Genomic DNA, 144179 nt, shown 5'->3' with positions numbered 1-144179 from the left:
GTTTGAATATCCTATCTAGATGCAAGAAATTTTAAAAGAGGATTTTTCAACTGAAGGTGACATAACTAGGCTTATGTGGAGCGGCAGGCTTTTTTTCATTCGAGAAACTCGGATTTTTTCCTCCTGATAAAGATAAACCAGCCGGAGAACACATATTTGACAGATATAGAAAACTATGCACATAGAATTTACTGATTTTAGAATGAAAAATGCGTATCCAGTGAGAAATGGATCCCGGAAAGCGATCCACTGTACGATATCTTTTAGGCTTCGCAATTGCAGACATTTTTGAAGTTGGTAGCCCAGAAAAGATCTGAATTAAAATATTTTTGGTGAACCTTTAGCCACGATACTATTTCGACGCGTGTGATTCTGGATGTGGACTTAATTAGTGCTTCTCATCCTACACTTCTCACCATTCTTATCGTTTTCTGTTTCTTGACATTTCAGCAGCGATATCATATTAAATGTTATTTAGTTTTGTACGTCATGAACTTGCTGTACTAGTCTTTGACTTCGGTTTCAACTCAAGAGAAACAGCTAATAATTTGTGCAGTTATAATAAAACAATATTATTTGGATTGCAATCTTCCTTTAATCATATAAAGAAATGATTATTTAACACCGGCCCTTCTAAAGTCAGAGAGGTGATCATTTGTTCCACTGAGCCGCCTAATTTGCTTTTTGTTTCTCACGTAATGTGACAACAACCCATCATGTAACTCCACTAAGAAGATTTACAGCGCTACCTATTAATAAATACCTGCCATATTTTTTAATGTTCTCAATCAAATCCATGATTAATGTTATCTCTGATCAGGCTTATCAACATTTAACCCGATGTTAACGGATAATATGGGGGGGGGGGGGTCCCATGCCCATGGCCTAGTAAAACTGGGTATTCACGGGCAAGTAGGCTTTAAAAATGTCCGAATTACCACGAATTAGAAAGAAGAAAAAAAGACCTATTAAGCGTGAACAAAGGCCTAAGTACAACCTTTCCGTTCAAGGCTTGCCATCTAATCATTTAACTACTGGTCTACAAGAGGAATGAATCCGTTTGCGGTTGTTCAACAATGAGACACAAATACCCGGATTCAACTTCAGTCGATAGCGCAGAGAATTAGCACCCCCTCAATTTACAATTGAAGGGAGTGCTAATCGACCTTGTGAGGAGGTGGTATTTTTAAATTAAACTCTGAAACTTGAATTAGTACTCCAGCAAAACAGACAAACCAGCCTGAGAACTCTTGCAGTTAGCACACGCAATGCCTCCAGACTTTATTTCCATCAAAGCAAACTAGTCAGTAAAATGGACATATTCTCCGACAAATTTATCTGTTTTTTATTGGAGAAAACACTGATATTCTGGGACGGGGTTTGAGAATCTGTCACTGTCATCCCCCTATACGAGATAATTCTCTTTTAGCCCTTCGTAAAGATTCTTCGCTTCCTAACCAGATTGGAACTCAAATCGTTCCAACCAAATTCTACATAGATGTAGTGGAAAAGATTCCCTTATCCGTCGCTTTTGTATTTGATACTTTTTTGTACTTTCATTATGCTTTATCTGTAAGCTTTTTAAAAAAATCATGATCAAGAAATGGTAAAGATTTACCTAACTGCATGGTTCGAATCGCTCTTTTCGTCGATCTATGGTGTTTGATAAGCTTACGTTATTTCCTAAAATAATGAAATAATGCTGGGTTAAGCTTACGTTATATTTTCTTGGCCTGAATGTTTGCACTATCTAGATTAGTGATTAACCGTGAAATACAAGCGCATGAATAATAGAAACGTAGAAATCGCAGGAATAATAGGACAATCAGCTATTAAAATGAATTCTTTCCAGTAGATCTTCAACAGAAAGAGTCATTTGAAGCATCCAGACAATGTTGTTTTTATACTTTTTTTTCTAATGAATTTTAGTATGTTAGTATCATACCAAATTTCATGGACCATTCAATTTCATACTAAATTAGTCATCGACAAGTCGTTTGATGGCATTTGAAGGCAGAAATAATCTACAGAAAAAAAAAAAAATTTTTTTTTTAATTTGCAAATAAGGACTTAAAGAGAATTGAGGATAAAAAAAAAAACAAGATGAAAAAAATATATGACTGATTCTAAAAATCTTATATATCGAATATCTTATGAAATAAAACACCGAATGTGTTTCAAATATTACAAATTTCTTAAGCAGTCATCATTATGTAGCCTTATCGTAATGCTTCTACGGTAAACCACAAAAGACTTATAAGTTCGATTCTAGTCGTTGAACTAAAGGAACTGCATTCTAGAACCTTTTTTTTTAAAGCAAATTCTCGAAATAATCGACCTTTTTTCATACTTTTTTTCCCCTCCCTAAAACTCGGTTTTTAATCCAATCGATCATAGAATTCACTCTACTTCACACAATAATGCCATTTAGGGTTAGGAACACACCACGAAAGTTGTCCGGTATAATCTTACTCGCCGTAAAGTCAACAAAACAACAGCTACGAATTCATTTACCGGTAATAAAAATGAAAACAGGATGCTTACCGATTTCCAAAAGTAAAGCCTAAAAGAGTTCCATGTAATCCTTTTGTGAAAGAAAAATTAAACGATTTATTATTCATGACCGAAAATATTAAAATTCTGCATTCCACTAGATAAATATTTAATTTATAAATCTGCCCTTGGCATTATATTTTGCGAATTGCCTCTTTAACTACGAATAACTTATATCTCTAATAACTGCGAGTTATGTTCAACCATTTCGTGTTCAGTGAGGCGAGCCTGCGATAGCTTCTTACGGAGAAGGTTTCGGAAGATGTTAAATGACTTCCTTGAATACAATGTTAAATGAAGTGAATCTTTTGGAACATTCTAAGAAACCAATCTATCCTTGTTATCCCTAAAACACGTTGAATGGAAGCGCTGTGACTGCAACGATAGAATGTTGAAATTGATGTTGGATAATGGATCTGTCTGAATTCAACAGGATTCAAGGATACTAATGCGCATAGTCTTCCCCAAACTATTTGAAGATGGAATAGGTTATTTCTTCCGATTGATAGAGAAGAAGAAAAAGAAAAATCAAAGACTGATAAAGACACATTTGATCTACTAACACATCCCTTCAGAACGTATTCTGATAAATTGTCTCAGTCAGTAATGGTGACGCCCTTTGATAGGAAAGACCTGGGTTCGAAACCTGCTTTCAGTCTTATACGGTGGTCTGGTTCATCCTGTGGATAACTCCGATTTCCTCTCACAAAGTCGGCCATAAGAATACACACACACACAATTAACGGATAGACTGCATTGACCTCATAGCCTTAGCTGCTTCCGCTATAACTACAAATCCATCTCTGATAAATTTCTATTTATTTTATTAACATTTTTCCAATGCACGCTCTGAGTAATCACCCTCATCGTAATTCTTGTCCACTTTTCCAAAACAGCCTTCGCATGTTCAGACGACATGGGAGAATCATTAGTGACTTCTAGATCTCAACCATTCCACCAGATGAACTAACTTCGAATAACCTAACTCTAGTTGTTAATATAACATATTCCAGATGTGCTGTTTATTTTACTTTATTAAAAAAAAAAAAAACGAGCAACACGTAACTGATATCTCATTAGGCGATATCTCAAGCCAGGGACAGCTTTAATGACCAATTTAGTCTCTTTGAATGTAATATTTCCTAATAAAAATAAAAAAGAAAAACGAAAGTCACTAACTAGTTCTGTCACCAATTAAGCCAGATGCGTGACAAATCGAACTACGTTTATCAAACAAACAAAACTGGTTTTCTATTTTTGCATCTAAATTGCAATTAACTGACTTAATTACGATTAGAAGCCCTTCGTGATGAAGCTACCGAACGATGATAGAATTCCGTCGGCAGTTGACTGAGATTCACTCGGCAGGTTCTTATTAAAGCTACCGGTTGAATTTTGCATGTTAAATCAAACATCATCCACCGTAACCTATTTCACTAAACTTTTATGACTTTCTAAGACAAATCAGTTTTATGATGTGTTTAGGGGAATGTGGAAGACACACCAAAGGGGTTGAAGTGGGGGAGGGGGGGAAGGGGAAAGTTTCCGAACGTAAAACTTCTCTCGCTGTTTACAGAGTTTGTGCAAAAGCGATGATTTGACGTCCTCTTTTGCCGCTGTAATGACGAGTTGTTAAATTCGCTACTTCCTTGAGATACGAAAAGAAGATATAAACTTTATTAGCGTGAGCAGAAGACGTCATCTTAAATTATGATAAAGCGCGGAGCCACCTAACCAGGTATTAAAAATGTTCGGTCATACTCTGAAATCAGCTGGTGATCATCAAAGTTTCGCTGATAAGCTTTTATGTGTAAAGATACAATTTCCTTCATCAGCTGCAAGTGGGAAAAGTCGAGGAATTCCCCCCTTTAATAGGATAGAGAGAAAGTTAGAAAGTTAAATAAACTCATTTAAGTGACTCGCTACTCGTCCTACTATGCGAAGTGCATTAGCAGTACACTAAAGGGCCGTTGAGATCTTCAAAAGAGAGGAATGGGAATCACCCATAGAGATAAATAAAAGCAGGAAAACTCCAACCGGGATCTCATCAAAGAGTATGCAGTAGTCAAATGATAGAGTTTCGGCTTCTCAAATTTTTTTTATGATTCGTCTTTGCTGCCACCTGGTGGCGAAAATAGTTTTTTCTTGTTTTACGTAAAATATTAGTTCCGTAGGTAGGGTTTGAGGGGGGGGGTATTAAACAATAAATGACTTTTTCTTTGTGTTACGGAATCCAATTTTAAATCTGTATTAAAGTTCATCACTTGTGCATTGTATTTCGTATAACCTTACATCTTCTATCAAGTGTTATACTAACTGATCAAGAAATTCTATTAAAATAGATGACTGTACCGATCCTGTGAGGATAAGAAACATCTCCTGACATAATGTAGAGGGTTGAGTCTCCACGGAGTGTGACAGGCTACAATCGCGAGAAGGAGGGGATAAACAAATCGATTTTAAGTATGGGAATGGCTTTAGAAGTATTGAGAGGGAGTGGCTAACATGATAGAGGAAGTTCAATAGGGGCTTGGATACAGGGAAAATGGCATTGGTGAAAACGCAGCTGAAGAAAATTCATAATATCAGTGCTTAAAAAGACTCGAATTCTGGCTGCAGAACACGTTTCCATTGAGTTGGTGTTGACAAGTTGTTAATTAATCTGATGTAAAATGCAAAGTGTTTATAATGAACAGTGTAAATACGCCTATCTAAGTATACAGTTGGCCTTGATAGAAAGGAATATGTGCCGTATCCTATTTTATCATAGTTTGGGTGTATTGACCTTGCACATTCTCCTCCCACATTACATGGTTTAATTTCTATACACGATGTAAATGCTGATAACATCCCCGAAATACACAAGCATTCGTCACGAACGTAAATATTATCTTAAATCAGCCGGATATGAAATTGCAATATGTGTAGGTGGCAGCACTGAGTTTATTTTCACGTATCATGCAAGGTCAGCAGTGAAACTTGGTTTTGAAATTCAAGGGATTTTCAATGGCTTCTGTTATCATAGATTTCGCTGATATTATTACAATTGTCTGCCCACATTTGGTGTTGTTACAGCTATGACCTGAGGTGTTTGCTACCTAAAAATTTCTAACTACGGGGTCTATGATAATTATGGTTTAATCATTAGATCCAAAAGCAGTTTCTACGTAAGACCCCAGTTTTTTATTTTATTATTATTTTTTTTAAATTTCGATAATTGTCTCATTTTCTGCCCTAGTGATTCCAATTGGAATCACTAACTGCCTTGGCTTTCGTAGCCCATATGACGTGGCGAATGATTCCATTTGGTATCGTACGTCGTAGTTCCATTTCTTTAATATAATAACAAATATGTATTATATGTATAAATCTTACCAATATCGGTTTTTATGACTTAGTAGAATAATATGCATATATTGGATTATAGGGTATAAGCTCAGAAGTTGAATATTTGCTACCAGAATATAATGATTCCATATGGAATCAGTCGGTCAGAATTACTATCCTGAAATGTATTTTTTATCAAAATACTTGATACTCTTGCTTTTTTAGACCTAAAGACAAAATAAATAGAATAGAAAGAAAAAATTTTTCCATTTGGAAAAAAAAATTCAGGTCAGAAAGGAATTCAGATTAATTTCATTAGTATTCAAATATATTCATTATGAATATATAATGAATATATTTTTTCCAATAATATTATTTATATATACTTTTTATATCTAAATAAAAAAATGGTGTTTTAATAAATTATAAATTTTCTACGAATTTTTTAAATATTAAAAATTTTTTAATATAAGTTTCGTATAATTTGTAAAAATATATTATTTTTTTATTTTTACTTTTAATAAATAAGTAAAATAAGTAAAATAAACTTAGAACAAAAGTAAAAATATGTATACATGTCACCAAGGTTTTCACAGTTTAAATAACCAGTCGAAAGCAATTTAAAATTCTGAATGTTTTTTTCGGGGTATCCACACCCCTTAATATGGCGGCAGTTGGAAAAAAAATGAATAAGTTATTTACGTGAAGGAGGCTGAGAGATAATTCATTTGTTTGTTCCGCTTATCGACAGAATACTATTGACAATCGATAGTGTAATTGCCTTTGTTTCATAAATGAGGGTTTCTCAGAGCAGGGCGATGCTTGTTAATGTACCCTTTACTAATGAGTCGTTTAGCCTAATAACATACATCTGCGTATACTTAAATGACTATACAGTCATGTGAGAAAATACAAAAATAACACCGATCTCAATATCTAATTATAGGTTCGGTAGTGACTGTTTCTCTTATAGCATTTTCGAAGCCATTATTACTAAAACTACGCAGTTCTACAACAATATAAAGAATGGCATAAGTTTGTTTCACACAGCCAAGTAACATCGCATCTGTTACGTTTAAAATTTATTCTTTTCGTAGTGAGCGAACACGAAAATTACTTGGCATGGAACTTTCATTCCTGGTAGGCTGCTTAATCTTCTTGCGTGGATTTTTGGCTACAGTCGAGATATGATCTGTGTATAGGCTGCTCGTGACTCATCATGATAACGCACATATAAAGATACACTATCTGTTGGTTCCTGAGAGTCAATTTTCTTCTTTTAAATCAAAATGCTAGTTGACGAAATAGGCATTTTGAGTTATAATTCAGTACTTTGTTCTGTAATGTCCAAACGCAAAGATCAACTGTGGGAGAAAATATGATAGTACATTAAAGGGGATAAAAGAAACTGGGCCCGTGTTAGAAAGAAAAGATTTGATCAGGGCGAGAGAATTCCAGACAGAAATTCCTCCTGGGTTTTCCCTTTCAGTCGTTTCCGACCGTAGGTGACTTGGTCGGTATTGCCCACAAAGCATTCCTGGTGAGATTTTTACAGGGTAGTTCACCATTGCTTTCCCCCAAATCCCCCTCAGTTTTATCCTGGCTCAGGATCGGTATATGGGGACGAATTCGTGACTGTAATCCATGTGTGTTCACGGGGACGGTTTGTCTGTTTCGGGGGACGAAAAACCCGAGTTTCCGGATGAAGAAAATACGAGAGCGGCTAACTCACCTTTCGTCGAAAGAGACCAGATAAAGGTTCCTCACGTCACTGACGAGAATCGAACTCAGGTCTTTCCGACCAAAGGGCGTCGTCTATATGACTGAGCTACGGAGGCTACAGAAAGACTCGCGTGCATTCAGTTTTTTTGTCTCACACCCACGAAAGGTTGGGGGCGATGAAATTCATCTTCCATCTAAAGATAATCGCAAACATCCATGCTCAAGGTGGGATTCTAACCCGCAGCCTGTTGGATGGAGAGAGGGGATACGTTAACCAGTCGGCCAAACAATAATTATTATTATTTCTGTTACAAGAAGTTATAAGTGTTATAAAGAAGGGAAAATAAAAATGTAAATAATTTCCTTTATGAGATAAATAAGTTATGATAAATGCGTTGTATCTGAAATATCTGATAGTATTCGCATTTAATTCCTTCGCACTTGCAACCTAGCATCTACTGTATTTGAAATCTTATATTCATGCTACGGCATATTACTGAAATTGGAAACACAAATCTCTCTCTCTCTCTCTCTCTCTCTTTCTGTCTATTTATTATATATCCGTTTGTTGCGGTCCCTGTCATGACCGTTTTTATTCATTCGGTATATTTCACGAAACTTCGCATGATATACAGATGGCTGTGGATCGGGATGGTACGTGAATTATGGAGTTTTACAGAGCGTGTGACAGAGATGCGTCCGGCAGGCTTGACCCGTCTGCGAAATGACGGCCCAGATGTTAACTCCCAACCTGACAATCACCTCGCTTCAGCGGTTCCATGACAGGCGGTAGCAAGTGTCGAGTGACTTATGACAGTGTTTGCATACTAAGTACTGGGATGAGAGCGGGGCGGTAGGTCCGCCGAGCGAGGTGACGAACGTCGGATGGACCGGCGCCACGTGAGGTCTCTGTCTGACGACGATTTTCGGCAATAAACGGGACGTTACACACAAGCGCATATTGAGGCAGAGGTTAAGGGGCGCTGACAGAGCGCTGAAAAATATCCCCCTACTGACGATTGGGCCACCTGTTTCGAGATGTCGTAATGGTTGTAAGGGACTTTCGCAGAGGGCTGTTATCGTATTGTCATCTCTTGGAGTGTCGAGAGTCTGGTCGAGGGGGTCTGGACAACACAAACGCACTTTATATTCGGGGCGTTTTATTATGGGAATATAATTTCGCAACACTGCACTAGCCTTTCATACCCTTTTATGTGTGTCTCATAGCTTCCACTTTTAGTATTACTCCTCAACCCTTCACCAACTCTTTTATTCCTCTTCCCATATATATTGGCAAAAGGGATATTTGTTCAAACGTGCGGATATCTAAACGTGTAGCCTATTATATTTCAATGCCCTTGGACTAGTGTTTGGTAGATAACTGTCGGTTTTGATACAATCAACCTTACTTAACTGTATTTTGTGTAGATCTACGTGAAGTGTCTTCCCTCTTCACACATTCCACATTGTCCTAATAGAAATAGCCTCACATTAAATACTTTTAGTATCAATAATAGTTGCATGATTTAAATCTTTAAGTAGAAGTGTTTGCTAAAGATGTCATCCCCACTGGCATTCAATTGGCCCGCCATCAAAAATTTACATCTTTAATATTTCACTGAGAATACTCTGTTGTTGGTTTCGACAGGAGTCACAAATAAGGAAAAGAGATCTAGATTAAAAACCGTCTACGACGAGACCCAATTCAGCATTTCTTATTCGGTGAATTACAGATGAAATAACAACAAGGAATCTATTTGGCCACTGTAATCATTTTCTTTCCAAAGGGAATTCCATCTTCATGAAATAAAACCATTTTAGACTGAATGTATTTTTCTGTGAAACAATCATATTGGCAAAACAAAACCTTTTTTTTTTTTTTTTGGAAAAAACTGAACTCATGTATAGGAAAGCAGTTAATAGTTCAAAACTAAACTATTAACTGCGTGTGATTTTATGGCTGGGCTGTCTGTTTTACAGGATGGAAAATCCCGAGTTCTGATGCAACGCATTATGAGATCAACTAACTCAACTTTAGTCGAAAAGCCCTTTTAAAGATTCTTCGTTTTCTAAATGGAATTCGAACCTAGGTCCTTCCATCCCAACAAAGATTCCGCATTTCTTGGGACCAAGGACTAAGTTAGTCGGGCTTAAACGATGACATCGGCGTATTTTGTTCCAAATACTCCGATTTTTCTTTCGGGAAAATGGTAATTTAGCAAATCAAAATGTGTGTGACCCTAGTGACAGAATGAAGAATTCTTTTTAGGGCTGATTGCTGCATGCACACATAAAACGTAGACAAGAAGTCGAACATTCTTCAGTTAATAAAACAAATAAAATTATGTTTCGTCACCTTTAGAATTATCTCTTCCTCTGCATAGCGTGCTAATCTCTCTCTCTCTATCCCTCTCTCTCTCTCTCTCTCTCTCTCTCTCTCAATTCTTAATCCACCGTTGAATGAAGGTCTTTCCAAGATTACTCCAAACTCTCTGTCTATGGCTCTCCTTTCCCATGTCACTCCTGCCTCCAAATCTGATGATATCATCTATCCACGGTGATTTAGGTCGGCATCCTGGTTGCCATTCGGATGTTTCGCTCTTTCTATGATGTCAAAGACTTTGGTTCGATTTCTTATCCACATATTTCTTTTGTGATCCAGTCTTGTGATACCAAGCATACTTCTTTCCATACTAAATTGTGTTCTTCTTAATTTTTTTTTAAAATTTCCTTTGCATTTAGTATCCATGTTTCACAGCCATATGTCAATATAAGAAGAATACACTGGTTAAAAACTTTTCTCTTCAGGCATAATGATAGTTGGCTTTTGAATATTGAATGTAATTTTCCAAATGCTTTCCATCCAAGCATCGTGCGTCTTTTATTTACATCCATGATATTTCGTTCTATTGATATCCTTTACCTCAGTATCTGTAAAAATCCACTTATTCAATTTCATCATTACTGATTTTTATTATTTCTGGTTGGACATAACTATTGAACATAACTTGGGTCTTCTTTCTGTTTATCTTTAGGCCAGCTATTTTGCTAGCAATTTGGAGTTCATGGATACGCGTCTGTAATTCATGTGCAGCTGAAGTAAAGATAATGGAAGATTATTATTATTATTATTATTATTATTATTATTATTATTATTATTATTAAGAAAGACCTCCTGGGAGTCTGGAACTCATCTAAGGAGGCCACATATTAAACACACCAGCTATCATACTTCTTCTTGAATTCATTCACACTGCTTGCACTCACAACATCCAATGACAGTCCATTCCAACCACGCACCACTCTCTGAGAGAAAAATCCAGCATTCACCCCCTTCTTAATGGCATTCATTCTCAGCTTCCAAGGATGTCCTCTCGTCCTTTCCCCACTCTCCATAAATTGAAAAATTTCATCATCCGAAATCCTGTATGAACCTTTCAGAAGTTTGTAAGTTTCAATCATATCACCCCTCTTTCTGCTATTTGCTAGTTTTTGCAGTCTACAAATTCTCAATCTATCTTCATAATCAGTATTCCACAATCCTGATATCATTTTTAACACTCTCCTTTGCACTCTCTCCACTATATCAGAATCACAAAGTATACCAGGAGACCAGACCTGCGCACAATAGTCTAAGTGAGGTCTTATCAAAGCCTTGTAAAGAGGCAAAATAGCATCCTTATCTTTACATGTGAACCTTCGTTTAAGCATTGCAATTATCTTTTAAGTTGTATTTGCAATCTTTGCTACATGACCCCTGAACTTCAACTTCCTATCTACTAACACTCCAAGATCTCTAGCCTCATCAGTTTCTTCTAGCATAATCCCACCAATATAATACGATGTTGGATATCTAATCAGGCCAAAGCGAACGACTTTACATTTACTGACATTGAACTGACACTCATTTTCCCATGCCCACAATTCCAACCTGTTCAGATCATCCTGCAAGTACTGCATCAGTAGCATTCCTGATTATCCTATCTATCTTTGAATCATCAGCAAATAGTTGTATGTCGCCTATCAAATCCTTCCCAGTGTCATTAATGTAAAGGTTAAATAACAATGGAACGTGGTGTACCACAAGGATCTGTCCTTGTGGTACGTCACTGGTTGCCTTAAATCTTGCAGATTCACAACTCCTATGTATCACTTTTTTTATATCTGTCAGCCAGCCATCCTTTTATCTAAGCTAATATTTTATAATTCAACCGCATATTCTCCAATTTATGCAACAGTCTTCTATGCTTTATTCTGTCAAAAGCCTTATCAAAATCCAGAGTATCATGGTGCATCCATTTCCCCTTGTCTAGTTCAATGGTAACATTGTTATAGAATATGAGCAAGTTGCTAAAACATGACCTTCCTTAATAAACCCATGCTGTTAGTTGCAAAGTAGAAATTTTCTGCCAACCTATTTCTGAATGTGAACCCTAACCAGCTTTTCCAAAATCACCACCACCACTCCACAGATACTAATAAGTTGATAGATGGAGCCGTTATTCTCTGCACCACCCTTGTACAATAGGATTACCATGCATTCTTCCCTTTCCTGCGGAATCTTCCCTGTTCCGAGACTCAAATTATATTGTCTTGTTAAAGGAATAGCCAGTTCAGCTGAACACTCTTTTAGCACACGTGATGATATTCCATCGGTTCCGATTGCTGAATTATTATTCAGTTTGTGCAACAGCTCTAATACTTCCTCTTTATACAATTGAGTTTCTTCATTTAGTGAAGAGATAGCAGTGAACTCACGTACGCCAGGTTGATAACTTTTTAGCAAAATGGACACTCAGGAGTTGGACAACCTCTTCTTCCTCTGTCACCCTCACACCATCTGCATTCAGTGGAGTTATTCTTTCATATTCATCCGTTCTTTTACTTGCAGCATAACGATAGAATTCTTTGGGGTTGTTTTAGCTTGCAAAGTCAGTTTCCTTTCAAACTCGGTGCTCATTTTCCGTCCAACAGCTATGACTCTTCTAGACTGCTGCTTATAACTATCATCATCATCATCATCCTAATGAACACGATGTTGCTTACACATCATCCTTTTCTTACAAATCTCTTGCCTGATAAGATTACACATAGATTTGACTCCTACCCTATTTATTCTTCCAACTCTCGGGACACAACACTATGTTCAAAATACATATATAAAGAGAGAGAGAGAGAGAGAGAGAGAGAGAGAGAGAGAGAGAGAGAGAGAGAGAGAGTTCTTTAATGAAAGACACACATAAGACGTTTTTCGTTCAATGTTTCATTGATCTTCAAACTTTTTTCCCCTTACTAAATTCTATTAGCATTTATTTATGGTAGCTTTACCTTTCCCTGATTTCAAATTCTTTCGACAGCCATTAATTTTTCCTTACAAAGTTTGTGGAACTGAAATTAGCGTTTCTGGTTATAATATATGGCAAACATGGCATTAAGACGATGACATCCTTTTAAAACCATCCAAATTATTTCTTCATGCTATATTTTTTGTATAATTTTACACTAGATTCAAAACAGAATTAGCAAATGAGCAATGACTTACGATAATCCTAATTTATTTCTATTTTCACGTTTTTTGAAAAGAGCTCATTTGAATTAAGTGAGCCTATTTTGAATATTAGGAAAATAGTGCTAACTTCATTTCATTATTGACTGATTTGTGTTTAGAAAAATTTGGTGTACTTGAATCAAAATGGATTCAGTGCTATATTCGACGCATGGCGAAAGATATGATCCTATCCAAAAGAGAACTCCAAATACGACAATGGATTTTTAAAGGCTTAATTGGCTATTGTGTTGAATGATTGTATTTGGATTAGAACTCAGGGTAAAATTCGTACTAAAAAACTAACATCAAAAAATAATTTGATGGTTGACTAATTTTTTTTATTAATATCACACAGAGTAATAGATTACTATCAGTGATGATAACTGTGTATCATTATCTGACACAACCATTATCAAATTCATTACTTGATAACTGATATCTGCTTGTGCGTGTAGGTAGCGACAATGATCAAAAAGAAAAGAATTTCTGAAGTCAAATAAACCAACAGATAGCCGAATGAGTTGGCATTTAATCCCAACTGATCAAACACGCACAAAAAAAAAAAAAAAAAAAAAAAAACGCAGTGTCCTCTTTGTCAGACGTCTCAAATCTCTACTGATTACTCCATCGCCATTTGGAACGTACGGGATGTTTGCCAAATCTCTTATCGAGCAGTGACTCCGTGCAGAAAATAGATGACGATTGAGATCGAGATAGAGAACCTTTTGAAGAGTGCATCGGAGACTTGCTGTATTAAGCAAAAAAAAAAAAAAAAAAAAGAGGAATATTTGGATCCTTTCTGCGCATGCTTACACACTTAGAACTATGAACGAATGTGAGATGTTTTCTTGGTTCGTTTCTGTCATACGAATGTCAATGACCACTGTATATCTATATTTATATTTATACGCATGTCTAAATATAATCTGTATATATAAATATATCATTAATGATAACGCTATAAGGGATGGTGTCAATGGAGTTCATTTATTTTTGAACAAGATAGAGATATATTTGGGAAACATTTAAAGTCGGGTAACTCGAAGTGACCGCTGTGTGATATAATGAATTGTTACCCCCGCTAGATTAGGATCATTGGGCTTTGTCATGTCATATTTCCTTCAGCCTTGTGGCCGGTGGGGTAGCGAATATGCTACCCATACTAGGGAGATGATTATGAGCAAGGTGGTTCCTCGTTGCCTTCCTTCACGGGACCAGTTTACCTGTTTTGAGGGATGAAAAACCCCAGTTACCGGCAGAAAACCCTCCACCTCCGTATGAGACCGATAAACTCATATTTAGTCGAAATAGAACCAGATAAAGGTTCCTCATGGACGGGAATCGAACCCAGATCTTTCTGACCAAAGCGCTTCGTCTATACAGACTAAGCTACGGAGGCTCCATTGTGCTATGTGTAGGTAAATAATATTTGGATCTGTTATTATGCTAAAAAAATAACAATCATAATCGTGACTGTGTTTATCTCTCTATTCTTAATGTATGTTGATTTTGGTTGACATACAAGGTGTAGCCATATGTTTAATTCTCTTTATTCGCTTATATATAGCGAGAAGAAATAATGAACAAAAAGACAAAAATGTAAAATACTTTAATGTAAATCGCTTCCCTCTGTAGATATGAAAGTGAAGATCAATGAAGATCAAAGTGAAGTGAAGATGCATTTCTGTGCTCTCAATGGGATTTAGTATTCACTTACGGCTCGTAAATCAAAAAGAGTAACGGCAGTTTATTTTTATTAAATCTAAAAAGGTTAAATCTACAAATTTTAGAATGGTATTTCAAGGTTATTCCCTTGCTTTTTCAAAACACTCATTAAATCGATCCACAAACTTCTTAAACTCTTTCCTTTCTCTCAGAAAGTTGCAGTCATTCCTGCAACCAAATATAGACAAAGAAACTTGCGACTTGTATAAATATTTTATTAATAACACAACTGGTAATATGCATTAGGGTGCGAAGGGGAACTGAAGAAAAAATTTTCTGATCATGTAATGACAAACGGATTTAAAAAGAAAGATGAGTTGCATCCCTGTCTATCACATATGAAACCATTGAACCATTTTATCTCCTTCGATGGCTAAACAATAGCTTTGTAGGGGCGTAGCATATTCGCAAAACTATTTCACTAAAAACTCCTTGAAATTATATGCCATTTATTACGCTGGCTTTAGCCAACATATGATGAAAAGACTGCCTTGATATGACATCATTTGCATTTTATACCATGTTTAATAAGTGTGTCATAAAAATATAAAAATTTTACTGTTCTTTTTAAGTCACTTTTTTTATTGCTGATCCAACTTAGTTATTTGTATAATAATGTATCTGTTGGTTTACTTGTATCTCAAATATGTTTCGCTATTTGCAAATCGTGATTATTTTGTTATAATATATACTAAAATGCAGAGGACATTTGTAAAATATATCTTTGTCGTACTCTTCTTGATAATATTTTTCCCATTATGACCACTGTTTCATTTTAATTGCTATTTTACGTTTCTATTTTTACATCATGAATGCATTTGTATCACTTTCTTTATTTTATTTTTTTATTTCTATTTTGATTTTGATTTTTAGTTTCATTTATCTTTTCAAAGCCAATACCTCCTCTCCAACCCCCCCCCCGCCTCACCCGATAATCCATCCTCTATTTAAAAGCTTTCTTAGTTCAGTCGGCCTTGGTTTGAATGAGCTCGGTTCGAATGCTAGGATACGAAAAACCATTATAAGGATTTTTTTTTTTTTCAGTTATATGTGAGTTAGCGGGGTTCATACGGCACTAGGGATTCTTTTCAAGGAAACATTTTTCAAACTGCAAACAGAACAACCCAATCAAAAGAATACATGAAATTAGCAGACAAAATACACTTACGTCACAGCCTTTATTACTTCGAACCCTAATTGCCAGCACAAAACAAAATCGTATTTCAACAGTTGTATTACAACAGATATTTCTAACATGATCCCTTTTCAAATTTTCATACAAATTTAATCATATTTGCAATTCCATAACACAGATTGTTATAGTGACTCATAATGATAAAAGGTTTGACGTAAACTTGACACCAACTTATCCTTCATGTAAATCTTATATAAACTTATCCTTAACGTTAAACACGATGTAATTGCTATTCGTTTCTAGTTCGTGACGAATAGTGAATGGAAGGGGAATGGATGGTGGATTGTTAAGTTATAAAACAGACAATATCGGCAATCTATTAGCTGTCCAGCTTACTACGATAGGCAATTTCCTATGCCATTACCACGGTTACGTCATCATTTACATTCTCTATCCCTCTGTCTCTTTCAGCAGCAGTAGCAGTTTCATCTTCGAGGGGTCTCTCCCAGTGTGCGGGACGATGTGGTGAAGAGAGGACATCGGTAAAAGGACTGCAGCCGAACAAAACGGTAGGTCAAAGTTCAAATGTGTGCATTAAATTATATTTACCGATTTTTTCGGCATTTTTTTTTATTCTCTCCTTATTTGTGTGTCACAAGAGCAGATAAAGACATCTTTAAATAATTAATTCTTAGTTTTGAATTAAAATTAAGAAGAACGTAATGGTAACATTGTGTACTCAACGAAACCTGTCATAAAGAAGTTCTTGTTCTCGTGTGACAGGCAGCATTTCTTTGTGTACTTTTATGGAGTGTGGTTCGCCCACTGAGTACTTGCCTTCTTTCTACATTACGGTAGCAGTGCCAAAAACTAGACGTACAATCAACATGCCGTGTTAGGCTCTTAAATAAGAAAATCCCTGTAAAGTATATCACTTGGAAAAGTTGTCTCGGCCACCGAGTGAATTTTTCTCGTAATCGTCTTCTGTTGATAAGTGAGTGCAGTCGTCATTAAGACTACAAAAATAACAAAAGGATACGTGGAATTGGTCAATATTGTGTGTTTTTACGAATTACTAATAGGGTATATATTGACACATCACAATAAATTCGCTGAATACTTTTCTGCTGTTTTTTGAGAATATTAAAATAATTAAATTCAATTTTGGATTTGACCATTTTTAATTAAAATTTAGAGTTTTGTGAACTTTATTCTTTATTCTATAATGATTGGCATGGGTTTTTAGGATGATCGGATTAAAGTGCCGGAGAGACTTTTTAATTCTTTTCCTACCTTATGCTATAAAAAATTAACAGCATGTTCTATCCATTTAAATTGACACTTTATTACTAAACATTTTCGGATATCTAAAGGATATCTTTGAAATGATTGTTAAAGTAAATAAGCAGTGACAGTAGGGTGATAGAAAACATTTAAGATGAATGCAAACAGGAGTGTATATCAATACCGTAAGGAAGAAAAACTACCAAAAGCCTGAAATGTGGAAAGGCAGCTGAAGTAGATGATATTCGACCAGAAATGCTTAAGTATGGAGGTATAATATAAAGGTTTTGCAACGGCTACACCGATAATTCAGAAGGCCTGTTCAGAGGGACGAATTAGAGATGACTGGAGTCGAGTTCTCTCATAGTACCCATCCATAAAAATGGGTAGGAAAAATGAATTTGAGAATTACAGAGGAATTGTTCTACTAAGTGTTTTCTAGATAAGGTTAAGGAAAAGCTAAGAAAAATTATGGAAGAGAAACTTGAAAAAAACTGGGTTTTGGCCAAATAGGAGTCGTCAGGATCATGTCGTATTTTTACTTTAAGACAAATAGTTGAGAATTTGTGGGAATATGACACGGATCTATATTTAAGTTTTATAGATCTGAAAAAGACATATTGTCTACAAGGTGCCAAGAGAAAAACTTCCAATCTATAATTGTGTGGTGTAAATGGTACATTATATCGTCTATATTTGAGTTGTATGTCAGCAGTTAGAATTGAAGCGGTAAAGAAGGTAGGTTGATATTAAATCAAGTGTAAGACAAGGACGCACATTATCTCCACTCTTATTCATCATCTATATGAATCCGATTATGAAAGAAAGTGGCATTAGGCCTGATATTAAGAACTGAAAATGTCAAATTTAGCTGTTTGTTTTATGCAGATGATGTTGTACTCCTAAACACATCTAGTGCAAGTCTTCAGGATTCTTTAACTAAATTGAATATCAAATTTGGAATGAAAATTAGCAGAAAAAAGACCAAACTATGAAAACAGGCAAGAATATAGTAAACTTCAACTGCATTCTGATAAAACCTATATAAATAAAAAACCAAAAAAATATTTTAGCTATTTAAATAGGCGCATTTTTAGTAAAGATGGCAAATTGGGTATGGAAAAAAGATACTAGGATAAACACACCTGGTATAGCAGGAGTTGAAACACAATTTTAAGTTATTGATCTGAGAGTTAGGCTGGAAATAACGCACTTGATCAAAAGATTAGAGATCACAGATATGAGGGGTTCTGAGAAAGGTCTTCAAAAAGATGTCATCAATGACAGACTCATATTAAAAATGAAGATATTAAGAAGGAATCTGGTAGCAATCAAGGATGTATGAAACAGAGCTAATCTAAGGTGGGATGATCAAATAAAACAGGAGAAAAGATTTGCTAAACAGTTCTTTGAATCTAAGGTGGCAACTCAAAGGAAGATCGAGATGTAAGTGGATTGATGCAATCAGAATTCATTGGGAAGACTGAAATATTAGATCAGATAATATTGGAGTGCTGATAGATTAATTTGGAGGGAAATTATTGATACGGAATTAGTAATAATTCCGTATCAATAATTTCGGGGAGCGGGAATATATCAAGAAATTGTTGTTGGTGAGGATAATTTATTAGTAAGGAGGATGCGATTCGAATGTGCTATTTTAAGTGAATCACTGAATGTTTTCGTTGCGCGTGTATTTCTTTCTGCTCTTTTATTTTTATTGGCTTTTCTATCTTTCTTTTACTTTTCTTCACATTCTTCTATCATTTTCCTCTCTCTCTATCATGCACTTTCCATTCGCTTTTTCCTATCTCATGTTTTCCTTCCTGCGACCCTATCTATGAATTTCTCTCTTCTTTCTATCAATTTCCTTCTCTTTTCTCTCTCTCTCTCTCTCTCTCTCTCTCTCTCTCTCCAATTCTCTTCTCCTCTTAGTAATTTTCCGAGAACTACGGGATCGGCATCAATCTTACAATTTGTCACAATGTACGCATTTTTACGTTTTGGATAGCAAATGTATAAAACGTATCATCAAGACATATAAGAATTCCTAGAGACTCTCATTTATAATCGGTAGTTTCGATAGCTCAATTCCTTACCAACATTACTGCCCATCAAGTCATGCATCAGTTCTAAGTCCAAGCACATCCATCGGTGCTCTCAAAATAATTGAAATAAGACGCTGTTGTTTCTACAAACGTCAATAATAACCAACTTAGAAACTCAACCTTAAATTCTCCATTCATTTCACGTACACGAGATTAAACCACCAAAGGACAGTCTAATTCGATCCGTTTCTTTTAAGAAAACAGAGAAGAATGTTGAAGACAAAAAAAAAAAAAAAAAAGCGTTTAGATGTTCTGGCATGAACGACTTGTGTTGGCCAAGTTAACTACTTTTCTCAAATGGCTGTGTCTGCGACGCATTATAAATAGGTGCGACCAACTCTCCCCGCAAAGTGACGTCCTTCTACAGCCCCCACTGGAATCGACTTTATATCTCTTGCAGTGTTTCGTGGAAACTATAAACTTCGGCTAACCATGACGCCTTCTCTTGTCCCCCTTGAACGAAGCAGCGAGCGAACTCTGTCTAAAAATCAGATCAGATATCAAAAGACTGAAGCCGTCAAGCTCTCTTCGTAGCATGTTATTGAACGACGCATTATGTTAACGACCTTCATTCCATTGGGGATGGGCGGGACTGGCTTCTCATGTTTTATTCAAAACTCTCCACCTACTCCCGAGCGCCTATCAACACGCCCACACGTCAAAAGGCTGGCTCGTGTCTCCAGAGCGGTTGTTTATAATGATACGTAAGATCCCTTATTGTACAATGCTATGGTTACTACCGAACACATGGCAACAATCACTCAACATAGTGACACTATATAAGTCACACTTTACTGGCGTACGTTACCGCTATACAGTGAAGCACGCCTATAGGGGCAAACATGTTCACAAATGGAGAAGGTGCAGTTAACCTTAGCCAAACTGTAGGAAGTCGTTTTCTGTTGTTGATAGTGGAAGGGAAAAAGTCGTTAAGGTGGAGTTTTATATTTTCTTTGAATCTGCAGAAGGAACATTAAAGTGTGTCATATCTATGAACTTCGGTTACATCTTGGGGGGAAATAGAATATATGTCGGAGCATTTAACAGCTGTGTGACATTTCTAAAGTTTTTCGTTAGGGTCTATATTTCTTGACACGTGCGAGGACTTGCACAGTCGGGTGAAAGTTTACAGTATAAAAAAAAGTTATCTTCTACTATCCACTTATCGCTATTTACTATAAAAGTCCAAGGAGTCCGGATGCTATCAAAATGTGTTGAAATGTGGAAAATATGCCTTAACAACTAGAAATAGCAGACGCAAATCGCTGTCGATGATAGCGAAGCAAACTCATATGACATTTATTAAACGCAAAGTGCTGGGTCGAAGTCATCCACACTTCTTACTTATCCCTCTACGTCTTATTATAGACGACTTCAAAACAAGTACCAATCTTAAATTGAAGGATATTTAATAACCACAATCCGAATTCGGGGAAATATTTTAAATAGAATTTAGAAACATCTAGCATGTGTTCGCATTGTTTCGAATCTGATGAAAGATGGTTTAGAAACGTCGAAACTTCGTTCTTTTGGATCTTTTTCGGGATGAAAAGCCCTGGTTTAAGGGGGATAGGGACTCCCTCCCACATTCGTATAAGACAGTGAGAAAACCTCTTGTGAAAATTCTTCGTGTTTTACACGGAATTCGAACCCAGATTTTTCTGACCAAAGAGTACCGTCGATAGAGGCTCATCTGCGGAGTTCCTTTGCATCCTGCTTTTAGAGGTTTGTATCCTTCTTACAGATGTTTGCGTCGGATGACAAATGTTGTTATAACCTGCTTGGAAATGTTTGCTCATAAAAGTTCTTCGTTTGCTAACAGAAAGTGCTGGTAATTTATTTTGCTGATAGACACTTCAACTCTATTCGTAGCTGCTCTTATCCTAATATGTAACTTAACGGCATCTGCGGAGTTCTATTGTGGAATGCCAACGGTGATTAACCATTGGCTTAGTATTACAGATAAGATTCCTTGGAATGAAAATACCAGGGTGGGAGGTTACAATGTCTCGCCATTCCGCGACTAACTGAGACGGGGAGGAGATATCGATGATAAACTCGGTTGATGGCTAGCGGAAAGCGGACAGGAATGCCACCACATCTCGCCGACGGTGATGCTGATAGCGTTGTTGAAGATGGTGAACTCTGTTGGTCAAAATCAGAACCAGCGGGGATGAAATAGAGCCATTCGTAGATGTGATTGTAAAGAGGATGTCTCGACTAGAGTTTTCAATGCCAGACATGAGACGTTGACAGTTTAGCCTTTTCGTAGATAAAAATAATTGACAGTAGATTTTCTTGCATCCATTTTGAGTCTGCAGAAACACTTGAGTTCATCTATTTCGAATATAATTGAAGAAATGATTCCTTCTTCAAAACGAACAAAGCACACCTGAAATATATACCTAATAGACAATTCGGATCCAGTTCATTCATGAATTATAACTCGAAAGGGGTATTAAACCAATTTATCTGACCATAAACAATCAATTTATAATCTTCTGCGATCATTATCCATCTTAAAGTTATCAATATACAGTATATCATAATTGATCCTTGAGTTTATTTTTTAATCTGATATTAAACTCTTATAGTTAGGCAATGATAATCAGATTAGTCCAGCAAATAGCACACTGTCAGTCGTTGGTAATAGGAACAGTTTCCTTGTGTAGTAGATTTCTTTTCAGCATTTTTTTTTTTTTTTTTTTTGGTATTTTACGTTTAAATGCCAAAATTTGTCTAATTTTAAACTAAAACTGAAATGGCTCGACAAATTTTAATAAAGGTCTGAAATGTTAAATTCTCATCACGATTTATTCATCAAAGTGTGTCTGTTATGTGCCCAAAAACCGAAGGAAGGACATAATGGTTAACATTTCTCTGTCCCTTTCTCTGTCGATGAGTACTCAAACGTTGTTAAGAAACGCATATAAAAGGAGACAACAAGGAAACAAAATTAAAAAACAAAGTAGTCATTATAGAAAAATAATTAATATAGACAGCATAATAAAACACAACAATAAAAGGCAAGATGGAAAAAAAGAATTCTACGAATGACAGAGAAAATGATACTGAAACACGATCTAAGAAAAGTAAACTGTAAAAATGGATAACTAAAGAAGTAAAATTGTCCAAAAACCGTTAATCGCCAATATTTCACCTTCCATAATATAAGACTAGTTCAATAATAGAAACTTTTTCAATGTTAAAAATGGAACTTTATAAGAGCAGTCATCTAAAACCCGCTTGAGATCTCAGGTAAGCATCTCATTGATTTTACAGACAGCGGATGTTTCGCAAGAAGAATTCTTTACGATGCTCAAATCAATTTTTCATCTTCTCCAGATGCGTTCAGTTGAGAAAACTGTCTTTTGGGTTCCTCTTTGAGAAACTCGAAAACACGGAGGCCCCATGAAAGAGAGAAAGAGAGAGAGAGAGTGATCAAAACTGCGTATTCGGACTGTTGACTATTTATACAGCCTAACCGTGAGACTGGTCGAGAAATATTCTATAAGAAGTTATTTCTTTTGTATTTGAAATTGTCGAAACTACTTGCCGATAACGAAAGAGGCCGATAACGAAACACTTGCCGATAACTAAACTTTGAAAGAAGATTAGCAAATAATACAAATATTCATAGTCTCAGGATAACGAAAACAAATCTGACCGGAAATCCATCTGTAGAGGTTGGGAAGTGTTGGAAATCTTCCATGTAGCATGAACTTCTTTGCTGCAGGCCACCTCATATCTTCAGTACTTGAAAATGTTTTCCTCTCAGATTTTTCCATTTCCGACACCTGAAACTGGAAAGGTGCGCGATTGGCTTATTAAACAGGATTTTTTTTTTTTTTTTTTTGTTCCAGCAAGACATTCACCGCCTAATGAAACACTGGGGGTGCATGTTGCCACATGTCCTCTTGGCTAGAAAAGATCGACCTGGGTTCCATTCAACCTATGAGAAACATCTGTAAAGGCCTTTTTCTTCTTCAAAGAAATAATAATAAGAAGAATATGATAGTTGTATATAGTTTCTGTTAATTTATATCCATCGGGTTTCTATTGAACCAACTTTATAATATTACATGTGATTAACAGTCGTGTGTAAAGGTGTCGTACGCTCCTAAAAGTGGAGTTACACGAAAGATAACTGCATTACGTTAAGGATGCAAGTGTATATGAGCAGAAAGATTATTTTCAAAAGCTATCTTCTTGTTAATAAAAACATAATTAATTTTATAATAATATATTATCGCAATTTTTACTGGAGAAGTTAATACAATAGAGTACAGTAATCATAGAACAAAACAAACGCAGACTAACGTGCATTAATACATATATGTGTATATGATTGTTGAAGTGACATTTTAAAATGTAATATTTTATAAAAAAAAAAATCTTCCTCCAGTTATAATTACAATCCTCGTATCAATTAACATGACTTGCTATCTCCTACCACACATATTCTACGCTGTCCTATCACCAACAACAATTTTGTTACTGGTTACATAAATAATTGTGATAAATTAGCGCCGTCTAGTGGTGGTCTACACAGGTAATTCGTCGACTCCAATAAACAAATAGAAGCAAGAAAGGTGAAATGCAATTTGGGATTTCTTTGTCATCTTTACAATATACGCGGCCATTTGGTTAGAGTGTTGCAAGCGGTTTTAAACTCTCCACTAGCACCACAACCAAGCTTTTCCATTCCCTACCCCCCCCCCAATGGTAATTCAGAACGGAAACGGAAGTAGGTGTTAATCTTTTACACAGAGCATCGAGATACGGAAATGATAAATGGTGCAGTACAAACGGGCGGTGGCTGCAGAAGTAAAAATAAAAGAGGAGTTGATTTCCTTTTTGGGGGAAAACTGGTCTGCTTTTTATCCAATTCATTGTTCATTAGCAGATAAGGAATCTAAATAAATAAAACTCCTAACCTCAGTCCGCATACCTGACACACACAATGAAAATAGCTGTGGGGTAACGGCGTATATTTAATGTCGGCAGCCGGAAGCGGAGTCGAGATTATAAAACTGAAAATGAAACGCCTTTTGTAGCGGACGGTCCGTCATTGGTCGCTTTTGAATTCTCTTGAAGAACAAAGAAACCTAGATACGCATGGAAAGGCGACGAGGATTGGGTGGGGTGGGGGTATACAATTATAATAAACCTATTCATTTAGGTAGAAAGTTTGTGAATAAATCAGTCCCTCGATCCTACCCCCCCCCCCATTCCCCGACAGTTTTCTTTTTTTATTCATTTCCAACATTTGGAAAAATCTAATTTTATTTCTTAATTATTTTACAATCCTGATTTATTTAGTTAATACGTGATTGCCATCTTCAAGGTGTCACCAGTTAACAGCACCTAAGATATTGCTATCTAATAAATAAACTCTGCTGTTCGTATATCAAACTCGACTATCCTGAGGGTATCTGGCGTCAATGACGGGATTTCATGGTATCACGCCAACTCTAGGTAGGCTACAGTTTCTTGCTAGCGGCATCTTTCACTCCGTGACAAATTTATAAGACATTTATAGTGTTGTCGAGGTTTAGCTGGAGTAATTACAACGTCTTAGATGAATGGTGGTGGTAATTTGTTTTGGTATACGCCAAACAGACTTCTAGACACTTTATTTATGATCACTAAAGGTGTATATGAAAGTGTGGCGTGATTAATATTTGATTAAGACTTCAACAGCTGAAAAAGAGTTGTAACAATAATGTAATTATCGGATGCATTTTAAAAGTATACGGGAGAGTCAAAAAAAAAATGTATCATCTTTCAGTTTCAAGGCGAGTTTGCGCAATGTCAGAATTGTGACGCAATACAATCTCAGCATTCAATGGTTCGATGTGGTTATCTTCTGTGTTTCCATTAGGGTATTTTTGCGATAAAGGTGTTCCGATGTTATTCTCAGAAGTTAAAATGATCCATTTGTGTCCAATTGGTTGTTCTCAATTGAAGGCAGATTTCTCCAAAGTAATCCTACTTCCTACGTGTTACTGTTTAAGCCGTTCGATTTTGATTATAGAACTGTGAGTATTGCGCTATCATCAGTCATTCTTTTCAGATATTTCAAGTGGAAGTAAGAGAGGTTCAACTAGGGTAGTCATTACTCACAGGTTTAGCAGTTGTGATCGCCAAAGAATAACCAATATCTTTTTAATGGGGCTATTTCACCTCTCTCTGCCCCTCAATTGCAACTTCAATGGAAAATTTATTGACTTTTAATGTCTGGTTGTGTTTATTGCCTTTATTGTATCTATTCTCCCCCTCACTTCCCGCCCTCCTATATGCTCTCTTTCTCGGGATACAAAAGAAAAGAATTTTAAAAAAAAAAAAAAAAAATTACCGGGATGCAGTGGAAAAGATAAACATTCGCAATCCGAGCTCATGGCAGTATTACTTCATGTTACATAAACAACTACCTTGAGAGATGAACAGAGTGAGAGAGAGCGAATGTCGTTAAAGCAAGTGGCTGGATGGGAAATTAAAAAAAAAGAAAAAAAAAAAAAAAGATGGCTCTTCATTCCTTATCTTAAAGAGCGTGTGTGTGCGTGTGTATTCAGATATACGATGATCCTTTTACGGCTAAGAAGTAACAATATGTTGCATTTATTGCATCTTTAAGCGAACAGTCATCTTTTGTATAGTACAAAATATTTTTTTTTCCCCAATGTTACGTTGACATTAACTAATCTTTCAAATAAACCTTGCTTAAGCTCTTATTAAATCTGTGAAAAGAATACAAATGTTAAGTAAAATATGAAAAGTGCATTGTATATATACTAAATTTATTTTCTCTCATACAAATAGTGCTTAATACAATGTAAAAATGTGTGTTAATTTCTTTCTTCCTGTGCGCTATTGTTAACAAAATTCACGCGACAGCTGCGTGCAATCTGCAATTATTCTGTTTGTTTATCATCTATTTATTCTTTTGTTTAAAATTCACGCAGGAGCCGCGTGAAATCTGCAATTATTCTACTTGTTTATCATCTTTATTCTTTTATTTAAAATTCATGCAGGAGCGCGTGCCACGTAAGTGAAATCTGCAATTATTCTATTTGTTTATCATCTATTTATTCTTTGTTTAAAATTCATGCAGTAGCCGCGTGCCACGTGAAATCTAACATTTGTTTTCTTTGTTTATAATCTCAACAATAGAGACAATTGAATCAACGTGAAATATTTTATATTGTTGTGCACACAACAATTGAATATTATAAGACTGAAACTAACTTTTTAGACAACTTTTCAGGTATAAAAGTGATTATCTTTTTTTATTTATCAAATAATTTATGATTTAAAAAAATTTTAAACAACACAGGTATTAATATATCATTCTCGGACGAATGAGCATATTCTTATCCCTTTAATGTCTCCTTTTAAACAATGGATATTTTCGAATATATTAGTATTGGTAACCCAAAAAGAATTAATAAAAAATGAGTAGAGTATTTTATTTTGGAAATGAGTAAAGCCGAATTCCATTCTTTATATATTCCGCAGCTTCCCTAGAGCTGTTCAGGCTACCCAATAGATGGCGCCACCGAGATGTGAACAGAATACTAACATTGTTGTCCGTCGGGATTGTTGTAGCTTTCATCACTCATTGTTGTGAGACTTTTAACTGTTAAACCTTCCATTTTGCACGCATCAGGTGGTAATACTCTGCCATTAATTAACAGTTTCACAACTTTAGTAGCAAGAAAATAAGAGACGGAGCGTTTACCCTGGAAGAAATGGTGAAGGCGTACCGACCCTCATCAAGTACGCGTCGTCATGTCGTAGTTCCGTGAGGGGTGTGAAGCTCAGGTAAAGAGCGAAAGATGGATCGGCTATCCCGTGAAATCTATCATAGGTGGGCGGGGTCGGCAGTCAGAGTTACACTGCGTTTTCTAGAAGAAGCGCCGTAGATAGTGGACATCCCTCGTACTTCGGCCTTCGTGACGACCCCTGGCGGGAACACCGAGGTTATACATACAGCTCACACCTCTCGTTCATGCACTCCAACACGTTTGCAATTAACCAGACTCACGCCTGGGGTTCGGTGGTGATTAGTGACGTGATGAATGACAGAAGGTCAGGGTTGTGTCGCCCTCTGGTGAGTAGGTTGATTTTAGCGAGCGCTGCCCATCGACCGAATCTCCTTAAACTCACAAAAGAAAAGGAGCGAAGATTGTTTTACATGTGACGAAGTATTCGCTACACTTGTTAATTCGCACACCGAACCTACGGGGAGAAATCGCCCTCCAATTGTGCTCCAGGCTGAGGGACCATATATCAAGCTAGAAAATGACTTGAGAACAAAGCTGGAGGTAGTTAGCTGAGTCAACATGCTTTCAGAAAATTTATTGCCGGCTCAAGATACTTCGTTCACTTTAATACAAATAAAAAAAAAAGAAGTTTTTTTTTTTTAAACTCTGGGGAGATGGGGGCATCTGTTTAATGGGCCTGTTTCGATAGAAGACAGCGAAGACACACGGAGGGCGTGTTTTCACACTAACTTTGGTATGGCTTTAAAAAAAAAAAAAATTCCTTAATACGGGTATCTACTCTCGTTCTCAGGCACTTTAGTAAGTAATTCAGTGTTTATTAAGTTGGATAAGTGAAGATAATTACCTCATTTAATGACTCTTACAATGTGAAATAAAAATTTATGCTTCATTTCTTGAATTGAGTACATAAATGATGTAGCGTAGCTTTTTTTTTTTTTTTACAACTGACACTGGAACATTCTATTACTTTAGATATTTTTTGGTTGATAATTTGTTCATTATAGTGTTGAACTAAACTTGCTGAATTTCATAACCTAAAAAAAATTAAAAACATCTTTTGTTCGTATGAATAAAATATTTACAGTTTAATTCAAGGAAGAGTTGCCATCAACGCCAAAAAGAGCGTAGTGGCCAATCGATGTACTATTGATTGTACATCTCGTACAATCAATAAGTTAGAATTATAGTGACATTTAAATTAGAATGGTATTTATTTCACGTACAGTACGAACAGACGATAATTACATTTTCAGAATTAAGAAAAAACTGACTGATTTGACAAACGTTAACTTTTTGTTGTTGTTTTATTTTCGAGATATATCTGTTTTTTATGCTGAAATAAAAAATATTATGGATCCATCCATACTTTATAGAAATGAACTTAAAATGTTTGAAATTTACAGAGAACTTATGAGAATAAACCGTCACCATCGGAGTTGCCTTGGTTTGCACCACTAAAAAGAAACAGACTGTACCGAGGAGCCAGTATTCGGCTTTTATTAATGTTTAAATTAAGTTTCATTTGCCTGAGATAAGTGCTAATAAAATGCGATATACGAACCCTTGGGCAGAGCTGTATCTTTCAAATAGTGCAAACCAAGGCAACTACGATCACAAAAGTTACATCCTTATATACTTTATTGTAAATATTTCTATATTTGATATAAAACATGACTGGATCTATAAAATTCTCTATTATATATTTTAGTTTTTGCCAAATAATTTTGTTTAACTTCATATTTTGTGATAATTAATTTTAACGATTTTGAGCATAATATAGCATAATTATATCTAATTGTTCCATTCAATTTGCTATATGTTGAATTTGACTTCACGTATTCACATATTATATATTATATTATATTATATATTATATTATATGTGAAGTGAATCGACCGTGAGATGCGGTGATTAATACCCTTGGAGGGTAATGGATGGCAATGCTGTAGCCAATGAAGTTCTAACTGAGGCTCGGCTATTGCTGTTACCCTCCTGCCATGATCAGAGCTTTAATAGCTCAATAACACTTTATCCCTACACTGTCCTCTACAGATAACGGGGAAGATGAAAAGCATTCTTGCTTCGCCCCTTTAAGCCAGTCCTTATAAGGAAATTTGCTATATGTTGGCTACCGAGTATTTCATATCGAATATTTCGTTACATGATTGCAGTATTTAAGGTTAACGATATCATTTTTGTCTAAAAAAAATAAAATATAAGGGAAAAAAGCATTGACTTAATAAATAACGTTTTTCAATATGTGTTAGCCTTGCCAAGAATGTTAATCTAAATCCATTAGTATGTGGCATATACATTACTTTGTTTAGCAAACCCATCATTCAATACATTTTCTTACCGGCTATTCAACATAGTTTAAAACATGAATTAATCTCGAATATAATTTTTGCAAGAAAATAATTTAATTTATTATTATTTAGCTGAACCTAATTACATAACTAGACGATTTCTATTTATTTTATCTTATCCGTTGAGCATCTCTCTCTCTCTCTTATTATATCCATTCTTTCATTTCACCTGGTTCGTAGCGCCCTCTAGAAACACTTCTACGAACAAATCATCACCTCATTCTGTTATCCTCACTGATTTTCAATTGAATTTTATGCATTGAGTTGTCGTCATTCCCGTCCTCTCCTTTCATCTCCCAGTTTCTGCAACGAAATTAACAATTAAAGAGGGCGAAAAGTTTGATTTAAAATACTTTCGTTTCTCTGTCGCACTCTCTTCAATCTCCTCTAATTGTAGGAAAAGATAGAGGCCCTCTTCCAGAAGCCTGCACTTCACACACCGCTGAATAGACGAGTTGATGCGGTTTCCATGGTAACCAATGGATTCTATAGACACGCGCAAGTACTTGACTCGCCTTTCAATACCTCCTATACGCTGATTGTGTCTACAACTGAGTGATAACAAACTTTGCCACCTTCTCTTTTATGTGCTGTGTTTAAATATATTTGTCGTAAGGAAAACAAATCATTAACACGAGATTTATTGGGATAAGAGTGGCAAATACAGAAATAAAATTAAATCAAAACGTTGTCCGATGCTTAGCGTTGGATGCCGTATGTAATTTTGGTCAACCAACGTGTCTTATTCCCCCCAGTAAAATGCGATTTCCCGCAAAAATAAATGGACGTTTAGTATAAGTGTAATTGCAGGTAGACAAGATGGCTCGCTTATGAATTTGTGATTTATTCAAACCGTAAAATTGTTGGAGTTACAATGAATAGCGCCATCTATTACAGAAATAGACCATGATTGCTAAATTTGTTCCTTAAAATCAAAAATAAATTAAGTCTCTCAAAAAATATAATCTGTTTCAATACATTTGTTTCTTTTTATGCGTATTTATAATTATTGTTACATTCCGTCTCCATACTTATGTATTTATATAATTATCCGATTTTCTATGTCTTATTTAAATCCTTAGAAATACATTTGTATTTTTTGCACAAATTATTTTAGCTTATTAAACAAAGTAACAAGAAGTTAGAAAAGGGAATATTATGATCCAATGTTCAGTTTAATCCCGTAGATAAGCAAGGTACATTTCCGATTTTCGACGATGTGAAAAGCAAATTCATGTGATGAACATCAAAACTCGAGATAGAAGAGTTAAATATATTACGTGTAAACTGAAATAAGGCTGTAAACTAAAAAAAAAAAAAAAAAAAGGAACAAACACCGAACTTCAAATACATAGAATCGACTTCGAAATTTTCTTTTTTAGTGTTCTGAAAAAAAAAATGAAAAAAAAAAAACATTGAATAATTCTGAAGAAAGAGATTAATATAGTAAAACCGTACTGGTTTTGGTAGTAAACAGTACATAAAACTTAAAATTAAAAAAAAAAAAAACAGACTAAAATTGTACTCGCCATATGGTAAACGCAGTCGCCTCGGACAAACACACGAGTGGCTTATCCAAATCCTGTCTCTGATCATACCGACAAGGAACTAAACACCTCACACACCGATCAATGGGTAAGAACTGCTCAGTTCTCTCATTACTGGCAATAATATTGGGCATCTGCAGAAGTGAAGTGAGCAGAATTAAGAAGAGCAACACCTTAATTAGTTTATTAAGGATTTTTCTAACACTTAATGGATCTGTTTGATTTCTTCTCTCTCTCTCTCTCTCTCTCTCTTCCCGTGTGTGGGTAGTTTCCTGGAAAGGAAACTACACGCATGGAGGGATTTATTTATTTCTCTTTCTGTCTACCATTTATACAACTTCCATCTTTCCATATCCTGTAATACTTCTTTCCTAGCTTTGAATTGATTCGTTTACTAAAATATAAAGCAGAGAATTTAACAAGAAAACAAACACAAAAACGTTTCATCGCCCCTTAAGAAACCAAACGCATCAAGAGTTTTTACGGTTAAGGAGGGTTGACTAAAATCGCGTGTCAGTTACCGAAATTCTCATTTACAGAAAACCTTTAAGTGAAATTCTGTCATCCGAGGGAAAGAAACGATACGTCAGACGAGTGGCAGCCGTCAATAAAAGCTATTTTTCTTAAAAGCCGCTGGTTTCGAAACGGTGCACGCACCCACACACACACGCAGGGGGCAGCAACCGACAAACCACTTTCTTGTGGTCACTTTTTTCCCGGAGGCGGAGACCCGACATACCATTCCACCCACCCTCTTTTCACCTCACAAAGATAGGAATTGTGTCGTTGTAGCGCCGCTCGCCGAATCTCTGCGAGACGCGACGACGGACCGGAGTCGGACGCTCACCACTTGGCTGCTTCCGAAGAAAGGGGTCGTCAGCTTGGCTCAGAGACTCCCAGCAGCACGGCAGGCAACACATCGTGTCAGCTTACCGCCATCCTGGTGCCGTGGGTGCTGCGAGAGAGCGCTTCTCGCCAGGCCCTGCCGCGGACCGAACGTCCGGCTCAGTGATGAGAACATTACCCTCTCGGCAAATGGTTCTTAATGCGTAGATGAGGTGCAGATAGTACATAACCAGGCCTGCCCTATCTGCCAAGATGCTTCCCGATAAGATGTCTTAGCGGGTGTGAAGAAGGACGAATGCAGCAGGCGACAGTTTTTCTGGAAAGTGGACAAAAAAGACCCGCGGGGGGTGGTGGTGGCGGGGGTGAATCCCTACAATGGGCAAGGGTATGCGCGTCGCCAGTCCGTATGTCTCGTGTCTCCGGTGATGGCGGGCGGGCCAAGCCCCTCCTGCCCAATTCGCGGCCACAATTATACCCAGCTGAGAACCAACTCTGACCTCTTGTCACAGGCTTAACTTTCTGCTCTCCGTTTGGGGAACGGACAATGGCGGACTGCTGAGTGCTGGTCGACCTCCTTGGAGCTGTTTGTCTTGCAGGGTGTAAGACTTTAGTAAGCAGTAATGTCGTGGCAAGCGTGCTGGACACTTTTAGCCACTGCTCGTTCTTTTGTGCCATTTTTGTGTTCCACTTTCGTAGAGTGAAGTATATACGAGGCATCACCCCCCCCCTCCCTCTTCTCATCTACTACCAATATCTGCATTGTACCGAGGATTATGTGCAACCGTGTGAAATAAGCCTAACCTGACGGTCTTGTGGTCTTCGACTCTTTGATAGACTTGGCTGAGAATTGAAATATTCCCGTATCTAAATGGAACCATAGTGCTCTAATACAACTCTACACTATTATATAAGCAGTGTCACACGCCTTTGTTCGGAAGCGTTTATTCAGTTTATTTAACTGTTCTGTTCAACTATTCACAAAAATTTAGTTAAACGAAGTCTTTGCCAAAAACAATTGGCAAATCAGAGTCGTGTTTATCATGTTGCATCCTCGATAAGCGATGCAAGATCTCAGATAAAATGTAGAGAAATGGGGTGAGCAATAGATGTTGTTGCTTTAGAATTACGCCAAAGCAATTCTAATTATGTCTTTAATTACGTGTATTCGCTGGCTAATTTGCTAGTATTGTTGAAGGTAAAACCTCCCTTCGTACGAGAATGACCGATTAGCTCACTTTTAGTTGAAAAAAAACTTCCAAGTTCACATCCTGGATGCGATTCGAACCCAGGTGTTTCCAACGGACTTCGTCTATAACGACCGAACTGCGGAGTTCCTAGAAATAAAGAAGAAAGAAAGACAGAAAAAAAAATACAACAATATAAAAAATATTTTAAAAATCAGAATTGCTCAGGAATTAATTTTTGGTGAGTTGAGACATTCGTAACCTGATCATTGAAATTATCCGGGGGGGGGGGGGGAAATGAATGTACTATTCTGTGGATTTCGTATATTAATAATCAAATCAACGTCACTGTATGACTAGATTTTACTGAGCGATTGGTGAATCTTAACTTTTATAAGTAATTAAAGCAAGTTCTTTTACCAGTCATTAAATGTGTTTGAACCATTCTATTGAATGCTACAGGATAAGGAATAAAATATGCCGTCTGAACTAAACTCACTTGGTTTGAAGCAAAAAAAAAAAAAAAAATTAAACACCAGGACTTAAAAAAAAAAAGGAAAAAAAAGACACTTCTAATGTAAGTCTCCATCTTTGAGTCTCTTTTAATTGTTAAGAACTGTCCATCGCAACCATTTCCACATAATGACTGGCTGCAACTTTCTCTACATGAAAAGACACTGCCGACCACCTAGCAAAAGTGCGTAGCACACACACACACACACACACACTAGGAATCTGTGTGTATGTGTGTGTGTGCGCGCGCGCGCGCGCTCGAGTAAGAGCGCGCGCGGCGGCGGCGGCGTTCCTTCTTGGCTCTTATGTGCATCATCAGCACTTCCGTTCTCGCTATCGACTGTCGACGAACGTGCCGCGAACAATAGATGGTGCTGAGACCAGGGTAGCCAACCTGCATGCAATCTGACATTCGGGAGCTGCGGGAACAAAGATTGTTCAGGGGTCCTCGTAAAGAACCACTTCAGGTAAGAGTTGTGCGAAAATGTTCGACCAAACAGGCGTCTGGGATGAGTTCTTGACAGCCAACAAATTTGCTGGAGCATTGGCTATTGTGATCAGAGCTCGAGAGAGATAAAGTAATTTGCAAAATGGGACGAAAAGGAGGAGGGGGGATTAAGTTGGCAATGGGAAAATGTTTATTCGCTTCGATTCTATCCCCTTCATCATCCCTCTCAGATCGAGTCCCTTTTGGGGAGGTGTTACGTCCCCCTGTTTATCTCTCTATATATACAGTATCCACCTCAAGTTTTCCTTCCATGCTCTTGGAGCTAATATTGCAATAAGGATGCCACCCGAGTCGCATAGTGATACAGATAGCTTTAATCCATCGTCAAACGCCTTTATAATTATCAGAAGTGACTACCAACAGGTCACCAAGAACGATAGCACCAGATCACATCTTATTTGGACTCTGTATTCATTTGTGTAGGTTCTCACGACGGCTGGTGACTAAAGTATGCAGATCGATATACCACTTCTTTGTAAACAACTTTTGACAACCCTCATTTCATTTGCCAAATGATTTGGAGAAGAAGACCTTCTTTAAGGTCACGGAAATATCATTTGTGTAATATTCATTGGTGGAAACGATTCATTGTCAATAAACAACAAAGTGAGATATTCAATAATATACACGATTCGTTGTTAACAATGAATCCAGAAGAATGATTGTTGTCCGCGTTCGTTTTTAATAAACAATTGATCTTAAAATGAATTGTGAAAAAAAAAAAAAAAAGCAAGAAATAAATCATGAAATTAATTAATGAAACAGCATGGAATGCATCATGAATAATAATAATAATAATAAAGAAGCATCAAATGAATCTTGAATACGAAAACAAACATTGAAAAAAATGATATAACATTGTTGGTACATAAAAGACAGAAGTCCAATTTTTAAACCAAAATCATCATTGTTTATCAGTGCTGATAAACGATGAATATAAATCCCAATTATTTACCCATCATCTCTTGTAATTCCATTTATCGAGTCAGTAGTTCAGCGTTTGTAGTTCTTCAAAAAATTGAGTTTATACGAACATAGATGGCGCTATACGCTGGTAAATTAGTGCAACTTTGGAGTTTACTTTAGAAAAACGTGGAACTCGTCACCAATCAACCTCCATTCCTCTAATGCGATGTCTTTTTGAATTCTGAGGGCTTTGATGATGAATATATAAATATTTTTAATCCGAAATATATAAGATAATTGAGAACGTTTCTTTACCAAGTTTCTTTAAAAGGCAGAGAGAGAGAGAGAAAAGAAAGAAACTAAAAGAATGAGAAATAGAGCTGAAAAGATAAAGAAAGAAAGAATACGTAGCGAAATAGGCAGACAAAAACGGAATTTGTTAAAAGAAGAAGAAAGTTGGGACAAACAGAGAATGAGAGATAGTAGAAACAAAGAAAGAAAAAAACACAGCGTAACAGACAGAATAAAACAGAATTTCTTAAGAGAAAGAAAAAGAAAGAGGAGGAAAGCGTGAAAGAGAAATAGTTGCGAGAAACAGAGAGAGAGAGAGACAGAGAAAGAGAGAGAGAGAGAGAGAGAGAGAGAGAGAGAGAGAGAGAGAGAGAGAGAGAGAGAGATGGAGAAAAGAACTCACAACATAGTGAAAGAGAGAGAGTAAAAATAAATTGCCAACACCAGAAATCCCCTCTGGCTGACAGCTTGAGAGGGTCTGTCTCTCCCCTACTCAAAACTTTCGCACTCCGGAAATTAAGCTTCCAGCATGATGTTGTTCATGAAGTCGTTTGCGAACTATCTCCTGAAAGATCACGTGACTACATATCTGTAAAACCCCCCTCTGTTAAATGAACCCCATTGGATATGAGTCCATTATACGACCGTAACGAGTTGAACGAAGTGCTCAACGCTATCCTGAGTCACACGAAAGAATACACAGCTTGGAATGCGTATCCCTCTTTAGCACAACCCTTTTGCATAGAAATGCGGAGCCCTCAGTTACGGATCTAACATTCTTTTCTGTCGCTAGCACACAGCAATTAACTTACATTAACATGTTTGCAGGTAACAGCACAAACGAACAGAATATTTCGTTTTTCCCTTTCCAATCCACGGAAAAATCCTTTTTTCTTACCCTAAATAAGTTATAATTGTCTTAATGCAATTTTCCGTAGAGAGGAAACTATGAATGTAGATATTTTTTCCGAGGGAATCTCAGACACGACGTTTCGTTGTGCAATGTTACGACCTTCTTCAAAGACCAAAAAAATAAAAAATTAAAATTAAATTAAAATAAAGATGCAGTTCTCTGCTCTCATGCTTGAGTAGAGACGCTCCAGTTTCCTTCAGAATCAAGGAAATGGGTAAGACAGGACACTAGAAACTCAGCAAACGCTATCACCACTCTGGACAATGGCGGAGAACCAAGATAAGATGGCACTTCTTGGGTTTCTATCTCGCACTTCCAGAACCTGTTAAACGCAGTAATCAGATTGTTATGCCTAAAACAAACAGTCAGTCACCCGCTAAGTTCGGTGTTGCTGTTCGCTAGAGATAGCGTCTCCACCCTTGAGGTCACCTGACATGACAAAGATAAACAAACACAACAAGACGGGAAAAGTATCGTGTTGTGTCCACTGCTCGTTCAAAGAAAGCGCTACTGGAAGACAACAGTAGGTCTAGTGGAGGTCAACTTACACAAGGTGGTGCTCCTGGCGAAGATAAAAACGAAGGCAAAGGCTTGGTGAAGGCGTGTGCGACCAACTATTGGCTGGTGTCAAGGATAACACTTTCGATAAGACACAGAAAGGACCCTATTAGGAAGTGAAGAAAATCTGAAACTCTCTGAAGCGATGCAAATAATAGTTTACAATATTCTTTATTCTTGCATCTTATGGAGAACAAATACAATACAATTAACACTTTTGACTTTCGTTTTTCTCTATTCTGTATCTAAATGACGGAACATTCTTTCATTTATGAAATAAAATAAATTCCAAATACGAACATAAGTAGTTGTCGGTATCGACAATGCCTTTGGTTGGAAAGACCCCGGGTTCGGATCCAGTCTAGAAAGCGAAGAATATAAGAGTTTTTCAAATGAAGCCAATTAGCCGATCTAATTACGGCACTAACAATGTTTTTCCTTCTAGAAACTGGGGATTTTCGTCCGAAAAACAGATAAACCAGTTGGCAGAACACACGGTTATAATCTTTATAGCCAAAAGAGCTTCGATTGTAATTTACAACAACCATCTCGATGCTAAATCGGATTACCGAGTCTTCGGATTATCGGGAGAGTCAGTAAAAAATCACACTTTCATATAATGAGCTTCAGTTACTGAAATGCCGGTCCGGTTGACAGAATAAATAGCATATGCTCGCTCTCCAACTAATAGGTTGTAAGTTCGACTCCCACAATGGGCATGTATAGTTGTAAAACCCTGCTGTGTGGGGGGGTGTTTGTATAGCTCCTTCAGTTTATAAGGCTTGTCTTTAAAAAAAAAGAAAAAAAAATCATTTGGGAACCATCCTCCATCTATATATTTTTAGCTAAGATCACTTATGAGAAGAGTAATTTTCTTTATACTTAGTTTCTTAATGAAAAATGCGCTAATACTCTTTTGGAAAGAAATAACATCAATACAAGTTTAAAACATTGCCACCTAGCGGCAAAAATTACGTAGAAAAATACGTACCGAAAATACGAACAAATTCCATGTCAGATTAGAGTGTGCCTTCGGATTAACGAGAGCGAGTTTTTATTAACTGAAACCCAATGGATAATCGATGATCGTTTATATGACAACGCTAAGCGCTTAAATAATAATCATAAAAAAAAAAAACGAATGAGCATTCGATACAGAATAAAAATACCAACAGATTTTTCAATTCCAAAACTGAAACATAATTAGTTTTACCGATTATCAGATGTGAGCATCACGTGATTAGCAGTGCTTGTAATAAGTAATCAGAATCAGAAAGGCGTGTCCGAATGATTTGTATTCGGTAAAAGGTGGGGAGTGGCCAAGAGCAAAATAAAGAACAAAAGCATTGAAAAGGGGATGGATGGGGGGGGGGGAGAGAGAGAGATAGACAGAAAAACGTTTTCATAATCTCCTTTCTCGGCGATGCGGGACCAACCCCTCGTACTAACAGATGTTGTCCATAGATGGGAGGGGTGGTTTAAAGGCACCTTGTGGCGAGCGACGCAATGATAAGTATCTCAGGTACAGCCAATTAACACCAGGGTGACTTAAGTATCGTGCGCAGTGTTGTTTGGGTATGTTTTCCTAATAAATAGTTTGCTTTATGAACCTTTTACGATCCAGGTGAACGCAGATTATTGGTCAGTAACTACACTGGCAGGTGTTATTTACTAGGATACCGACGACGGCAACGAGCCGATAAGTTTCCGTCAGTCGATTACGGAAATCTAAAGGTGTCGCATTCCACAAACATTAAAGGTTTCAAAAATTAGATGTTCAGTTGTTGATGCTAAGTGACGTTTCTTTTTTTTTTTTTTTTTTAGCAGCTTTTGTCTTCGAAAAAAACAATCCATAAAAAATTCAGTATTAGATTGAGCATATCTTCAATAGGACTACGGTATTTGAACTTATCGTCGAACGAAGCGCAATAGTCGACTGTTATTGTGTTATTCAACTTTAGGTGAAATAATATACCCATATTTTGTTTTAGTATTTCGAAGAAGAACAACAGTTTCGATTACGATCTACAATAGAGGCCGCTAGTAGTCAAAGTTTTCCTCCGGAACAGATAACGAACACCTTTTGTATGTGTGTGTGTATGTGAGTGATCTCAATGTCACTCAATGAATAAGAATCGCGAAAACAGTAAAAACAAGTCAAGACCCATAACTTTCTTTAGTTTTCTCAACCACTTTTCCCATTATTTGAGCAAAGCACTTTGCTCCAGATCTTTCTCTTTGTCTCCCTATGCAACAAAACTGACCAAAACAATAAAAAAAAAATTTTTTTTTTTTTTTTTTTTCGTAAGAACTGATCTCTCGGCAGTTCTCCTACATTTCTATCGATCGGGCTTGGAGTAACATTCGCTGGCAAGTAAAAAACACGAAACAATATTTTAAAAGGTGAATTTGTTACGTTGCGCGTGTATCTCAGAGAATGAAAAGTTGAAAAGTTTTTCTCATATACAATACTTGCGTTTTTTTATCTTGTACGTAGGGAGAGTATCTAAAAAAAAGAAATCACAACTCTTTCGTTACGTCATTGGGTAAGATAAAACTGACACCAATTTCAACAATAGAACACTAGAAAATTCAATGCACGCGTGTCTATTTTATAATCATTAGCTTTCGTTGTAGTTGCTATGCCAACCGCTGTGAGCATTGTTTCCAGATCAATTGTTAGCTGTCGGTTAGTACGCAATAAGTGTAATGTTAAACTCATATTGTTAATAAAATCTAATTGAAGTTAAGCAACGGACATGCGCAGTACTAATAATAGTACTTATATGTCAATTGCAGCTGTCGTAATGACTGAATTAATCTTTTTTTCAATATAAATAGCATTTTTAAAGATTGTTCGCTAGCTAAATTTGTTGTCATGCTGTGATATTCTTTAAAAATTGATGATAATTCTATTATGAGGATTCAGAATTTTCTTATTCGCTTACATTTTGCCAAGAAATAGTTAAAACACCAACTAACTTCGTTACTTCTAAAGATATCGATTCTTTCCCTGTTGCATTTTATGACCATTTTAATTATGGTAATGAAAATGCTGTATATATGTAGGAAGTGGATATTAGATGGGAAATGAGAAAGAAAGATCAGGAGAGAAGAGAGAGAGAGAGAGAGAGAGAGAGAGAGATAAACAGGTGAAAACACCAAGATTATTATCGTATAGAGAGAAACAATAAAAAAAAAAAAAAGAAAGAAGAGGAAAGGGCACACACACAGAGAGAATTTCTTTTAATCTATGTGGGGGTGGGGGAATTAATCCCTTGACGCAAACAACTTCGATCCACCGAATGCTTTGATAAGGAAGATGGAAATTCACAAGAAAAATATCGTCCCATGACTTTGTATAAGAAATACCGCGGCAATCTTAAACGATACACATTCAAATAGCTTTGTACCCATTCCTGACACGTTCTGGTGAATCATTAGGATAATGTGGTCGTAAAATTCCTTGTCTACGTTTAGTGGGGAGGACAACAAAAGGGAAAAGATGTTAGTAAAGTGGTTGAAATCAGAGGGTGTACTATACAAAAAAAAAAAAAAAAGGAAAATAAACTATGTTGGTCCATTGCATTAAGATTGGATAGTTATGTTGGCGATTGGTAAACTCCGCCTACTGCATTAGCTTCAACCCCCATTCCATTGCTATAACCCCCACCCTCCCCAAATAACCGGTGGTAATCGCCGTATAAAAAAAAATCCTGATTATTTCAGTGCAGGGTTGTCGTTTCTCGTGAGATTTGTCATGCTACGCTTATTGACCTGTTAGACTTGGTGAATCCAAAGACCTTCATCTCCTTACTAATCCTCGGTTCCGATATGTCTCGCTACCCTTCGGCGGCACAACACTCGACATCCCAGCGGAGTAGACTAAGGCAACACGCACAAACCAGAATGGACCAATCAGAAATGCTCATTTCATTCTCTCCGTCAATGTCAACAGTTTTGAGGTTCCTGATTGGCTATTAATATGACGCGCTCAGTAGGTCTTTGGTGCGACTTGGCAGAATGGCGCCATGATCGTACCGACCAGTTCAAGCTGATAAGTGAGGGCGGTGAGTGCTTGTCCCCTCCCTCCTTAGTGACGCAGTCACAGACAGCCCGAAGCGAGGCCAAACTAACCCCAACTCAGATAGTCAGCGAAAGTGTGCATGGCGAGTGTTAGTAGGTACGGAGCGACCGACCGCTGCTTAACGTACGGGGTAAAAAGTCAGTAGGAAAATATTAATTAATAAAGAAAGAAAAAAAGTCCAAAAAAACTTCCTTCCCCTTCTGTTTTCCCCCTCCCTCACGTTCTGTTACCGCCTGAAAGGAGAAAACGAAGAGGCGAGGAAGACATGGATTTAGTTCGGACATCGAGGGACACACGCGAGTTATGAGTCGTCTTGTGGAAGCCATGACATGTGCTCCAGTGAACACCCCCTGGGATTCTTATAGTGTTGTAATCGGGTGCACCACTGCGTCGCTCGTGCCTGTCCAAGGATCGTGGCCTATTTCATCGCCGTCAACACAAATGGTGGGTGTCTCTCTGTCTTTACCGGTATTTATGCGCGAGTGTCAGTAATTATTTAGCCATGTAAACTCTCGTTAAGTTTCGACATTAGATTTGTCAATGGCAGATCGCGTTGGCGATTAGATAGCTAACCCCTGAAAGGCCTGTCAATTATCCGTCATTTAAACCTACCCAAATATTGACCTTTGACCCTGCCGTCGTCGGGGAGGGGGGGGGGGGGAATTGTTTGCGTTGTAATATGGCAACATTTTTTTTTTGTTTCGTTTTATTTTAGTCATTTGTCCGTTGTTTCTAACGCCAAGTTTTTTTGTTTTTTTCAGACCTACACGACGACGGAGAACTAGCTCGATCCATCCCCTTTGCCCGCTTTCTGGTTCCCGCTTCGCTTCGTCGACGACGGCCTCGGAGCTCACGCGCTTATATGTAACCAATCGTTCCCTTCAAGCAGGTGGTGGTTTACTTGGAACCATGGACGTTACTTCGGCAGACCAAAACCAAACACCCGGAGCGCATGCTTCCCATCGCTGGCCTTACGACAGTCCCCGCATGGGGTCAGGACTGGACAGCTCCGGTAATCTACTAGCTTCCGATGATGTCGACGTCTTTTTCCACTCCTTAGACAGTAATGGCAACCCCGTCAACCCCGCCAGCTACTACGCCAGCCCGGCGGCAGCCAGGGCCGTTCACAGTTACCGACCTGCACATGGTAAGTGGAGTTCACTTGTCTCGTCAATTGCTATTTTCACTTTTTTTTTCTTTTTCTTACTCCTCTTAATTTCGGTGGTTCAGGCGCACCTCTCTCTCTCTCTCTCTCTCTCTCTCTTCCCCCTTCCCCACTTCTGTGTAATTTAATCTTTGTAATTCCACGAGTTCTTAGTGCACCCTGCGTTCTGTGATGATTTGCCAACCAGCAGAAAAACATGCCAGAATTACTGCTAAGTGATGATCATCTTCTAGTGAAAGATGCTAAAAATTCGCTTTCTTTCCCATGTTGCATAACAAGTAATCTAGAAATTATTTTCTCTGGAAGTTTGTTAGCCTCACTAGATAATATTTTAAAACTACGTACTGAAATATATTTTTTGGTTCATTGTTCAGATCTTCCAATAATAAAAGATCGAAATATACAACAATGAATTCCTAAACAATGGGTTTCATCTATGCATAAATAAACGTATTGTTGAAATTCAATATTTTGCTCATTTTTTTATTTTTAAATTTCTGTATACATTTGGCTTACTTTCTCGTAAACATATTTTCAAAACACAGTCAATAATCATGTTTAAGTATTGCCACTGTTCTTTCTGATAGGATTAAATTATATGCAAGTCTTAGTTATTTTAGAACGAATTTGTAAAGTAATTAAAGTTTAATTTATCAAGTATGTTGTTTATTCGTATAGTATACACTGGTATTGATGTAGATTTTAAGAATTTTCGATAATAACATACTAATATGACTTTTTCTAAATCGAATCTTCAGTGCTTAAGGATAATTGTGATAATTACACATATGACACATTGGTTTTAGTTTATTTCTTGGCTGTTTTTTGATGCTATTCTGATTTTAGGCTATGGTTAGAGAATAGTAACGTATGTATCTGAATAGAAGGGAGGAAAGAGAGACAAGGAGGACGAATAGTATAAATATATTAAAACCATTAGTGTGATAAAAAAAATATTTCTTTGCCTGTAAGTTAAAAACAAACGACTTTCATTAATAAAACTAAAGATGCTACATTAATTGAATTCTTCTGACTGCTTAAGTTTGCTTGTAGGAGTTGAACTTAGTATTTGCACGAGGAAAATCACTACTCGGTTTCCAAAGCAATTTTAGTTGTTTTGAAAACAACCAAAATTAAGTGGTCTTTAAGATACCGTTCATCAAGCTACTTGGACTTTTATTGCTAATTCTTTCTCTGATAGCTGAAAGAATAAGAAATATATTTCTCCTTGTCCTTAAGCTATCCTAGTTTTACTATCTTTATTTTGTAACTACGCATTTATTCTTGTGGGATAGAGACGATAGTGTCCGTGTAGTGGGGATGGTGATAAATGTGGAGGAAGAAAAAAATAGAAAAATATAAGAAAATCAAACAAGGAAAGGAAGAAAGAAGACACACACACACACATATTAGACGCTACTGAAATATATACCATAAGAAGGACAAGTGACTAGGATAGAACTAAGAAGTGAAGAAGACTGCAGATACTGTGGATTAAAATTAAAAGTATGAAAGCGTAAAATCTCAATAATAATAATAATAATAATAATAATAATAATAATAATAATAATAAGTCAGAGGGTGTGAAATAAAATAAACAAATGACAAAAATAACTAAAGGACAGAAAGCGATAAAGTGAAGAAATAAATATGGTTGTCGTAACAAAATTGGTATTTGGAAGATAATGAGTTTATCTGTTTTGATGTGCGGTTAAAAAATATTTTTTATAACAAATTAACATTAAAAAATATTCAAAGCCTTAGAAAAACCTAATTATGAAAGATATGTTGGTAAAAAAAAGACACAAACTATAAAAAAATGTAGACAGATTAAAGATCCAATGACATCCAGTCGTGGTACTCATCAAGTGTTTCGCCTATTTCTCAGTGTACATACAAACCCCCATCCTTCCACCAGTTTTCTGTATATGAACAATCCCTGTTTACATTAGCCCTTGTAGGTCTGATACCTCGCTAACAAGGGTGTTTAAGAAACGCAGAAGCGTTACTAAACACCATTCTCCTTGCTTAGACGCGTAGAAGATGAGTTGGTAGCCCAGGTATGTTTGCACTGTTGATATTAACCTCGACGAAGTCAGTAATTGTCTAACATCCATTCATAGCGGCTCTGTGAGCCGACCAACGAAGGGATTTGCTTGCGTTCCTTCCGAAACACATCTATTTAGCGTGGCAGGTAGTTTTACCCCCCCCTCAGGGGTTTTCCCCCCTTCTCAAAAACCTTTCATCAGAGTGGCAAGAGAGTCTTGATGGCCGTAACTAATGCTATATAAACAACAGTCCTAAAACGCGCAGCAAGGCCGCCACGGACAGTTCTGAGAGGGGGGGGGGAATAAAATCCCGTGCGCGTTCGTATACGAAGCCCAAAAGAAGTGTACCGTCGAGCCAATTGCACGTGGGTCAATACGGAGTTACGGAGACTCCGAAGAATTTAACATGCTGGAAAGTTATGAATTTTTTTTTTTTTTTTTTTGTATTGTTTGTACAAACAGATGTATTCGTTTAGGAATCCCAACCCCCTTCTATCACTCTAAGTAAATAGTCTTTCAGTGATGGATGAAGGTAGACGCGATTCCTCTTTGCTGATATTCCTATCAAAAAAAGATGTCTGAATGCTTAGAAAAATACATTTCTACAATCATTCCGCCTCCCCCCCCTAAGAATGTATTTTCCTTATTTACTTATTTTCGTTATTTACTTTGTGTGCTTAGCGATGATGAGTCCCGAAAATGAAACGACTTGCGAAAGTGAGTTCCGGTTGCATCTTCTGTCCGTGATCTCTTATCTAAAAGATTGCTTTGCATATTTGTGCCTGTCGGATCTTCTTGAAAGGAAGATTTCGTGGGATTCGGTTTAAACCTTTGCTATATCAGGTTATTTTCTGGAATGTACTTTGCCTGCTGATTTAAGGCATTTTTCCCAAGTAAAAAGACTGGGGGTTACTTTTTGAAGGACTCAAAACACATAAGCGTGAATGTGGAAAAAAAAACCTATGGATTTTATCCTCTTGTTTTTAATAGTTATTTCTATTGCGTATCGAACGTGACAATTTACTGTGGACAGTGGCACTTTGTTGGGAGAAAGATGAGCATTTATTGTTTGCTTCAGATTATAAAAAAAAAAGGACAAACAGGTCATCAAGTGGATAGCAATGACAACCACTACATAACACTAAGATGATCCTATGACATTAAAGATTAAGTTGCCGGCATATTTCAATCAACAGTATAGTTTGGATCTAAGATATTATTTCGTTGCATCATGAACACATAATCAAAGAAAATTGTGTATTGGCATCTCACCTTTCGATAAATAAATGAGTACTTCAATGTTTATATAACAATCAATTTGCTAATCAACTTTTCATTGTTACCATTTCTTCATATTCCTATAGGAGTCATTAGGTCAACAATGAGAACAACTATTCAATTGTTTAGAACAACTATTCAGTTAAGTTTAAAACAAGTTTACCCCAAGTAAACAAGTTTGTACACCGCACCCATTATGTTTCGTTATTTGAACTCTTTGCTACGAAATTTAAGTTTTAATAAAACGGTCGACTCTGGTTATGTCATTAGCAGCTGTTCCGTAAAATTGTATTACCAAAAAAAAAAAAAAAAGAAAAGAAAAGCAAGCTTGTCTATTCAGGAGTAATTTGGGAACATTTTAATGCATTAATAACTAAAAAAATTTTTTCCTGTTAACTTCTATATAAATTTTGTTTCTAATAATTTGAAGAATTGTTAAATGCCTTATAATGAACTATCCAAAAATTTCCATGTGAGCTACTTGTAAGAATTCTAGATTTTCGACACAAGCTGCTTGGTTTCTGAGGAGAATCAACAGTGTTGTGCAGTTAATGGAACCCTAAATATAATCACTAATAAAAAGTAAACAGTAAAGACTTCTCGAAGATTGTGTCTGTTAGTTAAAAATCATAAGCTTGATGATATCAATCCAGAAACTTCGGTTAGCGAAACGTCCGTTTGCCTTGAATAGCTGATAATACAGTATATGGAATTTTCCCCCTTCATTATTGGTTTCTAAATTTAAAATCTTGCAAGCAGATAGTTAGCTTGATAATAAATAACTTATTACCTGTAGGTTTAATAATAAATATTTGACTTTTATTTATTTATTTATTTATTTATTTATTTTTGTTGTTGTTCTTGTTATAGAGTATGATTTTATCCCTTACTCTTTCCCTCAAACACGAAATTGAGGGAAAAAGTGCCCGTATTAATTCAGTTTTTTTTTTAAAAAATTCGCTGGATGTGAACCAATAGTTTCATAGTTAACAAAAGCGCTTTCATTTGTAGCTGGTAATCAGTTTAGAATAAATGCATCATTTTTTAGTCACCTAATAAGAAGTATTGTATCTAAGTCCATATACTGTATATTGTCAAAGAACGATTATAAGCATTATTTTTAAAAAAAGAATTCTAAATAAACCTTTTAAATCAAAAATGAAAATTGAATCAAAAGTTAATAGAAGATCGTTTGCAGTGGGTTTTAATGCCTTGAAATAAACAAGAAATCGCGAACTGATATTAACAATGGAAAAGGAATTACAAAATGGAATGAAACTGACAACAAAACGAGGTGCACAAGAATAACAATGAAATAGTTTGAACACGAATAGAACAATGAAATTAAGAAGGAAATCTGCAGACGTAAATGGGAAAAATCAACAATAGAAACTAACAATGATAAAAATAAATTCGTTTGTTGCATTTATCCAATGTTAACCACCATTAACAAGGATAAAGAAACTAATAAATAGCAAGCGAACTTTAATGTCCATAATTCTGCTTTTTTTTTACCATTTGGAGAAAAGTATGCATTGTATTTATAATATATATGAATGACTGCTATTCGTTGGGGAGAAAATATAACCTATTTCCTTTGTTCCGAATCTTCTAATTAACAAAGTCCATTTGGGCGATTGGCGAAGACGCTACACACAAGTTGTCGATGCAAGTGTCTAAAATATTGCAGCGCTAATTAAACATGTCTGCAAGAATGGTTTATTTCCAATCTGCCAAAACCTATTACATTTCAGAGGCCCATTACAGGCCAGGGTTGACCTGACAGCCTGTCCCCAGGGCGCCAGAAACTTCGCTGCCTAGTGTGAAAGCTAGGCGTCTACTTCGAAGAGGCGGAGGCGAGTAAATCGGACGGTTACTACTCATTTATTTGTACATCCACTCCCCCTCCACCTTTCACCTCCCCCTTCCCATGACCGCTTACGTGGAGGGCGGGGAGGTGGGGGGGGGAAGAGAGAGTTGCAAAGTTTCCATGTGCTCACAATTAAATCTGCGGCTATCTTCCACCACACAGAACGGGGTTTAGGGGGGTGGGGAGGAAATCATAACAGATGTTAAGTGGGTATTATCGGTCGGGTGACCATTTGCTTGGGAGCCCGTCTCCATAGTCGGTCGGTCGGAGTCCGTCGTCCGTTTTGGGTTTTCGGGGAGAAGACGATCATTATCGGACCCCATCGTCATCTCTATTAAATCTGTTCGTTTGTTCGTTCCATGCCGTTGTAGATAATAATAGCCGTTACTTATAGACCTAATGTCTTTGCCATTATTGGGCGGTCTTAGCGCTCTACGTAATTTATAGTTGCTTCTGCTGGTTGCCTAGCGATAGGCCTAACGCGCTAATAGACCCGTATCTGTCGCCCCGTTCCTGTATTCATAGACTGCGTTTTGCGGTAATAGGAGTGGCTTTTTTTTTAGGTGGGGGGAGGGGGAGAATTCATAAAACCCTTTGCAACGAACTACTGTGTGGTGTTGTTAGATTTATTGTTTCCGTTTCGTGTTTGGGCACCATTACAATCGGCGTTGTTAATGGTCAATGAATGGGTTTAATAGCAGGGCCGATTAGTTTGAGGCGAATAGCTGAACATGACATCCGTCTTGTTTACCATAACAGGTGATACGCCAACCTGACATCGGATATAAACGATTGTCAAACACTATAACCATTATAATAACAATAAATAAATAATACTGTACTATTGCTGTTTGCATAAACAAGGCCCGCTCTTTGATAACGTCGTCTGACCTTCAAATGTCTCCGGACTCAATTGACGGTGTCATGTTATCTGGGTGATTTAACGGAAAATAATAACGGCATAATAAATCAGTGATACTTAACGTAATAGGTCGTAGTTAACTTAAAGACATTTCGAATAATAAAGTAGAAAAGAATGCATTAGCGTATTGTAATTTTATTCTATTTTGCTTTATATTATTATGTTTTAAGGTAAACATAAAGGTTTTCTTTATATTGACTAGTCTTAGTCGGATATTAAAGGCTAAGATGAAGATAATCTGTCTAATAATTCAAAAAAGAAAAGCTCCCTAAGAACAGATTATTTGAATAATTCTCCGTTGTTTGTAATATTTTTGCCATTATCGTTTGGAAATGCCTTGCATTAATATGTATCTGATAACAGTATAGAAGCAAATTGTTGTCATTATATCAATTTCCTATTTTCTTGAAATAATTTTAACATATAAGACCGTCTAGTTATTTATTCCTTGGGTGGTCATAAATCAAATCCCAATAATGTATCGGATAAAAGTTGGCCTTTAAAAATGTACTAATAATGAAATCCACAAGATCATATGTAACAGATTAACAATGAACTAAAATGAAATCCACAATTGAATGAAATTGACCAAACGCGTGAAGGATAACAATTTCCGATGAAGCAACAATGAAATTAAATGTAATTAACAGTCTACGAGCTGGAAAATAACAGTAACACAGAAATATAAGCATCAGAGACTCCTAAACAATGAAATGACAATATAATGTTATACGGTTTGTTTTTTTTTACTTCGTTTATTCAAAATAGACTTCATTGTTTAGTGTAATATTTACAATATTGCTGGCAGTATAACAGAGATTATTGCAATAGATAACTACCACAGATACAATTGAATTCGTAGGTACTAACAACTATTAAAATTTCATTATTATTTAACCGTAACCTATCAACTGACATACGTGAAATACGTGCTATAGACTTGCATAGTCGGTAACGTAAGTCTAAGAGCGTCACATACTAAACATAACTTGTTGCAAGTATGTCAACGGGCTTTCTTCATACGGAGAGAGAGCGGATATGTCCGAAAACTGTAGTACTTTGTCATTCGGGCTTGTATGAATTTGTCAGAGAGAGTGAAAAGTTTCCGAGCAGTTAGTAATGAGTAGACTTCAGTTACTTTTAGCAAGCCGAAGACTGACAAGCTGTCTGTAATTACCTCTCTAATTCGCTGTTTTTGGATGCTGACGATGTCTATCTTATGTCACGTCGCTTGACTATAATTAGGAAAATTTGTTGTGCTCCATTGAGACCCAGAGCCGAAATGCTGGGAAGGTTGTAAGAAGGAATACGCCTATTCTGTCTTCAACGAGGTGGATAATGACATTTCGTTATGCATCGGCGGTACAATGCAAAAGAAATCTTACCAGAAGTATACGTTAAACGCTATGAATTTGAATATTTCAATTACCAGCGGCCCTTCTATATGACAGCTTTAATTATTCGTCAACACATTTTGGAACTAACTGTTCGATGCCATTCATAAGTTTTATGACCGGATAATTAACTTAGAATTGTAGAAACTGTCAAATTTTAAATGAAGAGTGCAATTTACGTTGTTTCATTCGTTCGATTAAAATCTGGTTTTGAGTATGGGACATATTTGGAAGCCGCGATTGTAAGTGACATTGCCGCCAAAAAGAGGTCAAATATATCAATGGCCAATTCTCTAAATATATTTTAGAATAGTTGGCTGATATATAATTGCTCAGAATTTATATAATTGCTCAGAAATAATTGCTCAGAATTTATTGCTCAGCAAAATTTGCTGAGTAAATTATGGTTGTTGTTTAGGATTAAACAGAAATAAATAAGATCACGAAGCGCGCTTTGAAGCCGGGTGTATGAGGATGGACTTTTTTTTTTTTTCGTAAAGGAGGCGGAGGGGAAGAACATGAGGTACCGAAAAGAAAAGCCTGATGCTCTACAGCATATTCCCTACAACGCCGATTGACTTATCTTCAGTTGAAAATGTGTCTCGAGCCCCCGAAGTCAATTTTTTTCCGATCAAATGCTGATCTTACTACTAAACCTTTTTATTGAACCTGTTTATATATTTTATGTTTAGAAATATAGAGACAGCACAATTAAAATAGCACATGATAATATTATGTAGGAGAAGCATTTGTATACGAACAATGGCAACATAATTACACAACAACAGAAATTTAGGAAAACTTAAACATATTTTAGCTCATAGCTTCGTGTCTGATATATGTCGTTGTAAGGTTTTAGGAGAGACTAGATTAGAAAACAAAACAAAAAAAAAACGTGTTATGAACCACTTTTATTGAAAAGTTTTACCGAGATATCAAAATAAGAGTTTGCTCTCTTAGAAATCAAGGTTTCTAGAAAGCTTCCCTTATATATTTGGGATTAAATTCACCTTTGACACGATTTTTCCGAGTATGCCCTATTACAATTATTACGGTGTTAACCATAATAGTGCATACATAGGCGATCGCAGCAAAGATGGAGTAAGCAACAGTATAGAAACTTCAAAACTTTACTATTTTAGTGAAGTTTTTTCGTTAATTTAAGCTTGATAGATTTTTTTTTTACGATATCTGCGAAATATAACAACAGATGAGCAGCTCTAAAGGTAATAACCATAAACTCAAGAATACTATGCAGTGTTATTATTCCTGTTATAAGTGTTAGTCAATAAATGGCTTTATTTCCTATTATAAGCAGTATGAAATTGTTATTCTCTTAGAAGATCATCATGACTAACAATAAATTACTGGCATAAATTTCAACTGTTCCTCGTGAAACAGTATATCAAGGCTCGTGGTTCCCCATTCCTCTTGGTAATGATGAATTAGCTGGTATCAGTTATTACCCGTGCAATTAACTCTATAACATGCCAGAATATGTGGCTGAAGTAATGCATAAATAGTACACCCTGCTTATGCAATATAGTACTACAATATATATATATATATATAGAAAATAAATAAAAGCGTATATCGATAACGCACTAGCGAAACCAGGTTCAAGTTTCTAGGAGCACATAGGACTAATTAAAAGGAAATCGAAGTGCAATACCGGATTTCGATCACACGTGCCACAAAACAAAGATTTTAGTCACTTCCTAAACTGAACGTGTAGGAGTTTGCTAGCAATAGTTTTGCTACGTCATCACAGCTATGATCCCATACGCTTTTAACTATCCAATGGACGTAAATGAAGTTTTTTGATAGCTTAATTGCTTGTTAGTTATAGTGACATGATTAATATACGATTAAGTGGATAAGGTGAAATTTGATACCATAGTTAAGAACTAGTCCTTAAACACAGACTTTAACGTAAATGCAGAACATTGTTTCAAATACAGTATTACTCGTATACGTGGAACATAATCGTAAACGTTGAATTCCGTCTTAAACATAGATGTCATAAATATCTTATAGTTATGAGTAGAAGCACTTCCGAATTAGTTTATAAGAAAATTAATTAATTTGGTACTCTTAAAGAACAGACTGGTAATGGAATTATTATACTAGTAATAAGACATTGGAAACTCCAAAGTGATAAAGGTACATTCTTCTTTGACTTTTTTTTTCTACCCTTACGTTCACTCTTAAGATTTGCTTACATCTTTTGTAATCTCACAGTTCAAGATAGGTGAACTGAGTTCATCGCTAGAATACGTTTGAAGGATGTAAAATACCCTTCAAGGAAGTAACGGTTATTACTACTTCCTTAAAATGGAACTGGAGGTTATTCTTGAAGATTTAAACATTGGCTATAATGCAAACTATGCTACAATGAGTGCAATAGTGCACCTTGTCTCAGTTAAAGTTATTTTCTTGGTTAATTCTCTTGTTGAACAATTATAACGGGTTTGGTCCAATGAATGAGTAATTTTGTAGACTCATCCAGACTTTAGTTCTCTCCCGAATAAATAGGCTAGTGGTCGTCTATATAAATGGCAAGTCCCTAATACTTTTTCTCACGTCTGAAGAGGAGGCAAAACTATTCTCGAAACTTCCCTTAAATCTTAATGTTTCTCAGCAGAGGGAATTGCATTTCTCGTTGATTCTTTCTATCAAATTCATTCCTCTCTTTAACATGTGGAATTTATTCTGCTGTACGCTTTTACTATAGATATTTTCTGACCAATACTTCTGATCCTTGACGCGCACGTGAATGGACATATTGTTAGAAAGACTTCCTTTTGAATTCCGTCTAAAACAGAGGAGAAATATTCACGAAGGCTTTTTGGCGAAACTGATGGACGTGGTTGGCAGCGCTTTAACTTTCTCAAAATAGACCAACCAGCCTTAGGACAAGCAAGTAACAGATTGGATATGTTCGCCTCATATCCTTATTTATCAATAACAACAACTGTGTTCTTTCTATCCCTTCTATTTCCTCTGTTCCTTCTGTTTGTTTCTACTTCTTTTCTTTAAATAATTTCTCCTGTTTTCCCATCATTCAATCGATCCATGACTAATCAGGCATACAGGATATTATAGTTCCAGCATCACATTATCAATAAAAATACAGTCGATTCCACATTGTATAAGTAATGTGCGCGGATTTCAGAATCTACTGCTGTAATCGTGAATTTTGTTAAAAGTAATCTACGGGTAACTTGCACCAATTGATACTATAAAAATTTGGCTATGGGCTTTTTATTTTTCAAAGCGATGAGGACACATAATGAATACATCCTGTTTGGTTGTCATAGAAGCATATTAGTAATTTTTTTTAATTTTCTATTTTTAATTCGAACAAATGTCACTCATACTCGCGATTGTCGTCTTTACCTGCAAGGGAGAAAAAAAAAAAAAATACTGCTTCAATGCATCTGTAGAATCACCTTTTTCAAGTTGCACGATCAACTATTGTGACGTAACAATTCAAGTTGATCATTTTCATAGCGTTTAGACATCCAGGATGAGCAATGAACACCTTCTGCTATTCTACCTTTTCCAAATGTATTTAGATTCTGTCCTGTTAAGAAAGTTATTTCTGATTGAATCAAAGCTCTTCTTTAAAGTGTATCCAATATTGACATTTAGTTGGCTTTTTGTAAAAAGTATGGACAGTGCAAGCTAATCAATTGGCGGGGAGTAATGGCAGATAATTGAATGACGCTTATCGGATTCAATGTAGCTTTTGCATTTAAAAAATGCTCTAAAAATGGTTAGAAATCTCATCGCTGGAAAATAACTGAATAAAAACGTGCGATTCAACTGTATTTATACTTGAGAAAGTTGAGAGATGAAGTACAGTTCAAATTACAGCCAGTTTCCTTAAGGGTCATCTAACCGACGTATGACATTCTTCATCAGATCTGTAGTAAGAATGGTCCTTTCAAATCATTAACAAAAAAGTTAAAAGATTTTCAAAGCTAAAATTCTTTTTTTTTCTTTTTCACAATATCTTTTGATACCTGTAATTAAATATCATAAAAGGGTATTTTTGTTTTCCTTTTGAAGTTTTCTTTACGCTGACCATAATGGCTTTCTCTTCGTACTACCAGCCAACTAAAAAAAAAAAAAAAGTCCTTTCTATGTTTACCAGCGATCTTCTAGATGTAGGCGATACTGAACATCTGGCAAATACTACATAATGAGAAGGAGACAAATGAATAGCATTCTAACCACAGGGATATCTGTCGTAGCATCGTTGAGCCCCGTCACCAAACAAATAATTGTGGAGAGGAAAGCAGTAAGTATTGCTCATGATCACCAGGTGGTGCTGCATCCCTGAAAAAAAATTTTTAATATGCATTGGATGAGTATCGTAATACAGCCATCTGGTACAGGTTTGAGTTTGAGCGCAGAGATGATGGTCGCCATGACTACGGATTAAAAACCGGAAAAAAAAATATTAGAAGATATCCCATTTCTACAATATATTGGTATAGAAACACATCAGCTGCTTGCGACGTACACAGTTTATATTTAAGTATTAAATGGATACCCTTTAAGTGTATGATTCCAAGCAAACATGATCAGTTGTGCTCGAAGGTTTGGTTCATTCTGGGATTATCACCGCTGACCTTTACATGTGGTATTCCGATCTCATTCTACTCCACCCTACTCGTCCCACCTCCGCATGCCTTTTTTCCTTTTTTTTTTCCATCTGCGAATGTTAAAGGCTACAACTTTAGAACGAGAGAGACATTTGAGCCCATCTGTTGACCGTGTATGGAATAGATTCGGGATTTATAGTTGCACAACATCGCATATGCTTTTTTTTTTTTTTGGCGAACGGGCCATATAAACAACAAAATTTATTGAATATATTCGATGTTTATAGTTGCAGAATAGTGGTTTTTTTGTGTGTGTGTGTGTATGTGTGTATATGTGTGTGTGTGTGTGTGCGTGCGCGCGCGCGGAGCATACAAAAAAATTCTTTATGGGTAACAGTTTAATTCATAGTGATTACATGATTTACAGAGCATGCAATATTTTGGTAGATATAGTTATTCTATTATAATAAATATTTATTTTATTTTTTACAAAAAAAATACATGAATTCAGTATACGGTGTGTGGTGCTGGTAGTGTGCTCAGGTAAACGGAGATTAATTCTAGTCATGGTAGATATATTTTATAGCCTTCAAATTGGCTTGGGCTTGTCAATGACGTATATATTGTCCGCATATGTATAAGATATTCTGGATCGCCTTGAATAAATTATAAAACCAGTGTTAGTTCAGCGCACAGGTTTAAAACGTTTTGATTTTTATAGCAATAATTCATTTAAAAAAAAATCAGAAATACCACATTTATAATCTAAGTTGCGCAGTTTAATAATTATATAGTGTACCTTCGGTTTGATTACTGTATGAGTAAGTTGATTCAGTACTAATTTAAATAATAAACCCTCCCTTTATCTGCTAAGCATTCGAAAAGGGATGCCAAACGCTTTTATTTACTTCTGCTTAACTTCCGTAATCTTATACTACTTTGACAGCTCAATAAAAAAACCCAAAACCAAACAGGTCTCATGTTTGTTTCATCAAAGAAGTGAAAAAAAAAAAAATCTTGCGTCCACTATAGCTTCAATTAACTTCAATGCTAATAAAGCGATCTAAAAACTTAATTTAGTATTTAGTTAAAGATTTTTGTGAATAATCCCAACAATGATTTGTATGGTACTTTTGTTAATACTTAGCTCAGTATGGACGATCTCGGTCAAAGAGAAACATATATCGGACTGAAGAGCAAGCGCTGATATTAGTAGAAATTTCGCAAGCTCTGTACGTCAACATTAGTCTGATCTACACCCTTTGTCCAAAAAGAAACCGAACTTTTCGAAAATAGAAGAAACTAGTGGCGCCACCTGTTGTATCTTTTTGTTGTCGAAAGCGGCAACCTTCATTAGTGTTGTGTCAACTGTTTATGACATTTGTTTCATTAGAAGCCGAGTTAAAGTGCCAAGAATTTATACAGCATGAATATCGATAGTCACGATATTCATGCTGTACGAATTCTCTCTATCAATCGCTTCCAAACTTCGAGATAAAACTCACCATTGACCGTTTGGCCAGGCGGAACGAATTCTTTGTGGATAATACCCTTGGAATCGTAGAAACAAATCAGCATTGTCTTTACTTTTGACTTCTCCGAGCGACTTTTTTTCGGATGCCCCTCTTCTGGTGGTCTCCACGCAGCACTGGCGCTTTGTTTCGGGCTCATACTCAAAACACCACGTTTCGTCACCAGTAACGATCGTGTCAAGGAAGTTTGAGTCCTTACGAGCGGTTTTAATGGGGTCCTTGAAGTGTTCAATTCGATAAATTTTTTGGTCGTCGGTCAACTTTTGGGGAACAAATCGCGAATTCAACTTACAAAGGCCCCAAACTCTCGGTCAAAATGTTGTGCACAGTTGATTTTGTAATCCCCAATTCATCTTCAATCAATCTCAAGGACAATTTCGGGTTTTTTTTGATGAAATCACGCACTATTTGGATGTTAACTTCGCTCAGTCCAGTTTTTGGACGGCCCGGCGTTTCGTCGTCCTCAAACGTCTCACGATCTCTTTGAAATGACTTAAACCACTCGTAAACTTGAGTACGGGATAAGCATTTATCAGCAGACGCTTTTTGAAGCATTTGATGCGCTTTCGTAAAACGTTTACCAAGTTTAACACAAAAGTCAATCGCAGCTCTCTGTTTGAAACTCATTTTCCGACCGTGCGTCAAAACACACTGTCACTCTTGGCACTATAACTCAGCTTCTAATGAAACAAATGTCATAGATACAACACTAATGAAGGTTGCTGCTTTCGAAAACAAAAAGATACAACAGGTGGCACCACTAGTTTCTTCTATTTTCAAAAAGTTCGGTTTCTTTTTGGACAGAGGGGAGGGGAGGGTGTACAATGCGAGAGATGAACTACACAAAGGTTTAGGCTTAGTTTTTTAAGAAAGGTTTTTTAATCATCCAAAATACTCCGAAAAGGATGTTCGCTCTGGGAGATATTATTTCGAACAAACTAAACAAACCTCTTAATCGGCCTCTCAATACACATTCATTTGCTAATGCAACAGTGCAACGTACTGTATACATGAGCAGTGGGCTGCTTATGTGCTAGATTATATGATTATATCATATAATCTTGCCAGCGATCCATCATCATCTATTCTATGAATGGATTTATGCGCATGTGGGCGACAGTCAAATGAGTTTTGCATCTCCGAGTACTTGATTTCAACGCTGAAACGGCCCTTAATAATATGAAAACGCATTTTCCTGGCATAACTTGAATCTATTAGAACTTAAAATCCAATTCATTGTCCTTCGATGCAACAATTCTTTCTTGCATAGAGGACTTTAGAAGACAATACTTCACTTCAAAAGAAATGCGTGATAACTGGTTGCTTTCTACAGTATAAAGAAGACCTTAACTATTTTCCAAGGCCTTTCTTCCCAAAATCGCCAGATATCAATCTTACAGTATTCGCAGGACAGACAAGCCTGCGGGAAGATGCCGTTTTCGGCAAGTTTTTTTTTTTTTCTGCGTCCAAAAACGCAAGAGAATCGATAGTTTTCTGAAAAGTGGATTGTACTGTATATGTTCCTACATAAGCCTAAGCAAATATAAAAAAGCAAAAAAAAATCTGTTTTTTTTTTATATCTGTTTTATATTAGTTTGGACTTATCTTTGAATCCGTGCATAACAATACTTCGGCCGAGGTAGGGAAAGAGAAGGATCTCTCATTGAAGGTTCAGCCGACGAGTTCATTAGACTGTGTGCAGTATGTGGAACTTCATGGACATCGAAAGGACATAAAAATAGGAAAATTGTGCATAATTTAGGGATAAGAACTCTTGGATAAAGCCAGTAATTTCATCCGTATATGATAAATGTAGGATCATTCTCTTCTTTTTTTCTCATCCGTCATATGAGGGGGTTGAGTCCCCCCCCCCCCCCCCACGAACAAATTGTCGCTATCTGGCTCTATATCTGTCATTTCTTTGGGGCTGGATAATTGCGACCTTTCTAAATTCGGAATTTCTCAGAGAACATTCTCTGAAGGTGTTCAAACCACCTTAATTGTTATTGAAGAATTATGACCGTGATGTGTTTTCTTTGCGGTTTAATTTGTTTTGTGTTCTGACCAGAAAGTCTTTTTTTTTTTTTTTCCCTTAAACATTTCATTTCGAATGATAGGATTTTCTATCTTTCTTGGGACCATTATCAAAGTATTAATATGCAATATATTTTGCAAAAATGTGTCGGCGAGTTGCCTCGGTATTTCACTAACTAAACAAAAGTTCCTAATAGAAAACCTTATTTTTCCATGTGAAACAGGACAACTTGTCCGAACAATCTGTTATCATAAATGCCAATTTCTTAGCATTTATTTTGATTCCTTAGCATTTTTTTTGGTTAAGAAATGTTGATATGTGGATGTTATCCTCGTTGATTTAAGGACACTTCGTAATACTACCTACTATTTTTAACTACTCTCTAGACAGTCCTGTTCTTAGGATTTTTTTCAGTTTATATTTTCTATCTTTTCCAACTCATTTTCGTTCAGTTTTAAAATTGCTTAAAAAGTCACAACCTGCATCTCAATTTTTTGACGGACATCTCAGCATAAACTGCTTACGTCTTAACTCAACTACGTACCGGATTTGTGTCCATCTCCAAGCTATTTCAGTTTGCATCGGACTCTAAAACTCAACTAAAGAGTATTATGGGGGTGATCTTCACATTTTTCAGTCGTCCACTCTTTATCATGCTGTATTATCAGATTATCTAGTAAAGCCCTACTTCTCGTATTATGTACAGCTTTTACTTATGAATAATTCACTCTTTATAAATATATAATTTCCTGATTACGATATATAAATCAGTTTATTCTTGTTCCCATTAAACATCTGCAAATGATCGATGTGTAAATGCATACAACATTCATATGTTGTATGCATTTACTATTTACTTATTTCAAGTTCTGTTTTCCCCTTGATAGCGTTTTTGCGCAAGTCTCTTCGTAGACATTTTGAAGTGTATTTTCAGTGGCAACTTGCAGAAAGATTTTTTATATGACTGTAGAATATTTTCGTTTAGAATGAATTTTGCAATAAGCAGACTGTTTTTGCTTACGAAGTTTTTCTGAAACACTCTTGAAAAATCTCCAAGCCTCCAGTTCCAGAGAGAGAGAGAGAGAGAGAGATCAACGTACTTTTGAGCATCGACTTTTTTTTTCCCCCTTTAGTTCTTTTCTTTGTAGAACAATAAAGATATCATCCTTTACTTTTACATCATTTATGCTTAATATACTTGAAAGTAAGAACAATACACCAGTGAGACAGCCTTGGTTTGCTTCAGCCATAATAACAACAACCAAGCAACCTGTGAAATTTAACTTGGAAAAATGAAGGAGCACTCTCCCATAGAATTCGTCGACAATAATATACTTTTTTTTAATTAAAAAAATAACCTTAATAGTAAGTGTGAAACAGAATAAATACTTTTGTGTTTTTCTCAAGTAAATTCCTTTAATATTAAGAAATTTAAGGAATTGAGATTTTTTTTAATTGACAAATTTCCCTGAGAAATTCCTTACGCTTCTGAAAATTAAATCTGAGATGATAGAAATACTGATTGGATAAATCACAAATGTCACTCACTTAACTTTGATTAAATAAATACCAAATATGAATGCTCAAAATTTCGATTGTACTTTTTTTTTTTTCACGAGTCTTGGTTCACTTTTACCCAATTCATTTATTAATCAAATGGACTCCGATTTAGATGCGAACAGTTCTTCGCTATGAAGTTCTGGTCTCATAGCAGATGGGAATTTTAGATTCAATTTTTAATGATACTTTTTTGGAGGTGCCTGTGTAGAAGCAGCGTTTGCATCCATAGCGCTAGGCCGCCCAAAGGAAGACCGTTATAGGTTCGATTTTAGTTGCTGACTAGAGGAACTTTTTTCTAGTCTTTGCATCGTTCTGGATTCCTCCATCTTTTGATTTCGTGTTGTGAGAATCGTACTTTTGTTTGGTGGGAATCGTAATTGTCCTTTTGTTAGACAAGTACGATTCCCCTCCTGGAAACTCAATTTGTTATTACACAGTTCAAAAAAAGGTCTACACTATTTCAGAATAATATAGACCTTTTAAGGTTTAGGACTATGACATGATAGCACTTTTCTGCCGTAATCTCTCCCTTGAAAGCCTTGATTCGTCGATATCTTGAGTACACTATTAGTGAAGGCTTAATTCACTGTCTTCAAAAAATTGGAGCTAAAGGAATTTCGCCTACTTCCTCTAGGGAATAAAATGCATTAGAAGATTTATTTATTTATTTATTTTACTTTTTGGCCTCAATTACGTTAGTTACACAATAGGCATGGTTGGAAATATGAATTTCTTATAAACCTTTCGAATTACAGGCATTGTAAACGATGATAATTTTAACTAATCACAGGTTTATGGCAAAAGCGTGGCGTGATGTTATTGGTGCCGTATTTAAAATCCAAAATATAGTTCGGAAGCTTTACTAAGATGAGCAGTGATGTTTTCTTTTGTCATTTAAAGATACGTTTCTAGGGGTCGACAAATTAGGCAAAACCCTACTCGTTACGCAAAAAATGTACTCGCCAGACTCCAGCTCCCATTTAGTGATGTTGCATCTTTTTCTTGAAAAGACTTTGTTTAGAAGGTCATTTTTATTAAATAAAAAATATTTTATTTATCCAGACTGTCTGCAGCTGCTCGTCGTTAATCTACTCGGCACAGACGAGCGTATTTGTCGAGTCCTGCATATTTCCCAGAGTAATAGAGAAAGTCAATATTTTGACATTTTCGTGACGTCATGATAATAATGAAATTGTAAAAAAAAAAAAAAAAAAAAAAATCATCTGTAGGCTCTCTCTGCATTCATTAAACATTCTTGGCCTATGAAATCAAAACAGAAAACTGTCATACCGCCGGAATCACGGCGATCAAGTTAGGCTAAATCGTTCGCTCAAGCAGTGAGTTGATAGTTCGGCAAGCAAGCAATTTCCATGCTTTTTGCTTTGAAGTTTAAAATAACGATGCTAAAACAATTTGAAATACCATACGACGATCATGAAAATATTGCGATCCATACGGTAATAAAAATAAAATTGCCTATTATCCATATGCTACGGTTATTGAGATGATTTTCGAAATCACCGTCTTAAAATATACTTTTAATACATTTGGTTTCATTTAAAAAAACCGAAAGTGCTTTACAGTCGAAGCAACAAGAGTCGAACCCTTTATGAGTGTCTCATCTGCCCGTCTGTCTGCCACGTCTTTTATTTCTTGACTCTCTTATGAATTTAGATTAAATTTAGTATAATTTTACGATGTCAAGAGATGACCGGTGCCTTCAGGATCGCCACACACACACACACACACACACACACACACACACACACAATAAGAGCGCTTTTGCGAAAAATTAGGTCATTTTATGTATTTATCTGTGACTATTTATCAATCGAAGTCTGCATCTCTGTATCATTCTAGATTATACTTTTCTTTTCTGTCTTTCTTGTACAACTTGCCTAAAGAATCTTACACAATTTAATTTTGTAGAATTGTATTCCTTGGATATTTTGTCGTATTCTTATCAACAATTAATTAGAAATAATAATAATTGAATCCTTTTACCTTTATGATTGTGCAATCTCTCAATCTTTGCTGCTGAAAAATGATTAGTTTTGATATAAAAATGAATTGTTAGGACGGTTTAGTCCTAACAATCACCCGGTTATTTTAGCTTCTTATATCGGCATGACTCTGTTGGAATCTTCCGGCTCATATGAAACGTTGGTTCGCAAATCAATGTGGTAAGTAATGATGTGTTTCAACTCACTTTGCCCTCCTATAAAAAAAAATAAATAAAAATAAATAAATAAAAAACAAAAAGATAAAGAAAATCATCCTACTTGATGTAAAACTTCCTTCGTTTAATTGGTTCTGCGGTAATGGTTTGAATCAGGATCATAGCTGAGGGGTAGATCCGAAACTCAGAGCTGACAGCCCAGCAAATTATGAAAATTATAATGCGCTATAGAAAGGCGTAACGTCTCCCCCTGTTCGCACAGGTGCTCCAAGGAAGGCTGCAGGGTTCCTGCTAGCGGCTGAATCCGGGGAAAGAGAGAGGGGGGGACGAGTTTTTACATAATGAAAGTAACGATGTCCTCATTGGATAACACTATTCCTACATGACAGGTCTTATGCACAATCAATCTCGTTCTCAATAAGTTTTTTCTACATTAATTCTATTGTTTTTTTTTTTTTTTTAATTTGAGCCAGTGATTTCTATGTTTTGATTGCTTTGGTTCATTTAACGATATGAGTGTTATTTCAGTGGGGAAAAAAAGAAAAAAAAATCCGTTATTCAGCTATGTGTAGGTTTAAGGTTTCTTTACGTTTTATAAATTGCAAAAGAAAAACAATGGACTAATAATGAAAAAAAAAATAATAATAAAGTTCTACGTAAGATCTAGGAATATCTATTAAGCTTTGAAAATGATAGATCCTTATCCTATACGAGATTCGAACCAAGCATTTTCCAACCAAAAGTATAATTGTTACCGACTGCTCTAAGAAGACTCTTAATAAGGGTTATTTGAGATTAAAATCCTTATTGAACATCAAAGCAAAGAGACATTTTGATAATTCAAACATAGACTTCATATATTGGGCTATCTAAGCAAAAATTGGGGAATTTCACGCACGATTTTTGCATATTATTCTTATCAAATATATATGTTCGGTATTTAAACAATAGAAACCATTGGCAAATAGAACAATAGATAATTTACGAACAATAGAAAGAGGTATTGAATTTATTGAACAATAAAAAATATGTGAAATTTATTGAACAATGGAAAGGTGCAGGACATGCCTCTAAAAAACATCAAATTTATTTACAGAACTCATAAAAACTTAGAACTACCTAGAAAAGAGTGTGTCAAGGTCCTTCCAGTAGACTGACATTATCATTGTAGGCCTTCACATACTCTAGCTACTTAACTATTAATATACCCCTTTTTTGCCTTAATGAAGTCGAGTTTACCCTTGTAATTCAGTACAATGACTTGTTATCCATCTCGAATGTATCATCAGTTGAAAGCGTGTGTAGTCTTTCAGGTAAGATGTGGACTATTTACTGAAAGGGTATTATACCCTAATAACACGACTTTGGAGGACTACAAAATACTCTTATCACCACCACTACGGTACTACAAAAAAATACTTTTTTTTTTCTCTTTTGTTTCTTTTGCAAGCGACTATTGTTTTCTACAAAGGTGGATCAATGTAAGATTACTTCGTAAACATATTTAAGATCATAAAAGGTTGTTAGAAAAACAAGTTGGTCAAATACCCGGATTTAATAAGTAAGGTGGAATCCTAGCTAAACGGGTTTATTTCCTCTTTTTTTTTTTTATTATTTGTGGGTTCTAAACTGTAGTTAAATCAGGGAAGTAAGTTTTACGCTTTTTATCATCACTCATCTTGATAGCTTTCAACCAGCCAACTGCAAAACTGGTTTTTGGATGGTTAAAGTTTTTGGACCCCTTAGTAGTCACCTTCAAAGAACGGAATTTATGAGGGGGCACATATAAATATCCTTTTTTTATTATTATTATTCGCTTATACTTCCCAAACCGGCCCTTATCCCCATTTTTTTAAGAACAGCACATTAATTCATGAACACGATGGAATGCTTTAAGATATTTTTCGAAGATACCAATGCTTTCAGTGTGTAAAAGATCCCCCCCCCCTTATCACTTTGAACTGAGGGGATGTTTCGTACTCAATTACAAGAACTATGTACTACCTGGCTGGATGACCTCATATTAGTTCCTCGCTCGAAACTCTCCGATCTCTGCTGATATAAGTGCGTCTGACTTCTCCGTCGGTAGCATCGACAAAAATCCCAAGGATCGGTCGATATTCTTTTAGCACCCGATTGTGTTCGTTTTCTCTCTGTTGGTCTAAAAGAAGACTCGATTATTTGGATAAAGTGTCCAAATCTCCATCCTCTCATCTTTGTAGAAATTCTAAAAGATATGTTTCTACTACTGATACATATATTTTTTTAATCTACGATAGCGATCTCAACTGCTAACTATATTCGAACATCTTTTGCAATTTTCAAAACGCGATTGTAAAATAAAATAAAATAAAAAATTTTTCCCCTAAAATATGAAAATTTGTAGGGAAAAAGCGTTGAAACGTGTGGTATTGACTTACAGGAATTTCACTAAAAGAATGACCCTCTCCGATAAATATTCTTAAGAAAAATCACTAGAATCAGTTGAATAAAGGATCCTGCCAAATATGTTTTCAGTCATTAAAAAGGACCTCATAAAAAAACACTTCTCCTGATGACAACATTTTGAAGGTGTTTAGTGATATCCGAAGCTAGAAACCAATAATATATTATTGGACTTAAATTATCCCACTATTGTGCACAATATTAATTCGTTTAACTAACACTAATGGTCTAAAAGGCAATCCCAAGTCACTCAGATTGGATCGGCTGGACATTCTTGTACACGAATCATAAGGAATAAAAGGATATTTTGTTCCTTATCCTTATTCGTATATTTATAATCTAACTTGTTTATGAGAGGAACCAGCAGGAAGAACTTTCACTTTTAGGCAGGGCCTTTTTATCCTAAACCTCTGCCTAAAATATAGATATGATATTACGTAAACTTCTCTATTAATTAAGGCCTGAAGTAAATAATGACAAGAAAATTAATCAAAGCTTGAAAGTGAGTGATATTTAGACTTCTTTATTAGGCAGGCCTGCCTAAAAAGACTATAAAGGCCTAGATCACTTTCACCCTTTTTCCAGGACGAATCCTGGAAAATAGCAAAACACTCTCCTCTAGTATTGCCCTTATTTTGTGGCCCTCAGTATATAACACTCCGTTCCCTACTGTAGCAAGAGTAACATTTACAAGATGCTCTTACAAGTGTGTAAATGATATCAGATGGAGATCACTGGTGCAATGTCCATTAACAGTAATTCTCCCGCATGTATCTCGAGATTTGCCTTCTCGTTTGACCCTCTCCTCCAACAGTTGTAGACGTGCTACATTCATCGTAAGTAATTCATGTCATCTCTCCTTATATTCTTCACTTCTGACACTTGAAAAGGCCGGTAAAATAAATGAGCTACCAGTATAACAAATGTTCGTGGCTACCTGGTTGCTGTAGCAACATAAACAGATCCTCTAACAATCGCTGCCAGGGCAATCCAATGCCTCTAAAGAATAAAAAAAAAAAATTCCATTTTTTAATAGTGTGTGCGGATCACATTGAAGTGGTGTGTTTTCGATTAGATGGCTTCTGGATTAACTTGGAGCTGTAATAGGCTGTTAAAGAGTGTGAAAGTAGTGAGGTTATTGCAGGTGGGGTGTCTGCCGCTCTCTTATTCAACGATCCATAATTTATGGCCGACATCTAGGGAGAGAGAGATAACAATAGCTGCAGCCCATAATCCTGTTACCAAAAGCGCCAGTAGTCCGCTACTCTCCCGCCTTTGACTAAGTACCTTTGGGAGTGTAAGTGTCATTCAATCAATAAACAGCTTGATTCAATTTAAGCATGCACGCAGCTTTACTAACGCTCACAACACAAGCAAGCCCTCCCTCCCTTCCTCTATCCCCCCCCCTTAGTGGCTTTATCATGCCTACTAAAGTGTACTCTTGGGATATAATTTCTCCATTTGTGTTATTCCAGCACACGGGAATTCTGGGAAGTATAAAATCATTGAAACTTCTCCCCCTCCTCCGTGTGTGTGTGTGTGTGTGTGTGTGTGTGTGTGTGTGTGTGTGTGTGTGTGTGTGTGTGTGTGTGTGTGTGTGTGTGTGTGTGTAAACATAAAGTTGAAATAAATTTCTTGTGGTTAACCAGAATATTGAGCCAACTTCCACCAAGTCTCTCTCTCTCTCTCTCTCTCCTCTACATTTTTGTTTCAGTCTCACTGTAGCATTCGCCTGTTTTCAATCTTTCTGTTCCTACATGTATTTCACATATTCTTCCTTTATTCTATCTTTTATTCTGCATTTTTCTTTCTTTTTTTTCCTTTTGAATATTTCTGTAGCTCATCTTTCATTCAAATACACTTCTAATTTTACTTGTTTTTAATTATTTCTCTCTTACTAGCGAAGAGCTCTTGGTATTCCCTTAATAGACAGCTCAGGGTTTGGTTGCCCTTATGATATGAGAGGAACCTTAATAGGGCTTTGTAAGTGAAGGGTGAATTAGTCGGGGTCATACGACACTGAAAATGTTTCTCCGTTTCGAAAAATGGGAGTTTTCATCCAACAAAACAAATGCGGAGAATATACATAATGTTACCGTCCTCGTAGTCTCGATTGCTTTGGGCATAACTAATCTAAATAATCAACTATTCTCTCTCTCTCTCTCTCTCTCTCTCTCTCTCTCTCTCTCTCTCTCTCTCTCTCTTTCTTTACTCTGAAAATCAGTAGTATATAGACATTCTTTCTATCAAGAAGAGTTAACTTTTCATCATGATTTTTCATCTCTTAAACAAAGAAAGATTTTTTCTCCCTATTCCTGCGCTTATATCTTTCTGTTCCTTCCCCCCCCCCCTCTCTCTCTCTAATTATCCAAACATAATTTCACTTACGATACTTATAAAAGGGAAACTTGATCTGCATAGTTAATGTCGAAATATCATACCTCATCGCATCCTCTTTAATGGCGTATAAGTATTGATTGTATACTGGTGAGATATATATATTCTTGTTCCATCTTTTAAATGAAGAACAATTTGTAATTTTAATGCATTCTTCGCATTACATGTCTTATTTTCTTGATACGCACCTGTCTGCTCTTCCTTTGAAAGAGTTCGTTGTTAGAAATGACAAGTGAAAGATGAAATTCTTTTTCGTAAATTTCTATGTATATATATTTATTTACTTCACTTTTTGTGACTGCAGCGAATGATTGATAGATTTCAACTATTATTACTCCCACATTTTAAGGATAATATTTAAAAAAAAAATTAACTTGCTTTAATGTTTCCGTAAATTCTATAAACACCTATGTGTATTAAAAGATGAAGATTCACTACATAGAAACTGTCTTTAATTTAAGATAGAAATTACGATTCTTTTTTAATCTAATTTTCTTAAAAAATTAGATAAATTCAATTATCAGAGATGACAATGTTTTCAATGAACCGACCGACAATTGATTCTGAACAATATTTAAAACATTTCAGTCCACCAAAAATCCTTTTTACGCCTGCACCAAGTTAGGATAAGTCAAAGAGAGCGCAAATTGAAAGAATGAGCTCTCTATTCCCATTGGTTTGTTTTGGTTTTGCACCAAGGATGTTTTCTACATCATTTCACATCCTTATTTTCTCTAAGAGGATTTTAGATTCGTCTTCTTGTTATATAAAAGTAAACACGCTAAAATCGAACATCTATGCGTATATTATAGCTAAAAAAGGATAATCTGCCTCTTCATCCTTAACTAAGTCAAAACTTAAGCCCTACATGAATGAGAAATATTGGTTTAGTCCAGTGCTTCTCAAATCTCTATGCAACAGAATTAGCGATATTCAGTTTTATCTCTTTTATTCTTTCTTCCTCTCTTAGAGGTCGCGCAAAATATTGTCAAAGAAACAATTTCCCAAGACGCCTGCATGATTGCTCTGTTTTCCCCTACATGGAATACTTTGTGTGTCGTAACCGGACATTTTGAGAAGCACTGGGTTTATTTAAAAGAAATTAAATTAATTAGCTGTTTTGCTTTCAAAGCTTGATTATTTCCTTTATTTTTTGTTTTTTTTTTCTCGCTCTAGATCCTCATTATCTTCTAAATCGAAGACATTTTGCGAGAATTCAAGAGAGAAATTATAGCTGTAGCCCAAGTAAGAGCATTTCTGTAGTTTTATCCCATCCCCTTTAAATGTAGTTATAAAAAGAAAGGGATTTAACATTCCACTACAGAAATATATATAAAAAAATATTACTAACTCAAAATTCTAACGCAAATTTTCAACCAACGTAACAAAAAATAGTTTAAAAATCTTAACAGTGCAGGATTTGTGTACTAAAGCTTGGATTTTGTGTACTAAAAAAAAAGTTCCAGCGGAAGAATTAATACTTTACTAATTTTTTTTTTTTTTTTTTTAAATTGAAATGTGCCTGCATTCGCTAATCTTCCCGGTTCTGTGCCTAATTGTTAGATGTAATTACAACAATGCCGACCAGTGAAAATTAACATTGTTGTAACTATATAAATTAAATCCTATGTTTTTTTTTTTTTTGCATGCTTCGGCTAGTGTTATAAAGACAGTATTGTGGTATGTATTGTAATGGATGCAGAATAGCAATCTAACAGGGAATGAAATTCTCATTATTATACTATTATAGCATTTTGTTAAAATCACCCTTTATCCACTGATCGGAATTGATTATTTGTTGGGGAATAGAGAGCTTCTGACAATAGACTAGATTGGCTAAAGATTAGTTAAACTAAACTGATTAAAAAACTGGTTAAATTTTGTTAGTTTCTTGTGTATGCATGAATTCAAAATTAAATTCCGTTTGTTAGTTTGAATAGAAATCTCTTGATTCTCCTATGTTTGGAATGAAGATTGTTTGCAATAGTGTTAGCATTATTAGAGTTTTTACTATTGTTGTTGTTGCATTATGTCTTTAAACAGTATGATCAGCAGGTTATTTGTAACCTAGCTCATGTAAAACTTCTGAAGCTCCTCCGTATATGTATGAGCTATTTCTTCTGTGTGTTGCTTCTTTATTTGTTTAGAAAATTTATCATTTCGACTTAAACTTAATGTAATTAGATATTATTCGCCATTTCGTAGATGAAGGAATGAATGGGGGGGGGGGGCTGTTAAATTCGGTAATGGTCTAAGGTGGATTCTGGTTTGACAGGGGGATCGATTTCAACAATTCTACATATCCATATTATCACATGTGTTGGAAAATAGATTTAGGCTTAAGGCAAGTCGGTCTTAGACGTCAATACGGTCTTTCATCTCCTGGTGACGGAAGTATCAGGTCATACACAACTAACACAGCTCATGTCGTAGAGAGCCATCTTTAGGCGGCTCTTAGCACGGTTCATGTCATAGAGTCGCCTAAAAGATCTGAGAATGTTAAATGTATAAAGATCCAACGTATATATATATATATATATAGAGAGAGAGAGAGAGAGAGAGAGAGAGAGACGAAGTGTTGTATCCTGTTCGTTTTAGAGACCGCTCTACTCACAGAACTTTAATAATAAAAGTTGATAATTTGTGGATCAAATGCTTGTAAATGTGGTAACACCATTTCATGGATAAAACACCCGTGCGGTTAGCCTAGTGGCTGTGCGCTTCGCAACCATATGACTGGGGAAGGATTGTCCCAGGTTCGATTCCCGTCGAAGACGTGAGGAATTTGAGGATCTTCCTCAGCCATAGCCAAGTTAGCCGGTCTTGGGCGCGGTCAGTAGGGTTTTTTTCTGCCAGTTTATCTGGCGTTTTTCATCCCGCAAGCAGGCAAACCGGCCGCGTGAACACACACGGATCTACAGCCATAAATACTTAACCCCCCCATGAGGGGCTCAACTTTCCCCGATAGGGACAGGGGGTGAAAGGGAGGAAACTCTATACGAATAAATAAATGGATAAAACACCATCTTCTGTTCATAGTAAACACATTGACGACATCCCATCGTGGTATAATAAATCAGTGCAACTGTGACCAGGATAATCGTTTTATTCTAACAAGGCATCAAAATTCATTGATCGCTAAGATTACGCTGAAGCAACTAAAGGCTATTTGACGAATGTTGTGTGTGTGTGTGTGTGTGTATTTTGGGATATGAAAATCCTTAGATACAAAACTGCCACTTCCGTATGAATCTGATTAACTTTCCAACAAAGTCCTTCTAAATGTTCTTCTCTGATTATGGAAAATGATTTTTCAGTAAACAAATCGAATGATGATTTTAGATGAGTAATCAACTGTAAAGAAATGTCATCTTGTATTTTTCTAATTAATACCTTAAGCGTATAGAACGGTCTCGAGATGTTAAAGATCATTATTACAGTAAGTTGCAGATCTCGAACATTAAAAACTCACATAATAAAGTTCTGAAAATGCTAGGCTGCAATCATAGAATAATTCGCACGACATATGATCGTACAGATGAACAATAACATCGATAATTCTTAAAAGAACTGGGCGATGGACTGAGTACTTGACTCTTTATCCCGTCATCTGAATGAAGAAAATCTGTGTGGATGGGGTGTTATTGAGCTAAAAGCTCTAGTCATGGCTGCTTAACGGCAATAGCCGAGCCGCAGTTAAACTTCATTGGCTACAGCATTGCCATCCATTACCCTCCAAGGGTATTAATCACCGCATCTCACGGTCGATTCCCGGAAATAATTGACATCGATAATAGTCCTTATAAGGACTGGCTTAAAGGGCAAAGCAAGAATGCTTTTTATCTTCCCGTTATCTGTAGAGGACAGTGTAGGGATAAGGTGCTATTGAGCTATTAAAGCTCTGATCATGACAGGAGGGTAACAGCAATAGCCGAGCCTCAGTTAGAACTTCATTGGTTACGGCATTGCCTATTTATTTAAAGGTAAAGCCGTGTCTCTAAAAATTCGGACGATCCCTAGGCCACTCAATCGTGGGCGAAAGACCGTCCATCTCAGCGATGGCCTTCCACCAACACGCCACCACCGAGCAGAACCGCTCAAATTCCGATGAAAAGCATTCACCAACAAAGCCCCTCAGTGGGCCGTGCAGGAGAACACCTACCCCGGAGACTCAAATTGCTCCCTTAAGAGAGCGTACTCATAACTCTCGAATCTCAGCGCCCCAAGGGGTAACAGCAACAGCCGAACCCCAATTAAACTTTATTGGTACAGCATTGCCATCTTTAAAGGTAAAGCCGTCTCTAAATATTCGGACGATCACTAGGCCACTCAATCGTGGGCGAAAGACCGTCCATCTCAGCGTTGGCCCCACTCAGTGATGGCCTTCCACCCACCACCGAGCAGAACCGCTCATATTCCGAAGAAAAGCATTCACCAACAAAGCCCCTCAGCGGTCCGTGCCGGAGAACACTTTCCCCGGAGACTCAAATTGCTCCCTTAAGGCAAAAACCTTAAGAGAACGAACTCAAAACGCTCGAATCTCAGTGCCCAAGGGGGTAACAGCAACAGCCGAACCTCAGTGAAACTTCATTGGTACAGCATTGCCATCCATTACCCTCCAAGGGAAAAAATCACCGCATTTCGCGGTAACCTTATAGTCCTTATAAGGACTGGCTTAAAGGGGCGAAGCAAGAATGCTTTTCATATTCCCCGTTATCTGTAGAGGACAGTGTAGGGATAAGGTGTTATTGAGCAATTAAAGCTCTGATCATGGCAGGAGGGCAACAGCAATAGCCGAGCCTCAGTTAGAACTTCATTGGCTACAGCATTGCCATCCATTACCCTCCAAGAGTATTGGATTGAATGAATCAATCACCGCATTATTTATTATTTTTCCAGTTTGGTGTATTACGTCAACTTTTAATTTTATCTTTGCACTGCTTAAATATCAAAATTTTTCTTATTTAACCAAAATTAATATGAATATACAAAATTTATTATAGGTTTTATTCAGCTACTAGCAATATATATGTACATATGGACAGGCAAAGTGGTCCTGATAGACTATTTTGAAATGCATCTAAAACAGTTGTTTTTAAATAAATTGATATGACGTTCTCGAAAAGCAAACTTGTGGGCCAATATTGCTAGCTTTATTGGCATTTTGTGTCTCTTGAATATCAACCCACAGGACGCTTCAACAATAGCGAATATTATCAAAGTAAAAAAAAAAAAACATTATCTTCTCTTCGTACTTTTTTCCCACCCTCATAAATGAAATCAGCGCATTGGCAAAGATTCTTTCGTATTGAGTTTATTGGAAACTGGATCCATATTATCGGACGTCAGTAAGAAAGAATTTGGTTCCTTTTCATTAATGTAAAGACGCGCTCTTCCTGGATTATTTCAGTAATTTTCCATAATTGGAATAGACACGTGAGAAAATTAATAGACATGTTAGCAAGTGTCAGGTTTTAAAATAGATAATATTTTATAACCGGACGACTCCCTCTGCCGGGGAAAACTTAAAATTGTGCTATTCGATTAAGGCAAAGTTAACTTCGTTCGTAAGCTATAATTTATTTTTATTATTTTTTTTCAATTGTTGCAATCACATGCAACAATGTCTTGTCATGCCAACAAAACTGCTACCTGCGCGTATCCAATAGAAACAAAGCGTGTTCTACGACTTTTTGATACGAAAGGCTTATTGGCGCGTAAATTCATGTCTTGCCAGAAGTAGGAAAACCCATGTTTAAACCTGGTTGGATTGGAGGTTCGATCCCCACCCCATTCTTTAATTGAGGATGACACTGGAAGATCAGCCATACTGAGTTCTTTTCCTGTCTAATTAGACGACACGCACCAGACAGGAACTAGGTGAAGAGAAAAGACAGGAAATAGAAACATATCAGTCAAGCATATCAGTGTTAAGCTTGATGACACCAACCAACAATAGCCGAACACCGTAATGACGTCTGTAATCCCTACTTCATCAAAAATATAGATTGTCACGAGACAGTTTTAGCAGGTGGGCTGTCAATTCCTGCTAACTAAATAGGCCTTGTTATAGCTGAAGTTGGTATTTAGTAATTAAAATTTAGATAGCATCTTGTTCGGCGCTTTTCTTCCTGTCCGTGGGCATCGCACTGAGAAGACGAACTCTCCAGGGGTGGTCGGAGAACATGCAACATTGATCCTTTCCAGTTGTGATCACCTCCCTAACTACCCACCATCAAACTAGTCTACCGACACCGGTATATCTGCAGACATCGCATCGCTATTTTTTATTATTATTATTATTATTATTATTATTATTATCTAACAAGGTGGTCGCGCTCTGTTAAGAGATGTGCGTGATGGAACTAGGGATTGCGTAGCTTCAGAGTCATCTATAGCATCTAAATTGATGATCCGTTTCGTTCAGTTGTGGGAAATTATGTACAAGAACACACAACTTTAACTTAATAAGCAAATCAAAACTAGAATACGTAATCATCCTTGAATTTGTTGGGATACCTTTAAAATGGTGGAATAGAGCATCTATTCTGATGTTGCAATATAAATCATAAGTGGTGCATTTTCAAGTCTTCGTCTACGATTGTTTAAACTGCGACAGAATGACTAACATTCCCTCATAACGCACTCATTAGCAGAAAGCACACACACACACACTGTCATTTATAACAATGCAGGTCTGAATTTGCTAACTGTTGAGTCGGCATCTTCATTGTGACGTCACACATGACCACTTCATTATTAATATACCTCTGTCTCTTATGTTAACAGAAACTAGTAGCAAATGCAGATAGTGAGAATGAATCTGATATGTCGGAGATTCAAAGGATGTTAAACAATCAGAAGGATTGTGTTCACGAAACAATGTAGTCTAGTGTATTCCCAGTCAGCAGAGGTGCTAAACAATATTTTATGACGATTTGATTACTCAATAGTAGAACTGAAGATGAACAGACAATTTGATTAAGCAACAGCAGATCTGTAGCTGAAGAGGCGATTTGAAATAAGCGCATATCTTCCAGAAATGAAGCGTTTTTAATTGGAAGCAATAGGATAGTATCTCCGGCGAGACTATGGTATACTTTGATGCATGCGTAAAAATGAAAAAAAATACTTCAAAACCAGCCTATTATGAGAGCATCGATGAGTTTACAAACAAGTGTCTTTTGTCGGCTAACATAAACTATATCCAGGTCTGTTGGATAATATTCTATTCCCTCTATCAATCTCTCCGACAGTTTTTCATCTTCGTTTATCGTTAGTTTATTTATAGTATTTTTTTCTCTCGTTTCTCTTTCGGCATAAAGCTGTGGCAATACTAGAAGCATTATCGGTAGCGACAAGACTCTGAAATCTCTCTTACAGCATCTCACCGTTCATCATCGATAGCATCTCCTTATCTCCATCTTCTCTAATCAGAAGGCTTCGTAATTACTAAGTCTTAACAGCATATATCAGCAGTAGAAGCTTTGAGTATTGTACTTGAAAGTGACGGTCTAATTAGTGAAAAACACTGGCTTGACATTTTCCCAGTTTGTTATCACTCAAGACAGGCATGTAAGACTTTAGTATCCTCTGAAGGTACCGAAATACATTCACACGTTTGAGAAACAATCGATCTACTCATTCGTTGGTTGGATACTTTTCAAACTCACTGTAAGATTGAGTACGAACATTACGTCTTTCGTGAAAGCTGTCTCCGATTTATAATCTGACTTAACCTGGAGATGGCTTTAATACTGTTTCAATCAAAAAGTAGATGTTGGAATAATTGAACCATTGGATTCGCTGCTTAATCTTATTGTAATGCTGTTCGATTTTATAAACACTGTTTGATTATAGTGTATGCAAATAAGTTGTTAGCACAAAGAGGAGCGAAGGCAGATCAACATCTCAATACTGAACTTAATTCCTCAATTTTGATGTTTGAGTTATTTATATTTAAAGTATTTTTATCGGTATCATAATAACTGGCGTATGAATTATTTCTAAATTGGGTTCTTCAAGGACTGAATAGAGAGACAGAGAAAGTGAGAGAGAGAGAGAGAAATGACGTGATAAAGACACGAAAAAGATAACGACAAAAAGAGGGAGAGGAATTAGACGAAAGAGAGAAAAAGAAAGACTTGATACAAAGAAAAAGAAGGGGGAAGAAATAAATAACATAAATAAGATGAAGAAGAGAAAGGATGAGAATATATAGGGACGAAAGAGGGAGAGAATTAATGCCGAGAAGGATGTACGTCTCTTTTACGAGAACGGTGATTTCGTTGATGTTGATTCAAGGATTGCCATCTCCATCTAAGATTGATCGTTAAACTTACTTCGACAAGGCCACGAAAGAGAAAAAGGAAGAGACCAAAGATTAAGAAAGAATAGATGAAAAATGAGATCGATGTTTACATCATTAACTAAATCACATCAGTCTAACAAATGCTCGCGCTAACAAATGAAAAACAACATGTTTATAAGATTTTCATTCAGTTATGTTTTTGAGAACAAATCTGTTTCACAGAAAGAATTCCCTTTCTTTCTTATAATGTCGCCATCAAAAGCTGAATTGCTTGTCTAACAACACTTTCTAAAACTGCTTTTCGCACAGAAAGCCTCACGGCTTATAGACAAAACCTGATTTTATTTCTAGTGATGAAATGAAGTGGACTTTCCTCTCGGTCCAGACTGGAGATTTGTCCTCTTTGAGTTGTTGCGGATAGTGCACTGATAGACATAATAGCCTGTTTCTATGACTCATATCTCTCTCTCTCTCTCTCTCTCTCTCTCTCTCTCTCTCTCTCTCTCTCTCACTCATTGAAATGTTAATATAAATAAATTGTACTTTATCAGTCTAATATTGTGTGATTGTAATAACTAATCTTTTCTTTTTTCTTTTTTTATTATTTTGCAGCACGGATGTCAAGCAGTCAGATGTGTCGTCCTCACTTCCACACGCCTCTTCACCCTTGGATCTCGGACACCAAACCAATGGTGCCCCACCCCGCCCATGGGTCCGCTTGGTGCTCTCCTTTCTCCAGCAAACCTCCCCACCATCCTAGCCCTCCAGGAGGACCTTTAGGGGTCCATCCGCCACCTCACCCGGCACCCAGTTCCATAGCCAGCACCCTGCCTCCTCACTCTAGTCCCCATCTGTTCAGCTTTCCTCCCACGCCTCCCAAGGATGCGACCCCGGACACCGTCACTGGCGCCAGCTCCAGTAGCGGCGCCGACTACGGCGTTGGATCCAGTCTGGTTTCAACCGGGGACGACAAGGGACCGACTCCCAGCATGTTAACAACCCTCGGCTCGGCACTAACAAACTGTTCCAGTAGCAAGCCACGAGAAGGTACCTTCTCCTCCTCCCTGAGTCCCGTCCACCATCACCATCATCACCACCATCACCACACTCCCCATCCTATGTCCACCTACTCCCCTTATGTCTCTGGACCTCCTACGGCCGCTCCACCACCGTCGGCTGACCTGTCGGGGGCCTCTTACTCTTACCATGCCGCTAGTTCGCTGCTAAGTGCAAAGACTCAGAGCTCGGCATCCGCTACCTCGAAGCCAAGAAGCAAGGGCCGGTCCAGCGCTGGTAAGACGGCTATTTCCCCAACGCAAAAAAGGGGAAAACGCCACCACTTACCGTGCGATTCCTTCCTTTGTCTCTCCCCATCCCCTCTGACTACCCCTAATACCTCCCTCCTACCCTCTGTTTCATTCTATTGTTAAAATTTGCTGTTTGAAATTTATGTTGACTTCCAGTGTCCGTCTTGCGAATATCTGTCCCATGCGGCCACCTTGATTGCATGTGACCGGTATGTTGTCGAGATTGAGACTGGTCGTCGTGTTATTTGTGTAGTGTGAGTTCATTGATCTGTTATACTAACATTACTAATGTATTCTTCGGTTTCTAAGCACCTCTTTCACATTGCTTTTGTGTGTGTGTGTGTGTGCGCGCGCGAGTGTGTCTGTTTAAAAATACCAACAATGTAATCACTAGAAAATGACGTGGAAAAAACGGTTACTATGATAACTCTTATTGATAGATAATCGAGATACTTATTGTTATGAAAGTATGCCTAAACATGAACACGAAGTACGTCTTTAAATTATGTAACCAATCCTGATTTTGCATCTAATTTCTTTCTTATTAGGAACTTCTCTCAGTTTTGAACATTCTAAACATCAAACATGCAAAAAAAAAAAAAAAACTAATATTCATTACGCAACTTGACACTAGAATAACACTATGTCATTCGAAATTAAAAGTACAGTAATTAAAATTAACGATGTAATAGAGAAGCATTGAATATACATCACAATAATAGTAGTTCATGAGCTACTCTATACCAGACCAAGAATCAATTGTTGGTCTGATAGAACAATTACGCTGAACTAACAATAGATTGCGAATAATTATTCTAAGCTAGCAATTATAGTGGATAATAACTAATTGTGAACAATTAGACTAAGCTAACAAAACTTGAAGAATTAGAATACGCTAACACAGAACTTGAAGAGCTATGCTCAGCTAACAAGTTGATCGTCAACTACAGATTAACTCAAAGCATGTATCATCACTCTATAAACAATAGATTAAAACCGAACGTGAACAATAATTTAGTATTCCTTAAAATTAGTATCGCTAAACAATCATTTGCATTTTCTAGTGATTGAATTAGTTGTTCTGTGTTTTTTTTACCAAAGTTATTTTTTCATTATGATTTTATAATGTTTATAATTATATTATTATAAACCATAATTATAAAACCATAATTTTATAATTATGGTTTTATAATTATATTGTTTATCTTTTGATATTGCCAATTGAAACGAATCTGGTCATTTTTTTCAAAAGTAAAATTCGTTTCACTTAGCAATAACACATTGTCCTTCATTTAAACCCAGTTAAGCAAGTTTCTTAAACGTAAAAAAAAACTGAGGATATTAAATATTATAATCATATGCAAACTTTTATTGGTTATTTGAACCATTTCGTATCGATTAAAAAGTAATTTATTTAAATATCATTTGTGATTGGTCAATTATGAGACCAGAACTGCTGCACTGGCAAGTATGTTCCATAACACTACATACTTTTTTTCGCGTATTTATGCTAAACCCAAGACATGATCGTTCTTATTTTAAGGAATATATTTATTATAAAATACTCCGAATGAACGAGCTATTATCCGTAGTTTTAGTTCAAAATACTAGAGATTTATAAGTCTGTATCGACATCTCGGGCCACATATGATATGGCCCGCAAGAACCTTTAAAATAGTTCGTGGATATGAACAAATCATTTCATTTATCGATGCATTTTTCAATTTAAAATTTAAAATTTAATACAATTAGAAAATATAATGATGCTTTATACAAATTTTTTTTTAAAAAAATCATAAAATATACAATTATAAAAACAAGTTTATTTGAATTCCTATTTAATGGCATCTACAAATAAATATCACAAGTTGCATGTAATCTACTGCACTTTAAATCACGTGACTTAAGTTAATTGCTTTTTATTATTTTTTATTTGGATTTACCCCTTGTCACTTAAAACTGTATCGTCTGCATATAGTCATAATCAGGAAGGAAATGAGATGGGGGTGGGGGGAAATTACAAAACGCACGTGCATGTAAAGGCTGTTTATTCCTGAAATAGATGCTTAGTTTCATTTTCTAAATTAGGATGGTTTGAATTCAGTCAGAATTCTTCGTTTTCTTAAAGACATTCTAAACCGAAATGATCAATAATGTGTTTGTATAATTTACAGGAGGCGGTCTAAGCGCGCTTTCTCTGTCAAAGCGGTATTGGTGATGTTAATGCGTTTCATTAGTGTAGAGGTACTCAAATAGGAGGTTCCGATTTTTCCCTAGGGATGGGAGAGAGAGATAACAAACTTCTTTATGATTATTTAAAATATTAAAATGGTCCCATTAAGACCTCACCGAAATAGTTTTTATGTTTGTGATTTTATTTAATTTAGTGTTTGTTTGATTTATGTTGGTTTTGCTATTAAAATTCTTTAATTTTATTTTAAATTAATCCCCTTTGGAACCTGGGGGGATGATCGCGAGTGTTTTTTTTTGGGGGGGGGGATCAAATAATTATAAATCACATTAAGGAGTCACGTTATCTATGATCAGCTAAAGATATTTTTTCTGATCATGTCTGAGTTTTAGTTGCACCACATTCTCCGCTCGAGATGGGACACATCATTCATTTTTGGGAATAATCCAGTTCATTGTCAACAAACATTCTTTTGTTAAGTTCATTTCTCAGAGTGACGTAACAATAACGCTACTTCTGTTAACTACGTCATACAGCCCTCACAAATTATGCATAAGATAAAAATATATATATTTTTTATATTATTTACAAACAACCTAAATCAAACCGATGTGTGCATATAAAAGCACTTAAACATCTGCAAAGGGAGAACGCACTATCGCTTATTCGGCAAGCCATAGTTCTGCTTTGGTGTTCGGAATCGTTGTTTTTTGAATTCACATTTCATAATAAGACATTAAAACGAATCTGTTTAAAATCTTTTCCTAATTTTTTTAGTTGTTAATTACAATACAGGAATAATGCAATAAACTTTTAAAGACAATCATGGCTCGAAAATTGACCTCGAAAAAATACTGTTGAACATTTTTTTTTAAGAAAAAAACCTTCGATTTTTGTAAGCTCTCAAAGTAAAGAAGTCAATAAGCAATGTTCTGAATTAAATTATTTTAATCACCAGAGGAGGTAGCATTGCCTTGAGATTCATTTAAAAACAAAGTTACTTCAAAGAAGTCCATTATTCACCTTTCTAGTTCAGTTTCGAAACAAATAATTGTGTTTTGCATAACGTATATTATGTGATTCCCGTGTACTAAAGGTTGTAAACCTAAAATACACAGTAAATGTGTTAAAGGCTATGTATTCTTGAAACCCATGCTCTAGAGACCAAACATGGAACTTTTTTCACGCCACTTCGGACCGTCACTAAGCAGGGGGATGGTCGTATCGGTAAAAGATGAAAAATATTCACAAACATGCGTGTCAAAGTGGTATTCGAACCTCGCAGCCCGTTGATTTTAAAACTCGAGCGCTCTCCCCTCCTCCAACCAAGCCTGCATTGGGGAATTTAAGAACTGTTATTAACTCTTGTTATTCATTTCTCTATAAACATGATGTAGAGCCTCCGTAGCTCAGTCAGTGTAGACGAAGCCCTTTGGTCGGAAAGACCTGGGTTTGATTCCCGTCCATGACGTGCGGTACCTTTATCTGGTCTCTTTCGACTAAAGGTGAGTTAGCCAGTCTCATACGAAGGTAGGGTTTTTTTCCATCCCCCAGAATCGGCAAACTGGCCCCTTAAACACACTCTTCTACAGATATAAGACACTTCCAGGAATAAGGCGTAACCAACCCACTCTGTAGGATTTCGGTTCCGAATGCCAACACGGTAAAATGTGTAGGTCTACGCGTGATCGTAAACCAGGATAGAATAGGAAACATGATGTCCGATATCGTACATTTTTACTGCGAATCTCCTTTCCGACATTTGAGAATATAATAGTCCTTGAATGTTCCTTCAGCTAATTCTCATACCTCGTTTATTGAGTCGCCAGTTCATTTAGTCCTTGTTATTCCGAAGATAAAAGGTCCTAAGCGTATCCTTGCATTAACTCCTCGGTCATAAATTTTGAATTGAAGTAAATTTATAAAGGCAATTATTTACGTTATTTCTAATGGTCTGTACATGCAAACCAGTTAGAATTTGAGAAGTTTGAGAAGTTCCACGTCTTCTCCGTGTGTGTGTTATTTGACAGGTTTGTTTGTTTTGCCGGAATCCATAGATATGAAGTATTTTATGATGGAAGGGCATTGCGTAACATCGCACTTAAGCCAGTCGTCTGCAAGTCTCACTTTGTGATATGAACCCGCATGCTATTGAACCGCATTGAAGATTCCCACTAAATGGCCGATATATGAGACGAACTGTATGCATCTGCATGCGATGATTCCTCATCCTCTTCCAATCTTCATTACCGTCTGACGCCTTCGATAGTCTTACACTTTTCTTAGTCTCAGATCATTTCTTCGTAGCTGAATCGATCCTCCATCTTCTTAAACCGTTTTTAATTCACTTTGAGAAAACTCCAATTTGCTTTGCGTAGATTGATGATCCGATTATTTTGAAATAAGTAGACAGATCATATTGATAAGACAGTGAATACAATTAATGAGAGACGTCTCTCTATTCGGGGGACTTAATCCTGATTGAATAGGCCATTTCGCAGTCAACATTAACTCTTTCAGTTCATCCGGAATCTCTTCGATCTGTTTGTTAGCGTCACCTTTTCTCATCTCGCTTTTCTATTTTGCTGCTTTGTGATGATGTCATTTCCTATGTAAATACCAGTCTGAAATCCATTTCCTGGGGTTCCTTTAAATCTCCCCGGATATGTGATTTTGCAACACGTTAGTATTTCGCCATTTCTTTCACACGTCAAAAGACTAGCCCGTGGAGGAAGAACTCAAATTATTACAGACCACACACACGTACAGATAATAAATAATCCCCTAAGTAGAATTTACTTAACACCCTGTTTGACACACTTCAAGAATAATTATTTTAATTAAAGGGGATAAAAATTTAAAACTCAACAAATAATTTTGATATCGGATCCAGCTGCAGGAAAAGTCTGAGCAGGTGTTATCCACAATACTTGCAAATTCTTCTTCTTTCCCCATTCTTCCTAACAAACATTTATCACACGTCTAGATTGCATTTCAATCACGACTAGACACGTTTTCAATTTTCGTACATTATCACAATCTACCTTTTGCATACATCTTTGTCAAGCCGTTATCCCAGTGATTCAACAGATCTTTCGGGACATCTGTTCGACGTCAGATGTGGACAAAAACACACTTTGAACTCTCAAATGATGATGATGATGATGATATTAATAATAATAATAAATATACATAATTCACGTAGAAATATTTCGCTTGGTAGATCACTCTTAAAACAGAACAATCACAGAATGTTGGGGGAAGCGTTTTGAACAAAATATTTTCGAATTTTTGTGGTCCGAAGGTATTCTACGTTTTTGTGCCGAGCATGTTCGGAGCCATCATCCTGTGTTACCGTTAAAAGGAACTACGACAGCAACCAAGCCGTTCCTCCACATTCTTGAAATAACTGCCTACCTCCCGACTAGGGTCATTTGGGAAGGGGAAAAGTCGAGCCAGTTTAAAAGATTGTTAAGGCTTGTAACACAAGAAAAGACCGGGGGTGGACGGGAGGGGGGGGGGGAATAAAAAAGAAAAGAAAAGAAAAGTTAGAAGATGGTCGTTTGAAGAAAAAGCATGCATGGAATGTTAAACGCTTAAGAAGCTTTCTGGTTTGCATAAAAGCAACACGTCAGTAAGGTGTTTTATTCATGGCCAAAACTGCAAAAAAGAAAGAATGAAGATGAAATCCTGTTACAGTCGCTGTTAAACTAGAAGGAAATCACGTGTGTACACCCGGACATCATTAAACAGGAAGTATCTTCATCATCCCAGGAAATGCTACGATAGTTCGTTCCACACGTTCATAAAATATGATAGAAGATCGCAACTGCGGAGCTGTTAGAATCTTTAGCCTCCATTGGGTAACTCTTACAATGTACAAATGCTGCTGACACATGTCATGATCTTTATAAGTATAACGAAACGGTTCGAATTCCGCCCAGGACGCGAGGAGCCTTTATTAGGACTTTTCAATTGAGTTGAGTTAGCCAGTCTCATGCGGAGGTGGAATATTTTTTCCTCCCGAAACCTCGAGTTATTCATCCCACATAACAGCCAAACAGACCATAAGAACACATTCACTTTACAGAGAGATTAACCAATCAACCAATTCCATTTGGATCTGGTTTCGAAACCCTGCATGGTACGATGTTGGTCTAAGTGAAAGCTCAAAACAAATGGATAAATTAATAAATGTACTGTACTAGTAACAATGGAGTCTGTCTGTTACATTTCGGGATCAATAATATTTTGAAGTCTTTGTCCATTGATAAAATAGAACAGATCGAGGTGGTGATATCCATTGTTGTCTTTTGACAACAATGAAATATTCCTTCCATCTATAAAGCATTGTTTAGATCTTCCTCTCGACGACAATGCAATGTTTCTCCCGTCTATAATACATTGTTAGGTCTAATGACAACAATGTAATGTTCCTCCATTATTACGTTGTTTAGATTGTCTCACATGTTACCTCTTGATAGTGTAAAGGTTTTTCTTTCTACGAAGATTCAAATTGTTTAGATTTTCTCTTGTTACAAAAAAAAAAAAAACATTTTCTATAATTCTTCGATTAGGATTGCCGATCTCCATTGATCGGAACTCCAGAATTTTTGTTCTTCGAAGCAAATTAGCCAGTCTCATAGGGAGACGGTAGTCTTCTTCTAACAAAACTCAGGTGTACCTGCATAACAACAACAACAACAACAAAAAAAAAACAGCAATGAGATCCCCCCCCCACACACACACAAACATTTGTAGACATTAGGGGCAGAGGTACGTGCAACCATCTGGTATCCTCTGATAAATGACAAACACGGAATTGTTCCTATTATGCGGACCACAACAAAATTAAACATCACCTCCTGAAAATAATAAATTTGTTATAAAATATAATAAACAAATATTCGCCTCTCTACAATCATGCAATCTTTTTTCCCCCTATAATAATATGTTTAAACCTTACCTCCCCGATAATAGTAAAATGAACTTTAATACAAAACTCAATTTAGTAATTGAAATGTTTTTGTTTTATTATTATTATTTTTTACATATAATATTTTATTTAAAGATTGCGTCTAGACATCAAAAATGTTCCTTTGCATGATACGTTGTTTAGACATTGCCTTTTTGACAAGTTTTTCTCTTTTTTTATTTACAATACATTGTTGCAAATAATGAGTATTTTCTTTGTGCACTGTTCAGTATTATTGCACTTGGAGCTGGCAGAAAGAGAGAGAGAGAGAAAGAGAGAGAGAGAGAAAATAAAGATGAAAACATACCAACAAGAAACTCACTTTACGCAAAAATTATGACCAGGGCAGGAGACTAATTTAGTTGTAACCCACAGCAGCTGCAAGAATGCGCTACGGTGTGCAAGAAGTTATTCTAAACTCGAACATAAAGATTTTTTTTCCTCCCTTCTTTCTTTTCTTGCCACGCTTTGTGACTACGTATTCTGCAAACTGGGCCCTATTTAGAAGAATCATTGACGCCAGAAACTTCTCTCTTGAGATGCATAATACAAAGCGGAAATAGCAACTATCACCATCGCCGCGTCGGTGGGTGGGCTTCGTGGTCCTTACGTGCCCTGTCGCACCTCCTGCTGAGGGACCACCGTCAAACTGAGTAGTTCGCCTGATGAGGAAATGCTCCCGAACTCCAGAGAGAGAGAGAGAGAGAGAGAGAGGCTAGTATACCTGGGGCCATTTTAATGTCTCACCTTTAGCTGGTAGCCGGAGATGCAGGTACGGCCTCCTTGTTATACGGTCCCGCGCTCGGAGAGTGGCTTCCGACGTTGGCATCGCTTGACTAGTCCGAGGTGCGCTGACGGACAAATTGACAGACAGAGTGACGTTCGGATACGGAAAGAATTTAATAGTTATAAGCGTTTAAGTTGAAGAGGTAAGAATATATATGGATGGGATTCTGGCTACTCCCTGTCTGCTATAAATAACTGACACGTTCGTCCTAATGGAGGTTCCTACAGCTGATCGAAGGCAATGGCAGGTATTTGATCAAATTTTCTTGCCAGTATTATGTTGTGAATTGAGAGTGCAAAACGGGAAAGAAAAAAAAAATGAAATAGGCTGTCACTCTGCAGCAAATTGAGAAATTGATAACTTGTATACTGTTCTGTGATGGTTGATCTTTGTATCTAACTGTGATTAGTTTTCTTTTGTTATAAACCAATAACGCTGTAAAATTCTCTGTATTATAATTCCTGATGAGATTATAAATAATGCAATATGGGAATTATGCTGTATATTCAAAGATGGCTTTAAGCAAAATGCTCCGATTGAGCTCCAAAGCAATGTATTTAAAATTTTCATGACATTTCGGAAGATTGAAAAACTAATCCAGAAAAATTTCTTTATAATTAATTATTTATTTATTTTTGTAAAAGAATAATCTTTAATTTTAATATTGTTAATAGCCTATATCCCCGAATACCTAATTTTCTTTAATTAAGGGCTCCCACCAAAATGATCCCAAATGGGCTCCGCATTTACTCCGATCGAGACTCAACATATTCTTTTGATAAAATGAATATTTGTTCGTAAAAGAACTCAACAATGACATTGTTTCGTCTGCAAACAATACTTTAAAAAAAAGTATTATCATTGTTGTCATTTTCTGTTGGTTTCATTGTTGCTTGGCTGCTGTTGGGCACTCTTACTATGTAGTTTTCCGATTATTAAAGTGTAGGTTAACTATGCTTATCTAATTAATTATTTTGTTCACTGACTAAAGATAACGCAGTAACAATCGATAGTCGTTTCATCAACATTCGCATCAGTAGCTCCTTCACTCTATTCTAAATCAGTTAAAAACATAATTATGCAATAGCCACTCAACATTTCACAGTTCAACTTCAAAATCCATTTTATGTACACAATTTTATATACAAATTATTCTTTCTTTTCGTTCATTTCATCTATTACTGTCTTTTGAAATAGTCGTACCTCTACTATATTTCCTAAAGAGTACAATCGTATACAGGTCCTCATTCAATGTCAAAAAGTTTTTCCTTTCTCTTTGGTTTCTTCCTCTCTACTGTATGTTAATGAACTTTTCGTTCTATAACCGCTCGACTATAGGATAACAATAAAAAATATTTAATAATAATAATAATAAAACAGTTTAAGAAGAGAGGAGGGGAAATTTTAGAGCTTAGATACAACAATAAGAATATTTCAAGCAATTGATCAAAAAAAAAAAAAAACTTACCAGTATTCGCAGTCGAAATCAACTTATTCTGTTTGCGCTTATACATATCAGACATTGTTGCGTCACTCATAGTTTAAAATTGTTAATATCACTATTATTGTATCAATGGCATCGCTAGTTCATTTCGTTACGTAACTATGACAACCATTAAATCACGAAAGAATAATTAACAATGAGATGTCGAATACAGCATAATAATAATGTGAAGTAAAAACGATAAAAATGTACTAATTTTATAACAGCCACCAGCCTAATATACTAAAATATCGATAGCAGCCATAGTAGTTTCTTTGGCCAGAGTAAAACATCGGTGTTGCCAAACAAGTTCTCTCCCCTCCCCCATCCTCTTCTAGAGCTGGGATTACCGCAGTGATAAAATGCACGAGATGGAGTACATTCGTGTTCTAAATGGAGACTGCTTGGCGTTATGGGAAGAACGGAATACACGCATCGAACTATCAAATCTTTTGAGGAAGGCGCACCATATTACCTCTTCAAATGGCCTTCATTAAGGTCATCTGTTAAATGGCTTTTGTTAAGACCTTCTCTGGCATACTGCCAGCTGTTTTAACCCCTTTTTCTCAATCCCTTTATTGCCGGGTGACGACCGCCATGGGAGTGGTTGCCGTTTGCATGACTTGAGTATTTGGTGTCTGGGAAGAGTTGAGGCTGTCAGAGAAATGGGGAATGGAACAGCTGTTGTTTGATCACATGATCGCCTTTCGGAGCTTCTGAGTCTGTCGTTGATTGGCAAACGTGGCCTTAAGAGAGAGAAAAAAGGATGGGATTTCATGAACGGGCGGAAAAATTCGGATAAATGTGACTCTGTGTTTCAAGCAGTAGCGGAGAAGTCGTGTCAGATCACCTAAAAAATCACATGAGACGTCGCCTTTTTCTACTCCCCCCCCTTTCCGTCATAGTGTCGTGTTTATTGAATCCAGTTCTTATATGAGCTTTAGATTAGTTGTAAAATCTAGCGTAGGGAAGATAGAGAGACTGTGGGAAGGGAAGCCAGTTGGTGATGCGGGGTTTCTGATCTTTCCTGTGTGGCCATTCGCTAACATATAAGATTAGTAAGAAAGTTTTTAAAAAATGGCCCTCCCCAATTCCACATACTCAGCCAGGCACTCGATATTTTGCTCCCCCAGCTTTCAGTGCCTAAATCTAGATTCTACCTTGATCAACGCTCTAGATGAAGATTTCTAATCCCACAGCTTTGGTGTAGTTAATCCCCTGCGTACAGACATAGGCTGAATATCCATTGTATCACCACATATTGTGACTGTGGATAGTGTATGACCTCAAGCCATTTTGTCTGTTTTATGGACGGAGAGAGAACCCTACTTTTGTATGAAACCATCTACCTGACTTTCAGTCGAAATGGTTAGTTTTATTTCATCGAAACACAACGTTTTACTCAAAATAAGCCTGGGAAGATGGAGGTGGAATTTATCGAAGCTCTGAGGGTAGGGGAATGTCAAAAATCAAGGTCATATCACCAGCATAGACGAAATTGCACAACAGAAGATCAATAAATTGCTGATAAACAGAAGAACAATAATTTGGAAGTGTGACGAAGCCCTTTGGTCGGAAAGACCTGGGTTCGATTCCCGTCAGTGACGTGAGGAACTTTATCTGGTCTCGTTCGATTAAAGGCGAGTTAGCCGGTCTCATACGGAGGTAGAAGGTTTTTTTTCACCAGGAAACTCGGGTTTTTCGTCCCTCAGAACAGACAAAACTGGCCCCGTGAACACACGCTGCTACAGTCAAAAATTACACACTTAATTCCTCATTAGGAGGGTTCAACCAGTCCTAAGGGGAGGTCGAGGAACGGGAGAACCCCCACACGAATAAATAAATAAAATAAAATCTCTATTGGATGTTGTCCCCCCCCCAATTTACATGGCCTAGCAAGTTATCTATCACAGTCAACAATGATAATCATTAACATTTTAAGATTTCGGGGACCTGGGCCCGTCATTTGATGTCTCTATTACTAATAAAAATACGAAAGTATTCGTTATAATAATAAATTATAACAACATTTATAGAGCCTTTTTAAATACGGGGTCTGAGAAGATTCAAAGAGTCGCCTGGTCGTCAGTCATCGCGTGAATACTTACCTGGACGTACTCGGATAAAGAAAACTAACAGGTTGGTTCGAAACATCAAATGTCCTCACTCTACCATTGGATAGGTGTGTGCGTGTGTAGGGGGGGACGAACTACTGCTAGTGCATCAGACGATCCCTGAAGTTGATTATTTTCGTAAATACTAAATACATGATTTCTTACTCATGAAGTTTAACCAAAAAAAGTGCCAAAGTAAAGTCCTCTGTCGCGGTATTTATATCCCCCCTGTTTGACTTTTAAGGTTATGGATGCTTGCCTAACTGTTCTGGCTCATGGATTCCTGTTTCTTACTGTCCAACAGAGGGTCGAGAGTGTGTCAACTGCGGAGCCACATCCACGCCGTTATGGCGCAGAGACGGGACAGGTCATTACCTGTGCAACGCCTGTGGGCTGTACCACAAGATGAACGGTCAGAACAGGCCCCTTATTAAGCCTAAGCGACGATTGGTAAGTTATTCATATTCTTTTTTTTTTCTTTTTTAAATATATATTTATATTCATTTATCTGTTCTTAGCTTGTATTATGGAGTTCTAGAATGAATTTGAGGTAACAATGATGCTCAGGTTAGAGTTCAACAATATTGGCGGCAACAATCATGCACCACTCAACAATGGAAAAACTAACGACATCGTTCAAGAGTTTTGTATTGGATAAGGAAGAGGATAATTATTCTACGATGCCTATATAGATTGGATTAAGTTATTCTTATTATTTTTTTAATTTTGGATTTCTTTCTGATAAAAAAAAGTTCGAAGATTAACGAGAAACACACACACACACAAAATTTCTACTTTAATTTTAATTAAAATCCATATCGTTATTTGCTTTTTATTTTGAAACGACGGTGTCAATTTTGTTATAGTTGTTTTGATCGTAATAATCAACCATATTACTACATTAAGGCAGGGTGAACGCCAGGGAGAAAAAAAGCAAGAGAGAGAGAGAGAGAGAGAGAAAGATCGGATACTCAGAAAAAACGGGCGTATGTAAACACAACAGAAAAGACAATTCTTTGTGTGTTGGTTAGGAGTTTTTTCCCTTGCAAATTTAATTAACGATTTTTTTTAAAAAAAAAATTATAAAAAAAAATTAATTAAATAATGAACCCAATAAAATAATGAACAAGAATGAACACAGAAAGACTACTAAACATATTACTAAATGGTAGAATTGAAGGACAGCCCAGCAGAGGAAGACTAAGAAGGAAATGGATTGACAACATTACAGAAAGCACCCACTTACACTCCATAATAGAACTTCATAAAAAGACAGCAGACAGAAAGAGATGGCAAAAATTCGTCTTTGAGGAATTCAACCCCATAAGCGGAAGAGAAGAAGGGGATTTTTGAATAAGCTTGAAAAAAAAAGCTTCAAATCCAAGATAAACAAGCCTGCAATGAACCAAACAAACAAAGTTCCTGAATTTGCATGTCTGCAATGAATTGTGGGTAAAATGAATCTCTTGAGGATGAGGAAGAAGAGGGGGGGGGGGGAGAAGATGGTTAATTTTCTCTTCTAACGTTTTACATCCACCTATTAACTTTTGTACTACTTCGTCATATATAACTCCTATGCCTATCCGTGTTTTTTTTTTTTCTCTCTCTCTCTCTCTCTCTATCTATCTATCTTTCTCCATTTTATGTTTACATACGCCCATTTTTTCTGAGTATCCGATCTCTCTCTCTCTCTCTCTCTCGCTTTTTTTTTTTTCCCTGGCGTCCACCCTGCCCTAATCTCACGCTATCACGGAGACTTCAGACTCACGAGCTGTTAGAGACCCTGTTAAGGAACAATCTTGCATCCTAATTACTGGTTGAGGAAAGAAGTTAGGTGGTGAATTGCCTTTGGCAAGGCATACTGAGAGAAGCTCGCTATGGAGCGGGGGGGGGGAGAACAAATACATCAGCAATGGCGAGCTGTTTGACCTGTAATGGGTACCTCGTGGCCTGGGTGTAAAAAAGGGACGCGTTTTGCGTCGTCCGGACGTTGAAACACTAAGTGGGTAGTGAGTGTTGCTTGTTGAGTGGGGATGGTAGACAAAAAATTAAATTACTTAAACTTAATTATTGGATGTGTACAGAGGTCACTGGAGGCGCTGTGACATCTGTAGCGGCTCAAAAAAAATCCCCCCTCCAAGTGCGCGAGATGTTTTGATGTATCACCTATTGACGAAGATGGATAAGAAATCGGCAAGTGTGTCGATTTAGAAGTAATCATATGGATGCAACGGTGGACTACGAGAGCGAGAGATAATCGGCTTCAAGTATTTTGGAATCGGGATTGAAAGAATGATTGTTAAAATTAATTATAATAATAGCATTTTGAAGGAAATTATCTTTTCTTTTTTCTTCTTGAAGATACCACGTTGTTTAAGCTATTTTAAACAACTTAAAATGGTCATCGTAAGCATTTCCTATGATGTATATCTTGGTAATAAGCGAGGCCTATTTAAGTCCGAAAAAGACTTTAAGTAGGATATGATCGTTGGTGTATCCGATCATCAAAATTCACGTTAAATCCTCCACATTAATATTGAATAAATCTTACGATTGATTAAATAGCAGCAACAACACACACACACACACACACAAACCACGGTGGGTTCTTTTCTATAACTTGAATGCTGTCACATGACCAGTTCGCTCCCCTATCTGAGGGCATATATTTATCCACCACCTTTCATAAACGAATGTTTTTCGACGCTGTTATCTACATTATCCCCCTTTTTTTTTTCGAAATTACATCTTTGTCATTCGTATTTTTTGGGATCATAGAATTTGTTGATTACAATAACAATAAGTGTTTATGTCTCGATTAAAAGCTGAACGTTGAAACATCCAACGATATTCCAAACGATATGAAACTTTCCCACTTAACAATGGAAAAGACGTCACAATAAAAACCAAGTTGCACTTGTTAAAAGACGACCATGATTTGCAAAATAATATAAATGGATTGTTGTAAACAGTGCTAATACTAATTTCTGTTGATGATTTTATTCGTAATATAACCAAGTCAGAAAATGTACTTTGACGCTATCATGTACACCGGAAGTAACTCAGGAAACAGCCTCTGCCTTACAGGAAGTGGTGTGAGCATTGAAGAAGAGTGACGTCAAGAGGTGGCCAGAGGGAAAGAGAGAGGGGTTAAGCTCACACCTTCTTGTATCGCTACATGGATTTTACTGTTTTAGTTGCAACGAAAAAAAAAAAAAAACGAATAAGGGGCAATAACTAGCGGTAACAAGCCAGTTCATTCCCCTGTCTTTCCCTATGAGTAGAGAGTAGAAAATGCACGCACATGTCCCAGAAGTTCCAGGATGGGGGGGGGGGGAGAAAGGGGACGTTAGTCACGTAATCCGCATCTGATTAGCTAGTTTTAGAAGTTGCAAGAAAGGGGTTTTAATCAGTCGAAAAGGTGTCTGGAGATAATAAATCTTGCTGAAGAATAGGGTGGAGAGCGAAGGTGCTTTTGATGTAGTAATTCGTCTTTTTGGCACCGGGACTGTTGAGGAAATGTTTTTTTTTTTTTTTTTTTTTTTTTTTTTTTTTTTTTTCTGGGCGTGTTTGTGTTCGCGCGCTTTTGCTCCATACATGGAGTAACACCAGCACATGTAATGAGTGTAAGAGCGAAATAAACAGTCCAGGAGTGTTCGGTGAATGGCTACTGGATGCGAAAGTATTTTGACATCCGGTGTTTCCTAGTTCCCTAAGAATACAGTTTCCTGGGTTCGTAGAAGTATGAAAAACCGGAACTAGGAAACTAGAACCTTTTTTTTTTTTTCTAACCTGTTTTTTTTTTTTTTTTTTAATGTCAGTTTCATTTCCATAGTAACAAGACAAACAATCGTGTACTACCAGGAACCTCAGTGTCCGGAGCTTACACAGAAATATATTTTTCACTGGAAAGGTGAGTTCTTTACAGCGCATTGAATCCGGATTTTGAAAAAAAAAAATCAGCTTGACGCTATGATATAATTAGAAACCGAAATTGTAGAAAGATGATGATATATCGGACGTTGTTTCAATGGTATTAAACTGGAAAGATGAATTTATGTTGGGTTACATACAACAATCACCGAGACAACCAATGATATGTCAGTGTATTGTTGAACACGTGATTCTCATGAGGTTTGTTGAGATCTGGTAGAGGAAGAGTGAGTGACTATCTGAATAACATTTGGACGGTTTCTGTCATTAAGCATAAAGATGTGAAGCGGCCTTTGGTGATGTGGAGTAGTGTAGGACCCACGGAATGAACTCATGATATCACAGCAATATATTAAACAGATTATACATCCTATACGGAAACAATTGGGCAAATTCCAGTGATTTTCACCTAAAGAGGATGAAAATTATGGCATTTATGCAGATAAATAAAAACTTAAGTTTTTCTTAAGAAAATATGTAGAGTATCTATTTCGACAAATTTCAACGATTATAGAGGTTGTTTGTCAACTGCAGAGCAGACTGAAACACTTTGGCTATGCCCTTGTAAATAATCAGATTTGGATGCAAATATTATTCGATATTAATGATAAAAGTCGTATGGCTTCCACACCCTTTTTTATTGCTGTAATAGGAAATGGTAAATCCTTCCAAACCAAAACCAAAACTAAGATGCTCATCTACGTCTAAAAATATGACTAGCGACTGGAAGCTTTCGAATAGAGGTGAATGAGCAACTTTTCTCCTTCTACACCCTTTCAAGAAGGTTGAATGAATTCCTCTAGTATTCAACTACAAGAAAAGTTTTTTTTTGATAAATGCCTAAGAATCTGGGGGAACAGAAAAGCCAAGGGAACGAAAGTGTCTGGCTTTTTTTCTTCTTCTTTTTCTATGACGGAGATTAGGGATTTTGTAATCTAATATTCCTTCTGTATGATTTTTTTGTGTTTTTCTCAAAGATCGTTTTAAAAAAATATTGCTATTGCAGTTAATCATACTCGATTTATACAAATTTGCAAAAATGCCAGAAAACGTTTCGAGTATACATCAACAAAAGTCAAGATGTGTCGTAATACGGAACTAACGGACGTTTCAAGAGATATCTTCGGCTGCCATTTCGGTTAGGCATCCGGGAGTGCTATTGCAAACTATTGAACCTCTTAAATCACAAGTTGGTGATGTCCTACATTGATATTTTGGACATTTCTATGTTACTTACAGTATACCCATTCTATGGAACTGGTCCTTGCATGTAACACCAGAAGAGTGTTCTATACATAAAACAGGTTGAAAACTGATTTGGGGATAACAGTTACGACAAGGCATTGGCCAGCAGACAGAAAGACCTGACCTCAATCAGTGAATCATCAGGGATGAGCTGGAATGCCAAAAGCAAAGCACGTCCAACTCAGTTCTCACCAGTGATTTTAAAGAGGACAACTTTAATCACTGCTTGTTAACCCGAATTGATAGTGTTTCCAAAAAAAAAAAAAAAAAATCTTGGCTATTATTGAGACCAAAGATGGGTCGACAAAATTTATAATTTTCCTGATAAACATGTGTTTTTGACAACTTCCTGGGTCCAAATACTTATATATGTCCAAAATGAATTAGATGATGTCATCTTTACAATTTATGAGAAAAGAAAGAAACGAAAAAAAAAATTGGAACTTTCAAAGAATAATTTTGGACTCTGAAACGTTAGCATTAGATGGTGGGCAAACATTAGGGTTATCACCATAGTCTATACACTGTCTGATACTGAGCCCATGTTGCATTACAATAATGACTTGTTCCACGCAAGCTTTCATACAAAATCCAAAATTAATCTTTTCGCCCAAGAAGCTTGATGTGATTCCCTCAGGAGTGCCTTCGCAATGAAACTGAGTGAGGCTCTGATTCGGCCTTCGGATATTATGATCTAGTTAATTTTTTTTTTTGGTCCTAAATTACTTCGACATTCAGGTCAAGAAATGACTCGTACACAATACTAATTTCGTTAAAAATTAATTTTTCATTAACGTTACTTTTTACATAAATAATTTATTCCCACCACGTATGTTTCTATTTGAAATTCATAGACTCATCGGTTAGTGGAATACGCAAAGCAAAAATTTCATTCATTGAATTAAAACAGTTGGTTGCTTAGCACTCTTGGCTACCGAACAATGCAACGTGCTGTTCGCGCTAATCACATCTGCTGTCCATTGTTTGAGAATCATTATCAGATATTTTTATATAGCTTAAGTATGCAACAGTAATAACAACATGATGACGTTGTTGCAAACTTAGGAGGCAGTCGGTATTCATGTTGTAAGTGTTGTAACCTTAAGTCTGTAACACAGCGTAGTAGTCAACAACATGATTTGACCTATCGTTGGTCTAGTCAACAATGTTTTCATTTGGTCAAAGTCTGCAACAATGGAAAATATTTAAAAAAAATTGCAATACTGAGAAGCAAAAAAATGCAGACATCGTAAAGAAAGATAAACTGAGTAATATTTAAAACTACAAGTTACGATTACAAGTAAATATACAAACATCGAAACACTTAAAAGTAATGTTTCTCAAACTTCGTTTTGACATTTCTTGCTTCCTTCTTGTAGTTCTGAGTCTGTGGCGTCAATATGTCGAAAAGAAGCGTGTCATCTTGCCGCTCGAAATAATCCTTCAAACGGAATTTCCAGCTTACTTCTGCTTCCTCGTCCTTATGCTCCTTTGCTTCGTCTGTCTGACCTTGTACTCGTTCGAGGATTTTTACTGTCAGTTAGCATTCGTATAACACCCTCGATGTTGGCAAAAATGTCGGCTAAACTGACTGTTGAAAGTTCTTTTCACTTTAAAAAAAAAAAAAAAAAAAGCCAACCATGCATTATCTGGAAATCTTTTTCACAGTTTTTCTAAAACAGACCGAAACATTTAACTGCAGAAGAACTTAATTGCATAAAAATGTCAAAATCGCAACAGTGTCGCAACGGGGATACTTATGCCCACATAGATATCCTCGCCTTTTGATTTCTTTGATGTATTTTTGGCTTTAAATTTCGTTTGTTCTACTAACGTATGAGTTCAGCTAACTCACCTTGTTTGAAAGCTCTGATAAAGGTTCTGTGCAATCTAGACTAAATTTTCAAACGCAGGTCTTTTCAATCAAAGGACTCCGTTTATACCGACTGAGCTATGGTGACTCTTATGCTACAGTATCATACAACGTTACAGTATCAGGCAACAATATAGTATAATGCAACGTTACAGCATCATACAACGTTATCCTGCAAAGTAATACATATGTATTCTATGTTTCCACAAATGCATGTTATAAGAAGATTTTGTTGCAACTTGTAAAGCAGCTACGTGTACTCTGCAGTTAGTTGTACTTTCTTGAATCAAGAACACTAATCGCATCAGTAAAGATATATTTGAAACATTTTATTTGTAACTGTGTAATGTCACATAAACGGAGTACTTAACTCTTAGAGAACAAGTCTCTTATTTAATGGCTTGGCCACTAAGCGATTGCAAAATGAAATAGCAAAGAAATATATCGCAACAGCAAGTGTCGCAAATGGGTTTACTTATACCGTAGTTCCGTGTGTGTGTGTGTGTGTGCGTGCGTTTCCTTTAAGAAAAAACCGAAATATTTGAAACATTTCTTTATGTATGCTATAAAAACGAAATTTTCATTTATACATGCCTAGGAGGATATTCATATGCCCAACACGTGCACCTTTCCTGCCATTGCAATTCTACTCTGTCTGTTCTTTTAAAGTCTGTCTCGATTATCGCATATTTTATTTTGAAAAAGTCGCCATGCAATTTGGCCTTACAGTCTGTAATGTTTGGTTTTTGCCTTAACAGATGTAGTCATACGAGTCCCATGTTTCTTGAAAAAGAAGCAAAACTTCATTATGCAAATTGTTCACGATGGATTATAAAGAGAGACTAATTTACCCCTGTCAGTTGGTCCAGTCTTTATATATAGACCCTCTAAAATTTCAAGCTTTGAAAATAACGTTGCTTGTGCAGAAGTTAAAATTCGTAGGGACGTTCGCATCAATGGAGAGATGACGTGGCGTTACCATAGAAACACCAGACTTTCAACGTCCATGTTTTCTGCGTTCGCTTGGTCAAGATATTTGCATTCAGTTAAGCATATGCCCTCATTATTTGGTAATGTATAATTTAGTTTAAAAAGAAATAAATAAACAAAAACCCATGTCGGTCCTGATCAGATAATTAGTGATGACTGGAATTGTAGGTGATGTATCGAAAGACAGTTCGCTTAGAAATGTAAGAAATGAAAATTACAGTTCATTTTAATTGGTCTAGAAATAATAAAATAATATATCCTATATAATGTATTTTGAGATTATACCAGACTGTACCAAAAGGAGTAAAAAATAAAAAAAGGGGGGATATTTATACACTTAGTTTTTGCTATATTACTCTGATATCTGATAAAGTTCACAAATACCCGTCCTTTGAACAGTTATTATCTTGAGAAACGAAAAGAAGTCGCAGATATCCAAGTCCGAGATGAATGGAGGATGGCAGATTATAGCCATGTCGTTATTGACCAAAAGGGTTGCACATAGAGCGCATTGTATATTAGAGCATTATCTGATGAAGCAGCCAGTCGCTTTTTGCCGAACCTCTTTTTGCTGACCAAACTACCAACCAGTTGAGTGTTTTGCCTGCAGGAACGAATTCTTTATACACAACTCTTTTGCATCAAAGAAAATAGTTATCGGGTTCTCGCTGACTTTGTTTGGATGCGGTGGTGATGATGGCCTTTCCTTGATTATAGTTGTTTGCAGAATTTTAAAGGTCTTATCTAGTTTAAAATCAAATTATGTAAAGCACTCAGTTCTAGAATCGCATAACACAATAAACAACCGAGCAATTAAACTGTGTATGAAAACACTGGAAATTATAATGCGTCTAGCGATTAATTCATCAGACAATATAACAATACTTAGAGGAAGTCGTACTACCAGCTTATAGCGTCACTTGTGGCCAGTGCCGGAAACTCTTGAGTATATCATCTCGTATATTAAATTGAAATTAGGGAAATTCTTGGAAAATAAAACTGCCAAAAGGCAACGTTATGAAATGAGAGTTTTATTGAAATAGTATCAAGTTTTATACTGATACTAAAATCATTATCGTTCGATGCTGATGTTATCATTGACCAGATTTTGTCTAATCCAGCGAACGTTAAAACGGGGAAAAAATTGCCTGATGCATCGCAGATTTATTTAGTACATCGTACATTTTCTTAACACAAAGAATTGGCAACAAATTTCATGTAATAAGTATCTTTTAATTTAAAGAGGATGCAGGAACTAGACGTTCAAAATGTCGTCAGCCTTTGCACATCAGATGTAGAATTCATGGATAGACCGATATCCATGACCGAGTCTGTAGTAGATACAGAATTACAAAGGACCAATGAGATTATTGAAAATTTTTTGATCGTGCTGCATGCAATGCTTTTACCGATTTTATTCCTTAATTTTGCCACGTCTGCCAATCAAGCTCGTGGAGACGTGTTCCATATATAAGCTTTTTATTAAAATTAAAATACGAACAGTTTATTCAAATTTATGGTGATGTCGACTACTCGTATTAATCTAAATTTATTTTCCTTAAACTGCTATGGCATGTAAAAGTGAATAGATCTCCTCCCTTGACTGAGTAGTCCCACGACTGTAAGTTATCTCTTCGGTAATACCATCCAAGCTGAACCATTAACTGTGTGAACATATCGATGAGCTCATCAAATCTGATGTAATTCTCCAATTTTTGCATTGTATACCTCATTTCTTCATTGAAATCGAGAATCACATTACCCATTACGAATTTCTGAACCTTTAATTCCATGCTCAGCTGCTGTTTTCACTCTTTCATGTCCAATCACTTGTTCTTATCGAGTTAAAAACTATCTATATTGGAATGAAGACATTCTCACTGTAATTTAAATCCGTCTTCGTTCTCAGCGTACATTGAAGCACACAAATTCCTCCAAAACTATCATTGACGAATCCAAATGTGACTTCGAAAGCGCTAAATAAAGAAAATTCACCTCTTACTTAAATGGCAGTCGTGCTTTTTGGTCCCTTGCGAAGATCAGTGGGAGGAACTTCTGCTGGGCTCTCTTTTCGCCCCCCTCTCTCTCTCTCACGACACACACACACACACACACACACACACACACACACACACACACACACACACACACACACACACACACACACACACACACACATGCCTAAAGACAAAGCTGATTTCTTGGTATTATTCTTCTTCTCCAAGTTATTTAAGTGTTAGGGGGAAAAAATAGAGACAAATATCATCCTTCAAATATTGTTCCGTTGTGTTTATCTTAACTTATCCATGGAGAAAGTCATTTCACAATCAACTTCTTTGCAATGTAGATGCTTATCAATCAATCAGTAAATAACCTGATTTACTGATTGATTGGTAAAGCATCCAATCAATCCAATACTATGGATTCCGTCACAATAGATCTGTGACAGATCTTCTGATCCGCATCTAATTCTGGACTTGTGCTGGAATAGATTGGAGAAAGGTATGCTGTTGTTCGTGATCTTTCCAGAGAATTTGATGCAGCATGGCATAGAGGCAGATTCAACAAATTACCACACTGTCGTTCATCTTTTAAAAAATGGTGGCGGGTTTTCTGTCTAGTCTTTAACAGCATGTCAGGGAAGATGTTTTCCTAGCTTCTAATTGCTTCGACAATCAGGAGTTTCTGTTCCCTCCCTCCCCCATCCGACTTCATATTCTCTCGCCGATCCTCTTTATCCTGTCCAAAAATTACCTCTCATTAATTTTAAACTCTCTTCATACTTTTCTGATAATATTCTATTCCTCCTGCTCTTTTACGAACCTTGTAGGGCTTAAACCTCACGGATTTCAAGAGCTTCATAACCATTGCCTTAAGCATCGATCTCCGTATTTTTCTTCAGCAAATATCAAAGGGTCAGCCTTGTAACTTTTAATCTGCTAAGCCTATAATTATAAACAACACGAGCAAAAGCTACCCAACATCCAACTGCTAATTCATCGAACCTGCTTCTCTCCCACTTCTCCTTCAGTCCACCTGCCTCTATTTTCTGGAACAGCTCTCCTCACGAAGTGTCCCCCCCCCCCCAAGGACTACAACCTCCAGCTGTTTCATAAAACAGCTTGAGGTTTATAATCTTTCGCTTCACTCTTAACCCTTCCTCATACATGGTGGATCTAACGTTCTGTAAATGTTCAACAACTTCTCATATGTTCACATAAAGCAAAATTTTGTGGATTGCTAAACAAGGGCAAAAGTTGACCTCTGGATCGTTATGAGAATGGAATGAGCTGTTTTTCTCTTCATTTAGACACGAGTAGGAATTAAAATTTTTAACTTGAAGTCGAAACAAATTTAAATTTATTTAGAATAGATTGCTGAAAACATCAAGCGCAAAAATAGACATCTCCAATATCAATTTCACTTCCGCGCAATAAATTTCATATAGCAATCATCACATTGTGACGTCATAATAAAAATTAATTCTGACATCACAATGGAATTTTTACGATTGCTAGCCTATTATGTATTAAGACAGGATTTATAAAATCACTACTTGCAAATGACGTATTTTGTTGCGTATTTATTTATTGGCAGTACACAGATTTCCGAGGATCGCTCTGTCACTAGCGTACAGGAACAATATTTTAGGCAAGCAGGACAAAATTGTGTTCAGGAATTCGAAATTTTGTGTACAAGCGGATTTATGTATATTGCAAAAAGGAAACAAGTAATCTTAAATCGATATCATCTTCCTTCCCCCCTAACTTCGTCTAAAAGCTTTTAAGGGTATCATTTTAACGCTATTACTTGGTGCCTTCCGTCGACATGTGTACCCTAGTAAAACTTCATTATGTAAGCCAAGTAATTATGAAGCCCAGATAACGAAGTTACAAACTGCAAGTGTCTAACAGTTGGTTATCAACTTGCTGTGCGGAAGTCACTTCCGCCTGGGTAAAAGAGGGACATTTTAAACGACCCCATATACACTTCCGGTGTCCTGCAACCCTGGTGGCTGCACACTTCCACATTTTCCTGACGCCTACAACTTCTACAGACTTAAAACTTTTATGGCGTTCTGCTTATCTCCTTTGTATAGTTATACACGATATTCAATTTTTGGTCACGTGGTTTAGGATAAGCAAATAAAAGTCTTCTTTATAGCAAATTATGTGTTACTTCGTACTAGTACCAATATGTAGTTTCTTTCTGAAAAAAGCAATAAAAACTCACTTCCGGTTATCCTCGTGATTTAATAACTAATAGACATTTTTGGTGTTTTATAAGCTCTTAATTGTGTACATTGCAAATCAGTGAAGTCATAAAGAAAGAACAACAATGAGTCTAAAGCTACAACAATAAACGATACTTGATAACATACAAACAGGAAGAAATGCTTTTACAATAAACAGCCATGGCATTGTGACGTCATAATGAAAAATTCATTCTGACATCATAATGCAGTGTTTACGATAGCTTGCTAATTTCTTTTACATTATGACTTAGTTTATACAATTATTCAAAATAAACCTAATTTAGGGCTAGTGGCGAAAGTCCTTCATTGAAAAATTATAAATTACAACCTAGGAATTTGCACGAAGTCTTCAGAGAAAGCAGCTGTGGGTGGGTGTGTTTGTTGAAGACTGCCATAATCAGAATATTTTGTTCTCATTGTTACAACCAACAAACAGCTACACTAAAGTGTGTACGTAATTGAACTCCCCACTCGTAAATCTATCTACTGTCTCAACTCTAAGGAATGATGGGATGGTGTAGATCACGTCTGACGCCCGATTACATACACCTTTTAACTAGCGAGTAATTTATGATAGAGAGATTACTCAGACTTATTCTTTTCGTAAGCTGATGAGTTACTTATCACCTGTCGGTAGCACGGGCATTAACACCTCCTTCTCTCACGTGTGTGTATGTGGAATAACTGGTTGAAACCTGATAGGTAGTCTGTGAGGGCGTGAAGATTCACAATGGACAGCAGCACTGGGTCTAAATGTCAAACTGAGTTTCTTTGTTGAATTTCGACTGTAATTTATAAAAAAAAAAATATTTTAGCAAGTCCATACATTCTTGGATCTCTTTTAATATTCACGAAAATGACTGTTGGTATGAAATCGATTTTTTAAATTTTATTTTATTTTTCTTTCGTTCTCTCAGCTTCTCTTACGATAGCAAATTACTGAGCTTACCTGGCTGAGTGGAGAGTGTCTCCGCTTCTCTAGGCTATGGGTTTGAATCTCGCCATGGGCACAGATATTTGTAAACGTCTCATAGCGGGCGGTGATAATTTCATCGCCCGTTGCGAGATCTCCACCCTGTCTATTGGAAAGAAACATGAAGTGGCTTACAAAGTTCCATGTTTGGGCTCTAGAGGAAGGCGCCGGAATTATTTAATTTAGCTCGCCCACAGTGATAACGCTAGGGGTTTATAACTGCTCGCGAGTAGGAGTGATATGTATATAAATAAACAACAAAAAAAAAAATGATGTTCCAAATTTGATAAATTACTCGCTCTTTGATTCTTCTTAATCCATCAATCTATCCAAATTTTGATTTTCTCTGATGGTTTTTTTTTTTTTTTTTTTTGAAAGTCGACCTTTCCGGATTCCGGAACATGTCGTTTTGTTTTAACTAAACCACATTTAATTTCCTAGATAATTTTTCGTTCTCTCTCTCTCGCGCTTAGACTCCTCTAATTATATCCCCCTGAAGTGGGGCCGAACTCACCTGGTACTACCCGAGATGTGGGCTGTGCCCTAGAGTAGAAAAGCTCACGACCCCTGTATGGTAATTAGGTAGGGAGAGTAGACGGAGAGATTAAAGAAATAAAAAGGACCCTTGAGGCAACTTATGTTTTTCTACTGCTATTATGTGCGTCTTATCTTGACTTAGCCAGTTCCCTGCTAACTACCAATAGCACAATAAATATGGTTCCAAGGTAGTGCTTTCACACCGCCTCATTTTTCTTCGTGGGTCGTGCAATGTGCTGTGTACAGTTGAGAAACTTGACAGCCCATCCTGTGAACACAGCTTACGTCTCTTCAACCTCATCTATTTTACATTGACAGATTTTTTGTTCCAAGGGATGTCCTTATTTTTTTTTTTAATTTTCTTACAGCTTCTGTTGGTATATAAACGAAGATATTTCTATAATTGTCTTAAATTTTGTTGCTTACCATTTAAACCATTGACCATCATCTCAAATTTAGAAATATGTTAAAAATAATTAAAAATTTTACTTCATACGGTTCTTTAATGAGGTAGTCTTAATAAATTACCTTTTTTGTATAGTTTTTGAAGGGTTTCTGGTGATAATTATTGTACTCTTTAATTATTCAAAGAGCCAAAGTAACCTTATTTAGTAATAAAGAACAGCCTTGGTATCTAAGGTATTCATCAGCGAAAAATTAGGAATTTTTCTTCTTAATATATCGTTCGGCTATGAATGCAAAAAGATAAATAGATGAACATTATGTGTGTGTGTGTGTGTGTGTGTGTGTGTGTGTGTGTGTGTGTGTGTGTGTGTGTGTGTGTGTGTGTGTGTGTGTGTGTGTGCGCGCGTGTGTGTGTGTGTGCGTGCGCGCGTGTGTGTGTGTGTGCGCGTGTGTGTGTGTGTGTGTGTAAGAATTATGATATAAAAATGCATGTGTGTATGTTTGTGGTAAGTCCATAGCGCTAGATCAGCAGAAGAAAGACTCACAGATTCGATTTTACAGCAGCTATTTTTACGACTTTTTTAACAGCAGATTAATGAGTTGTTAATTTTTAAATTGAACAAATAAAGCTGATTTTGTTTCTCCCAAAAAATCGGGTTTTTAATCCCTCAAGGCAGAAAAATCAACTATGTGATAAACATAATTACATACAAATAAATGTCAGTTAGGATTGGGAACATCACTCTACCTCTAGCTAGCACACCGCAGAAATTCAGTGAACTGCGTAAACAGTGTAAGGTGAAGACTACCGATTTTCGAAAAGTTAAACTAAAAAAAAAAAAAAATCTTTCATTTCTTTTGAAGAATGTAATGGGTTAGAGTATCTTTGTATTTATCTACTTTTTATCGGTATATTGGATACTTATTGAAGTTACATGTACAAGCGATGGAGTAATACACATGCCGATATAAAGAAGATACTTTGTTGAATATTTTTAACAGCGATTGGGAAGAACTTTTCTTTCAATTGTGTTGGATAAACCTAAATTCAGTATTTAACATGAAGTGATACATAATTGCAATAAGATTTTAGCGAAGTAAAAATGTCAACCAGAAATATTGTTTGTGGTCGAAAATTGAAATTTATTTGTGAATGACTGCAACTCACGGGAGCAAGTTTTTCATCTTCTGAATTTTCTCGGTAACGCAGCATTTGTCTGAGTTCTGATACCTTACATGTCCTCGTCTTCCTACAAAATAATTTTCTCTCCCTGACCTGATGAGCCTCCGTAGTTCAGTCGATCTATGAGTTAGGTGAGTTAGACGATCTGTATGACCGTGGTATTTCTTTGTCTCGGGAATTTTGGTTTTTCAGCCAGAAGGTCGCGTGCAATTAAAAACCATAATACACTAGCTTCATTGCATTAGTTGCTCCTACCGTAACTCAGAACAGTCTTACCCACTTCACTCACCTCACCTCACCTCACCTGCTATTGTTATCTATAATTTTAATGCAGTTCTCCGTGACATTCTTCCGTGGAACTGAAGACAGCCAACTCGACTACACTGGTGTCCAAATCCTAAGGACGAACACTATTTCTGAAGATTGCAATCGCAAACTCAGACGAATCAGCTTGTGGCAATTTGTATAACTGACGATTTCGAGTCGCGAACGTGGGTACACGTTCACGTTTTCGAATAGCGCTCAAAGGGGGTCACGTGGTAACCCTCAACAGGATAAAAGGCAAAAGGCTGAGCTAAGCGAATTGTATTTGAAGGAAACTCGTTTCGGGAAGGAATAAAGTTGCAAACTTGGATGTCTTGTAATGTCTCAAAGACATCATCAGCTAGATGATTTCACGCGGGGAAGAATTATTAAAAAGCTTGAAGAAGGCCTCAGAATTACTGATGTTGCCAGCGAGTTTGGAATCTCGCAGAGCGTTGTATCCAGGCTCTGTTCAGCGTTTTATATCAATGGAATGTGTTCCAGAAGTTTGACGGCAGGTCAGCTTGCAAGTCGGCTCCATTGAAGCACAGGTATACGAGGGTATCTCGACAAACTGGGGCAAGAAGTGTGCGACAAGTAATCCTGTAGTCTTCGTCTCTTTATCCTCAACTCATCGTATACAAGAGCAGTGGAGATACTTCTGGAGACCTAGGAATATTAATCAAATCGAGTGGCCAGAACGCTCCCTAGATCTCAACTCCATAAAACACGTTTTGGACGCAATAGGGAGACGCGTTGCTTCTCGAAATTCCCCTACAGAAAAAGAAAAAAAGAAAAAAGAGGCCTTATCCTTACTCTGAAGGAGGAGTGGGCCAGTTTGCCTCAAGAACCCTGAATCTCTTAGTGCTAAGAATGGTACGACGTTGTGAGAGCCACATTGCAGTTCGGGGAGGGTGAACATATTCCATACTGAAATGTCTCTCCGCGTAGTTTTCTGTAAGCACCGTACAATAATTCCTTAACTACATCCTTAGGAAATTTGTAACTTTTACCAAATACGTTATGCAGTTTAATTTATACGAAATTTATAACACATTTTTGTGTAGTATAATTTATTAGTATGCTGGCAATAAATTTATATCCACATCTAGCTGTAGTCATGAAACGTTTTTTTTCATATACAGATAAAAATGTAGTTCATTCTCAGCTTTTGGACACCAGTGTGTAATGTAAACAAAACATAACCCTTTAAAATAACCAAACTCTTGTTTAAGATCAAATATTACTTCTCGGCTAACATGGTTGTCTGGATGGTAGTTAACACTTTCATTGCCAAGCTGAAAATTGGAATTTCGTGTGGTGGCCAATTTTTTTTTTTTATTTAGTTAGCGACGCCCACGCGATAACGCGTGATCGGCCGTTTGGTGAGAACTCGCATCGCGTGATATCGCATGATTGGCAATGAACGTGTTAAGATATCGCCAACAACTAAAGTTGTGAGACGAGTGTCTTGCATGCTCTAAACTACGTATTTTCTTTATACAGCTTGAGTACTTACCCAGTGAAAAATCGGAGTGTTCTGGATAGCACCTTGCCATCTCCATATGAGACCGGTTAAATCATCTTGAGCCGAAAAGGTCCTTATAAATGCTCCTTGACAATGTGATGGGAATCGAATCCAAGTCATTTCAACTAAAGTACATCCATATTACCGACTACATTTCGGAGTCACTTACTTTGCTGTGCAAAATATACCATATCTACAATCACCTCCACCTCCAGAATATTTATTTTTCTCTTTAGCTGTCTCATATGTACACCTTCTGCCCAAAAAAGAAACCGAACTTTTCGAAAATAGAAGAAACTAGTGGTGCCACCTGTTGTATCTTTTTGTTGTCGAAAGCGGCCACCTTCATTAGTGTTGTGTCAACTGTTTATGACATTTGTTTGTTTCATTAGAAGCCGAGTTATAGTGCCAAGAGTGACAGTGTGTTTTGACGAACGGTCGGTCGTCACGATATTCATGCCTTACGCGACGAATTCTCTATCAATCGCTTCAAAACTTCGAAATAAAACTCACCATTGACCGTTTGGCCAGGCGGAACGAATTCTTTGTGGATAATTCTCTTGGAATAGTAGAAGCAATTCAGCATTGTCTTTACTTTTGACTTCTCCAAGCGACGTTTTTTCGGATGCCCCTCTTCTGGTGGTCTCCATTCAACACTCTAGAGCTTTGTTTAGGGCTCATACTCAAAATACCACGTTTCGTCACCAGTAACGATCGTGTCAAGGAAGTTTGAGTCCTTTCGAGCGGTTTTAATGAGGTCCTTGCAGTGTTCAATTCGATACATTTTTTGGTCGTCGGTTTGTTCCCCACAACTTGTGGGGAACAAATCGCGAATTCAATTTACGAAGGTCCAAACTATCGGGTCAAAATGTTGTGCACAGTTGATTTTGGAATCCCCAATTCATCTTCGATCAATCTCACGGACGATTTCGGGTTTTCTTTGATGAAATCACGCACTTTTTGGATGTTAACTTCGCTCAGTTCAGTTTTTGGACGGCCCGGCTTTTCGTTGTCCTCAAGCGTCTCACGACGATTTTGAAATCACTGAAACCACTCGTAAACTTGAGTACGGGATAAGCATTCACCACCGTATGCTTTTTGAAGCATTTGATGCGTTTCGGTAAAACGTTTATCAAGTTTAACACAAAAGTCAACCGCAGCTCCGTTTGAAACTCATTTTCCGACCGTTCGTCAAAACACACTGTCACTCTTGGCTATAACTCGGCTTCTAATGAAACAAATCTCATAAACAGTTGACACAACACTAACGAAGGTTGTCGCTTTCGACAACAAGAAGATACAACAGATGGCGCTAATCGTTTCTTTTATGTTCGAAAAGTTGGGTTTCTTTTTGGACAGAGAGTGTAGGTAGCGGAGTTTCCTCTCAAATCGGGAGTTTTTCATCTCGCAAAACAGGCAAACCTGCCAGAGAACACACCTGATTAAAAAACATAAATACACTGGTCTCATAGCTTTAGCAGTTAATTCCAAAAAAATTAACCCAACTTAACTCTCTTAATTCTGTGGGAAGGACTACTTTTGCTCTGGAAAACTTCTCACTTTATGTAAATCGCAAATCTAGCCTGATTCAGAACGCCTCTTCCCAAACCTACAAAAAATCTTAAAAAAAAAAATAACATTCTAGATGTTCTGCGTTGGTCTGTTACCGATTCCATTCGCTTTCTATCACGGATGGCATGTTTCTCTCTGATGCATTTTCTTGTACTTGTACTTGTACGTTGTTCCACCCAATTGACATCCATAATCATTTTTTCACATTCCGCTAAAGATAAATAAAAAAAATAAAAAAATAAAAATTCAGGGTAACAAGCTAGCCGATATCCTCATATCTTCTTTTATCACCACAACTTCTGTTCTTTGGAATTGTCTTCCCACCCTCGGTATAAAAACCTACAAAAAAAATAGCAAAAAAAAAAAAAAAGATTGATTCTCAAGATTGAATCCTCTACCACACGCAAACACACACGGTGCTATACTATGATTTCAGAACCTTTCGTGTATGAGATTGATTTAAACTGAAAAAATAATAAGGCTTCAAGAACTTTTTTTTTCACCTGGAGGATAGTGATTATTTAGGAAGCCTTCAACATGCGAGGTGGAAATCCTGGTGGAAATGTAAAAAAAATCCTTACCATTAAAATTATTTTTTTACATAGTTAGCCTAAAAATCACTCTTTCTTTATTTATTTATTGAGGAAGAGGAGATAAAACTGTATTTTTGACAAAGATTTTATACTTTCTCCAAGATACAAATTTTTCTCTTTAGATCGTTTTAAAAATGATTTTGGGGTAAGCGTATTGAAATTAGTGATAAATTAATTTCGTCCATCAATGATAATAATTGTTGAAAATTTCATTGTTGAAGTCATCTGAGAATAATACGAGGAAATACGAAGCATTAAATTATAGGAAGATTCCCTTCAATTCGATTTATAATGAAAGTTATATTTATGGGGATTTCCAGACAAGATCGCAAAAGACATTGAGTACTATGTTTCTTTAACAGCACGATGCAAACGCACGTGCTGTTAAAAACTATTAAAACATTTTGTTTTGGCTAAGCAAATTATTGTCGGAAAAAAAATGTCACAACTCGTCGGAGATGTAACAAAATCTATAGTTTTATTTTGCCTATCCGAAATAACTTCTTCATCGTTCGAATGAAGGTTAAGGTGTCTTTCGTTTGGAAACATGTGAGTTCGAATCTCATTTTACGCAAAAAATATTCTAGGCCTTTTCAGTCAAAACAGAGTTTAACCAATCTCAAAACATGTGTTAAAAATTGTGTAATAATAGCCTATGGAAAGTATTTTGAAGACAGTTCAGGTCGCTTTTGCCAATAAAAAAAAATTAGCATTAATATAATCATCCAAATGCCTCGGCAAACTTATTAGGGAAAAATCGGAGGGCGAAAAGAAGTTAAGTGATCCATTTTGTGACGTAAGATCACAGGTTTATTTTAAGAATGTAGTTTAGAAGTTCGTAAATTAAAATAGTCTTAGTCAAGATTGAAAAGGAGGTCACGCATATGAAATTATGGGATTGATATGTAGTAGCACGCACGCACGCACGCACACACACACACACACACACACACACACACACACACACACACACACACACAAACGGAAAAATAAGTGACTTAATAAACAAACCGAGACCCAGTAGGTTACTTCCAACCCCGTTATTATACTCGATCGCTCTTCAATCAAAAATTTGCCAAACAGAAAGACTACGTTGACATAAGTGTGTAACATAAAACTATTTGTCTTCAATAAAGGGGAGTTGTTTAGTGCCATATTCTTCGTGTACCTGAACTGGGGAGCTTATTTCCATCGTGGGACGAAGTAACAGTCTTAATTTGATAGAGAGAGAGAGAGAGAGAGAGAGAGAGAGAGAGAGAGAGAGAGAGAGAGAATATTTGCAAACTAATTTTCTAGCCTTCTAAAACATAATTAGGATTGGTCCAGTCTGGTACGTATTTAACGTTCCGGTCTGCAGATCCGGTTTAAAGCTTTACTCTCAAAACGGAACGGATTTCGAAACCTGCCATGACGCCCTTTAAAAGAAAGACATCATTCCTATTATGGTAGAAAAAATGGCAAAGAAAGAAATAAAAAAGCCGGATCTGCACTCCAAAGTTCAAATATGGTCAGGTTCAGACTTCGAATAAGCACGGGATCGTATCGTATCCGAGATGAAAATCATCTACCACCTACGACTGCCTGGTACTACAGACGTACGGCCTTTCGTGTAAGGGTGAACTCCACCTTGACCTCCACCAATACTGGTTTACAATGTGTCTCACTGTTAGCGTTCTCAATGTTTGAATCGATACAGGCTAATAACAGTTTGCCTGTTATTGAATCAGGTCAATAACTGTCTAATGCGAGGCTACATAAGACAATCTTAAAGTAAACGATTTCTCTTGAGTCTGTTGGATACCGGAGGAAAATTAAAGTAATATAAAAATTTCTTGCGTATTATGTTCCTTTGTTATATATTTGCATATTTGTTCTTAAGGTTCTTGCTAAGAAAAAAATATAAATTAATTTGATGCCGTGAGCATTTCAAATACAGTTCCTTCAGAATGTCTTTTCAATAGTAATTCTCTTCGACCTCATGGGAACATTCAATATATGTATAGTGGCTCCACCTGTCGGAAGTACTGTAAATGGTGATGCGGATGTGATGTTTGAACCCTATCGTTCTACTGATGGTGTTGGAAAAGATTTCCAGTAATACTAAACAGGCTATCGTGCAAAACGTCACTATCGTTTGATCACGTGAAGGGAAGTTACGCCTCGGATAACGGATGTGGATTATCTGATGGCCATAAAGACTGGCCATCTGATAGACGCTTTGCAAATTCCTGCTTGCCAATTCCTGTATGATACGGTATAGGGAGTTTTTAATGCTGTAATGTTCTGATGTATGCACGTACGAGCTGTTGGGAACAACGAAAATAGTGATGTAAATTTGAAGTAACTATTAAATCAACAACAACATTTGCAGTATGTAATTAACTCCTAGTCTTAGTTGCTTCGAATTCAAATCAACAGCGGCTGTCTTTCTTCCTTTTCTCCTTTACCACCATCCACTTTTTAAAACTTTTCAACTTAAACAAAATACGCTGTAATAGACCGAATTATGACTATTTATTTATATGACGCGCTTTTCGTGGTAGTAATTTTATTCAAAACAGCAGAGCGAGATGTTATTGTCGTGTTTGCAACAATAATAAAACGTCATGCAACTTAGAATTGTTGACAAACGATCATTTTTTATTGTTACAGAATTCTGCCACAAATATCAAAATCTCACGAAAATTCCATTGTTGCGAATAATAATTGAAATGTAGATTTTTTTCAATGAAATCGACGATTCATAAAAACATTTTCATTGTAGTATAAATTTCAGGCAGTTGAAGTAACGGTAAAATACAGTGTGTTTTATTGTTACAGTTGCTACATTCATCTGTAGTACAATGAAAGGAACTACAATAATTATCGTAGTACATTTCATTTCTGTAGCAACAATTAGTACATTTCATTTCTGTAGCAACAATTAGCACATTTCATTTCTGCAACAATAGTCAAAATACAATTAGCTGCTGTATTAGTAGTCAATTTGCCGGATTTATTTCAGTAGCAGTGGTCAAAACTTGGTTTGTTCTATTACTAAAATTGTTTGACAACAGTGAATTATTATAGAAATGGTTAGAATAATATTTCATTGGATTTATAAACCTTCTGATAAAATTACAATTTTATTTTTCAAGGCTAAATTTATTTTACGAACTATTAAAAACAAATCAATAGATGAAAGACTGACTAGATTTAGAAAATTCCATTGTATGGGAGCATCTCTATGGTAAGAGTGCACGCTGCCGTCACCACAAGATAATAAATCCGTCTTGGAACTAATTCATCCTTGCGGAAATACTTTCTTTGAACTCCATCGAAACAGACTGATACAGATATCATTTGCCATTCGGACAGAAATCTTCACACGTGTAATGCAAACCACACGGAGAACTGTTTTTTTCCGGAGACAAGAAACAAAACTCCCAAGTCCTAATCATTCTATCGCGGCGCCCGCGGTCTGCTAAAAGCGAAAGCATCTCGTATAATCACGAGTGCTTCCCTTCTTCCCACAGCACCCGTTAAAGTTTGAGACGGCACAGCTGTAATCCTAAGTCATAATGATTTTGACTCCTCGTCCACTGTGGGATTTGTAAGGATTTTTCCGCAGGAAATGCACAGCGCCTTACAATGCTTAACTACTCCCCGCTGCTACGTCTGCCGCCGATCGGTCTGAGTGTCCCCCAGCCATGTCAGAAGCTAGATCTCGGTACTCCCATTCTGTACCAGATTAGAAGACGAGCATTTGTAAAACATGGATAGTGTCAGGACAGGAGCTATTGTCCTGTCACGTACGTGATTGGTTAAGCAGATGTATTCTGTGCAAACTAGTTAGGAGGGTACAAAGCTAGCTGTCGCGTGAATACGGGAACAGGCCAGCGTTTCTATTAGACTGTGGCTCTGTCGTCAACAATGAGGAATGTCAAAACCAACACGCAGGGGGGGATACAAGGAAAGAGAGAAAAAAAAATCCTTTTATGGAGGGGGGGGGATTCTTGTTGTTCATTTTACTTCTTCGAAGTGGCATCTGAGATTCTACGGTATTCACCTTTCCTTTTTTTTCTTTTTTTGATTTTTTTTTATCAGTTTCCGGATGACAACTTCATCTAGAATGTGCTCTGACGGTTCTTCTTTTTTAACTCCTTTCCTGAATGTCTTTTTCTAATTGAAAGATGAAGTTATTCAAGAAAGGTTTCACTATACAACAGCTTCTCTATTTGTACTTTTTTTTTTTTTTAACTGCAGGCGATCTTGCAGTTTCTTCTGTCGGATGCTATTGTTGATGATGTCACATATCAAATTTTCAGTTCAAAGTCAGAACATTTGAAAAACTACTGGAACTATCAACCTATATATCAAACCATATATGTATATAATTTATTTTGACATATATAAGCTCTGTCGGGTCCATCCACAGCAGCATTTTCGTGTCTCCCCCCCCCCACACATACGCACGCATTTTGTAACCGGTCACTACAAACATTTCTCATCTCCTAGAGATTGTTAAATTCCCTCAAGTGAGATGATCTTCATGCGACATTAATTTCGATTTTAATTTATCATCAAGGGATTATATGTATCTTATAATTCTCAATGGTAGAATATTGCTAATCTTTTTAAGGGGATAAAAATCCCTTATTATTTTACAGCCAGTATGCGAAACTCTAAGATCGAAAACTACGATCTACGAGTTTCATGCTGAAGAACTATCGGCGAATCCAAGCGTAAGTGACCACTTGGTAGTACAACACCAAGGCTTAATTTAACTAACTTTGCCAGAAAATATAGCCGTTTGGCTTTTCATCTTAATTGCTAATCTTGTTTCGTATTCCATTTCGGAATATTTGCGTTGCTAGATAGAGTAAGAACATGGTCCGTAGTGCAGTCGGAAAAACGACGCCTCGTGTACACATATTCCTGGATTTTATTATTTTTCAACAGAAAATGAGTTATCTGATTTCATATGACAATAGCAGGATTTGTCTTTCTTGGAGCTACGTTTTTTCACCTCCTCAAAACAGAAAAATCGGCCTTTGAATATACAATGAAATCGATCACAAACATCGGGCGTTTAATCTACCTTGAACAATCTGCGATTGGGGATGCAAATATAGAAGAAAACCTGAATAACTAAAGATGCGTTTTGCAGCAATCTGGAGCCGATATAAGGTCTAGTACACCTCCAGTATTCAATCATTGATGTTATTAAATACAAACAATATACAACTTCTAACTCAGATATCAAATTTCATATATAAAAATAATAAATAAATAAATAAATAACTGACTGACTGAAATCGCTGAATCAAGAAGAGACTTTAGAAGGATAGTAAATCCATTTGTTGCATTATATCTATCTGCGTGTGTTCACCGACCGATTTTTTAGTTTTGTGGAAGGAGAAATCCTCCTCCACTTCTGTCTAAGACGACTTAATATTTATTGAAAATAAAAAAAAAGAACTAAAATTGCTCCACGTGCTCCTAACGGATCTGCGTGTCAGCACTTGTCATTCTACTGAAGACACCACAGAGACGTCATTGATATCCAGTTGAACTGAAGTCTAATTGAAAAACTAGACTAACATGGTCACAATTGTCATTAGGGACCGTACATAAATTACGTAACTATATTCCCCATACAGCCATATCAACAACGGATTCTAGACCTACTATAATAATAGATTGATCTTCCATTTGTCTTAAAAGCATAGCATAATTTATAGACGACCCCTTATGTACATTACACGAAATATTCATCAGGTTGCCTGGAGAAAACCTGGATAGTTATCCAGCAGTAGTCCATAAAGAATGGGAGACGTAAGCCACATCCATCAATCCCGTGTATTCTGTTTTATTTATTTATTTATAACGCTGTTTCGATTATATGACGTATATTACATTTTCCTTCACTACTAATCCACAAATAAAAATATCGACTAGTTCAATAGACTTATTTAAGTCAAACCAGACACATTTATTATATTCTGATTCCCATCTTTTGTCTCCGTACGGTGCATCCACTGTTTACACCTTGATAGCATCATTAATCTGAACTGCACTTTGCAGATTCAGTTCGCTATTACAACAAAACCGGTAGTAAGAGGTTCCACGGTGTGTGTGTGTGTGTGTGTGTGTGTTCTAATAGCACGCACTTATGTCACTGTCAGTATATTTAAAGAATAATCCCTGCGCTAGCGGTTCATTACAAATCAGTGGGAACAAATGCACGTTGTCTTCTGTTTCACACTTTATCGTATATCTCACCCCCCGCTTTCATCCCCCCCTCCTCGCCACGAAGTAACGAACGTATTTAACGCATTGTGTAGCCTTAAATATCTTAAGTAAGTCTTCTTAGACATTATTTTCCTTTAGGGAGTATTAAAGAATAGAACCACACCTGTTTAGCTAGTGTGCCGAGCGAGCCACATCCCCTGTTATTTACTTTATATAATCTTTTCCTCCCTCACCGTCTTAATTTTAAGTTTATTTAGATCCTGACCTCCATACTACCGCCGCAACCAACCCTCATCGGTTCTTGTGCTAATGCGGTTGCACACACACACACACATTTTGCCAGCGAGGTAAATTCTTCGAAATGGAAAACCGCTGTATGGAGTTTCAATAAAGTAATGACTTCCTCCTATGCCCCTCCCTTTCACATTAGTAGCATTGTTCTCGGGTCATCATGAAGTTTTGATATTCTCCAGATTTCGCGAGAAGGCAGGTTTTATCTAGCGAATAACTTGGCAACTAACCTTATTTTACTTGCTCTTTCTGTATCTCCGAGAATTAAGGCAATTGTATTTTCACACAATAAAGTGGATTTTAAAATATGGAGGTGTTAGGTTAGTAGAATGCGATGAAGAAATATTTTTAACACTGTTAAGTACGTAAAGTGAATGGTATTGAAATAAAAAAAAAAATCATACGTCGGTGTTTTTGTGAATAAAAGCTTATATATTATGTTAGCACGTAGAAACTGACAACTTTTTTTTTTTCTTTTTGTTGTTGAGCCACGTGGTTTTAACTATTAGATTTCCAACTGGCAAACTCAAATACGCGTCAACTTGTTGTCATTGTTACGTCATATAGTATTACGTACGTTATAAACATGAGTAGCTTACATATTTTTACTGAACAACGAGTATTGAAAAATGACTAATAGACCAATATTTGAAAACTGAAACTTTGCATCTCCTATAGCAACACAATCGTAGCTAAATGGTTTTAATATATGATTATTCTAATATATATATGGAATATTTAGGATACATTCCATTTCTAAAGATTGAATTTCTTTTTTTTTTTTTTTTCCTCTTGCAGTCTGCCGCTCGCCGTGCGGGCACAAGTTGCGCCAACTGTAAAACAACCACCACTACCCTGTGGAGACGGAATCAGAATGGAGAGCCTGTGTGTAATGCCTGTGGCCTGTACTACAAACTGCATAATGTAAGTGCGTTTTGCAATTTTCTCTCTCTAAAACTCCGTACTTTTATAAAACCTTAATAATACTTGCTATCTGAAAACTAAATATCAAATTGAAATCGGCAGGTAGCGCTTCATGTAAATATTGAGCAGTGCAGCGCCGCCTAGATTTTTTGTAGACTTCTAGTGTAATGACGCTGTGGTCTTAAAAGTATTATTAAAAATTGAGGTTACAAGAGTGGGGTCATCCTAAGGCTGAGGACAGTTTATAGAGTTGAAATTTCAATGTATATTTCTGAATTTGGTTTATTCTCTTTTTATTCTTTCTATCTAATCGTAATTGACCAAAGATTCATCGCAAGTTTTGAAGTTATATTCTCCTTTATAATTTCCGCCCTACAATGCATTGTTTCGATAGGATCAAATGATCCAGTTCGCCCAGTATTTAGCTTAATCGGAATGTTTATCTATTTAAACACCTCGCTGGCAATCTTTATGCAACTGCAGACCCCACATCGATCTTTCTATTTGTAGCTTTCATCACTGCGCTAACCAGTGTTAAGTTTCCAGTACCACCATCTATCTTGCAGAATACAATAAGTAGCATTTACCCATTACAGACTTAACCACGTGTTTTAAAAACCTGTTACGCCCTCCCTTAGTCATTACCTGGAAGATTCAACTTGCCATTAAACGAACTACAGGAAGGTAATAACATACTGTTTACTATGTAACCTTCGGCGGAATCCACATACCGCGGATCTCTCTCTCTTTCTCTTTCTCTCTGTTGATTAAGCCAAAATCTCCCTTCTAGTTGGCAGACTTCCCAGCGTTGCTGACTTATTACTCTGTCTAGAATATCCCCATTCTCATAGAACGACAATAAAAATAGAGACAAAAATCGACTCGCTTTATAACATACAGATGGAACTTTTTTTTTAAAAAAAAAAATATTGAATTCTTATGCTTATGTTATTTCATTATTTGATGCACAATATTATTAGAATAGAAACTAACAATATGTTTCTGATTCACGGTTTTTTTTTTTTTTTTTTTTTTTTTTTTTTTTTTTTTTTTTTATAACAAGTTGATTTCTAGCACGTGCCAATTGTTGGCAATGCTGAACGGTGAAAGCCAATGAACTGGTATGTTTCTAACAATTTAAAATTCAAACACAAGCAAATTTAACATGTCAGTTGCCATTGTTGAACATTGAAACAGTGAATATTACTCGTAATACATTAACTCTAGTTATGCAGGACACAATTACGCTTATAAAAAAAAAAAAAAAAAAAAAACGACTGTGAACAGACTTTTGTTCATACATTCATTTCAAACAACCGTAAATAGTAAGGAGTCAGGCCATGCATTCTATTTCGCTATTTCCTGCGTTATTCCTTAGAACTGTTAACTTACTACCGACAACTGGAAAACAGCTTTCATTTGTCTCCAATGTTTATTTGTATGTGAGCACTCGTTACTAGTATACGCAGTCTGTTTCCTATATCTGCATCCATGTTATTATAACATTGAAGGATCAATTCTTAATACGATTCTCCTTGAAGGGTCACCACAAACTCAAAATTCTTATTTTACCACTCCTTTGCGGTATTTCTCGAAACAGAGACCCCAAGAAGTACAGTTACGTTTGTTTGAAATTGTCGGCAGAAAAGCTTCAAGAAAGACTGGCGCCTAACGCCTGTAACTTAAGAACCTACCACCGTAGAACTCTCTCTCTCTCTCTCTCTGTGCCGACTTTGCGTACATCACGAGATAGCTGTCGGTCACTGTTCACTAGGCGTTAGCGGGCAGAGACGAACGAGCAAAGGTTCCTGGATTACTAACGCTCTACCTAGAAAAGTTAGCATCCATTGAAGCGGTACTAGGCGACGCGGCCGACAGTAGACACAGACGCCATTAATAATTAGCATATATGTAGCAAATGGAGGGGATCCTTTCAATGGTCTTCCAGACTAGTGTTTTTGCTTTTTCAAAAGAACTTTTAAATCCGAAGTGCACCCATAGTTTAACGAATTAGGCCTAATGGTCGTTCATGATGTAAGCTCTCTTTTCCTGATGTCCGGTCTTTGCACCCATCTGGTGGCTGCTCTATTCCATTTATCCGATATTTGTGAGCATTAAAATGTGTCTCCGTACTGGAGCCGCCCGATTCTTTTAATGTTTTTCTTGAAGCAGTCCGAGAAAGAGCTATTTTGTCCTTGGACATCTACTACCTGGGTCAGGTTACAGTAGTTAGGCGCCACGGAATCAATTAGATGAGGGGTATGCTAGACAGAAATGGGGGTAAGGTCATCCGTAGGCAAACTGTGCCGTTAACCTCTATCAATGGGCCACTGCAGGTTTGGTCACCCGTGCAAAAAGACCATAAGACACCAGCGTAGGACAACATGATGTCATTTGAAGCACCACTCCGAAATGACGGCAACCCTCCAGTGATCTAAGAAGGCTATTTGTAGAAGCATCTTAGGGAAAAGGCCTAACTGAGATAATAACCTCGCACCAATTAAGTCAACAGTTCTTTTTTTTTTTTTTTTTTTGCAGTTAAAATCTGGGGACGGTCTGCAGGAGACCTTAGACCTATTTTAATAGCACCCACGACAAACTGTTTTTTTTTTTTTTTTTATGGCCTTTCAGCTACTGTCTGAGAGAGAGAGAGAGAGAGAGAGAGAGAGCCCAGACTGGTTTTCGTAACCATAATTTTAGGAAAAGATGGTTATTCTTAAGCCTAAATATTTGTTTGTAAGTTACATCTGTTCTACTGACCGACTCTAGTGGTTGGGGAATGAAAACCCCCTCAACCAACAGAATGTTAAAGGGAGGAAAAAAAACCTTCCGTCAGTATGAGACCGGTTCTTTCAACGTCCAACACGTGATTCGAACTCAAGTCTTTCCATCTAAAGGGCTTCTTAAAAACAAACAATTATGGAGGCTTTTATATATTATTTACTTGTTCATTTATGTATTTTTATATTTATTCTATATAACAACTGGATCAAACTTTTACTTAAACTCCATGAACAATCAAATCTTCTTTTCTGAATGGAGTTCGGGCTTAGTTATTCATCTCACTTTCAACCAAACGCCAGCGATTGCCTGCTAACAGCATTCGTTTGTTTGTGTGTTTATTTTCCGAGGTTAAAATGCCGATTTTCCAGAATAAAAACTCCGTATGAGGCCATCTAACGCTCTCTCTCTCTCTCTCTCTCTGTTGAAAATGACGTAAAAATAGTTCGTTCATCTAAACAGAAGTTAAACCAAGGTGGCTTTCAATCGGAAAGCATCGTTGGCCTTCCGATTGTGCTACTTGCATTGAGCTGAAGGTGTGAGAATCAAAGCTGATTCTCAAACTCTTCTTCACGTGATATTTTTATCCCCATTGTCCCTATCACATACTATTTTTTCCATCACTCATAGCCTTAGAATTTGAGAACCAGCTTCAACAGATCATCCAATCAGCTTTTCAGACAGCCATTTCACACACACACACACACACACACACACACACACACACACACACACACACACACACACACACACACACACACACACACACACACACACACACACACACACACACACACACACACACATATTCCTATCGCCTTTTTAAAGTGGTTAAATTTTACATTATAGCTGGTTTGGAAATATAAGAACTCACCAAACGATTGTGCAGAGGGATTTGTATATAACATATCTCCCCCCCCCATCTAAAAGTGGATTAAAGTGGTCTTCATTTTCTTCAGTCCAATGCGGACGTTACGCCTCGACATTCATTCCAAATGTGAATTCCATTTCATAGTAACTGTTTCATTTTTTACTAGGATGCACTGAGTAAACCTGATTGGTTGCTAGCCTTTTCAAATATGCCTAATCAGAAATATCACACGTGTTTGAGCGAATAGTGTATGCCGTACTCATTACAGCGAACTGTACTGAACAGGGCATATGCTATGTTGAAAAAAAAAAAAGAAAAAAAGATAGGGACACCTGCAATTAAACATGCTGTTATGTTCAGCCATGCTGTTGTAAAAGTCAACTACACCTCAACTATATCTCAAGAGTCGACTCTACACTCGAATATTACTTAAACTCCTGAAATTCGAAGGAGTTATTATCGTGGGGATGCTATTATGTGTGGTCTACAGGTTCTCGACTTTGGTAAAAGACTACGTCGTCCAGAATCAACTGCAGAGACAACATAATTATTCAATGGAAGTGCGAAGATTTTACTTCGATTAAGAAAAGCGCAAGAAAACAATTCTACCCCCCCCCACCTTCCCATTGCTCCGAAAAGTAGCACGAAAATCTCGGCTTTCTGAATATGCATAGAAAGGTAACAACCTACGAGGATCCCTGAGTATTGCTATGTACTCGATTTAGTTTTCTCTAGAAAATCACTGTTCCAATAACGATTTCAACGTATGTTGGAAGTCGTTGTCATGCCATACTTGAATCTTTTCGATTGAAGTATGGCACGAATCTTTTCTTCTTTCGCTCAAAAACTCTGGTCTGTCCTCCAGCAATTCAGACTAGCTGGTGAACGTACGTAAATTGACAGACATGATGAATATGAGATGTTCATCGTGTCTGCCAGTACGTCCATCAATAATACGTCGCCTAAATAACTTTAAAAATCTGATTAACAGACTTTTTCTATGTGAATGCTTTGATGGAGATTTAAAGTATCCTTGGATGTCACATGACCACTAAGAGGAATTATTGTTGTAGCATTTCGAGATGGTTCCTATCATTCATCCTTTATCTTTTAGCAAGAATTATTTTGCTGATTTTCCCTTACGAAAAACAATGGAATCGATGCATCCCCTAAATCAGCAAGTGCTGCTTTTATAAATGATAACCCGGATGAAAAAGCAACAATTCAGTTTTGTCAGGAAGCTGCTCCTAACGCCTGTTTCTTCTATACTGTTTGTGATATATTGATGAATTCCTTTCTATTGGTATTGTTTTATCGAGAGAGAGAGAGAGAGAGAGAGATGCACGTTATCCAGCATCTCTAAAATATATCAAGGCTTCAAAATTATCTCACTGCTGAACACTAAAAATAAAAAAAAAAATCAAGAAATATAAGTTAGCAAGGGGATATATCGATAGTTCATGTTAAATGGATTCCTGGTTATGAAAGGACGTTTAATTTTCTTGGAGAAAAAAAAAAAAAAATCGTAAACGCGTGTTTGTTTGTAGAAGCATATGCTCTATACGTTTTGATGGTTTGTCAGATTATGGAAATTTGACAAAAGAAATAATTTGTCAAATAATTCAAACTGTTCGATATTCTTTGTTCAAATGCTATTCAATAAGAAAGTAGACCATCCACGATTCGTTACTTTCACAGTCCATAAAAATTGAATCGGAGATTTAGAAGCGGAGCCTCCGTAGCTCACTAAGTAACGACAATATTCCTTTGAATAAAATCTGGATTCGAATTCAGTCTTAGGAAGCCGGTTAACTAGTCTCAAACGGAGGTGCAGGATTTTCCTCCAGGAATCTCTCATGTTGAATTATGATAACATTGTGTAGATAGAATTAACCGCCCAGGAATTAAGTTACTTGGGAGTGACAGATTAGTTGAGCCTAACACGTTAAGAGGAAGCTGAGATGTGAAGAGTAAAGAAACCAATTGTTTTGATTTTTCTGTAACTTTGGAAAAGATTGAGAGGCATACTTTAATTTATGAGTTTATGATTGAGGATACGGACTCACATTTAAATTGAGCAAAGATTAATGAGAAGAAGAAGAAGAAGAGAGAGAGAAAGTGGAACAGAAGTCAGCTGTGAACTCACTATTTCATATCGATTAATGACATATTGTCAAAAGCAAATTGGACAACAAATTTCTGATCTCATTAATGCATTGATGAGATCCCAAATACACAACTTGCAATGCATTAATGCAGTGGTTCTTAACCGGTGTTCCGCGAACTGGTTACAAGTGAATAAAAATGTCGAGGCAATTATTTCCGTTATAACAGAACATCTAGCAATGTTGGAAGAAAAGATTTCAAGTTACTTTCCTTTCTTAAATACACGCCATTATGATGGATACGGAATCCATTTGGCACAGTTAATACATCGACTTGTGAATTTTCGTTACAAAAAGAACAACAATTCGTTACCTTGTCAATGGATCGTACTCTGAAAATGAAATTCTCGGAAATAAATCTTGAGGAATTTTGGATTTTTGTGCAAGCCGAATACCCAGCTCTCTACACAAGGGCAGTGAAAATATTGTCACAGTTTTCAACATCCTATTTCTGTGAGCTCGGTTTCTCAATATTAACCAATATAAAAACTAAAAAGCGTGAATGGATTACTAATATAGACCAAGAGAGATGAGGGTAGCTATATCACCTATTAGACCTGATATTGCTGAAATCTGCAAAAGCCGACAAGCTCAAGTATCGCATTAAAATAAGTTCCGTTTTTATAAAAGGCAAGTAAATGCCCTTTTTTATTGTTAGTTTTATGATCCTAATGCTTTTAGTGTTCTCTAAATTTTTCTTATAATCAAAAGTGTTCCGTGACTTTGAAAAGGTTAAGAACCACTGCATTAATGCATTGCAAGTTGTGTATTTGGAATGGTAGGAGAACAGTTACCGAAATCGTGAGTACAACCATTGCTCCTGGATGAAAATAAATAAATACAATAAAGATCGAAGCGAATTTTTACAGAATTTGATATTAGTGGCTTTAACCACTAATATCAAATTCTGTGTGAGGATTAGTGGCTTTAACCACTAATTTTCACACGCACACAGCACTGATGTGCTATAGATTCTTGTACCTCTCGTGTGTGAGATAAATATTTAAAAAAAAAAAAAAAAAAAGACAAGAAAGTTGGAATACCATTTGGATCAACTCATAGTACACTTCTTAGAGAACGGCTTAGATGAGGAAGCAGAAATTAATGCGAAATAAAGATTTTTTATACAGATGAGAATTGTTTCAGTGATGCGCTGAGCCAGATATTCATATTTCAACTAAAATACCCAAGAATTATCGACGGAAAGAAAGCATGGAAATTAGATCATTCTCCTTAGCTTTGTTATAATGCCAGGTATGGATGGGAATAATTGTGAGAATGTCTATAGAAGGAATCTTGGTATAGTAAGAGTAGTTTGTGAAGAAGTCGAAATTGAAACGTGCTGAGGATTATCCAGTCTTCTTATAGGAGGATAAATAATTTGCATAATTGTTGTTAATAATGTATCGCCATATTTAATTACTTAAGTGAGTACAACTGGAAAATCGAAGTTACCTGAAAATGGTGCCCTTTAAAATATCCGAAGAATATTTTGAATTTAACAAAAGATTGAAGAAAAACAACCATGTACAGAAAGAGGAATGCTTCCAAAATGAACCGTATAGAAAAGGAATGAATTTGACAGAATGGCGTAAAGATTTGAGTTAAGTAGGTCAAAAAGAGGATGTAGGTGGGGCAATCTATCTTACACGTTGCAGGCGGAAATATTCAGATAGTAAGAGTATGGGAAACGGAGAAAAGTTAAACAAATGTTGCTTGAGAAAACTGATAGGAAGACTTTCAGTTAGGGAGAGTGGACGATCTAGTTTTGAAAAGCGCAGATGGAAATAACCATCATGGGTACTCGGATTAAAACTCACCAACATGCTGAAGACTCACCACACCAGACTTGGCCGCACTTCAGCACGTATGCACACACACTTAGGATGATTTAAATATTATACGGAAATGTTATATATATATATATTATATATATATATATATATATATATATATATATATATATATATATATATATATATATATATATATATATATATATATATATATATATATATATATATAAGACAAGATTTATAAACTGAAGCAACTCTACAGAGTTGTCCGGAGTAGACTTTTACAAACTTTTATGCCTTATGCCAGTGTTTCCCAACATGGGGCGTACGCCCCCCAGGGGGCAATTTGAATATTTTAGGAAGCAATTAGAAAATGACGTTGCATTCGTCACCTCATCACCGATATACTAAAAAAATTCACCGTTGTCGATGTTGCAACCTGACTTTCCGAGAAAAAAACTGACATCACTAGTATACAGTAGTCAACATAAATACAGCATCAAGAAGAACTCTTAAAAAAGCAAAATGATGAGTCTGTTAGAAATTTATTTAACATAAAAGGAACAATGGCATGGCTTTCTGACGAGACAGAAACGAAATACAAAAATTCAACTAGTTTTGCAAAAAAAAAAAAAAAAAAACTGTTGCCCTTCCCGTCGTCCTATTTAGTTGAATGTGGCTTTAGTGCTGTAAATGACTTGCTACTGAAAAAAAAGAAATCATCCGGATATCACAAGCCATGGGGATTTGAGATTGAAAATGACTAAATTAGTACCTCAAATAAAAACTCTTTTGCAGCAGACATCAAGCTCAAGGATCGCATTAACTTGGATTTTATTTTCCCGAGTTCAGTTCGATTTATGTTTTATAATATACAAAGTGTAATATAAAATTTATATTCATTGAAGAAAGTCGAATTAAAAACAGTTTTACCTATGTTCCTTTTTTATTTAAAGTACATATTTATATTATACTTTTTCGGAACTTGGCTGACTATTATGCTAGAGGGGGACATCAAAATCTTTGAGGCGGGGCATGATCCAAAAAGCGTTGGGAAACACTGCCTTATGCGGAATTCGAACCCGCACCCTGTTGGTTGGAGAGCAGTTTTTTTTCTTTAAGCTTTCTCAAGAAAAAGTCCTTAATCATTTTCCTTTTTTTAGGCCACTTTTCGTAATCTTGGATAATGCTTTTTTCCGTTTTAAATGACCTTTTTCTTATCCTATTGCTACGATCTCTGGATGATGTTGAATTTAAAAAAAAAATAATAATAATGAAATAAATAAATAAATAAACCTCTACCATCGTTCCTCTTAAGATTCAATACGTTACTTTAGGTTGTCATTTCACATATCACCACCAGGTGGCAATGTCATCACCCTCCGTACTTTAAGGAAGTCAAATGACATCTTAAGTCTATTTTTCTTCGAACAGATCACACTTAAAAAACAAATGACCTTAAACGATATAAAAAAAATGAAATTTTTATCATCCACTTGGCGCGATATGAATGGCAAAATGTAACATCACTCCGTAGTCAAATTTAGAGTCGCGATGATAAGAGACAGCGCCCCCTGTAATCATTCACTGTGTTTTCTTAAAACAAGAAGTGATTTATAACATCGGTTATTTGGGAAGTGAATCCCGATGAAAACAGTTATAGAATATTCTTACAAACTTTGTTTTTTTTTCTCTCCTGTTGGTGGGCGAGCAACGAGGGTGGGGAGGAGAAATGAAAGGGGGGGGTCTCGGTAGAAGGCCAGGCGCCGCAATGCTCGACATTGCTCCACTCTAATCACTGTTATGACGCCGAATCATCTTACGACGCAATCGGCCATGTGTCATGTATTTTCCGAGTACGGAGCGACTTTGAATGAACCCTTCTTATAAGCACGGACAAGCGCTCTCACTTACTGCCCACTTCGTCGGCGACAGTCTTAAGCAAACGCCGATGACACGACTACATGACGTACTACAAATAAACAATGTCTGAGAAGCAGCAAAGAACCCCCTTAATAACAACGATTCCGAGGGTGTTTTTATTGCCAAGTAAATGAAGTTGGTTTCGATGGACAGTCGGAGTTAGTTGCGTCCTTTTTAAAACAAGAAATGATGTTGATTAATTTAACTTCAAGTAATTATTCGCAAGTCTGTTGCCAGGCGAAGAGCGAAATAAAGAAGAATGAAAAAAAAAAAAAAAAGATGTATGCAGATGGAAAAATAATAAATAGAGTTATGTACTTGTGTAAACACATACAAGGAATCCATTTAGTAGGCGTTAGCAGGGAAAAACTATTATGGCTGAACTTTCGTCGAGAATCTAAACAAAATGTGCTATGAATAAGCACCCAATTGATCTTAAATGGAGGTTAGAATCCTTTAACGAAATTGTTATTATTTCAAAATGTTTTACCTATCGAAATTATACCTAATTTAGACTTTTAGTCTCAATAATATTATCACATATTGGGCATAAGATTATTATCAAAGTTTTGTGCTAACACAGACATCAGATGTTAGGCTCAACAATAGTCAACGTTCGGGCTCATGATCGGTGCCAAAAGACCGATTAAGTTGGACTCAGTTTAATATCAAAGCTGAGTCACGTTGGATAATATTAGCATAAAAGATTGGTAGTCAAATTATAAACAGAGATGGCTCATGTTAGATCGACAATAGAATAAGATTTTCACTTAAATTCAGAAATAGACTTAAAATTTACTCAGATTCATAAACGGATTAAAGATGACTCGTAGCAAACTCAAATTCGTAGAATGACTCATCTCAATAAAAGGATCAAAGTTACTCAAATTGACTTAATTATTTCACATAGACTTTAACACTGCCATCAGTTTCAGCAAATATCGTTGCTAAAGTTACCGGTGATTGTGTTTATAATTATCTATTATTCGGTTTCAACGTAAAAGTGCGTATGTTTTTACTCTCTCTCTCTCTCTCTCTCTCTCTCTCTCTCTGAGATTATTTTTCGGTTAAGAATCGGGTGTTGAAATAATGTAAATCTAATGTCGTGTCCTCCATCAGCTACCTATGAATCCAACCTTTGCAAATACGATACGTTATGATACAACAAAGGCAATTTTTTTTTAAACCTACAAAAACGTCCTTCTGTTTTAGTCATGCGGTGAGTTCGTTCTGTTTTTCTTGTTGTAGACGAACTTTCTCTCTCTCTTTGCGGTGCATCTACAAAGGAAATAAATTTGCGACAAAGAAATATCTTTGTGCACCATTTAGCGAAACGTACAAACCGACTATTGATATCGTCTGAGTAGAAGAAGTAACTCAATCCACGCAGTCCTGTCGCTCAATTATATCCCAAATGACTGCGTGACATTGCATTTTGGCCCGTAGCCAGATGTTACCACGAACACACAGAGACGTGAGATCTACCATGATTATGAGGGTTGTTTTGTTCTTTTTTTCTTTCTTTCTTTTTTTTTTGGGGGGGGGGGGCTGATACTATTTCATGCGTGGTTATTATTGCTCCCTCGGTCTAAATCATTTCTTCTCATGCCTTTCACTAAAGGGTGGGTTTTTACACTTATAACGGGGAGAACTAGAATGTCACACGTCATACGATCCATCGGAAAAACTGGTCGGGTTCCAATAGAATGTCTGTCAGGGTAATGAAGCAGACTTATCTCAAAGGGTGAGCAACTAAACAAGAAAATACATTTTTTTTTTTACTATCTACACATGCGTCACGCGACCTGTGTGCTTGCCTAGCGAGCTCCAATAATGGAGAAACGGTCAAAATCGAAAAATAAAAAAAAAATTTTTAAATCAGAAAAACTTTTAAACTACGTGTGTAGATCTTCAACTTATCTATTCTCCCAAGACTATCCCCCCCATCCCTTCGTGGTCCAGATGTTTAAGATTACGAAGAAAGAGAGAGAGAGAGAGAAACAAACTTTTTTTTAAGATCTCACTTATCGCAAGTACAAGCATAAAACATCTTCTTGAAGACGCTATGTTACGATAGAGTGAAATTTATTCGCCAAGTTCTGTAAATTCCCCCCTCCCCTTCCCCCTTTCGTTTTATTTTTCAAGACAGAATCAAATTTAGGCTGAAGGGAGATTTATATATATACGCAGATCTTTGCCGGAAATGTATTGCTAACTTTATAGAGTCCTTTTTACTCCGATGGTCAGGAAAAGAAAACGACGAAGCGAATGAAGAAGGGAAGAAAAAAAAACTTCTTAGAACACACCTGTGTTCTATCCTTTCTTATCGCATTTAGCACTCCATTTATAACCTCCAGTCTCTGATCCGTGAAAGTATGGGATACACTTTCTATGGAGCGGGCTATAACTGTTTTCTTCAGCAGTTATAGCCGGGAACAATTTTGTAAGGTCGTTTTGCCAGAAATGTTTGTGACTTTGGTTGGTGGCTAATCTAATAGAAGCTTGTAAATCATTTTTGGCCTTTTTCTGCTGAGCAAAGAAAAAAAAAAATACATAGCGCATGATTTCCACCTTTTTATTTTGTAGTTTGTTGGCTATCTCAAGTGTCCTATAATCTACTTTAAAGTATATATATATTTACTGCATTCTCACTCTGAGATGGTGTCTTTCTTAGTTTCTTATATAAAAGCCACACAGTAAGCGATATCACACGAGAAACACATTACCTTGTCATATTTAACGTGGTTTCAAAGATTAAATAAAAACTTTTGCACTAACTTTGGTTATTTATTTTTCAATTCAAGACTTTTATCATTTATTTATGGCAAAAGTGTAGGTATGGGGGGAATAATATGAGGCGAAATTTGTACTTGGATATCTTTGGATGATATAAAATGATATTTTAGGGCAAATTAAAAAAAAATAGCCGATTATCATATAAAATATGCACATTTATGGGTTTTTTTTTGGGGGGGGGGGTACTTTGTGTTGTAATATGCTTTAATAGTTGCTTCGTTCATGCACTTAACTGTAAGCAAGTAAGAAAAGTAAACTACATAAATGTAATTTAACACGGCCTTTTTTTAGAGGCGTTCTTTGCAACAAGAACTGGTGTTACTACTCATGTAATATTTATATATATATATATATATATATATATATATTTTTTTTTTTTTTTTTTTTAAATCACGGCACTACGATTTCGAAACTTTCGCCCTACAATACGAACTTGCGAAGAAAGTATTCAGTATTACTAGATTTGAGAACCGGATACAGAATACCTTGATCTTCAATTTCAGTGAAAAAATTTTCTTTATACTTCCTTGCTGATTGGTCACTAACATTTGCAACACAGTTATTTCGTTCAGTTTTGAGAACAGAGGATACGCCGCCCATTGTTTTAACGGCTTGCTGGTAATTTGTATAATCGGTGATAAACAGCGGTATTACCTTTCCCAAATTACTTCAATGTTTAAAAATACACGGCTTGGTCACTGACATCACGGAACACATTCACTTTCCGCGCAACACAATTTAGGAAACCCTGATTTACACCAAAGCGAGTTCCTTTTGGTAGTTAGTTTCCACAACCACATTTGTTTGTTCGTCTAGAATTAGGTCCGAAGTAAACTGTTAAACTTCGGGTCTTTAGGCCGATGTTTTCTAGGATGAGTTGGGTTTCCCAGAGCTACCTCTTTGTGAGACTGACTAAGCCCTTATAAATGTTCTTTGCGTCATAGATGGGATTCGAACTTAGCTCTTATCAACCAAAAGGGCATCATCAATTATCATTGAGCTACTGAGGCTCTTTCCGCAATCTCATAAAATGACATCTAGCAACATGACTTGATCACTCCTGTTATTTTTAATCAGCCTATTTTCATGTCGCAACATATACTTTCTAGTCGTTGGCGATTTATGTATCATTCCGATTTCAAGTATGTAATTGAAGAGCGGGGGGGGGGGATTTAAAGTAGCAGTTGTTTACTATATAAGTTGTATTTGATCTATTCTGGAGTTGCACGTTAATCACTCTTGTAAACAATCATGTTTACTCTTTGCATTTGTTCATCCTGCATTAACCATCGCAATGTTTCTCGGCTGTAAATTTTCATTAAGAAAAATATTCTGTTTAATTAAATTAAAATTACTGTGGTATAAATATGTGATATAAATATGAAATAACTTAATAATGGATGGGTTTACTTTGATCCTGTCGAAAGTATATTTGAATTATTTCCTATTTTTGGAACCTAACAATTTTAAGAAAGGAATTTTTATGCTATGGCTAAATAATCTCTTGTAGACGTGCTGTAACTACCTCCATCTTCAAATATTCTTTCCATGAAAAGTATAGCTCATCAGTGAAACTCCTGTCGAGTTTCACTGTCAGCACTGACGCAGCTCGTGCCAATAAATAGCGCAAACACGCATACATATGCAACCTATCGCCTTACTCGGTGCTTACAACATTATCCTCCGCATCCTGGTGTACGAAATAGCATATATACATAAACAGGGCACCTCCTTTCTCTCGAAGATAAGACCTTTCTACCTCCCCGCAGGTGACGGACATGATTCTTCTACGACCGACGCTTTCCGTAACACACTCTGTTGCGTCGCTGAATCCGCTTAAGAGTTAGTAATTTTCTTCGCTAATTTCATAGAAACAAATTATGTAAGCGGTAAAACTGCAGCCGAGCGGAAAAAGGTATTTTTTTTTTATGAATATTTCTCCATTCTTCCACTTTTCCTAACCTTCGCGTATCAACGTAGGATGTAGATCTCCATTTGCAAAATTTCGGCGATTATCTTTGCCTGTTTCTCATCCTACTAATAGAATGCAAGAGCCGAACGTGGGAAGAAAAATGGCATACTCCGATTTAAGATGCAACAGGGGATACTATGAACATAATATCCTTAATTAAATATCTTAATTATGGCCGGAAACTATAAAAGGTTTATTAGAAATGATTCAGAGATTTGAAATTATTGCATCTATCTGCAGGGATTGAATAATACACCATGAAGATATTCAGTATCAGTTCTATGCATTAAAATAATCGAATAAAAGAATAGCAGTAACGTGAGGCAGTTTCTAAAAACAAATTAGGAATACAATGTGGCCACATTGTCGCCATTATCTGGTCATCACGTTAATACCGACATTTTAATTCATAATGAAATATTCATTGTGTTATTATGTATTATTTTACGAGCAAAGCAGTAGTAGTGAATCACTTTATGGAAATGATTTATCTATCTATTCGTCTGTTGTCGTTCATTTTTTTTTTTTTTTTTTTTTACCATGTGCCGATTTTCATGAGTATGGTATTTGAGAACTTTAGTTCAACTTAACAATATTTCAATTTTAGTTTTAATTAATTTATATGATGACAGAATACGAATTCCCCATTTTAGGAAGCTATCGTATTATCTTTACAGCCAAATTATTAATGATTGAATCATGTTCTGATCTGTCAGTTGCCGATATTCTCTAGCCGGCTTGCATGCTATGCGGGATAAAAACTCGAGGTTTTATGTGGAACTCTCATCTGAGAGTTCCTCACTTTAGGTGAAAAGCTCTTATAAAAGTGATTGCTCCTAGAGTCACGGTAATCAAATATACTGTATATTTCCAGAAGGCGTCTTGTCTCTGTGATGGCAGGCGATGGTAGAGATATTCGAAACAAAATGAGGTACGGAAAATCCTCATTAAAATTATTGTCTGAATAATTTTTTTTTCCACGGTAGTTACAAGGTCTTTTTTTGTATAGGTACAAGTTTTTCTAGATCTTTTTCTAGGTGTAATTTAATAGATCTTTCATATGTGTTACAAACACAGGCGTTATCGGATTTTTCCAGTTGACTGTATCTTTCTTATGGGTTACGGGATCGCTTTCTACAAGTGACATTTTTTTAAAATCTGAGATATTTTTAGGTGTCTACTATATTGCTAGTTTTTTCCGAGGTTTAATGTTCACTACTTTTTTTTTCCTATGCGATTTTGCTAAATTGTTTTGTCTACGTGTAATTTTTATAAACTTTTTTTGTCTAGGGTGTTAACTTGTAAATTTACTAGCCCTTTTCTAAGTCTTTAATATGTATTGCTAGTTTGTTTTTTTCCATAGGTATATTTTTACTAGGCGCCTCCGTAACTCAGTCGGTTTTGACGAATGCCTTTAGTTGGAAAGGCCATGTTCGAATCCCATCTATATACACAAAGAGCCTTTATTAGGGGCTTTTCAGTTGATAATGAGCTAGCTGTGAACATACAGGCATAGAATGCGATCTTAGGGGATGGAGTAGAGGAGTGGAAGAGGTGAAAGGAAGGATATTTACTGACTCCTTTTCTAGATGTTCACTTTTACTAGCACTTTGTCCAAGTGTTAGCCATTTTCTAATTGTTAACTAGATCATTATTTTTTTTTTCTTTCGCTTGACTTATAAAATCTTTAAGAAGCACGCATTGGTAGCTCTTTTTCTACGAGGTCTTGCAGAGATATCACTAAGTCTTTTTCTAGTTGTCGATATTATTAAGTCCTTGAGAAGATGGTCAATGAAATCAAAAGCATGTAATAATGCAATAGCCATGGATTTCATTCTCCAGACGCCATCTTTTATCAGCAAATCTTGCTTCAAAATTAAAGTAGAACTTCGAGATTACATATCGTTTAACTTGCTCCAAATGAAAGATTCTAAATGGAATATGCAGTAACAAACACGTAGAAATCTAATGTGTGGTTTCTAATCTACAATGATGTAACTTCATTACTCCAACTACTTAAATAGATCCTGTTGACAGAGAAAAAAACAAAACCAAATCGAATGGACATTTATAGCTTTTCAACCAATAATTATCACACTAACTTCTGCTGTTTATGAAACCATTTCCAAAATTTCATAAAGAGGAGCGCTTTTTAATGAACATAATCACTTAGAAGTCGTTAGTAAAAGCGTTGAAGTAGGGACTAAAATTATAGGGATTGCTGACCGCTCGAACTCGTCAGATATTGTCATTACCTTGAACGCTAAAGGCAAATGATGACGCAGGTCTCAAATTATAACACCTACTGCTGATAACGTCAGTCGTTACACTAACTTAAGCAAGGTCCTCATTATTGGTTGGAATTTCATCGAAATGTTTCTCTCTCTCTCTCTCTCTCTCTCGTTTCTTCTATTCTCTTTATTGTCGGTCTCCCTTTCTCGTGTGGGTCCCCTTTCCCTAATTACTGTGTGTTCTGTTTTCTACTGTTTCAATATATAGTCGATAGATGGCGCCACCACATATGTGTAATTTTTTTTTTGTATATATAAGCAAATATACGCATAGAGAGTGAAGTTAGGATTGATTTTTACATGCATTTGTTCTTTAATTATATTTCGTATCATGTTTATAGTGTTTCGTATCTGTTGCAGGTGAATCGTCCACTTACAATGAAGAAAGAAGGCATACAGACAAGAAACAGGAAATTGTCGTCCAAAAGCAAGAAAAAGAAAGGTTGTATTGCTATCCCCGAGTGTCTGAAACCCCTGGATAAATCGTTTTCTAGTTTCGGTCCTGCTGGACAATTAGGATCCATGACTTCAATGTCTGTGACCATGAACCATTATATGCACCAAGGAAACATGCCCATTTCCATGGCCGGTTCATTTGTTACCACCCCACCAATGCATATGAACACAACCCCTGGTCTGCCCAGTTTGAATTTGCCTTCTAGTGGCCCTCTCCCCCTGGGTACTGGGGGTCTTGGGCTCGCCACATCTAACAGTATGGTAGGAGCTATGGCTTGACCCAAGGCAGCTGCAGGCTCCCCAATGTCCTGCATGTGGTTCTCTCGGGCCCTGCTTAACAGCTAGGAGCTCCGGGCTATCCTCCGATATACCGAGAGAGTCCCTCCTTGGCCCACTATCTGAGTGTGGCTTTGTTCCTGATTCGACATACGTATGTGTGGATTCAAACACATATGTACTTGTGGATAGATGTTCATAAAGAAACATACTGACAAATAAAGGACTGACTCATATTTTGCACTAATTGTGGAGGGAAACGATGCAATATTTTATCCTCTGAGGCCGTGCCTCTAAGGGAACGGGAAAAACTAACTACAAAAAAAAAAAAAAAAGAAATATATATATATTGCCAAAGTGGATGAACTGAAGATTATCTTGTAGCAATAATACTTGCTTTTTTTTTTTTTTTCTGTGTCAAGACGTTCACTAAGGATGGTTACCTTCCACGTGCCAAACTCCTAATGGAGTGAAGAGACGCTACATCACACCTTGACTGGTCTAAAAAACAAACAAACAAACAAACAACTAAAAAAGAAATAAAAATCAAGCAACAAACAGTACAATGTACTGTTGCTATTGTGCATTTAAAGCACAATACAAACTGTTGGTGGTGAACCAGTGTCCTGTTAGATCGGAGGTCCTGTGTACATAGTCTATGTTTTCATCCGTCACTTCGGCCAAGTCTGCACGTAGCCGTTCATTCTCTCTTCGTACTCTTGCTCGCTCCATCTCCTCCATCTTCTCCCATATTTCCCCCGCCCTCACTTCTATTCAAGCCGCCTCCCATTCAAGTAGACAAGATTGTGCGTTGTTGTACAACTCCTTCATTAGAATCAATGCATGTTTTAACGTTTTCGTATTTGTGTATATGTGTGTGTGTGTGTGTGTGTGTGTGTGTGCGTGTGCGTGTGTGTGCATTAATATATATAGAAAGTTCCTTCTTGATCAACAAGACATGTAAATAATCACTCACATTGCACCAATAAATGGTGATATCGTGGTTTTTGTCCTTTCTCAAGTGCGAACCTTCTCTTCACAATTACTACACTTCACCATCAATTAAATCACACAATTAATTTAGTGTACTGGAAATTAAAATATTGTCCTTTTAAAGAATGTTATCGCGTCAAAAGCACATTAGATGTGATGACTAGTATTGTATTTATTTATTGACTGTTTTTTTTTTTTTTTTTTTGAATGGAAATGAATTTAATAGGGAGCTCTGACAATATTTTGGTTTCCGGCATTCTCCAAGTGTGATAACCTCAAAGAGTACTTTTGAGTTTACCACATCTTGCGTTGTTTTTGGCATGCTCATTGCAAATAATTGGTAGAGTAGTGATAACAGCAAACAGAGGAACTCAGGTGTCAACAAACAGCTGATTTTCATGAAGGGCTTAATTTTTTGATGGCAGCCTCATCATCACTTTGTTCTTGGAAAGCTCAATGAATGCATTGACGTCATTTAAGAAAAATGGAAACGTATTTGATACATATGTTATTTAATGAATATTAAAAGAATTTTGATCATCACACTTAGATGATGTGAAATATAATACGAAGTTTCTGACTTTTCTTTTTTTTTTTTTTTCTTCTATACAATAATAATTTATTTGCTACACGAACTGACCAGAAAATTATAAACTGTACCTCACTGGTATGTAAATCATTGCTTTATTTAGAGGTAGTATGAATTATACTGGCGTTGAAAGGTATTTGAATACCTTTCAACTAGCTATTTGATCTTCTATGGCGTAAAAACGGACTCCACGGCTACATTAAGTTTCAATGTATCCCGTATCTTAATGATTGAGACATGGGAACAGCGAATAAGTTTGAACGGTGACCGATATCACGTGACCTTCAAAGCACTTCCAGTGAGCAACTGGTTAAGACATTTTCATCTTGACAAGAGCCATGAGAGAGAGAGATGGTCATAGTTTTTGTCATCCCTTCAGAAATATTGGGGCTGAATTTGTTCTACGCGAACCTCTATGGCTACGCGACACTTATGTCGCATTTAACTGGAAGAAATCATTCAACTACTGCAAAATATGACAATTCAATCCTTTTCTTTTTGATTCCACTGTTATTCCTTAAAAAATCCTTTTTTGAATCACTGTTTCATTTGTAACAATATCCAGAATGAAATACGAAAATATAAATAAATGAATATAAGCATTTATAAAACACGAGTGCTTTAAGCTGCTAATATTATCAAAAGCAAAATATACCAACACGCTTTTAGTGAAACTGGAACTCCTTGATCACTAGTTGAATATGAGTATATTTCGTTCTTCTGGGTTGAAATTATGGCCGAGGCCATTCAGACTATGAGGCCAGTACACTATGACGATATTCTTTTTTAATGTAAATACCACCCACAAAAGATTGTATTTTTATATTACGCTAGTAGTGGGAGTGGGAAATAATACCGAAGTACTGTTTCTAGAGACTAAACTTAGACAGTTTTTTTTCCTCACGAAATCTCAGGTTTCCATTCCAAAAAACAGGCAAACCACTGGAGAGTTAACATACATAGCATGCAAACCTTGGAGTCTTAGCACGATGGTGCTTTCATCTCTCACTTAAAGATATTCGCAAACATTTATATCGCAGCAGAATTCAAATCCACAGTATGGCTACAGAAAGGAAAAGCTGTCCACACGTTCATCCAGGCCTGCGTGTGTTCTCCAGCCGATTCACCTGTTTTGCCAAATGAAAAATCCGACTTCCCAGGAAAAGACATTCATTTCGAAAAATGAATGTTTTCTCCTGAACTCTCAACTAACTCACTTTCACTCGAAAAAAAAAAAATGTTGCGTCATCATAAGTTGATGTAAAGGTTGGTACAATTTCTAATTTTCTGGTGCGTGCTGCTTCCTTTAATAATTTGGGCAGTGTAAATTTACAAATATAATAGGCACTGCTGATATCATTCCCATTGTCAGCAGTGTGCAGTGTTTTATGGTGTATTTAAGTTAAGGGATATTACGTCCCATATTGTTTCATAGCCGAATATCCCTTAACTTAAATAAGTTCACGTCGCCGAATTAAAGCCTTTGGCTCTTCATATAATTAGTAATTAGTTTTATGGTGTATTTATTTATTTATTTATTTATTTTTGGAATAGTCTACACAAAAGTACTTTGCACAAAGTTAATGAAAGTGAGAAGTTTTCTCTTTTTTTTTCTCTCTCTCTCTTCTTCTTCTTCTTCTTCTTTTCTTTTTCTTTTTTTGTTTAGCTCTCAAAAATATTTCCAGCAGCATCGCTCTAATGAGCAGAGTCTACTCATTACAAGAAGCCTTTGAGGAATTTCCCATTTTTATTTAACACAGATCAATGCTGAGAAAAATCTTTTAGAAACGACATAGCTGGTTACCCAACCAGTACAGGAATTCTGAATACTTTCTGATAACTATTCCACATACGATTACATAATCATCAACAAAAGAATTATCTTTTGTAATTTATGAACTGGATACGCAACTGAGCCGTGATTGGTTGATTATCTTCCCATTGTTAAAATTTTGATATTAGCTTCAGCTTATTTTTGTTCATTATTTCAATAATAAACTGTTTTGCTAGTAATCGGTTTAATAAGTTTAATACGTAAAAACAAAATAAATTTAAATAAAAATTAACTTTTTAAGAAGGGACATTTATTAAAGATCTTACGTTAATAAACTAGTCTTGTCAAATATTAATTTAAAAGTCATTTTCGATAGAAAATCAACTGAGATTTGCGTATTTTTCTTTAAAAAATCATAAATTTTTGATTTAATTATTTTGATAAGTTTCTATAGCTGAATATTGAAGAACATTTGCGCAAAGGTACCATAGAGAGACACAGAAAGAGAGATTCGCCTGTTATTTGTAGATAGTTTTCATGATGTTTATTTCAAAAAAAAAAAAAAAAAATCTTGGAATATTCTCAAAATACCACGTATTTTGAGAATATGCCAGCTGATATGAAAATATCAGCTGGCAAATAACAGGTAATGATTTTAATTTTAAATAAACATGTAAATTAGCCAGTTTGATATATTTAACTAATTACAGATTATTTAAGTTATTAAACATTTAATGGATATTAAAATCATCAATACCCTTGTCTGCTGCATGAAGTTACAACTAAAAAAACCAACCCCGCAGCCTTTCAATAACAGAGTCATATCTTTGCCGACTACGTCACCATCTTTGAACTTAACATGAAAATATGATATTTTTCATAAAATGTGCTTTCCCGAAGCTTTGTAACCAATAAGTTATAGGTTCGAATTCCTCTTCCTGTATCTTCGTGAAAACCTTCAGATAGTAGATGATTTTCATTTCTCGGTGCAAGGCTACTATTTTGCTTGTTGTAGGCTTAAAGTGAGTTTCTAAAAATAACATGTTTGACATCTAGAGCAGAGTTCGCGTGAGGTTGTAAACTCACAATTTTTTTCTGGGTAAGATTTTCTTTTAAAAAAGCACTCCACACAATGATTTTGTAGATAGAGTCAATAAATAAACAAAAACCGTAACGTAGACGTTTTATATTAATATGGCGCTGTGAGTTTCATTCTTCCACTGCAGACGGATGATCTCGTGCATTAAAAATCAACTTGCGAAGACGCAATTAGATCTCATGAATTGTTCCCAATAATATAAATTAGTATAAGCGAATTTTGGATACGGGAATACGTCACACTACGTTTCCTGGACGACCGGTCGTCCAAGAAACGGTAGTGTCGAACTGACAGTTTGGAGAGCGGATCACTCGGCCAATTAAAAATTCTACAAAATTCTAGGTTGCAATTTTTTCAAATTGCAACCTAGAATTTACTGCACTGATAATTAATAATTAATATTGTACAAGGCCTTGCCATTTTTTACTTGATTATATGCTCAATATTCATTCAGATACAACTCAGCGTCGTATAAGATGAATTAATATCAGAATCATACCATATTCATCATGATCTGTTTGGATGTCATCGTTCTAATTATTATTAATCAGGGATATCTCCCCTCCCCATAGGAGTGAACTTATGAATACAGCTGGACTTTTATAAGTTTGCCTGGTACTTATTAGATGTAGAAGTACTTGCTCATTTTGTGCAACTATTATTATTATTAACTTAAAATGTTTTATTATTCAATTAAATGTATTTAATTAACTTTTTAATAGGATACTTCAATAAATCAACAAAAGTCTCTCAACCGAAGTACGAATCGAGTCCAACCACACACACACACACACACACACACACTCGGAATTCACTTCAATCAGGCATGTCTACTTGGGTGTGAAAATATCATTATCGACCATTCGCTAACGGTTTTGAAAGACAAGTTACAGTTAGCTTATTTAACTAAGTTACTCTTTAACATAATTTTAACTTAAAATAAAAAAATTAAGTTAGAAAAAATGAAACTATCTCACATACTAAACATTCTTATATCTTGAATCCCACTTTTATTGTGACTTCCACCCACGAAATGTTAAACAACTATAGTACATTAGTACCGTGAATGAACTAAGGTTATTTTTCATATGGATTTAGTTTTATATATTTTTTCTATTTTTATACAATTCGGAACTCTGCCACAGAGGTCAAGCATGGAGCTTTCTTCAAACCACTTCAGCCCTCCAATTATAGGCTCGGTGGTCTCACACCGGAATGAGTAATGAAATTCATCTCCAGGGGCGAATGCTGGTCTTGAAATTCACGCTTGGCTTGCTCTTGTTATCATTCAGGGAGTGAGAGGTGTGATTGAAGTCTGATTAGCGGAATAATGAATGACTGACCATTTAAAACTATGTACAGTATTTAGAAATTTATGTACATTTAATCATACAAATACAACATTTATTTTACAAATGATATTCTTTTTCAATTTAGCTACTTGAATACAAATTCTACCCTACGGTTCTTCTTTATGAACTGGTCAATAACATCGTCATAAAAAGTTGGTTGTAATTTAATTTTCCCAAGCAACACGCACACTTGTAAAGACTGGCTGAAGCTCACTGGCTAGAGCTACGTTGACTGCGTATGGCCTGTGTTTAAGCAACAGAGTGAGACGACGTGAAATGGCTATGCGTGCGCATGAAATCACAGTGCTGCTGTGAGGAGCTGGAAGCTCCTACAACCGAGCAAGCCAAGGTAGCTTTGACTAGACGAGCAAGCATCGGCCTTCGATACACAACGCAAAGCTCAATTATTGCCGCGCAAGTTTAAGACGTCTTCTGTCTACAAAAATAAAAGCCTAAATGGAATGCTTATAAATGCATGCATTTATTAACAAATAAATATTACTGCTTTCTTAATTAATGAGTTTGAGCAGCAAACATGGAGAATTCGCCCCTGTTCATCTCTCATTCAAAGATATTAACAAACATCCATGCCTATGGCAGGATTAGAAACAACAGCCTGTTACTAATCGGATATGCTCTCCACTAAGCAAACCAAACATAACCAAAATACATTTTGTTCAGTTGTTCCATAGGAAGCACAAAAACTCTAGCTGTAGCTAATACCATTTGAGTCGAGAGCAAATCATAGATGATTTGGCGTTCATCTTTTTAATTACAGTAAACCATAGGAAAGCGTCGTTAAGTGAGCCGTCGCAAATAGAACCCAAACTTCCCATAGGCTCAATATCATGAACCGAGGTTACGTTCCTGGAACAGTTTAAACTCTATAATATAATAAAAAAAATTTTTTGCGTATTCTTTAAGATGGTGCTTATTGTAGAATGGGTCATCCGAAGCTTGGACCAAGGTCCATCAATTTCATTACGAGTTCTTGAAGGCTAAGAATTGCATGCTTCTCTTCTATGTTATTGCTTTTTTTTTCTTCAACGATTTTGTATTCTGAAATGTATTTTTCCTCCTTCCGGACATAAATATGCACACTGTACTATAAATCATTTAAAATTAAATTGGCAATAAATGAAGATCGACGCAAATTACAACAGTTCGGTTTGACTAAGTCTTCGCCTGCGAAGTGATTGCAATCTAATTTCTGCTACGTCGGAAGTGCAGATAAAGGTCGTATCCCGAATCGCCTTGCTTCTGTAGTCCTGCATTTTATGCAATTGTAACCAATTACTTTCTCAGATGGGTTTAAGAAATATACATACCTATTTTTCCCAAATATATACCTCAAATAAAAATACTTCAAAATTTTCATGTGGTGATTTAATACATAAATTTCTATATGTTGTTTAATAAATTATAACTAATTGCTGTTAATACTTGAGTATGGATTATTTTTTTAACTTGAAGAAGTAAGTTATTTCTAAAAAGTTTTATTTTAGCGTTTTATTTAAATTAAGAGAAAATTGCAGGTTAGTCATTAGATTATTTATTTGAGAACGTTTACAATCTATGAGGTTCGTTGCATTTCTACGTGAAAAAGAATCGAAACTGCGTGCTTGTATTAAATGAAAAAAGGATTTTAAAAGGGTTAATTTAAACATAAATAAATAAATTGCTTGGTAATGGTGGATAGAATGATATCGTTTAGCGAACCAATATTTTTTTCCCCCCTAACGAGTAAAGATGAACAATAATATATATATATATATATATATACCTAGTGCAAACGCATTAGGTAAATAAAAAAATTAAAAATACCGTTGAATTTTGTTAAATATAAACTGTACACTTAAGCCTAATAATATCATAATTGCTAATGAACATATTCATGTTTGCAAATTACTAGTCCTGGCTTAAAGGGACGAAGCAAGAATGCTTTTCATCTTCCCCGTAATCTGTATCTGTAGAGGACAGTGTAGGGATAAGGTGTTATTGAGCAATTAAAGTTCTGATCATGGCAGGAGGGTAACAGCAATAGCCGAGCCTCAGTTAGAACTTCATTGGCTACAGCATTGCCATCCATTACCCTCCAAGGGTATTGGATTGAATGAATCAATCACTGCATCTCACGGTCGATTCCACCTATCAATTAATAACCTATCTGTCAAATTACTAGTCCTTATATATAAGGACTAGTAATTTGACAGATAGGTTAGTGATGGATAGGTGAAATGGCTAGATTTTCCATAAATGTTTTATATAACTCATGGATACAATTTTATTATTAGTGTTTTAAAATTTATAAAATATTTTATTTATTTTTAAAATTATTAAAAATATTTTAAAATACTAGTAATTTTATTTAACTTTTCACCTAGTTTTATACATATTTAAATTTTATAACAAAAATATATGATTATATCCTTAATTAACGAATTTTCCCACACGCGGTATATGATATCAATGTCTACATCAATGAAGAATTCTCATTAATGTATACATAGGAGGTTCAGAAGTTACAAACTAAAAACAAGTACTGTATTACATACTGGTACAAGAGAATATTAATCATATTATTACGTTATTATTATTATTTGTGAATTTGTGATACCTCCAAGGAGTCTGAAGACTCATCGCGGGAGGACACCTACTATACAACCGTCTCCACCACTACACCGAACCTCTACTACCAATCATCTCCATCAACGCCATCCACCGCCCACCACCACAACTAGTATTTTTTGTCTGTAAATTGCGTGTGTCCTTGGTCTATCTGTTATGTCATAACATATTTAAAAGCTTCATTTCGATTATTTCAAAATAACATTGTAATAAAATAGCTCGCTATTTTATTAATAACAAATTTTATGAAAGAAAATATATAGAAACAAATGAATTAAAATGTTTTTGTGATAAGCTGATCTAATTGTCTGGTATTTATTTAGTTCAAAACATTTTAATGTACCTTGCTGATGAAGCTCTATTGCTCGAAACTGTAAAAATAAAAAAGTAAAATAAAAAAAATAAAAAAAGTGGCTTTACGTTGCTGTTGCAGCTTATAATGATCGTAGATCTACCAAATATTGAGGAAGTATTGTTCAGACTTCGAAACAATGGACACGATTTTTTTTTTTTTTTTATTCCCAGTCAAATCTTTTCTACGCCTCATTTCTCACTCACGTACTGTTGGTTTCAGCCGTTTATAGCCACTATCCCTTAAGTAGCCTTTAGCCCATCGACCTCAGCGATCACTGTCCACGTCTTGGCCTATCTTCCACGACAGGAACCAGATGGGAGCTCCGCTTTTAGCCAGTCCTTCATTTCCTCTAAAGCCTCCTATGTGTTATCATCACTGGCTGTCGTGTCCTTGCTAGATAACTACACGGAGTTATCTGCCGTACAAATCGCCCCTTCCACTACAATTAGAGGGTGTTGTGCTGCACGTCACAATCGTTTAACGTGAGAATTCCATAAATGCAAGCGTCTGGAAAGGCAACTTGTTCCCGCTCCAAAACGCATCCTTAGAGATCGTAACAGAGGCAACTTATTCTTAAGTTGTCGATGAAAAGAAATGTTAGCCGTTACGTGTGTGTGTGTGTGTTAATTAAATGCTAACATGGGATCACAACAGACTAGGTTCTCTATCTAAAATGGGGAATCATAAGTTAATAGTAAACACGTCAATCATATTTTGTTGGGAAAATTCACACGTCAAAATACGTCATGTGTAATTTGTATTAGGAAGAACTGTACGTCAAAATTGCCTGCTGGAAATGTGCAACAATACATCGGCCATATTTGATTGGATTGAAATATATATCAAAACACGTCAAAAACCAACTTCCTTATTTTTACTTATTCTGAAGAATTTTGACGGGGTGTTTATCAAGAGCGCATTGATAAATAATTAAATGCTTTGATCATAACCGCGTTACGTAACAGAAGAAGCAATTATATTTGCAAATGAAAGTCTTCTTCAGGAGCATAGTATAGAGAATACTGAAGTTATTATTAATAACTTATCAATGATTATTTCGACATTTATATTTCTTTGTATTTTATTCAGCGAATAAAATACATTATGATTATTTACCCTTGTCTGCCTAAATACAACTCAAACGGTTGTACGCTTTTAAAGCCAGTAATAAGGATAGCGTTCAGATCAACGTATTTCAACAAGATGTCTGATTATATCCTGAAATATCTAAAATATTCGAATCCCTCACCACTACATCTCAGGGATATAGGACAGGGAGTTCAGATTGAACTGGACTGGATAAATGACGAGGCAGTTAAAGACATGAGGCGAGTGTGAAAAACGTACTCAACATGCCTGAGGCCGGTTAGCTCAGCCTCGTTGAAAAATCGTAAAAATATTCTTCCTTCGTAATGGAATGTAGAGACACCCACGCGTAATTCTTTTGACTGCTCCCCAAGAAAATAAACTGTAAGAGGACGGGGGAGGTGAGGATGTGAAAGTAAAAATTAGAATACATTTGGACTAATCTACACGACACCGCAATTAACACAAGATATTTAAATGTAGGCAGACAAGGGTAAATGATCATAATGTTACGATATTCTTCCATTTCCAAACGATGACAAAAAAAAAAAAGGCCCGAAAAGAAGGCGAGAAATATAAATGCAAGGATTTTTCTACCAATCGATGTTATATGCTACATCTTACCGCTTACCAATAATTAATCATTTTAACTGGATGATTAAATAAGAAAGCAAATTAAATTTGCTTAATAATTTAACTAGAATGCTATTAAAGTTAACCATTAACTAATCATTCAAATATTAATAGTCGTATACCGTGATTTTGATGACAATGTAGGAAACTTATGTCTAAACTAGTTTACACGTACAAGAAATTCTTTTTTAGAGATCAAAAAATGGTCTTGTCATGTCATCTAACCCCTTTGAAAAACATTCAGACGACGTCACACCTGACGAAAAAGTAATCTTGTAATTAAAATGAAAAGCCAAACAGCTAGTTTTCTGGCAACTTAATAGTTATTAAAGGGATAAAAATCCTATGTTGTTATATAGCCAGTAAGTGAAACTGAAGATCGAGAACTACGATCTATGAGTTTCAATGCCGAAAAACTATCGGCGAAGGCAATTCGAAGCAAAGGTGGAGCAAGATCCCTCACTATTCTTGATATTCTCTCATAATGAAAAACACAGCTCCTAGGAGATGTAATACTGTCATTACATTATGAGGAGAGGTCACTACCCAGACCGGTTTCAACCTTTATTGAGGTCTCATCAGTGAGTAGGTAGACCTGGAAGATGTCAAAGCTTAGTGAAAAGAACTTACATACCTTCACTATATGAATGCCAAAAAGGTGTGCTTATATTTTGTAATTAAAATGAAAAGCCAAACAGCTAGTTTTCTGGCAACTTAATAGTTATTAAAGGGATAAAAATGGCTTATATAAAACTGGCTATATAAAGACATAGGATTTTTATCCCTTTAAGAAAAAGTAATCTATTGAACTAAGATAATTAATAATTAATCAACTTAATGTAAGTGATCTTTACTAAATTGCACAGTTGAAATTAAAATTATAAAAGCCATTATACTGTCATTTATAACTTCCTTTAATATCCTGTTGATTTTGTTATCTCTAATAGCGTATTACAAACTGCACCTACTTTTATTTTTGTTCACATTTCATTATCCTCATGTAACAAGAAATGTTCCAGGATATGATCAAATATCTCGTCACAATAAGTGAGACAAGTAAAGTACGTTATTCTCAGTAACGAAATGATCTATAACTGGACAGCATCTAAATACCTAACAACATCAATTTGTAGGATAGTTTCTAAGCCAAGCTGCTCCAGTTTCTTCTGTTTATTTTTGGTAACAACCATTTTATAATTCTTATAGTGTTTAAAAGCCGTGGACCAAGAACCCATTATCATTTCAAAGCACTGAAACAAGCACCCTTATCGATAGGCTAATAAATTATTTGTTTCATTTCCATGTTCATTGCTCTCTCTCTCTCTCTCTCTCTCTCTCTCTCTCCAATGCCTAGTCTGTGACTGCATTGCCGAATTTGTCTCCCATTGCATTCCAACACGTTCGTGGGTCTAATTAGGGATGGGAATAATAAAAGGAATTGCTTCCTTGTCCTTCACATAACAAGCCACTGTTGTCACACGTAATTGTTCGCGAATTAAAACCTAATCATGCGTAAAGGGGTTTTATCCCCTTTCTAGAAAGTACCATCCCTCCTAGATCATAGTAATATTGTTTGAGTTTATCCTTTACTGACAGGTATCGTGTCAGGTTTTGACAGCATAATTAGCAAGTAGACTCGATTTGTAATTTTTCCCCCTCGACATTATTTCTATGGTGGAAATTTGTTATTAAATAAACACACTTCCGGATCTCAGTAACACCTTACAGATTTATTACAGTTGTCAAGTCACCACTATTTGAATCATTAAAAGATTGTTAGTTCCTGAATATTCGGGCATTTAATTAGAGCAACAAAGTAAAATGCTTCTTACATGAAATTCAACATCGTTAATATAGTAATCCAAGTATCTATAAATATAACGTAATTGTAAGGAAATGTAATCTATATCTATCTTAATTATGGATAGATAAAGAGGAGATTTCGATCCAGTAATGAATAGCGAAGAATAAATTGATTTCCAAAGTGAGG

General features: G+C 36.3%; 1 protein-coding gene across 6 annotated transcripts; it reads left to right on the top strand.

Annotated features, from left to right (window-relative positions):
- Positions 1–40979: 40979 nt before the first annotated feature.
- LOC150108299 (endothelial transcription factor GATA-2-like) lies at positions 40980–132696 on the top strand. 6 transcript variants are annotated; one of them, XM_090390685.1, is made up of 7 exons: positions 40980–41352; positions 41670–42055; positions 67523–67591; positions 75270–75704; positions 87819–87964; positions 114228–114353; positions 131309–132696. In XM_090390685.1, the coding sequence occupies exons 2-7, from the start codon at positions 41818–41820 to the stop codon at positions 131681–131683; spliced, it is 1389 nt and encodes a 462-aa protein (XP_090246811.1). In that variant the 5' UTR covers positions 40980–41352; positions 41670–41817; the 3' UTR covers positions 131684–132696. The 6 variants fall into 6 exon arrangements, with proteins under 6 accessions (XP_090246811.1, XP_090246810.1, XP_090246807.1 ...); XM_090390684.1 differs by having other exon boundaries at positions 87759–87964; XM_090390681.1 differs by having other exon boundaries at positions 75270–75950.
- The last annotated feature ends 11483 nt before the right edge of the window (positions 132697–144179 follow it).

The sequence above is a fragment of the Typopeltis vanoorti genome, chromosome 3, assembly GCF_054136105.1.
Source record: "Typopeltis vanoorti isolate ZY-2024b chromosome 3, IOZ_Tvanoo_1.0, whole genome shotgun sequence".
Classification (NCBI taxonomy): domain Eukaryota; kingdom Metazoa; phylum Arthropoda; class Arachnida; order Uropygi; family Thelyphonidae; genus Typopeltis; species Typopeltis vanoorti.
Note: the sequence above shows the minus strand (reverse complement) of the source record. Positions and strands in the feature narration are given on the sequence as shown.

Excerpts from the sequence above, each read along its gene's own strand:
- LOC150108299 (XM_090390679.1), top strand. The coding sequence starts at position 41,818 with ATGGACGTTACTTCGGCAGACCAAAACCAAACACCCGGAGCGCATGCT. Across the intron at positions 67,592-75,269 it reads AAATTATAGCTGTAGCCCAA|CACGGATGTCAAGCAGTCAG; the intron begins GTAAGAGCATTT and ends ATTATTTTGCAG. Across the intron at positions 87,965-114,227 it reads TTAAGCCTAAGCGACGATTG|TCTGCCGCTCGCCGTGCGGG; the intron begins GTAAGTTATTCA and ends TTCCTCTTGCAG.